Source organism: Rhopalosiphum padi, chromosome 2 (assembly GCF_020882245.1).
Source record: "Rhopalosiphum padi isolate XX-2018 chromosome 2, ASM2088224v1, whole genome shotgun sequence".
NCBI lineage: Eukaryota > Metazoa > Arthropoda > Insecta > Hemiptera > Aphididae > Rhopalosiphum > Rhopalosiphum padi.
This window is the reverse complement of record NC_083598.1, coordinates 80,656,511-80,766,932: the sequence shown is the minus strand read 5'-3', so window position 1 is coordinate 80,766,932 and position 110,422 is coordinate 80,656,511. Positions and strand designations below refer to the sequence as shown.

At 31.3% G+C, this 110,422-nt stretch overlaps 7 protein-coding genes, 1 long non-coding RNA gene and 1 pseudogene across 11 annotated transcripts; 4 read left to right on the top strand and 5 right to left on the bottom strand.

Annotated features, from left to right (window-relative positions):
• The first annotated feature begins 26,691 nt into the window (after nucleotides 1–26,691).
• LOC132919279 (elongation factor-like GTPase 1) lies at nucleotides 26,692–34,049 on the top strand. 3 transcript variants are annotated; one of them, XM_060980710.1, is made up of 17 exons: nucleotides 26,692–27,207; nucleotides 27,272–27,411; nucleotides 27,514–27,645; nucleotides 27,708–27,913; nucleotides 28,232–28,436; nucleotides 28,526–28,661; nucleotides 28,736–28,926; nucleotides 28,996–29,304; nucleotides 29,387–29,528; nucleotides 29,593–29,786; nucleotides 31,628–31,713; nucleotides 32,412–32,517; nucleotides 32,646–32,991; nucleotides 33,064–33,244; nucleotides 33,312–33,448; nucleotides 33,512–33,699; nucleotides 33,769–34,049. In XM_060980710.1, the coding sequence occupies exons 1-17, from the start codon at nucleotides 26,964–26,966 to the stop codon at nucleotides 33,955–33,957; spliced, it is 3,132 nt and encodes a 1,043-aa protein (XP_060836693.1). In that variant the 5' UTR covers nucleotides 26,692–26,963; the 3' UTR covers nucleotides 33,958–34,049. The 3 variants fall into 3 exon arrangements, with proteins under 3 accessions (XP_060836693.1, XP_060836695.1, XP_060836694.1); XM_060980712.1 differs by lacking the exons at nucleotides 26,692–27,207; nucleotides 27,272–27,411 and having other exon boundaries at nucleotides 27,512–27,645; nucleotides 28,255–28,436; XM_060980711.1 differs by lacking the exons at nucleotides 26,692–27,207; nucleotides 27,272–27,411 and having other exon boundaries at nucleotides 27,512–27,645; nucleotides 28,237–28,436.
• LOC132921778 (uncharacterized) lies at nucleotides 30,406–31,266 on the bottom strand (annotated as a pseudogene).
• On the bottom strand, nucleotides 33,939–35,316 carry LOC132919284 (integrator complex subunit 12). The gene is made up of 5 exons (XM_060980720.1): nucleotides 34,924–35,316; nucleotides 34,666–34,862; nucleotides 34,433–34,595; nucleotides 34,269–34,365; nucleotides 33,939–34,201 (listed from the first exon to the last, which is right to left on the bottom strand). The coding sequence occupies exons 1-5, from the start codon at nucleotides 35,137–35,139 to the stop codon at nucleotides 34,047–34,049; spliced, it is 828 nt and encodes a 275-aa protein (XP_060836703.1). The 5' UTR covers nucleotides 35,140–35,316; the 3' UTR covers nucleotides 33,939–34,046.
• Nucleotides 35,317–38,342: 3,026 nt separating this feature from the next.
• Nucleotides 38,343–39,455, bottom strand: LOC132919285 (ADP-ribosylation factor 2). Its single transcript, XM_060980721.1, has 2 exons — nucleotides 39,299–39,455; nucleotides 38,343–39,175 (listed from the first exon to the last, which is right to left on the bottom strand). The coding sequence occupies exon 2, from the start codon at nucleotides 39,148–39,150 to the stop codon at nucleotides 38,611–38,613; it is 540 nt and encodes a 179-aa protein (XP_060836704.1). The 5' UTR covers nucleotides 39,151–39,175; nucleotides 39,299–39,455; the 3' UTR covers nucleotides 38,343–38,610.
• A 127-nt stretch (nucleotides 39,456–39,582) lies between these two features.
• LOC132919280 (dual specificity mitogen-activated protein kinase kinase 7-like) lies at nucleotides 39,583–42,867 on the top strand. Its single transcript, XM_060980713.1, has 10 exons — nucleotides 39,583–39,920; nucleotides 40,039–40,190; nucleotides 40,256–40,369; nucleotides 40,442–40,669; nucleotides 40,730–40,909; nucleotides 40,986–41,200; nucleotides 41,269–41,403; nucleotides 41,507–41,608; nucleotides 41,676–41,861; nucleotides 41,963–42,867. Exons 1-10 carry the CDS (start codon nucleotides 39,785–39,787, stop codon nucleotides 42,405–42,407), a joined length of 1,893 nt encoding a protein of 630 aa, XP_060836696.1. The 5' UTR covers nucleotides 39,583–39,784; the 3' UTR covers nucleotides 42,408–42,867.
• Nucleotides 42,868–43,436: 569 nt separating this feature from the next.
• On the bottom strand, nucleotides 43,437–54,772 carry LOC132919283 (protein obstructor-E). Of its 2 annotated transcripts, none has more exons than XM_060980719.1 (5): nucleotides 54,543–54,772; nucleotides 50,024–50,236; nucleotides 49,375–49,563; nucleotides 49,031–49,244; nucleotides 43,437–43,663 (listed from the first exon to the last, which is right to left on the bottom strand). In XM_060980719.1, exons 1-5 carry the CDS (start codon nucleotides 54,589–54,591, stop codon nucleotides 43,603–43,605), a joined length of 726 nt encoding a protein of 241 aa, XP_060836702.1. In that variant the 5' UTR covers nucleotides 54,592–54,772; the 3' UTR covers nucleotides 43,437–43,602. The 2 variants fall into 2 exon arrangements, with proteins under 2 accessions (XP_060836702.1, XP_060836701.1); XM_060980718.1 differs by lacking the exon at nucleotides 43,437–43,663 and adding an exon at nucleotides 45,053–46,225.
• Nucleotides 52,356–61,214, top strand: LOC132919286 (uncharacterized). Its single transcript, XR_009660608.1, has 3 exons — nucleotides 52,356–53,538; nucleotides 53,612–53,760; nucleotides 60,989–61,214. It is a non-coding gene; the product is annotated as an uncharacterized LOC132919286 (long non-coding RNA).
• Nucleotides 61,215–75,181: 13,967 nt separating this feature from the next.
• On the top strand, nucleotides 75,182–76,912 carry LOC132921003 (lipoamide acyltransferase component of branched-chain alpha-keto acid dehydrogenase complex, mitochondrial). Its single transcript, XM_060983792.1, has one exon. The coding sequence runs from the start codon at nucleotides 75,340–75,342 to the stop codon at nucleotides 76,831–76,833; it is 1,494 nt and encodes a 497-aa protein (XP_060839775.1). The 5' UTR covers nucleotides 75,182–75,339; the 3' UTR covers nucleotides 76,834–76,912.
• A 12,607-nt stretch (nucleotides 76,913–89,519) lies between these two features.
• LOC132919974 (basic proline-rich protein-like) lies at nucleotides 89,520–109,841 on the bottom strand. The gene is made up of 6 exons (XM_060981943.1): nucleotides 109,345–109,841; nucleotides 90,951–92,168; nucleotides 90,722–90,864; nucleotides 90,391–90,655; nucleotides 90,130–90,301; nucleotides 89,520–89,903 (listed from the first exon to the last, which is right to left on the bottom strand). Exons 1-6 carry the CDS (start codon nucleotides 109,613–109,615, stop codon nucleotides 89,888–89,890), a joined length of 2,085 nt encoding a protein of 694 aa, XP_060837926.1. The 5' UTR covers nucleotides 109,616–109,841; the 3' UTR covers nucleotides 89,520–89,887.
• Between the last annotated feature and the right edge of the window lie 581 nt (nucleotides 109,842–110,422).

Below are 110,422 nucleotides of genomic sequence, written 5' to 3'. Positions count from 1 at the left end.
ACCTTTGAGCGACCGTTTGGCGAGAAAAACGTCACTCGGACATCGTCGCGTCGACGATGGTTGGACTGGGGACGACCGGTAACCGGGTAACCGTCGTAGGACGGCCGCCGGTGACGCGGAGAAAACGCTATGGCCCCGTCGCCGGCAACTGGTTCGGGACGCGAAGACTCGGCAGTCTGACGTACCGAAAGAATTCGACGGGCCGCCGGCGGATCAGATTGCCGGTCGGCCCCGCCGCGTTGCCGCGCTCCCGTGAAATCCGGTCGGCAGCGCCACACCACCGCGCGTGCATACGGAACGATAACCGTGTCGTCGACGGGACGACGTGTGGCCGCGCCAACAGATAATAAATAACAATATAACGATATCCGCGGTCGCGGCACCGGTGGTCCCGTTTTTACCGGAAATACGTATAATGTTTCGGCTAGTTTTCACGTCCGTTTATGATATTACATAATATATAATTTGTTTTCGACACATGTTATGATGTGTTATTACTCATGACCGTAGTCCGTTGTATGGCGCAGGCAGTGGCTGATGGGTATTTTTTAAGGCAATCATAAGGGCCAAGGGGCCACCATACAGTATTGGGTTCTGGCATGCCGAGCCGAGTTCGTGGAGTTTTTTCCCCGTAAATCCTGTTTAAAATTTTCCGTTTTGGATCACTGACCAGCGGTGGATCGACGGGCTTAAATACTTCACTCACTACACTACCACAGTTTTGGACTGCAGTCCGATCCGGCGGTTAATACCTCCAAAGACCAAAATAGTGTATATATATATATATATATAGTAAAATATACCAATATAGTTTTATTGTTGTAAAAAAGTTAAGAACAGGAGTACAAGATTAAACATATTATGGTTAGGGGTCCAAAAGATTTTGTATTATCTAAAGTTTAAAAATTGTTCAGTACTCCACTGGTCGAAGGATGAAGATATACATATAGCCGGTGACGTGATTCGTTCGCAACGTTTCCTCGATGGACGGATCCGAGAATGTTGCGGTTATCGTAAATCGTCACTATATCTCTGTATCGCATACACTCTCACTCTGTCCAGCTTGTCCACTGTCTATCTTTCTTTATCAAATGAGCGAACTGTTTGCATCGCCTGTATGAACCGATTTCTATTACGTAGCTACACTTTCGTCGTTGTCCTACCTGTAGGACGACGCAACGTTCGTTTTTTGGACTAGGTGTAATTTTTTATTTCGGTACTTCCCACTTCGACCTTAGACGTCGAAAATTCATAAACACTCGATTATTAAACATAATTTCAAACTCCAATCACATGAGTGAAAATACATTTAATGACAATTGACCACGTTGTACTTGTAATAATTGTATTAATATATTAATAATATTATTTGGACCCAAGACCCGTCAACAACTTCAACAGGTGTATCGTAGTATTGGACGTTGGTGTATAGAGTAATTTAAATAAACACAATTACATCACTACCGCCAATTTCCATAATTCGTAATGAAATATCGCTGTGCTCTGTGCATATTCGTAGTTTAATCCAAACTATAGTTATTATTCACTAATCATTAATAAAAATATATGAAACCTAAGTACAAAGTGCATAATATACTAATAAATAATATTAGGATGTTATTGACGAGTATGGTAACTTTTACATTTTTTTCCTTGATCCTATACAATGCTATCTTAGCTAAAAATTTGTGTCATGCTTCCTTGTTACAGAATAAACTAATTTTATTTTGCATTTTTTTTTTCATATTTTAGGTCATTTTTTGTAGTTTTGTACAATGTAGGGAGTATTATTCTCATTTTAATTGCACTATGTAATGGAAGGTAAAATAACAAAATTCTTGTTTTTATTCAGCAATATTTTATTTTTACTGTAAGTTAAACTTGAAAATTTAAATGTTTACTAGCTATTGTCTATTAAAATTTTACTATTCATATTTTAAATTACTCTTACATACTGATTATCACTCATTCATATAATAAATCAATAATTATTATTTTTAAATTAAATTGTTTTCACTTATTAAAGTAAATTTGTTTGGTCATTTTTGAAGAGTATTTTTTGGAGTTTTTAGAGCATTTTTGCATGTTTTTGGGGCATTTCGCGTGTTTTTTATATCATCAACATCTTATATCTACTAATAAGTAATAACTTTATTACTTGTACGTAATAAGTATTTAAATTATTGATCGATTTGGACGCTATATGATTTTTGTTCAATAGTAAATAATAACCGACCTATACAAAAAGTCTAAGAGTTGTATGCAAAATAATTTGATTACGAATTTTAAAATCATAATTTTAAATTTGTATTTTGAGCAACATGAAAGTAAAACCTGTGTGCAATAATATGTAGTTACATAACCATCATATAGGTACTATATAATTGTATTTGACAATTAATATATATAATATATAACATTATGAATATTTGATTAAACCATACTCCATTTCAGTACATTATTTTTTATTTATTACCAAAATATAACATTAAGATAATATTAAGTTTATTTATTTTCAAATCTACATTTTACTTAAAAGATTCTTTTAAACTATATCAGAATGATTAATGTTGATTATGCAATTTGTAAAATTATAGTCTGCAGCTAAAAAATATAGTATAATATTATACTATAGTACTTAAAGTCTTAAGGCTACTGAAATATTTGGTACCAACCTTCTAATTGTATTTAATATTATTGCATTAAGTAAAATACTACGTAGTATGAGAATGTATAGTACTTGAACATTAGATAATAATAATTCATAATTTTATTTTATTTCAACAGCTACAGGTGGTCACTAGTCAGTAGTCAGAACCTCCTCATGAGGGAATCTTTAGATCCGCAGTGTAGAGCTCGGCCAGATCATTTGTGGGTCCACTTAATTAGATATTAAATTTTGATTGAGAATTTGAGATGTTTTTTTTAAATGTATTAACATATTTTATAAAATATTAACGTGTGATCAACAAATATATGTTATTATACGGAAAAATGTATTCTTTAAATGAAGATTTCTTAAAATTTTATATAATTACATATATCAAATCTAACGCAAAATGTACGAAATTATTTTATTGTTCTATATTATATAGTTTTTAATACGTTACAGCCGGCGCGTCATACAATTAAATAATTGCCTGGAATTTATTTATACTAGGTGGCTGTAAATATTTCAAAATTAGTTTGATGTTTTCTCATCAAATTTTTATTTTATTTCAAGAATTGTACTATTATTGTACTATTATTCTACTATTGATAAATTATGAATGTTCTGGTACGTTGTATTTTTAGCACTGTGGAAAATGTAGGTATATTTATAAACAGACACAGATTAATGAGTGTGAAATGACCCTTTCATTGGTATAATACTCTAAGTGTATGTAAATGTCTTTTTTAATAACGACAGTAAATTTTGTTTTAATCATATTTTATTTAATTTCAGTGTATTAATAGTACTATGTATCTACAAATAATTACAATGTCTCGCCGTTATAATAATATGTATGTATCATATTGTATGTATTATAAGCACAAACATTACAGAAATATATATTTTAAACAAAATGTAAATAATCTTAAATTTCCATATCATATTTTAAATTGGCGTAGTTGACGGATAGCTAGACGAATATTTTCGTGAACAAATACGGGGGTATTCGATATTTAAAATACCAATTGGTTCTATTTATACTCGTCAATATAATAAAATGCATTAATTATAATTTATAAACAAATCAATTTTATTTGGATTTGGCAACGGACGCGGTCTTAACGTAAACGCGGAGTTAGTAAAATTGGCATAAATGAAACGAAAATTAAAATGTTTATACTCGATATGAATGTAGCATAATATCAAAAACCACGACAACGATTTTTCAGGTGTTTTGAGGAAAAAAGAAACGTAAAGCCAACAAACCAACGTTAATAATATTATATTATGTATTATAAAATTTTATTGTCGTCCGTCGCTCGTCGTACCTATAATATAATAATATTAGTCCTAACCCTGGGATACCTCTCGTATTAAATCAGTTTCCTTTGTCCAGTTGTCCCGAAAAACTGTTCCGTTTCCAAATAATAATATTCTATTATATCGAACGTCGTCGTATATTATATATTATTATTATTATTTTCGACGTTGCAATGGTAACACATTATTAATATTGTTACTATTATTGTAACCCGCTGAACAGATAACGCGTGAAAAAGCACGTTCGGACGGACGTCCGAGTGCGATAGGACGAAATATCGAGTGTTCGGGACAAAAGGGGTCGAAAAATGTGGAAAAATACCAAGAATCGTGTACGGTTGAACGGTGGGTTAGCTGCCATTACGGAAAACCACCCGCCGAGCCGTGTTCCTCTGTGCCGTTGATGTTACAACGTTTTCGTCTATATAATATTAGTTATAAGTTATAATAATAATATTATGTTTTAATGATTATCGGAAACATTATAACGATATTATCATCGTGTGAAATGTGTGCAAATTTGCAGGTGTGAAAAGTCCTCCCAAAGAACTCCCCGAAAAGTTGGGCGTTCGCCGACGCGGTTTCTTCGGTCGCTCGGTGGCGGCGTGTTGTTATTATTATTATTATTATTATTATACGTGTTTGGACGCCGGCGGCGGCGTACGTGATGTTTTCACGTCGTCGTGTCCGTTTACGGAGGCACGACGTGGCATCGTGGCGTTCGGTCCGCAGCGGGCCGGCCAGACAGGGTGACGCCGAACGCCCCACTACCGCCGTCGCGGTCGGTCCGGCGGCGACGGCGGCGACGACTACTTCGTGTATTATACGTTATTATATATCGTATCCTCCACGCACCGCACACACGAGTCGAGCCGGACTGGCACCATGTCTCTACCCGCCGCCTTGCCATCGCAGTGCCACCGCACCTCCACTCATCCGTCCCACACGCGACCACGAGGCACGTCGTTCTCGCCCGCCCGCCCACCGACCGTCGCCCGCCCGATCCCCGCCAGTCGTCTTGGCGTGTCCGCCGTTTGACTTTCCTTTGTCCTCTCGGTGTGCGTGTGCGTGCGTGTGCGGGCGGCGGCGACGACGTACACGTACGGACGGTGCGTGCGGCGGGGCGGCGTCCGAACAGCGCCTCGCTGTCTGCCCTTTCGGGACCCCCCCCTCGGACGGCGCTACCCGCCACCCATCGCCGCAGCATCGTCGCCGGGCGTGTCGGTCGGTCGCCGTAAACCAGAAAGGTCGCATATTTTCAGGTACTCCGCCGTATTATATTATTTATATATTATATATATATATATTTATATAATACGTATTTGTAGAGCCGGCCAACCCGTCGTGAAACGGACGAGGAAACTTCTCGTGCCCCCGATAAGAAAAAATAATAATAAATACCACCGAATCGTAACCGTAGTGAAAATATTATGAGCGCGGCCGAACCGGTTGACAATGCGCGTGCGTCGTCACTTCGTATTTATCTTATTCATTAGTCATTACTATAGGTACCGATATTTTATAATAATATTATTATCGTACCGAACGCCGAACGTGTACAGGCTAAAAGATATATTTAAAAAACATACGATAATGATGATTAGGTATCGTTGTTGTATTCGCGGCTATGAAACAGAAACCCCCAATACCCCATCCTTCCCCTGACGAAATCCTTTACGATTTTTCGTTTCGTTTGCGACGTATACCATGACGGACGGTCTGGTGTGATTTGACGGAAAGTATTATTTTCAACGGGTCGAGAACTCTGGTCATAAGCACTTAGCACACCATAAGTCCTTAAATGCATTCGTCATTTTCACACAATATCGCCGGCGACTAACGCGTAATATTCGTGCGCGCGTGCGCGCGGAATCGGCAGCGGAATAACACGAGTTACACGACGCCGCCACCGAGTCTCGGGACAAGGTTGCGACTCGCGTAGCTAACGTTGTCGCCGCCGCTGCGTGCAGTTTACGACAACAACATACTACAGTCTATAAGTGTCTACAACGGTTTCCGACATTGCGTAAAAAGGAAAATATTACGCGTACGAAATATAATAATTATTGCGCGAGCGCACGTGAATAACGTCGTATTTTTACGCACATACATAATAACAAATAATAACAACGTCCGCGAACCGATGTTATAATACCTATATGGCTATGTATATTATAATCTCATATTATTGTTATGCACGCCACAGTCCCGGATTTTAGATTTCGTTTCCTAGAAGAATCCGTTCCCGACTGAGGAGTGGTCAGACTCGTGTGGTTACGAGATGCATCATCATGAATGACGGTTTTGTGGGGGAAGGGTCTCGGTCTATTCAATTATTCGTGCCAAAATTTCAGCCAGCAATATTTTTTTAAACCATTATCAAGACTATGGGAACTATGATTAGAGGTTATAGTTCATTGCAAACTGCAGTATATTATTATACCTTGTTTATTAAAAACATATATGTATAGTTGCAACTTGGCAGGCATAAGATTGAAATTATTAAAGTAACTGTAGAAATATAATATTTTTGAGACATTTTGATAGGAATTTGGGAAATCATCAATTTTTATGTTTTCTTAAGATTAAGACTCAGTTCATGATTCGTGGTTATTATTTGTATAAACAACAACGTTGTACAATGTAAAAATTATCTTTTTATTATTATTAATTTTGTTCTTTACTCCATTATTTTATGAAAAAATGTAATACCGTGTATCGACTCAATATATCCGATTTAAAATACACGACAGCTTTTTGATTTATATTCAGTCTAAAGATGGTGTTTTTAGAAAAAATAGGTGTACACTGCTTGTTTCTCCCAACGACGCGCTTGGTTAAAACAACAATTTATGGCAAATATATTAACGGTACATTTTGTAAAAATTTTAATATACAATAAGAAATTTGCATCAGGCCATCAAGGTGTACGGTAAAAGGACAAATGACAATTTTTTTCACATTTTTTTTACGTATCATCAAAACCGTTATTACTGAACCATATTATTATAATAGATAAGTCGTACAGAAAGAGTGGTAGCCGAAGTCGATGACTACCGAACTAGTCTTACACGGGTCTGTAAACACGAGCGGCTCCGATTACATATCGTTAAAATGCACACGTCATTATAATCTTCCGTGTTAAAAAGAATATTATAATTTATAACACTTGAAAATAATTATTTCCCCAACTCCTATCGATGGCTTACAGGTTCTGTCATCGAAAAATATGGCGCTTTCCGCATTACCGCACAAACATGATGTGTAAATACCACACACTAAATATGGTACAAATTACAGATTCATCAAATTCCGTAACTTGTATAGGTACATTTATATTATAATATTTCATGTATATTTTAAAATTGTACCTATTATGCATATAAAGTTGACATAAAACAAATATATCTATTAAATAAATAGCGTTTATTTAAAAAATATACGTATAGATATTAGACGTTTTACGTATACATAAACAATATATATTGAAAATCAACTATTATAATATATTATTGCGGTTTGTCGATATAAATCGATCACATAGTCGTGTTATACCACCATGGGCCCATGCCGTCAACGAGTGATATACATGAATTGGAATCGATGATAATATTGAAATATTTCGGTAAAATATACGCGTAGTGTCGTTGTCCAATATACTTTGAACAGTGGCTCAGTGCAGTAATAACCGATCTATCAGCAATAAATAATAATATTGTTAAATGTCATACGTTTTTCGATCATTTGTGCCGCATTTACGCCGCGTAATAGGCCGAAATAAATAATATCCCATATTATGTTATAATATGAAAGGTTTTTAAACACCGCCGGCTACTAATATTATACCGCCAAAACTTCTGCGGCGTTGTAGGCAGTCTGTGAGAAAAAAAATCCCCTGAAAAAATAAACCCACAGACAACCCCCGCCGCCCCCATTCCGCATACAATATATAATATAATATTTGTATGTATATACATACGATAATATTTAATCTGGTCCCGGCGCGACGAGATTCCTGGTCGCATATATATTATTTTGTCCGTCCGAGACATTTCGGCGTCGGTGCCGCGAGGGGGATGCTCGCGGCGGTGGCGGCGGCGGCGTCGGGCCGTAATATAACACTATGCGTGTATAATATTATTATACAGCGTGCGCGACGGATTGTTATTATAATGGTCGGGCCGTGTATAAATGCTATACGTATATAGTGTGCGCGTTGGTGAATGAAAGAGAAGAATTCGATTTAGAAGACGTACCATAATAATATATATATATATATTATACAATATATATATATATACCGTGCACACGGAGCCTCGGTCCGTCCATTATTATTATTATTATTATTTTTACACGGCCTATACGTGCGTTTGTCGAGTAACGACAGCGCGGCGCACAAACCTGTTCCAGAGAAAAATTCTTCTGAAAAATCTCGGCGACCTCCCACCGGCGGCCACAGTCGGCCGGGCTCTTTTGTGTGTGTGAACGGAACGCGTCCATTCTATTGAAAACCATCTTCCGCCATTGTCACCTGGTACTTCCATTATCACGGTTCCCATTCTTTGTCGGAATTTTATTATAACCGTTTTTTTTCTTCCCTTCCACACACACACTCACACCAACACATCCGATCAAAGTTTAACGACACCTCCGACAACAATGTTTCAATGGACGGTTTTTCTTTTTTCTTTTTTTTTTTCAATTTTAATCCGTAATCAGTTTTTTTTGCCAAATATGTATCGGCGTATATGATGTTTGGACACTTTCTACATGAACAAAAAATAAAAACGTACATGATATAATAATGATACGAAACCGCCGCTACACTGCTCGGCGTTACGTATATATAATATAGACTATAGTCGTATTATACATAGGTATACCTTACCCATAATAATAATAATCAAAATACCACGTGCGCATACGACAATAATTATTCACGGGGGCCCATTCAAATATATATCACCATTCACCGGCCATCTAAATTCTTTACTATACGCTGCTACTGCACTTCTGCCGCATAATGAGGTGGAGGCACATTCACTATGTCCACCCTTATAAATCCACTCATTCCACTTATTAAATTTTATGTATGATATATGTGTGTAGTTGGTATACCGTATAAATGTACGAGAAACATAAACTGTGGCGAACGCAGTGACTTGAATAAAATAATATATCACCCGGTGGTGAATACTTTGGCAGATCAACTCGGCCACTCGGGTCTCATTGATGTATAATAAATAATAATAAACGTTCAGTGATATTAATATTATTTGCGTTTATTACACAGACACAAATTAATGTCTTTAGACTATCGCGAGAATCTCATTTAGGGCTACTGATATTTAGCTACAAATGCTACAATATTGCAGATATGCGCTTGAGGAATTTTGCATTGCGAGTTGCGACATTAATAGCAAATTATCATTAATGAAATTATATTTTACTATCAATATAATGCTTTTCAAAATACATCAGACAGACAATTAGATATATTACTGTTTATTTAAAATGTTCGCAATAAAATACAAATATATGTAAGCTGCAATAGCATTGACAGGGGTTTATGTGTACAGTGACAACCGAGAAAGAACGGGAAAAATTCAAGTTATTTCAAAATGTATTTAATAATTAATATATACATATAAATGCATGTGCATACTACATTGTAGTGAATGCTATACGCATTCTAAATTATAAAAAAGACTAAAATATATAATAGAGGAAAATTACTTCGTGGTAAAAAGTAAAGGCCATCGTTTTATATATAGTATTTCTATTTTTTATTTATTTATACAACGTATTTTTACAATTTTGCAGTAATATGATTATATAGATAATGTGATGATAAATTTGTTTATGTAGTATATATAGTATCTTTGTCTTACATCGATATATTTTTTAACGACTTTTACTTTGTTTAATTTGAATTCAATATATTTTGTTAGGGTATAAATACATTCTCATTATTGGTTATTACTTATTACTATATTTACTATGGTTATACATTTTAAGGAAAATGTAGTTTTTTGCTTATATAAAACGTAGCTTTTTTAACAGGAAGTTTGAATTTGTAACGACAAAATTCAATTTTTAAATTTTTATTTTGTATTATTTAGATTATTGATTATATAGGAATTTATCTATGATTTTGTTTTACTTTTTATTGCATTCTAAGTGGCATTTTTTAGAGATTTTTAATTCATTGTTTATAAAACATTAAATTCATAGCTCTATAGTATAATTACTTATTACTTATTAATTGATTATTAAAGTAATATAATTGAGTTTGAGTATTAACCTTTGATCTTAATTTTTATATTTTTTATATAACTCGTTTTAACTCCTGAAATAAAGTGGGAAATTATATATTGTCACTCTTCATGCGTTCATTGATGATAGACAATTATTAACCAACAATCAATTAAATATTCAATCAATTTTTTTCACAATAGGTATAGTGCGCCATCAATCAACAGTATTTATCTCACTTTGGAGTTTGAATTCATATTATAAATTATAATTCTATATACGTGTATAATAAATTAATATTATAATATGTTCATTATATAATATGTTATAGATTTTATAGTCAGCACTGAATTTTATTACTATAATGTGTTACGTATAATTAAGTTATATTTTAAACAAACTATTAACTAACACGATAAATAACTAACAAAAGAACAAATGTTTATAAGAAAAAAATCTTTTAATTTAGTCTTTAAAATATTATAGTTAAAAATTATAACTTAACTTCACCGATACAAAAGGCCCCGATCACTGTGGTTAACATTATTCAAAAGTTATAAAAATAATAACATTGATATACTTATATATTATATATTATACTAATATACTGTTTCCACAAAACGTTTGTACTTTACACACGCCCCCACCTGCCGCCATTATCATATCATGTTATTATTATTATTATTATTTATTATAATATTATTCTAGCCGTGCCTCAACTACAATCGAGCGGAGCGCGTTTTTGCACGGTACTCGTGATAAACATATATATAGGTACGCGCAATCACCTCTTGTATACGCATTTCACACGAATTATAAGCGCGTTGACGTGATCACATTTTTATTCGGTTTCTTTTCGCGCGTTCGTATACACCTTTATAATATTATATTAAGTATAATAATAATGTATAGTATGCGATAACAAGCCACGTCTTTTGCACACATTATTATACATACACACACACGCACATACACATACACATAAAACGTATATATTATACGACCGACGGCCGATCGAAATGATTTATAATATACGATAAAAAATATATATGTGTATATATGCGTTATAAGTATAGAAGGTATCAAAGCGGCGCAACATCATTCGTTAGGTGACAAAAATATTATATATCTATACCTATATAATATACTACGGATAAAACAGGTGGCGGTGATATTTTGAAAGAAAATAAGTCCGCCGACGACATCACGCATTATTATTATTATTTTGTGCATTATTTATAATATTATACTTATTATACTTATATACCTAATATAATATATACTTGTCTTAAAGTTAAAAGTTACAATATATATTATATTCATTATTATAATAATATGCGCAGAATGCAGATGGTTTTTTTTGTCAGTTCAAAGGCAGTAGTAGGTATCATATCCACATTCCATGCCATTACAATTAAAATTATCATTATATTGTTAATATCCAGTCATTTTTTTAATTTCAAATATAAGTATAACTTTTTACTAATTGATATGACGAGCACCCAAAGCACCTATATATTATATTGTATATACATTTCAGTTTGTCGTCCCTTGAAATATAAAGTTCACGATGAAGCATAAAAACGATATTGATATGAAATAAATAATAAATAAATTTAAAAAGCAAATAAGACCATTGACCATATAAAAATTTACAATACACGAATTAACCTGTATCACATACAAAAATATGGCTCCCAGTCGTTTTTTCAAGTACGCAATAATGCAATATGATGTAAAAACATCAAATTATGTAATAATTACTAAATAAAAAAAATGTATAAATAAATTTTAACAAAAGAATATGTATTTGTTGCTTTTCTAATTTTTGAAGCAATGTGAAACTAAATACATATAGTCTCTAAGATTTAAAAATGAAAAATGATTTGTTTCAACATCTAAAATGAATTATTTCTTTTAATATTTCAACATTTTCAAAATATAATAAAAAACATATTATTTTAATATCAAAGATCCAACTATACTTATCCTATTCTTGTTAAAATAGGCTTTGAACAAATTGAGATTCAGGTATAATAAATTTTAAAACTCGACATGACGCTTTAAGAAATATTTTCTTAACTGTTGCTATATTGCTTATTAATTCGGGGTACGTTAATGTTATTGTTTCTGCATTCTACCACCCGATAAATCAAAAATTGCTATAATATTTACAAAATATGTAGGTACTATCTTAGTTACAAAGTACCTATATACGTAAAATAAATATGAGCTAATTCCAATTTATTAGAATGATCTATATTATATAAATTGTTAACAGATTAAAAATATATCATTCCAATAAAATATGTTTAACAAAGTTCGTTCCTTAATTATAATTTAGTATAATATATAATATACATTGAGTGGCGTAGCCGAGATTTTATTTTGTTGTGGGGGGGAGACTGATAATTTTTGTATATAGGAGTGGCATGATTATAGGATTCCTCATACGTTTGGTATTTTGATGCCGTGGGTATATCAACATTTTAGACTTGCATCAACCTTCATACAAATTAGAATTTAAATATGTTCACAAAGCACTGAATTATACATCTTCCTGAAATTCTGGGGTGGTAGTTCACCAGCTCGATCACTGTTTTCTCATTAGTCATAACTCATTACATAATTATGCTGCTACAACAAATGTATTCTAAATTACGGTCATATACTCATATGTGTCCTAATACGAGGAACCTGTAGTGAAAAATATACATATATGATAATATATCACTACAGCAATATTATGTATAACTGACGTAGTACCTAGGTATATGTCTTAACTTTTTGTGCTGCTTTCAGGTCTAAATCCACAGGAAACGTTTGATGCGTTTCATCGGATCGTAAGTTATGAGACTCAAAATATAGGTATACTTATATATTACATAGTTACTGGGTATTGTAATATAATATGCAATTCTCGTTTCGCTGGAATGTTTTGCACTACGCAACACTTGCGAACGGTGACGCGAAAATTGTTTTTTGATAAAGGTAAAAAAACGTACCTTGGCTGTTGCAAATAAAACAGTCAATTGCCACAGACCTAAACAATTATGGTATTCGAAAAAAAAAGAAAAAAATTCGTGTGTCCCAAAACTTTCGTATCACCCTGTTATATCCATAGAAAATCATGTGACTTTTTTTACAGTAATTTGTAATAAGTTTATTCTCTAATTGAATATATATGACGTGTAATGTGTATACTTATTATTGAACACACTGCAGCAATAACGAGGTATGTTCCTAAAAAAACTAAAATAATTGACATTTGATTTATCTTGAAAATTATGAAGGTATTATCTATATTTTATTGTCAACTTTGTTTGTAAAATTACCTACCTATATTATATTATACATATCACAATGACACAATAATATAATATTGAATATATTATATTATGTGATTTTCGTTCACGTAATTATATCATGTTCATTTAAAAGTATACTGGGATATATAAGTATGGGATAGAATATTTGTTAAGGGCATTAATTTATGATTTTATGAGCAATTTTAAAGTTTTTTATTTTGGTTATATTCCCAAGAGCATAAAATATGGTAGTTATTACAATTTACAATTTACAAATCAAGTATTTAGGTAAAAGAGCAAAGTATTTCAAAGGCATGGAGTGCTGTAGCACCTCTGCACCCTGCAGGCCGGTCCACTCCCGTGTACAATAATGTTCATACACTATTATACTATATATAGGTACATATTTACACCCTAACCTACTATCCTATCCCACCGCAAGTTTTTACCCATAGGGTTTTTGTTGGTAAGGACTAAGGGGATTTTTTATATACGTAATAAATATATAAAAGAGTTCCTACCCCTAAAAAAGTATAATTTTATATTAAGGATAGATATTATAGAATATTATATACGGACTGCGTTTTGATTTATAAGGACTACTACATTTTTAAATATGTCTAATTAAATATAATAATACTGCATGGTGCTATTAATTAGAATGGTAATCGCAAATGTTTGTCTTCGACATTGTAAATTTATTTTTATTCTAATTTTTGTTCAAAGATCATTTAATAAGAAACACCGCATAAGCTTTGTGATCTAATCAAAATACGATGTATAATTATTAATTATTTAATAATATATAAACGATAATATTGTACATTTGTACCTATTACTGTAATTCTATTCGACGCCACCGCAGAGTATCATATTTTCGTTCTCAGATAAACGACGCAAAAAAAAAAAAGATATATAAAAATGCTAATTAATTATTGTTAATTTCTTACTGTTAAATATAATACTATAAGTATACCGTCTAGTGGCGTATATAATTATAAAAATTGTTATGCGCAGCGTTGTTGATTTTTTTTATTTTCAGTATTTTCAATGTTGAATTAAAATAAACTACCTAATGAAAGATCTTATTACTCATAAAGTTACAAAAATATACTAGCTAGCAAAAATACGTATGAATAACAATAATTTACCTATTGTGTTTATAGTCTCTCAAAATATGTGATATATAAACTATATAATCTGTTTTTGTTTCTTAACACGTGCAATGTGTCCAAATAAAATAAAACCATATTTTTTGTAAATCATTACGTTTTTTTTTTCGGTAGTCTTTAATATGTTTCAAATATTATACGAATTTATGTTTTTACGTATCAACGTTTTATATTTTTTTTTTATCAATTATCTGTAATTCACACCTTTTAAATACATTTCTATTTAAATGTATATACGTCGTTTATATTATGTCCATAAAATTAAAATTAAATTTCATGTTTGCTTTACTATGTGTACATATTTAGATAAAATCCTAATTGGTTGTTTATCGGATATTATTCGGAAAATATTATAAACCTATTGTATGATTACTATATGATCTAAAATTTTGTTACACGATCTAATATTTAAAACTAACATCAAATAACAATAATAATATTATCAATATTCAATATAGTAAAAAATAAAAATGATGTATTATATTATTACCAGGATTATTATTTATCTGTCCCGGAATTCTAAAGTATATAAAGTAGGTCTATTGATAACATTTTTTATTTCTATGTAACGTTCGTCGTATTATATGAAACATACATATTATAATAATGTTATAATTTTTAGTATTGTTTAGTTTTATTAAATAACAAATGTAATAACTGTCTCTTGTTAGTTGTTATAGCGATTAGCAATCGACGTGTTCTCTTTCTCTATAATGTTAAAATATTTTAGTATAAATAACAAATGTTATGAATTTAATATTCCGATGATAAGACTGATGACATTCGAATAAACAATAGTTATGATTGTTGTAATGACTGATGAGCCACGAGCGTGCGTAGACTTTATCGTATTCGTTTAGGTATTGCACTATTCCTCAAGTTTCCTTTACAGCTACATGCTACACATATACACACTTCTACAGCCAAATGCCCAAATCACACCATAGCACCGTCACTCACCATCACAATGACAATGTATTTTGATTTCAGAATTTTAAACCATTTCCTCTTAAACATTTATTTCAACGGTGATTATTTGTGTTATAAAACCTTTATTTTTATTGATAATTATTATTAATTTATAACTATACAAGTGAAATGACCAATGGGCAATGATGCCACATGAAAACTAAATGGTGAAAAAAATTTAATAAGTAATGTAGTAGAGGAAGGCAGTAGCTTTATTGACTATTCAAAAATAAAAATAAAATATGAAAATACATTTTATTGTATAGGAAACGAAAATCGTTTTTTAATAGTTCCATATAAAATAGTTTATTTAAGTACTTGTATGTAGTTATAATATGATGTGTACCAATCACAACCGTTGAATAGGGGGATCTGTTTATAGTGTCAACTATTATTACTGGTTTTAATAAATATGTAAGTGCACCATAATAATCTTAATTCATTCACAAATCGGTATTAGATTATTCTAAGAATTTTATCAAAAGGTTCTTCAGTTATTGTATTATTGTATTTTATATTTTATCAACTCTTTAAAAACAAATATGTATCTTAAAATATTTTAACTTCCCATCATCACGACGGGTTGTGATTGTCATTGATGAAATGACGATTTTGTTAAATTTACGTCATCCAAATAATAGATCGCATTAATAAACACATAGAATAGTTGTGTTATTACTTATTATGTATTAATTATTATATAAATACCATATAGGTCCTTACTGACCTTACCTACGTCTTATATGTTTTACAACAACAAATTTTTGTCTTATGGTATATAAATTATATTACAGACTATTTATTATAAATCTTGTATTTTAAGAGCTATATATATCGTGTGCTTCAAAAACCTGGTATCGCCCTATAAGTATTACTGCGTGAGACTGTGCCATACATCAATGTTTTAAAATGTAGTTTTTTTCAATAGAAATTGAATAAATAAATAATATTAATTTGTCTATGATTTAATGGCATACATTTCATAAATTTTACTGTTGAAAATTCTACATTTCAATGTATTGATTTTCTACATAAATAATTTATTAAGGTGACACGGCCGGGACACGCTGACGCTGTATATTATAAAACTATGAAAACTTAACAGGTATCATCATCTTTTCAGTGGTACACACACTTCACCTATACAAATGTCAAATATAGTATGCTAATTTCATGTTGACTTATTAGAATCAATTTATCGAAAGCCGCGCATCATCGCATAATAATATACTATATCATATCATATTACTGAGCCGTATATATAAACGATTAATAATTATTGATATTTTTATTTTACACACAATAATAAATAATAATATATTCCTTACGCTTATTAGTTATTATATTATTATAATTGTTAAGATAATAATAAGGAAATTTGCGTGATTATGTGCTATGAAATATGTTGTAAATAGATATGAATTTATTCATTATTTTTTGTAAAACTATGATGCATATAAATATATAGCATTTTATTTTGTATATTATATTATTTATAATGATTCCTTACATATATTTATGGTAGGTTTATAAATTTTAATAGGTATACATATTCTATATTACCATAATAATGGTATCGAACTTTTAAAAAATGATAAATAACGGTTTGTGTAAATTGTGTGATGAATTAAAATTTAAAGTGAAACTCAGCTAATTAAGCATTGGTAAGTTTTCTATATTAACATTAAAAAAAACGATTATTAGTTGTAAATACATAATATAGGAGTAATGATTATACTATATCAGCAAATTTCAATAACTTTTGCTTCAAGGATTTTACGTGTTTGAAAACTGATAAAAGTTTCGCCTTTCTCCGCAAGTCATCTATAATATTATATATACTGTGCATATAGCTAACCTTCAATTCGTGTGTACAGCCTACACGATATATTATATATATAATGATAAAATTATATATATATAATGTGTATTTATGATATTACTTATTACATATACGTACTAGTATAAATAGTATGTATATATATTATCGTACAAGAATACATCATTGCTACTTAGCCTATAATTTTTTTTCATATTATATATCAATAGAATTCTATCGGCGTGTGCATATAATGTACCTGTATAAAACTAGTTATTCTATTGTTTTACGCGCTTGTAATCGTGCCTTTGTCATTATCTCGGCGCGCGATGTGTCCTTAGACCAGCTGCAAATCTGCAATCTTCGTCGTAACGCTATAATATGTGCATCATTGAAATCATTTTCAAACGCGCCGCGCAAAGTTTTTTGATGAGGCAGGCGAAGATTGTCTATAATGGAATGAAAACGTTTTTATTTTCAAATTAAAAATGTTATTATGATGTTCAAAATGTATTAACAGCAATAAAGCTTACTTACATAAATGGGTAATACATTAATAATCGAAATTCAATCGAATAGTACTGAGTTATTAAAAGTTATGTATTAAAGTTGCTAAATGTTAAAATAATTTTGGAAATAAAATGTATTATGTAATATTAACTATTCAATCTATAAAAAAAACAAAACAATTTTTACAAACTAAACATTTTCAAATCACCATACTAGCCCTCTCACCAACCAATTATCTTTAAAAGTTTAAACCTATTGTCTGACAATTTAATAATTTAGGAAATACTCGTTAAAATTGTTATTATATATACATGTAACATGTATCATACATCAATATTTAAAATATAATAATCTGTTTAATAATTTACAGTAATAAATGGTACCAATAATAAATTGACTTGATAAAAAAATGTCTGTGCACCTATACACAAGACAATCCTTATACATATAGTATAAAAAATCTAATTAACAGAATTTGTAAAATGTTAGAATACAGTCGTTGTTGAATCACTTTATTATGTAGTTAGGATATATATGTAGCCATCTAGGATTACTACAGTACTGCATATAGAATACACCCAATAGATGCCAAAATGCAAATAATTAAAAGTAAAATAAAAACAACAGTAATAATTGTATGTATTATAATATGTATCTATTATAGTATTATGAATATAGAATATTATAATTTTAATATAATTAATAAAATAATCGAAAGCGCCACGTATGAAATTGGCAACCGTAACTGCTTTTAGTCACCACTTGTGTTGTAATAATATGTAATTTTAATGAAAGAAAAAAACAAACAAGTATACCGTTTACAATTTTCTATCCTAATTATTGCCCCATTCACTTCGGACGTGTGCTTATAAAATATAATTTACAATCGTTGCAATTTTTTAAATGCAGCTGATGTACCTAGAATCTATAGATAATAAGTTAAGTGGTAGTCGGTAACCCGATGTGTCATGTGGTACCCAAATACTGATAACATATTGAGTTTGAAATTATGGAAACACGTAGTATCATCGTCATCGTCATCACTGTTCATCATCGATGAAAAATATAATGATATAATAATATAATATCTAATAAAATATTTTTGTATATTATTACGCGACTGGTGGGATGGGTGCGTTTAGGACTATTATAAGTAATGCGACAAATTTACACGAATCGTTATGCCGGCAAACAGTATAATAGTACGCCATTAGGTGTAATGACTAATGACTACTGAAGACTGAACACATACACACACAATTCGTCGGAAAACATGTGCGTAAAAATGTAAAATATAAAAAGCGAAAAAAATTCCGTCTAATGTAGGTACGTTTTTAAATGCGATTAAATCGTGTGCTAGCAGCTTCTGGTCAAAACGTGCACTTTGCACTGGTCGGTCGGATTGGCGGGCATGCGGTCACCGGTCGTACCCGATTGCGGTAATGACGCAATTCGGTAAAAACCAGAACTTCCACCGTCTTTATAATTATTTACATCGTGTTAATGCGCAGTGACGAGTGACGACGGGCAGGTGTGTTTGTATAATACTATAATGATATTATGTAGATTTAAGATTGTAGATAGCCATCGTCGCTCCGTACCTACACTAATTATTGTCACGGAAAGTTCATCGTCGGTCGGCAATCTCGTGGTGGGAGGTAATTATTTTCGTCTCTCTCCAGCGGCCCCTAACATTGCTTTTTTTCGTGTTTCGATCATCCGACATGCCCTGCCAGTGGCGTAGTACTTGCGTACACAGAAATATTGTTAAAAAGTTGAAGAGAGGGTTATATTGTTATATTAAAATATTATGCACAAATAAAAAAAGATAAAATGATTTTTTTGTTTTATTTTTCAAATAAATGTGAGTAGGTTTTTAATTATTTTATGTTTAAAATAATCAATTTATTTGTACTTATATTTTAAGTGTTAGGCATAAATATGATTGATCTTTATGATGATTGTCTATAAATATTACCTATGTTATTTTATTATAATTTATGACATTTATGGGCATTTTTCTTAGGAAAATTCCTTAGCATCTTTAAGTTAAGATATAAATTGTTTAAAAATATTATACTTTCATAGCCTCTCATATTTATCTTCACTCTATCCAGTGTTTTAGTGTTATAGATTGATTTGGAATACTTATATATTTTACATTGAAAATAATTTACAAATAATTGTAAATTATGTAGATATAATAATGTTAAGAAGAGTATACAATATGTATATGTAATTAAAAATTAAACATTTTTATTCTGGGATTCGAGTATTACACGCATTACACATCTGTGCGTATGCTATATTTAAACGAATCCCTAACCGGCCTAACCTCCATCAAATTTATAATTCTCACGCAAAATTTCAACGACTCACAAGCAGTATATGTATAGTATGCTTTTGGTGGTGAAAACGTGGTGGTAGATGTTTAATCCTAGAAAAAAATGGTCTGAATGTTTAATTACATATACATAATGTATTCTTCTTATTATTCTTAACGAATACCGGAATAAAAATCTTCGGAAAAAAAACCCGACCAAGAATCCCTAACCCTAAGAAAAAAAATTCCTATATACTTTTTGTTTTGAATGATTGAAACTTCAAACTATAAAAATAATAAATTCAATAATTATAATAGTTAATAAATATATTTTTCTAGACTTAAAAGCTAATTACAAAATTATTTATAATTAATTAAAAACATATAGATTTTAATAAAATAAAATATATCATTTATATACATTTTAATTTTTAGAATATGTATTTTGAGTTGTGACATTGGGTTATTTGGTTTTATAAATGATATATTTTTTTTATTAAAATTAATATGTTTTTAATTAATTATAAATAAATTTGTAATTGAATTTTAAAAAATTTAAGTCTTGGGATTCTTTTTTCCTAGGTTCGAGGATTTTTTTCCCGAGGTTCTTCATCAGGGATTTTTCCGGGGTTTTTCCGGGGATTTTTATTCCTATTTGAGTAATTTTAAGATTTTGATGATTCGCAATTTTTTACACATACCTACATTTGGCTACATACTACAGCTCACTGCATTTTGATATTATACTGTATATTTAATAACTATATTATATCGTTTAGTTTTATTATCCGCTGAAACGGTGTTCATATACTCGTATTGTAAGCTCGTGTTATAATAGTACGCTGCGCAAAATTGTTAAACACTAGCAGATAATATTATATATCTGTATTTAGTACCATAAGACTGCTATTCGATGAGTTTAATTGTTTTTAATTTGTACACCGGATGGAAATGACGACATATATAAACAGTAGTAGGCAGTGCCGTATATAGGACTTAATTTCAGGAGGGTAAAAAAAAAATTTCCATTTTAAATTCCAATTAATTACACAATCAAAATCAATACCCGTACCAATCATACATTTTAGGGGGGTAAACCCCTAATCCCACCTATGCACGCCACTGGTAGTAGGAGATGAGGATAATAAAGACATACATATTACACATAGATGTTCGTAATATTTAGGTACATCATAATCTATATTATAATATATAATAATGAAAATATTGGATTTATATTAAATTTACTTATTCTTTTACATTCAATAGATTTTCAAGATATGTACATACGTTGTTATCTATTATTTGTTTTTAATTATCACCCCTTGCTATCTGAATATAGGTAATCGGCATTTTAAAAAGAAAAATAATGGATTTATCAACATTATATTTATGACCTAGTTGTACCTTACATGAGTGAGTCATAAATAATTATCGTTTCGTTGAAACGTATTACGTAGTTTTGTTTAAACAACCGAACGTAGTTGTATAAGTACCTACATTTTTTTTTATTGAACCAAAGAAAAATATTAACAATCCGTATACTTACTTATTTATAAATTATAATATAAGTAAAAATATACGAATAACAGAAGCACAACTAAAAATGAGGGGGTCGTGGTTACCTATACAATCTATATTATATTATATTATATTATATATTATTATATTATATTATCGATATCTATATTTATTTTGTTGAGTACATATTAATTGTTTAATATTTTTTTTTCAATAATTATTATTATTAATGAATGCAATCTATGACTTTATATGAATACTTAAATATAGTTTAATAAGTATTAAGTGAGACATAAGTTGTGCATAAAACTTGGTTTACATATTAGGTAGTTGGTGTTTGTTTATAGAGTCTACTGACAGTGTAAATATTTGACATCACTCCACAGTCCAAACATTTTCATAAATGTTATAAATTTATAACTACTCATAATATCAAAATATTGGTTTTTTGATTCCAGACCAAACTCCCTTATACGATTAATTTTGAATATTGAAAAATACTAAAGCATCGACATTTAAAAATACAATTTATAATATTCTTTAATTTACTTCCTAATTATTATACCTAAAATACTCTAAGTTTTTTCAACCCTTCTTCTTTAAAAATGAGTACATTCAATTTTCCATACTAATATAATAAGTATATTTGAAAGTTAGTATGGAATAGTTGAAAATAATAATATTAAAGTAGATAAGCAATTTATATCCCCGTTATCAGCAATTTTCAACTATTGATTAAAATATAAATTATAGGTTATTTCAATATTAGATTTATACATATCAAAATCATTTATTTAAAATTAAAATTATAGGTTTGCGTTTACCATTCAGGAATATTCAAATTTCAAATATATATGCATATATTAGTTTGAAAGCTAAAACTCTGAACTATCTTATATTAAATTTTTATTGAATTCAGTACCTATTAAATATTGATTTCAGAATACATTAAGAAATGGGACTATAATAATACACTATCACTATTTCGTTTTTAGTTTATTTGATTTCTGAATTACACTAAAACGCTTTTGTTTTGTCCAGTGGTCGAGAATTACTGTAGTTATTAAAGCAGACTAATGAAATGTTTTTAAAATATTTTATTATTTTAATAGTACTTATCTAAGTTTTATTTACCAAAATATATAATTTTAATTATATACTAAACATTCTTATGCATTTAAATGTTATAGAAATTATAACTAAAAATTTGGCCATAATGTTATGTTATTCATTTTTATTAAATTAATAAATATCACTACCTATGTTAGTAGGTCATAATTGTCAGTGCCGGCGTTAGGATTTTCGAGGATACGGTAAAAATACCCACAAATTACTATATGGTTTTACTTGAGAACTTTCTTATACATAAAACATATATTTTCATGTATATAAATATAACATGAATATGTTTCCATGAATTCTTATTCTTAATAGATTATTATTTATTATTAGCAAGTGAGGATCGTACATAACTAAAAAAATTTATAAAAAGTGCAGGTGTCTAACCACGAAACCCTTATAAAGCCATAAAGGTGAGAGGTTTTGGGCAAGCGACCTGTCCCCCTCGTCACCGATCGTTAATTGTCGTGGTTCAAAAAAGTTTTTACATAGTGAATCTAAAAGGAACGTAGTGCTGCTGTAATCACTAGGAAGTTTGATAAGTACTTTTATTTCATTGATATACAATTTGTGTATATTATTCATAATTTGTGATTTTAAGGAGTTTATATAGGCAAAATATGTGAAAACTTTTGTAAAATTATAGAAATATGTTTTTATTTTTTTTTATGTTTCGAAACATTTTTAAACAAATGTACAAGTTATAACTGGCTTAATGCTACGACATTACAAATTTTCATTATTGCGTAAAGTATCACCAAATTTTGTTTAAAAATGTATATATTATTTTTTATATCACATTGATCAGTACATTTTTAGATCGTAGAAATTTGGTTTATGCAATGAATGACTTAAATTATATGTCTGCATTTTCGTTTACGTTTACATAAGTTTATGTTTTTAGTATTTTGTGTTTTCATTGTGTCAACTATTAAGTGTCAACATTGAATTATAATTATATCTAAAATGCAGAGAACTTCGATGTAGGTGAAGTGAAAAAATATTTAAGCGGGGTTTGCGTGATTTCTATCTATTACGACGTCATATTCGGGAAATGGGAAACAATGGTAATCTTTTCTGTCTGTCCTGCATCCCTAAACGGCCATATACATTTAGCTACTTAGGTATATGAATACCTACACGTAAATTGAGCATTAAGAAGTTCGATGATTTTTTGGGTAGACAGTAATAATTGGTGTCAGTGTCGTCAAGAGGAGGGTATGATGTCAAATCCTCTACCGGAAAATTATAAATTGTGTTTGAAATTTTTTTTAAAGCTTGTTAAGTCGACAAAAATACAAAATACGAACTAGAACAAAGGAAAAAAGAAGACAATGTTTTATAGATACTTCAAAACAATTTTTTTGACTGTAGAAGATGTTTATATACAATATGACCTGTGACTAAACCAAGACTTGCCTTACATCAATCCAAGAATCTACCCGTTCTAAAATTATAACAGATTCCGTAGCAGATTATTATAAAATTATTATTTTCATACCATATCTTAATTTATTTATCACTCATCTTTCATCTAATCTCTGCCTCAAACGTTGTAATATTTTATCCGATTTTTCGTTTTTTTTTCTATTGAAATATTTGAAACGAAATCTTTAGTAAAAATTGCTTATACAAAATTATTTGAAATCTACAATTCAATTTTACACGACGATTTTCTAGAAATTTGGCGACGACGACAAATTGATAGAAAATATTCGAAACACCCTCGATGTCCTCGATATTTTTAATGAAAATTCGTTTCCAAACGTTTATAAAATATTAAGTACATAATGTCAGTTTTGCCTGTGACTACTACGACTTATGAAAGGTCATTTTCAATGTTACGTGGCCTGAAACTTACAATCAACAAAGGTAGAAGATTGTTTAAATGGATTGGCATCATTGAATGAACATCATGATAATATAAACGAGGATATCAACCAAGCATTGAATGAATCTTTTTCTACTCCTAATCGGGTAAATTTATTACAACAATTATTTGTATTTTATAGTATGTATTGATAAAAAAAAACACTTTTAACATACTAACAATATTAATAATAAATATAAATATATAATACTATTTACTAATTATTGATACATATATTATTTTATACATCCCCCCCACAATTATGAAAACCTGTCCACGGACCTGATAAGTTCAACTTAATTTGATGATCAACGATGGTTTCTATTAGTTCTTAGATTGTATTAATTGTATTTATGATATTGAGATATATCGTGATAGGTGAAGTTAGGTGTAATTCAGATTTTAGAGAGGGTTTTGGGGTTAAAAGTATATTGTGTACTCGTCCTGCTTATAGACCAGACTCGTTTTTATCGGTATTATATAATGAGCAAAGAAAGCCGTAAAGACAAGTCTTTACTCTTTCCTCATCATCTGCCATTGTTCTTTAAGGGTGTTTTTACACGCGTCGTTTTAAAATTTCATTGTTTTTATGGGTTGAATGCTGTAATTATCTTTTATACCATGTTACCAGCCAATACCAGGTATTACAGTAAATTTGAACAAAATTAAGGTGGAGTTCCACTGTACACTCGCGTGTAAGCGCTCTTGTTGAACGTTCCCAAAAACTTTTCACAATAATTTAATTAGGTAACTATTGTAATAATATTATGTATGTCGTGTACATGAAAAATATTGAGCCAAGATAAACATTTTAGAATACGTTTGGAATGTTTTTTGGATTGAAATTCGTAAGCTACTTTAGTAACGATATATTAGAATTAAATAACCATGGACCGTGGTATAATATATAAAAGTTATACCGTTGAACCCCCGTGATAGAAAACTGGTTATATAGGCGTTGAAGGTATAAATAAACTTATTAACCACGATCTTAGTTTCTGGAATCAAACAGACTAAACGCTGGATTATGGCGTTTACTATGATTGCAAACGGCGTATACTTTACCCTTTACAAGACAGACAACCCGAATTTCTCTGTTATCAAAGTTTCCAATGCTTATCGTTTTTGATATTCAAATTAACAAGAACATCTAGTCATTTAGAATACGAACCATACCGTTACATCACGATTTACGAAATACAGCGACAGTGTCTTTAAGCTTAGTCAAAGCTGTTTCCTGTTTAGATCAAACTATTCACAATCACAAGGTGTATAGTTAGGTATTTCAATTCGGTTGATATGTGGTTATAGCGTTTATCAATACGGCAATACCCATGAATGTAAAACAACTATGATTACTGAACTATCAAACTATCAAGTATAATATAGGTACTTACCATACTCGGATTACCTAAATCACGAAAACATATAGTACACGAACGCATCTTACATGACACTATGACACCCTGATAGTATAATATGAAGACACCTTCAAATATATTGATTAGTATTGAAGTACTCTGTACACAGCGTCACAGCATTTTCGCTAATTTTAAACCACGATCATGTGTAATAATAACAATTTGAATAAATATTTGCCGCGGAGATAAAAATGTAACCAATGAGATTTTTCCATGGAAATACAGAACCACAGTTATTACTTTAAAGTTGAACCAGGGTCACGCACTAGAAACTAGAAAGTTACATTTTTTAAGGTTAACAAAGATAGTGTTATAATAATAACTGATAAGAGATAAGTAGGACGGCCTTTCAAGTTTGATTTTTAAAACGTTGATATTTTTATGATGATATTATGGTACTCATAATCTTAATATTTTCGAATTTCTTGATGTTTTTGTTTCTTTCTGATAAATTTCTATAATAAAGTATTTACTTTTTATTGAATAGTTTGTATTTTTGTGATGTTGTTAATATATAACATTATTTAATGATTTTTTATATTAATTTAAAAACTATTTTTTTTATGATAACTTGTTGCATCTAAAGTTTTTGCCACCTGTCACATGAATTATTTGTATTTATAGCATAAAATCGTTCTTCAAATAATTAAAATATTTAATTTAATTTAATTTTAGTACATTTAATAAGAAAAAATAAAATAAAATGAGGGACACTGCTCAAAATAAACTGATTGAACTTCAACATAATCCTAGTTCAATACGTAATATTTGTATTATGGCTCATGTTGATCATGGTAAAACAACATTAGCAGATTCTCTGGTAGCCAGTAACGGTGTTATATCTCAGAAGATGGTTGGCAAATTGAGATACATGGATAGTAGACGAGATGAACAACAACGTGGAATAACAATGAAAAGTTCATCAATAGCGTTATATCATTGCAAAAGTATAATTCATTAATTGTTCTGTGAATTATATTATAATATTAAAGTTTATGGATATAATTTCAGATGAATCAGAATATCTTATCAATGTAATCGATTGTCCTGGACATGTAGATTTTTTTTCCGAAGTCTCTACTGCATTAAGATTATGTGACGGAGCTATTATTATTGTTGATGTTGTAGAAGGCGTTTGTCCTCAAACTCAGGTAAACTTTTATTGTTTTATGGACCTCTTTTATACCAGTAATTAAATAATAAATAACTAGTTTGATTGATATTTTATATGTACCTGTAATTTTTGGTTATAGGCTTGTTTAAAGCAGATTTGGTCAGAAAATATTAAACCTATTTTGGTATTAAATAAGATTGATAGGTTGATATTAGAGTTAAATTTAACACCACTTGATGCCTATATTCATTTAACTCAAGTGCTTGAACAGGTAGGTACAACCTTAATATAATTTAATGATTTAAATTGTTAATTTTAATATTTACTATTTAGATAAATGCTGTTGTGGGAGAACTTTTTAAAAAAGATGTATTTGAAAAAGAAGCTGAAACTAAAGAGCATGTTGGTGTTCAGTCAGGTGAAGATTTGTACAATCAATGGAGTACTGCTATTGAGGCCGCTGATGATTCCGATTTATATTTTTCACCACAACAGGGAAATGTTGTTTTTGCATCTGCTGCTGATGGCTGGGCATTTAGGTATATTTTTTTCCTACATTAATACTATGTGTACATAACATTTTTAAATCTTTAAGAGGTAAATATAACATGGGCTAAAAATAATTTGATTAATTTCTCATAAATTATTAGGAGTTCGAGTAATAATATATTTTTAAGAAACATAATAGTGTCATATTTATAAAGAATAAAATATGTCAATGTTTAAAACTAATTTCTATACAGGAATATTTGAATTACAAAGAAGTAATTTTTTCTATAGTTTTTTAATTGAACAAGTTAATTTTATTATTTACTCTTCAGTACTGTTCAAAATTATACTTATTTAAGTGGTTTTAGTATAGAAACATTTGCAAATTTAGTGTCAAACAAACTTGGTGTGAACGTAGATGTCTTAAAAAAGACATTATGGGGAGACTTTTATTTGCATTCCAAGACCAAAAGAATCATGAAAGGTGCACAAGAAAAAGCCAAGAAACCAATTTTTGTTCAAATGATACTTGAAAACATTTGGCTTATATATGATGTCATTATTAATCAAAAAGTAAATTAAATAATTTTAAAAACAGTTTATGTGATGTAAACTTTATGCTGTATCTATAAACAAAAAGATAAACATAAATTATTTTCTAGGACAAAGAGCGTTTATTAAAAATTTCTGAAAGTATGAATGTGACACTTTTAGCCAGAGATTTGCGTCAAACAGATACAAGAATTTTATTGCAATCTTTTTTATCTCAATGGATTCCTTTATCTTTATCAGTTTTAGGTAAATATATTTTGATTTGTATAAGATATAGTGTAATGATGAATGTATTTAATTAAATCTTGAAATCTACACAGGAATGGTATGTGATAAATGCCCGGCACCAAATCAACTTACTGATGTTAAAATTGAAACTTTACTCTGTCCTCCAATGAAAGAATTTAACCTTATGCCTAAAGAAACCATAGCATTAAAAACTGATTTTTTAAAATGTAGTCCTGATGATGTTTCTGTCCCAGTTATAGCTTTTGTTTCTAAAATGTTTCCAGTATGTATTAATGTATTTATATATTTTAAAACAATATTTTGTTATTTAATTTATGTTATATAATTTTAGATTAAAAGAAAATATTTACCTCAAAATAAACCAAAAGTATTAACTATTGAAGAAATAGCTAAAAGACGAGAATTGGCAAGAATTAAGCATGCTTTAAAAAGTAGTGTAATAAAAACAGAAGATTCAGAAACAAAAAGTAGTACTACAGTTAATAATGAAGAAAATAATCCAGAAGTTATAGAACCTACTCAAAATGAGAATGATGTAATGTTTATTGCATTTGGAAGAATGTACAGTGGAACAATTCGTCGCGGTCAAGAAATGTATGTTTTAGGACCTAAACATGATCCATCTAAAATAACAGATAAAGTATGTTTTTATGACTTATTTATTATTAGAAATTTATATGTTATGAATACAAATTTTATAAAAATTATAATATTATTTTTAGGATTTTTTTGTTGATGAAAATTGCACTTTGGCTACTTTAAAATCTGACCAACATATCATGAAAACTACCATAACTGATTTGTACATGTTAATGGGTAGAGATTTAGAACCAGTAGATGAAGTTCCTGCTGGAAATATATTTGGTAAAAATATATCTTAAATCATATTTGTAAACTATTAATTTTATTGTTCTTATTTATTATATAGGTGCTGGTAATCTAGAACAATATATCTTGAAGAGTGCTACTTTGTCTACCACTCTAGCTTGTCCACCATTCACAGAAATTAAAGCTATGGCCACACCAATCATGAGGGTGGCTTTAGAACCAAAACATTCAATGGATTTGCCTGACCTTGTTAAGGGTCTTAAACTACTTAATCAAGCAGATGCATGTGTTCAGGTAATGTAAACATTGTATTGGCAAATAATATTTGATAAACATAATCAATAATATTATATAAATTGTATTTTATTATACTTTTATAGAAAGATATATGCACATTTTTATTTAATTGTTTCTGATATGTTTATGTCTCTTTATATTATTACGATCACATTCCTCTGTTTTTTCTATTTAACTTTTCAACAATATAATATGCTATCAATTAATGTTGATGAATACATTTTATGTAGATTGTGAATCTTGGAATGAAAATAAGTCTCCTCTATACTCAATAATATTGTATTTGAAGGGGACTATTCTAGTTCTTTACTTCATCTAACTAATCTCAGTTGTATTATGTTATTACAGTCACTTATAGCTGATTTTCCTTTCCATATGATTGTAACTAGGTAATATCTATATATATCTTCTACATTTAAGAAAAACTCTAACAAGTCTTTGTGCACAGTGGTTCCTCAGTTTTTTTAATACTTCGCAATATATTTTCATGGATTATTTGGTTTATTGTAATTCTGTACAAATGTTTACAAAGACTTGTTTAGCGTTTTTCTTAAATGCAGAAGATATATATATATATATATATATATTACCTAGTACAATCATATGGAAAGAAATATCAGCTATTAGTGACTGTAATGACAATACAACTGAGATAAGTTAGATGAACTAAAGAATTAGAATAGTCCAAAATGTGCTCAAATTTCTTCCTTGTTATCCATAATTGTACAGACTTTTGTATTATACTATTATATTTATCAAGGTCTTTTATTCTGTTTGTATCTGGTAGTGTAACAGATTGATGAGGAGCTATTGTTGTAAATTAAATAAATGTTGATTGTTTTATTTTATGATGATTACTCATTTCTCTTATGACATTTAATGATCAAAGTACATCCATTGATTTGAGTAACAAATTCAGTAATAGATTCAGTAGTTGTATCTTTAGTTTGAATTGCTATTGACATTTTATTCTTGTAGTACTAACTATCAAAGTCTATATTTTCAAATACTGTTTGTATGATTGTGTTTCTGTATAGCTTAACTTATTTTCATGTTCTGTTACATCTTTTGGCATTATGGCATTAGTGCCTAGTATATTTCCATACTTTTGGATGTATTAAAGGCTATGTTTCAGCGTCGGACTCATTGGACATCTTTTTAATGTCTTCATGATACTTACTGATATCTAAATAGGACTGTATAGTCATTTGTTTCAAATAATTTATGTTCCATATGCATAAAACATTTTATTTGTTGTACATTTATTATTTTCTATTTTTGGTTGTAAAACTGGTAAAATGAAACATTTAACTTTCAAAATTGTATCTGACAATACAAAATTAGTCGACAAAATATTATTGTTTGGTAGTGTTATAGTGGAATTAGAGGCATATTGATTTGGAGAAATACTTAAATCTGAGTACATCTTGGAATCTCTGTTAATGTTGATATGCTTTGATATAGTAATTTCTATCATAATTCAAACTCATAAACACTCTTATTAACTTAAAAAATATACTGATTTACAATATAGGTAATTTTATTAAATCAAGAAAAAAAATTGTTTGTTTTATTATATTTGCAGGCCAGCAGATATTTTTATTATTTAAATTTCTTATAAAAAAATGTATTGTAGACAAAAACAGTTTGTATTGAATATTTATAGGATTTGATACTTACAGTATTATGATATTTTTTTAGGAAACAATGTCTTGCTGGCATAAACTATTATCGACTTTAAATATAACTATTAATATGTTATTTAAATAATGACACAAAATCTTAAACTTAAATTGATAAACGAATTAAAATTATAAAATGTATATTGTTTGTTATAGGTAATAATGCAAGAAACAGGTGAACATGTAATTGTCACTGCAGGAGAAGTACATCTTCAAAAATGTTTAGATGACCTTCGCGAAAGGTATCAATAAATAAATCAATAAAAACTTTAATTATAATTTAATATTAGATATTTATATGTAATAATAAAACAAATAAAAAGCTAAAAAATAATTAAATCCAACATTTAAAATATTAGTTTAAATATTTTAAAATTGTATAATTTCAATTAAATTAAAATATTTAATACGTAAACTTAGGTTATTAATAGGTAATTCTCTCTTCTATATCACCTAATTTATAAACTTCAATTTTACTTATTAAAAATATTTTTTACAGATTGTAAAGATTATAAATTTATAAAATTTAGGGAAAAAAATAATTAATTTGTATTAATTTCTCATAAGTCATCAATCACTATTTTCAACAACCCAACGAGAAGAATTAAAAAAAAATGGACAAGAAACACTCTTTTATAAATAATAATAATAATAATATTAAAAGAAACAGTTCCTTTCTGAACCCATCTTAATTAGGAGGTATTGTTGGTGAACAGTTTCCATCCTCAAGTAGTCAAGTCATTCATGCTAACTTTTTTTTATACTTTCATACCATTTTTATTTTATGCCATATTTGGCATAGATTGTAAATTAAACTTTTTTAATAAAATAAAAAAAATACAAATAATAAAAAAAAACTATACAAAGCCAAATATATGTTAATTATTACGATTTGTAATAACAAAATATTTATATTAATCAGTTTTCATCTTTTAATTAGATATGCTAAAATCGAAGTTATTGCTTCAGCTCCAATAGTACCTTTTCGAGAGACTGTTGTTATGCCACCTAAAGTTGATATGGCTCATGAAATTGTTGAAAACCAAGTAATTATTATTATAATGATGATACAGTTAAACCTTTGAATTGAGTAAAATAAACAGATTATTAATTAGATAATAATATAATGTTAATGTAAAAAAAGTAATAACAAATATATTTTACATATGTTTAGAAAAATGAAACTGAAGAAAATTCAAACGGTCTTTTAAATGTTTATACATCAAATCATCTGTGTTGTATTAAGATACGAGCAGAACCTTTACCGATAGCTGCTACAAATCTTCTGGAGAAGTCAACAGACATTTTAAGAGCTTTATCAGAACAAAAAACTGAAAATATTGCTGATGCATTAGACCGTTTGAAAATTGAAGATAGTGCTTCTAAAAATATTAAAATTGCTATTGATACATTTCAGTTACAATTACAAGAAGCGCTCGGAAACAGTGTAGACGTATCCCAAATTTGGGCATTTGGACCTAGAAAATGTGGACCAAATATTTTATTAAATAAAATACCAAGTAAATGCTTATAAAATGCTTATAACAAAGTTGTGTCAATGAGTAAAGTATATTAACAATATTTTATTTCAGATTATTCAAGATCGGTATGGAATCCAAAAGACAATGTACATGATTTGACTAAGTATGAAAATAGTTTTATGAATGGTTTTCAAATAGCAACTTTGGCTGGTCCTCTATGTGAAGAACCAATGACGGGGGTATGTTTTGTAGTTGAAGATTGGACAGTTGATGTTGTACAACAGATTTCAAGGTAAATAATTTATTTCTTAATTTTATTAACATATGAATTACTAAAATTGGATATTGATTAAAAACAGTGATCCTTATGGACCCATGTCTGGGCAAATCATGTCAGCTGTGAAAGAAGGATGTCGGAAAGCTTTTCAAGCTCAACCACAAAGACTCATGGCTGCTATGTACTCATGTTCTATTCAAGCCAACGCTGAAATTCTAGGTACATTTTGCATATTTAGTTTTTATTGATTTTATTGTTTTCTATAAGACATTTATCGTTTAGGTAAAATGTATGCAGTTTTGGGAAGACGTCATGGTCGAGTTATTAGTTCAGATATGGCACAGGGTTCAGCATCCACTTTCAATATAACTGCTTTGTTACCAGTTATTGAAAGCTTTTCATTTTCTGCTGAAATACGCAAACAAACATCTGGTTTAGCTAGTCCACAACTAGTTTTTAGTCATTGGGAGGTAATAAATATTAAAACTATGATTAAAAAACTATTTGTATAAATTATTTAAAACATTTTTTCATAATAGGTAATTGATATTGATCCATTTTGGGTACCAAATACCGAGGAAGAATTGGAACTGTTTGGAGAAAAAGCTGATTCTGGTAATCGAGCTTTAAATTACATGAATGCAGTCCGTAGACGTAAAGGTTTGTCAGTAGAAGAAAAAATTGTTGAATTTGGTGAAAAACAACGTACTTTATCAAAAAATAAATAAACATTGTTATTTATTAAAATTATGTCTTTAAAAGAATAAATGTACAGTATTCTTTTATTTATTTAAATATAATATCAATTGTTATGTCTTTATTTCTTTTTCTCAGTTTTTTTAGCAGCTTTCTTTTTCATCATTTGAACTCTCTTTTCCATAACAGACATCATAGTACTTGAAGTGGGCGGGTAATGTTTAGGACTGCTATTGGCAGAAGATGATTTAGATTTACTAGAACTTGATTTGGCTCCTACGAAAAGATACATCATTTATTATAATGTTATTGTTTATAATTCACAAATATTTATGAAATTTACCTTGTGAGGTTTTGCTGCTGGATAATTTTTCCGCTTTAGAACCAGAAGCATTTTTGGAAGAGCTTTTCTTGCTTTCCTTTCCCGATGAACGCGAATCCTTTACATATAATAAAAAAATTTAAATCCAACAAAATCAAGATATTACACATGAGACTTATACTTACAGTTTTCTGAGAGTCTTTCTGTCTACAATTGATACAGTACCAGACAATTCGAGGGTCATTCAAATTTATGTCTATTATTGGTGGGTTATGGCAGTTCTGATGATACATAGAATGGCATTCTAAACATTCTACCAGACTGTTTCCCATCAAAACGTAACTCTCTCTAAAAAACAAAACAAAAAGAAATCAAGCTATTGGCTGTTTCAAAGTAGAAATGACTATTTTTCACATACTTGCAAGTACAACAGGAATAAGGTTCTGCTTTTTCTGTTTCTGATTCAGAATCTGAGTCAATATTTATGACAGGATCAGATTTGGCCTGTTCCAACGTAATAGTAGGCGGTGGCGATGAGCTCACTTCTATTATGGATTTGGATGTTGTTGCTATCGGACTGGAAGAGGAACTCGAACTACTCGACTCGTCGTCTAACTGGAATGTTTTTAAATGTATATTATAGTGTTAATGTAATATAGAAATTATTTTCACTTACATCAACTTGTTCAATTCCTAGATCTTTAGATAGCAAAGCGGTAGGAACAGGTAATTTTTTGGCAGCGTTTGTAGGCCGCCGACTGCTACCGTACAACTCTTGTATAGAGTCTTCAAAATGTTTTAACAAAAGTTTGACAGAATTTGAATCTTTGGTGCGGCGTAAGAGTTTGAAACCGGTCTTCATGAACGGTTCAAATTCTATAGAGGCTTCCATGACACGTGTTGGGTGATTAAAAATGTATAAGTGAAAACAAACTTGATATTATAGTAATTAAAAATGATTCAGGATTGATGTAGGGAAATAATAAATATACTGTGTCCAAAGTAAACTGCAAGCTTAGATTTTGTTTTTACTTTTTATCAATAGCGAGCGGGTGGCTCGCTTATCAAAATAAAATGTATTAAAAAATCGCGTAAAAGTGTAATATCAGTGATAATAATATTTATAGCACGAACTACTACAATATGTACTATAGGTAGTAGTCCGTGATTTATAGTCAATGGTAACATTATCTACGGGAAAAATGTAATTCTTTCAATTCCGATTCTTTTTTAGGTTTCTCGACCAAGAGAAGAAAAATACGTTATTTTTAAAATCGTGATTCGTCAGTTATTTTTCATTATTCTAATATGATTTACGATTTACGCCTCAGTTCAAAACTGCAACAGCCAAGGCCAACAACTCAAAAGAATTAATAAATGAGTTGTCTACGCGATATTAAATGCAATATATCAATATTTACTTAAAAATTGAGATATTTTTAAATTTTTATTATATACCTATTATAAAGTTACTAACGCATTCCAAATTTGGGTTTTCGATCCAAAAAAAAATATGATTTAGGTACTGTAATTATAAAGTATGTGGTTTTTTAAAATAAATAAATAATTATTCCTGATTAATGATTTTATTTACAAGTTGTTGCAGTTTCATGATTTTCTCTAAGATCAACTTTTGAATAGTTAACACTATTAAGCATTACATTCAATTTCAAACACAATTTATGTATTTTAATAAAACTGTTAAATTAATTATATCTACTTGTGTTGTGTTTTAAATTAAATTACAATGATCCATTGATTCAGCTAAAAATAAAACTACGGGCACTTCGCGGAATGTTATAATTCATAATTCAAGAAACTATTTTTTCAACAATATATTATTTAATTTTGAATTTTGAATTATGGTTGTGTATTTTGACAAGATCGTCAATTTATTATAATTCATAATTTATGAATTTTTGACCACCGTCGTCGGGACAAAATACGAAAGTCCGCTATTTTATTTCACTTTATTTTAAGCACTATGACAGGGGTTCGGGGTTCCAAAGACTTAGATAGGGAGAGGGGGTTAAGTCATACTATTCATAATTATAGCATACCGTCCATACCATAGTATAAATTGTATTATGAGGTATTGACGTATAGTTGTGAGTGTCTATGATATGTTTTTTTTTGTAATTTTGTTTTTTATAATATACAATTATTTTAGAAATACGGGCTTTGCTCCTATCTCCTATGGTTCCTCTGGAGCTGCGTCAGATATATGTATAATATGAACATTCAACACAATATCTTAAATCGTGATGTACTGATGTTAAGTACCAACCATGGAAATATGTTTTGTTCAATTCTGTGCATGTAGGTACTAATTTAGGTGTTTTAAGGACACGTCGATTTTCATGAACCCTTTTGCAAAAAGTCAAGACATTAAAAACGTCGATATAGACATATAGTAGGTACTCTTACATATTTTACGAAGGATCAGCTACACGGTTCATTATATCTCAACTATAGTCTATGATAATATAGGTTTAACCATAAGATAGGACTTATCCTATATCCTATATTACCGTGGTGGTATAGGTATAACTATAAAGTGGCCTAAAGTACCTAAAGTGGCCTATCTACGACCCCGTTTGATTGTTATTTAAAAAAATACATCTTATTGTATAATACTATCATAGTATTATACAATAATATTATTACTATGTCTATGATTTATTGCCATGACCCGCCGTTCGTTTTCTACCTTCATTATCTACAAAAAGATATTAACTGAGAAAATAATTATTTACTAGTGGTATTTTTGTGGCTCGGTATATGGGCTACCCTCCTTTGGGTCTTATAGTTAACTCTTTTTGAAAATTAAAGACGCAACAAAACCCTCATTTGCTGTCACAGTGTCATTGTTTTAGAAACAAACAACTCTGCAAATTTTCAATTTTATGTTTGTTGAATATTTCATTTTTTAAACGATATACGAGCATTAAATAATTGTAATACACGCATAAACGAGCATATCGCATACAAATGATTAGTTTTCCATCTCGTAAAGTCCCGCATCAGCGGTGTTTCATTGCCGTCATAACTTTCGGCACGGAAAGATGTGATCGGAAAATAGATCGTCAAACTCCAAAGACAATACCAGACGGTTGCTGTTGTAACAGCACATGAGTATGTCATAATATTATTATTATTATTATTATTACTAAGCGCTTAATAACCTGCAATAATTGAATAATGCGACGACCGGGACACGCCTCGAGAAGTCGAGACCATAATGGTAAAACACGTCTTTTATATGACGCACTGATAAACTATTCGCCGAGACGAAGAACGTTATTACGTTAGACTCTAGAGTTCGAATAATAGAATGTCGATTTAAGATTGACGGTCAACGGCGCACGATCTTGTGTTGAAAATTGATTTCTGAAACGTGCGAACTTATTCGCTATTTCCAATATCTCAGCGGGTCTGTACGGATCAATGAAGAAGCTCAGGGTGAAATTAAAATATTATATTGATATAGTCAAAGTTAGATTTGTCATAACATCTATTATCTTCATTGTATTTTGTATACCTTTTATTTTGTACATTAAACATTTAATTATATTTACAATATATTTAATTACGCATTTACGAAAGATGTTATCTGTTTGGTTACATAGTGCAATAGTGCATAGACATAAATAAATAATATGCCTAAAATGCCTAATGTGTAAAATTAATGTCTTGTCGTTTCGGTACAATATACAATTTCAAACTCAAATATTGGTCTTCTGTCATGTTGTGGGAAATATAAGAATTGCTAATGAAAAATGAAAAATAAATAAATAATATAAGTTTGTTTCGTACAAATGTTGGCAGTTTATTGCGATAAATCATAAAATAATAAATCAGGGTGTATAAGTATAACGAACTCCTCAAAAATAATTTAACCATTCATTAAATTATGGTTTAAATTATTTTAAATGGATTGAATATTTGAATCCGATAATAATTATACAATTATTGTATTAATGATATTATATCTCATTAGTTATTATAATTATTGTTTGTAACAATAGAATTCACGCATGAGAAATTGAAAGAAAAAAAATATTAAATTAAACATTACATAACAAGTAACATCAATAAAATGATAAAACAATTTCTCATGTAATTTTTTTTTTGTTTTAGTGTTATAATTTTTACATGTTAACATTTTACACCATTCATATGATTTATACTTATTTATTAAATGCTGTACTATATATTATCCCAATATTAAAATAAGATCCTTAGAAACAAGGAAATAAATAAATAATAATAAAATATTTAAAATTCTCAAGATCAAACCTATAAATGAATTAATCTTAAAGAATGATTAAAGGATGTTACAGTTGGCACAACGTGCTATATTTTATTTGGCTAGTTCATTTGACAGCCAATCCAATCCTTCATATAAACCATTGCCTTGAGTTGCACATGTAGATTGAATATACCACTTCCTCTGGTGTAGTTGATTCAGTCCAAGTTTGTTTGTGAGATCCGATACATTCATTGCATTAGGAAGATCTTGTTTGTTCGCAAATACTAACAACACAGCATCTCTGAGATCGTCTTCTTGCAGCATGTTGTGTAGCTCTCGTTCTGCTTCTGCAACTCTTTCTCGATCATTAGAATCTACAACAAATATCAATCCCTGGGTGTTTTGGAAGTAGTGCCGCCACAAAGGACGGATTTTATCTTGGCCACCCACATCCCATACTGTGAATGCAATATTTTTGTATTCAACAGTCTCAACATTGAATCCTATTGTCGGTATGGTAGTGATGATTTCACCTAGTTTTAGCTTGTAAAGTATGGTAGTTTTACCGGCTGCATCTAAGCCAACCATCAGTATGCGCATTTGTTTTTTTCCGAACAAACGGGTGAAAACTGTTGACAATGTTAAGCCCATCGTGTGTGTCTTAGAAACAATATACCTGAAAAATCGTTATTTATTATTGGGTTGTTTGATTAAATTATTAAGGCGTAATTAAGTCAATTTAAATGTAATTTAGAATCGACCTTGGATGAATTTTAAACAAAATAACAATATAATTTACCCATTTATTGAGAAACTTCGGTGAGATACGTTGTTAACGACAGTTGTCGGGCGGAGTTAAACGAACGTCGACAAAATTTGTCCTAAACAAGCACCAAATAGCCACATTTATATAAAATCGTCTTTGTTTTTCATCTAACGTTATCATTCGTGTACGTGTATTATCATTGTATAATGGCGGTGATAAGGTGTCTGGAGTAGGTTGGATATGCTGAAATCATATTGATTTTTTAGTTCTTAAAGCACCGGTCCTACTGTACAGACCTGTCAAGGGTTCGTGATAAGAATAACATTGACGGACAATTTTGCTGCCAATAAAAATAACATCAAATTTAATAATTGATAAATTTTCCCCGAAAACGGTGTTTATTAATAGTTTTTACTCTTCAAGTCTGTGATAGTTGTACCATGAGTTTGGGGACGTGTTGTGTCTCGTTAGTAATTTGAGTTTAATTGATGAAAACACGTTCAACGAAACTCGTCGAAAATGACCACTTCGTTTCTGGAGAACAAAATTTTGAATCTACAGGCCCGTTTGAAGGCGGATAGCGATACCGTTGAGGAGATGCCACCTCCATCACTCTCCAGTCCCAGACAGGGATCTGGGAGACGACCCAAACAACGTGAGTATACGCCCAGTTAGGTTTTTTTCTTCTGTATTAATAATGTAACATATCTACTAAAATGGAGATCATCATGACCTTGATGGCTACATTATAATTTGTTCTCCTTTAATTTTAGTTGGCGACATGGGAACGCCGACTAGGACTCGTAAGCACATTGACCTACCAGTAAGTGTACTGATGCAGCCACGGGTCGAGGATACTTCTGAAGTCGAAGTCAAGATGAAACAGATCATGAAAATGAGTGGTTTACTGACTATCAATGGAATCGTTAGTACAGTATTTTATATTTAAAGGTTTAATTTTTGTTTAATCAATTTTTTTTTAATGTTTAGAAATATAAAACTGAGTTAAAAGATTTAGAGCATCTCGGAGAATTAGGAAGTGGCACGTGCGGTCATGTAGTTAGAATGTTGCACAAACCTAGTAATACTGAAATAGCTGTCAAAGTGAGTTGTACTTTACTAAATTGATTAATTTCATAATTAATAATAATTTTGTTTTGTTCTTATATTATTTAGCAAATGAGACGGTCTGGAAATAGCGAAGAAAATAAACGTATTACCACTGATCTTGAAGTGGTACTCAAGTCTCATGACTGTCCATATATTGTTAAATGTTTGGGTGCATTTATTACTGAATCAGACGTGTGTATATGCATGGAATTGATGGCTACCTGTTTTGATCGTCTTTTGAGAAGACTCAAAGTACCAATTCCAGAAGATGTACTTGGGAAAGTCGCTTTACATGTTAGTATAAAAAAATCCTTAAAATTAAATAATGTAAATAATGCAAAATTTATGTTTTAGACTGTAAAAGCGTTGAGCTATTTAAAAGAGTCTCATGATGTTATACATAGAGATGTTAAGCCATCAAATATTTTACTGGACGAAAGGGGAAATGTAAAACTATGTGACTTTGGTATTTCGGGTAGATTAGTTGATTCTAAAGCTCGTACTAAAAATGCTGGATGTGCTGCTTATATGGCTGTATGTATTTCTTAATTTGAATATAAAATCAAATCAAAATTAACTTAATTGTATTAATTAAATTTTGGGTTTTCAGCCTGAAAGAATTGAACCTAGGCAATTAGATTATGATATACGATCTGATATTTGGAGTTTGGGTATTACGTTGGTTGAATTGGCTACGGGTGTGTTTCCATACCGTGATTGTAAATGTGATTTTGAAGTGTTGAGTCGGGTTTTAAATGATGACCCTCCTTCACTTCCCCAAGATCAAGAGTTCACCTTAGAATTTAGAAATTTTGTATCTAGTTGGTGAGTATTTAGAAAGAAAATATACTGAACAATTAATTTTTTATATTTAAATGTATTATTATTTTTAGTCTGATTAAGGATTACAAAGTACGACCAAAATACAAACAATTATTAGAACACTCATTTTTACAAAAATATATGATAAAAACAGTGAATGTTGCTGAATGGTATGCTGAAGCTACAAGTCAAAATATAATACTCAAGTAATTTAAGCTTTATTTATGTCTTTTGACTTTTAATTTTATATTAAATTGTTTCAATAAATAAATTTAAAAAATGTTCATTAATAAATTTTATAATTTACAGATTAGCAAAACCGGTTGTAGAAAACGTTCCTATTAGTGTCCGTAAGATGTCAGATAATCAATTTCCTTCATTGAGTTTAATTGATAAAAACAAAATCAATGGGTTAGTTAAAATAGTTAAATGTGTAAACAACTTTAATAAATGTGTAATTGGTTGTTTATGTATTTAGAAATGTGGTCATTGGCTCTCCAAAACCTGTGAAACGCTTTCCAAGTATGGAAGTACCTCCTTCAGTGTTGTTGTCACCGTATAAACAATTGACGGGACAATTAACAAACGGTGGTAATGTTTCTGCAAATACTAGTCCATTAGTATTACAACGGTTTTATCATCAACAAAACCAACACCATTCTAGGTGAGAATATTAAAATCGAGTGTTTATGACAAATTAAAACAATTTTGATTTCATGTTTTTCAAAATAAATCTAACTAAAACTTAACTTTTATTTGTTTTAGGTCATCTTCTGTATCTCCAAGTCGGTTTGAACGAAATACTCCTAGAGAAATTAATCCCTCAGATTCACCAAAACCTAGTCCAAGGAAGAGTCTGATTTCTACCTACCTCAAATTTGCTCCATGGAGCAAAACTCCTCCTAGTCCTCCACCACGAAACCAAAACACACCAGTAATTTCGTCGCCTTTAGTAACAAGACGTGAGGTGTGCCCTGCCTCTCCAGCACCTGTACGTAAGACTTTTGAAGGTTCTCCAGCCTTATCTAGACGATATGTATCTCCTGTTCCACCAACTCCACCACCACGTCGCCTATCAGAAAGTGGATCGTCCCCTCTACACACATTTTACCAACAACGACTATTTGGTCAACCAAAATTGGATGAAAAAGATCGAAGATATACACCTCAACCACGTAGACGTGTCGTTTGCCAGTTTAACGATATATGACAACTACTGTGTGGACAGAGACGTAAAGAATCTGTTCCCAAAAACAGTGAGTGAACTACACAGTTTAATTAGAACGTTATAACATAAATTATTAAATCATGTTCGATATAAAATATTTAATTTAGCAATTTAAAAAGACAATTTATACATAATAATATATTATTAAATTATGAAAAACAATGTTGAACACATTATATCTAATTAATTGTATGACAGATCTAGTTACTATTCAATTCGCTGAAAATTACTTTTTAATTTTTTTCTATTAATTTTTTTTACTTGATGCACATTTCATTATTGTTAACATGTGTTGAACAGTTGTGCAATTGCAACTAGCAATTCAGATCCAATTATAGTATAATATTAATATTTTATGGGAATGTTTAACAAACATGAACATGAATCTTAACTGGTAACCAGTTCCTTATTTGTCTATTAACTGGTGAATCTACTCGCTAAATTCTTATCATTAAGAAAGTGAGTATATTATTATGGATATATTATATTATATTACAACATAATTTATATGATTTATTTAAAATAACCTTGTGTAAAATACTTTGATTTGAGCAAAGTTTGTTTAGTGTAGTAAAATCAAAAATGTTGACAGCCATTTATTTATTTATTATTATTATTTTATATTTTGCTACTTACATTTGTGTATTAATATTTTTTGTGTTCTGTTTTAAATTGTTTGCTCAATTTGTTTGTTTTTTTTTTTTTTTTGTGACTAGTCACGGTGTCACAGCCGAAATGTCTCAGGTTATATTACCCACATATAATGTATCTTACTGTGATTTTTTAAACATTTTCTTTTGCTTCATTGTGTACCAAGTTTTATAGTTAAATATTTTAGCTTACATTATTTCTATACAAACTTAAATATTATATTATATAAGCAATATATAACCTATATATATTTATATATATTACATTCTAGTCATGATATATAAATATTATTGTTTCAGAATGATATTTTGTATAAAGTTAAGAAATTATGTTATTTGATCAAAACAATATAATACTATATATATAAAAAAAGCATTTATTTTTTGGCAAGTGCACGTATGTATGTATAATTTGTATTTTGACATCAATAACAACATGTTTGGTATCTTAATCAATGCCCATTTTTATTTGGCTCCAGTTGTATGTAATATCTTTGGTTCAGTTTGATGAATTTTGCATCTCTTAATCAACGTCTGTATCCAATTTTTCGAAGTGCTTTTAGGTCAACATCTCCGTAGTAATCTTCGCTATAAACGTAAAATAAATATTGAAATGTTAAATAATCATAATATTTATTTTGATTTTTAAAAAATTTGTGATCCTTTAATTACGTCGAAAAATATTTTATTAAAATAGTACCTAAATAAATTATTAATGTGTTAATATTGCATACTTATTCTTTTTATTCTATTGTTAGGTTTGTTAACTGCAGTATGTATATACTTTAAAGATTTTGTTTATGGATGTTTACTTTGTGATCAAAAAACTAAAGAAGCTTTTTCCATGCATCGCTCTTTATTGATTATTAAATGTTTATAAAAATATCATTCGAGCATAGTAAGCAACATTTTCGCAATGATTGTTCGTATCCGTGTCCGTTCGTTTATTATCGTTCCAACGTATGATAATTTTTAAAACAAGAAACCATGGTAGATAACCCTGTTAGAAACCGGTCGTTTCGGGTAATATTATAAGGGTATATATACAATATAATAATAATGCATTATTCTGTTTTAATCGACACCACGAAACAGCTGCGATTGTATCACATTTTTTTTTGGGTGCGTGTTTAAATCCAATTTTGTATAGGTGCAATCCGCTGGCTTTCGACCGGATCTAGATTATCATTAAATACTGTCGCTTAAAATGTTCTTTTACTCGTGTCCAATTATCGTCGCCATAAACAACGCTAATGGATTTCCCTGTTTAATCTAAATGACTACGTCTATATTATTATTATTATTATTATTATAAGTGCCTATGTCTTGTAACATTGTTTTGCAATATATTCAACATATTTTTAATGCGACTTTTAGAAAACAGCCAGATTCGGATAATAATTGTTGTATACTTAGAGATAAATTAACTTGCACAATCGCAAAAAAAAATAGTACAGATTGTTAATTTCAGACAAATAGATGTGCACCTACTGTATGAGTATTGAAACGTGGATGTTTGAACAAGATAGTATTATAAGTACTACACACCCAGGTATCCAATTAAAATTTATATTACCTTAAAAACTAAACAATGAATGCTTTAAACCTTTTCTTTAGAACTGAAAAGTCTTAAGTTTTTAAAAATCAGTCGTAAGATGAGAATCAAAAGTTACAAATAGCCGAATACTTGTAACTTGTATTGTATAAATATAAAAGAAGCGCTCGTGTTAGCTGCATGCAAGATACATATATAATAATATATATTTATATACTGTTATATTATGTACATCTTAAGTATGTTTTAGTGTTGCGCTTGTTGTTTATGAATATTTATTTATTACCAAACATTCGAAACGTAACCTTTTATTGGCGACAGGCGTAGGAAACAGCCACTCAGGACGAGTTTAATTATTATTTATTACGATAGAATAATTATTTTGACGAAGGCAGCGGTGAGTGATTAACAATATAGACATATTTGTATTCAAATATATATATTAATATATTTAGTATAATAACTATGTTTTTAATCTAATCATAATAAAATGACGAGTTATTAATAAACTTACAATAATAAAAAACATAATTATTACAAAGACAAGTACACATTGTAAAAATAAAGAGCGTAATTTGTACAAAATATTTTTATATAGTAATATAATATAAATTGAATTATTTTATACACAAATATATTTAAAAACAATGCAATGTATTGCAAACGGGACAAAGTGAATTTACCTACCCAATAAAATATAACGGTTGGGGTTATAATACCTACATTTACGAAGTAATAAATGTACATATTGTATTGATTGTGTTGTGAATAAGCATTCGGGTAGTTAAATATATTATTTTTTTTTGATTTTTGCACTTAAATACGAAAATAATTATATTAACAAAAATGTGTGTGTATTGGTGATAGGAATACCTTGGGGCAGCAGTAAAAGTAGCAATTTGCGGCTGCAGCTGCTGCCGCTGTCGCATTAATGTGTTTACCGTAACTGTTTACAATTAATCATGGGAACAGGGATAAATTACACAGGGGGTCAGGGAACTGGGAAACGGACGGAACATTCGATCGAATTACGGTCGATTAAAAAAAAAAAGCGTATAAAAAAAGGACACAAAATAATATTAGATATAATAATAATTAAAAAAAAAAACGTATTAAATTGTGTGAGCACCTGTATATAAATCCTCTACATATAAATCGTTATTTCTATATACGTCGGGCAGGTAGTATGCAGTTTAGGGGGGTGGGAGGAAGAGAAAATTCGGTGCTCACGCAATTCAAAAACCGTAAGTTTTATAAAAAAAACTCAATAAGTCAGTGTGTTTGCATGTTTGTGTATGTGGTCCGTCACCGCGGGCGAGTTACGCCGCTGCCGCCGTCGTCTTCTCTTTTAAGCGTCTTCGTAGTCTTTGGATGACTGCGGGGAGACGGGGAGTTGTTGGGGTTGTGGCCTGCTGGACTGCTGTTGTTGGGGTTGTGGCCTGTTGGACTGCTGTTGTCTCTGTGGCTGTGCCTTGGGTGCCGCTGGTGCTGGCTTGGACTCGGCCGACGATGATTGTTTCGACTTGTTGTCTAATCCGGACAATAGTTCGCTCTTCCTGATCGCCTTCAGGTCCAAGTCACCATAGTAGTCCTCACTGCGTACACACATAGGTAGGTTTGTTTTGATTTTTTTTTTTTTACTCCGTCCACGGTCGTCGCCGAGTCGTTATTATATATTTATTTTATTAATATTATGCTAATGTATATCACTAAATGTAGTATCACTACCTATACAAATGTCAACGCATGTATATATTTTAACATATACATATAAGTATTTACGTGTGTAGGTAATATTATTATGTATAATGCATTTCATGTGTCTATATAGAGTGGATAGTCTAAAAAAAAACCCGAAGGATGCGTCGGAGATAAAAAAATCTAACTTAGTATTAAAAAAACATTAAAATTACGATGTATTTTATATGCACAGATACACGATGTCATTGAGTGCGCATACGATTCGAAGGTGTAGCGGGTCGATTGTCAGGTTGTCGGTTGTGTGCGTTGAAAAAAAATTAATATCAATTGCAACAATTATTGATTTAACAGGTTTTGATTGAGCACCACGATATATTATGCGATATCGCCTCGGAACCTTCTTTATATTATGTAATTGCACGTGTATTATGTTAATATGTTATTGAATTTCATATCAAACAATAATTGCAGCGGGATAGGTGTTGAGCACACAACTGCAGTTGAACTCGGGCCAAATATGAATCGAATTTCGTGAAAGCATCATAACCACATAAAAAAACCTAACCCGGGGCGGAATACCTGCACCGGAACGATGGCGGAGACGCGCGGAGCGTATAGAATAATATTAAACACGTCGTTCTGAGGAATTCGTGTTACAGGTATTTAAATTTTTACCTTAGCGGTAATACGATATACATGAACGTACAAACCTAGTACGGACGGTTTTCCCACTCCTTGGGTGGCGTTTTCCTTTTCATTGGCATCGCGATCGATTATCACATAGTATTTTAAATTTAAATATCACGCGGTCGTAAGATTGTTGAATTATTATTATTATATAGATATTACGAAATTATATATGTACAACCTAGGTATATATAGTAATATACAGTATATATATATATGTACTAGACCGGGAACTTTTTCTTCTACCGCCGCGGGTTAAAATCTGTAGGTAGTCGGTACGTAGGACAACAAATATTTATGTACTGCTGCAGTAAATATATAAAGTCAGTAGTCTGTATAATACATAGTATCGCTTTCACTTTTTGTGGTTCAAACGCCATGAATCATGATACACATTTACATTTTTTTTTACGATTTCGGACGATATAATCTAATTGTATTTGTATAGACATGTCTGTGCACATAAACATATCGTAGGCGCATACCACGTAGTTAACTCGCATACGTATAACACACACACACATTTATAAAGGTTTGTACAATTAAAACCTATATCTATATCGTTATGCACGCTCGCACTCAGTCATTATATAGTTACGTTGTGTGTGTTGTGTGCGTGTTTATTATATTATATAGGTATATCATTATCGAAACGACGTAATTATATATATGTACGTATATCTAATACATATTGTGGCGCGGAGATTACGGTGATATTTCGTTCTCGCTGCGCCTGGAACGCTACAATCGGCTCGTGAAACTATCTATGTATATCAATTTGTAAATAATATACCGCATCACTAATATGTTAAAAACGTTTTCACACTCGACTATTGCAATAATGATTATAATATGCCTCTCTCTGCTTACAGTGGTTTATAATTTCATATCTGCACACCACACACGTCGGTATTTTATATTATAATTGCGAATTTACGTTTAATGTTTGTTTTCATAAAAGCGCTTTCGTAAAAGTAAAAAAAAACAAAGAAACAATATCCGTAAAACAATGAGAATACCTATACAATATATAATAAACACTTGGTGGCACCTTTGTAGGGTTCTGTATCTGTGGTTTTTTCGCACCGATGTAATGCGCATAATATTATGTATATTATATATTTATATAATGTAATTTGTGTATACCGTGCATATGTAATATATACAGCGAATATTTGAGCGCGCCTGTGTCGGAGACTTAAACGATTCAAAAGAGAAAAAACTGCGTTTATCAGTATATATATATTATATAGAAGTAGAAGAAACAAGAAAACATCTGAGAAGTATTCTCGTCCGTCGCGCGACCCATGCACTTGCGTGTTTTGGTTTTCACCACGCTTAAACCCTCGCGACGATGACGGTTTGAAGACCGCATGCAGCCACATCATGCATGCTGAGATGTTAATCGTATATAATACGGTATTTATAAGTAATTTTTTCACGCATACTCACAAACTCTTTCGGGAAAAGATACGATTTATATCGAAACTTTACGTCCATGGTTTTTAGGTGATGATTAGATGATTAAATTAAATGAAAATCATATTCGTTCATCATATGATGTCTTATAATACAACGATATTTAAGTATGTGCGTGCGGTTTAAGTTGCGATTTCATACACCCCGTAAGTATAAATAGATAGTATTGTTTTACTCGCAAACAGTTTGTTATGGATGTTAAGTACCTACACGTTTAGCAGAATATATATATATATATATATAATATATAATATATATATTACACGAAACGATTGTAAAATTATCATTTGCAGGAACCAGTAATCCTACTACAGAGAAGACATTGTTTGAATGTGTGAATATAAATCGTAGTTCGTATACGAGTACCTATAGTACCTGCGATTTATACTTCATAAGCGTAATCAGTATAACATTTATATATTATTATTCATATTATGTCAGATCTATTATATATTGTTGAGGGTGAGTAGTGAGTAAACGTGTCGAAATACTTAAAAAATAAAAACTGTAATAAATATGTCATGTTTGCATACCATCCGGGAACGTCCTCGGGGTTCTCACAGTTTCCACTGCCGTCGGCATCGCCGATCTTGAAAACTGTGCCGATGGGGCAACCGTATTCTCTTGGTGTGCCTTCCAAGCAGATGTAGTATTTCCTGCAGTCGTCTGGGTGAGCGTGTCTGCTGAAAGATCCCACGGAAGCCAATACTTCGCCAGCGGCCGGGCAGTTGAAACCGTTTGCTACTTCTGCGGTAGACCACAAAATAATAATAAATACGCCGTAATTCAAACTTATGTTCGCGTTATTGTATATTTATAATTCGAAAGTATGCTTGACCAAAATACTATATCATATTATTGTATGAAATATACTAACCTTCAACTTTGCATTCAGGTACTTGGTCAGCCCACATGCACACTCTGGATTCGCGATCGTAAGCAAGACCGGGAGAACATTGGTATCTACTAGCCTCACCTCCCCAACAGTTCCAGAAGGTATCGCATTTGACATCATCCGGGAAGATTCCGTATAATCTAGGGCAGTGAGGTGTGCTGATGGCAGGTTCTATATTGGATAAATTATTCGAGTTATTGTCACGACACAACATAATATAATACAGTTATTATTATAGATACTATATATGTTTAATTGTATGATAGGGTAAAGCTAGCACCTGTTTCATTTAAAAAGCAAAAAAAAAAAATATACGTGTTAGGTTACCTAACGAGGAAAGTAAAATAGTAAGGATTATAAAAGTAGAGTGGAAACCCCAAGGAAAATGTGAATTATAGTGGACACAATAGATAAAAGAAGTTTGACAATCGAAAAATATGTAGTTAATCAAAATAGTTCAAAATGCATAGATACAGACGGCAAAGTGCAATTACTCTTCAGGATAGTATGGCTATGCTTAGAAAACAGTAAAAAAGATATGCATCAAAGGTTTACACTTGACGGATAGTCGTAGGAAATTTTATGGAAGTCGACGATAACAATTATTATAATACTGTTGACCGAATCTTACCCAATTGTGATCTAGCACCGCAGTCAACGTTGTGTAGGTAATCACAGTTCTCTTTCAAGTACTTGGGGTCGGTGTCGTCGAACGCCAAACCATTACCGCAAGTCTTAAGCTCGGCCACGTTGTTATCGCACTTCCAGTACTTGTCGCACGATGAGCTGTGTGGGTAGAACCCGTAGTCGTCCGGGCACTTGAACTCTTCTCTCTGGCCGTGAACTGTGAATATACGAAAAGCAAATTATTATTTATACACATACTACATACACACATACGACGACGATGGTCGATGACGACAATTATAATGTTAATAAACATACCGCGGCGCTCGTTAGGTATACGATTACTATTATTATTATTATTATATAGTTGTTTCCCAGGACCTTGGGGCGTGCCCCATTGTGTCCGGTCGTCTTATGCAACGCGTCACTAAGACGGCGGAGGTATTCAAAACGTGGTAGTCGACGACGACGGCGATGACGTTATATAATTATAATATTTTTGTGCTCACAAACACACATGCATGAGCCTCCTCACTCGAGTTATTAGAATACGCGTATTGTATTTAATAATTACGATAATAATAATAATATCGCATACGTTGTGGCTGGACCACTGCAGCGTATCGCGGAGCACAACACCTATACAGAATGCGTATACAATTGTATTCGCCTCCGGAGCCATGGGATTCTATCGCGCGATGACCTTTAGTCGGGTATGATCGCAAGTATGATTCTGCAGCTTTTTTTTACATCTCGCTTCTCTTCATCATATTATTTATATGTTTTGTTGTTATATATTATATTACTTTACGCGTCCGTCGGCGTGTGCGTACAATGGTATACGAAAACAATTGTCCCTCTACCCTCCCCGGCCCGCCCGCCCACGAGTTTGTACGCGTAACGTGTCCGTATATTATATTGCAACGGATGTATACCTACGTATAAGTACAATAAATATATTATGTATAGATTTTTTTCTATATGGTGTCCGTGTAGCGGTATATACCTATTCTGTAACCATAGGCGATTACGAAACACCGGGAATGGAACTCGCCCCGGGTTTCTGGGTCAAAAATGACGATGATAATAATTATGACACACGTCGTATATATAGGTAATAATAATGTATTAATACGTGCGCGCTATATAATAATATAATATAATATAATAATAATATACGTAGTTGTATCCAGTTTTGACTATATAGGTACGACCGGCGGCGGCGACAGTGGTCACTCTTGTGGGTCACACACGCGACGTCCCGCCGGTGCATCAAATGAAGATTGCAGCCGGTTTTCGCTATATAAGTGAATTTATTTTTATTTCCACACCGCGTCTCGTTATTATATAGTCTCGTTATAGGTCACCCGTGTTACGCACGAAAACGAAGAAGGACAATTTATTTATAATAAAAAGGACGGATGTACGACGACTATAATGCGCATATTACACTGATTTAACTATCACTCTCTCTCTCTCTCTTTCTCTCTCTCTCTATATATATATATATAATATTATATTATAATATATTCAATGTAATGTGTAATGTGTCTCGCTCGCTTGTGTCGCAATCATGTGCGTTTATGGATCTCCGACTGTATCGATTGTTGCGTAAACGTATAAACTATACGTAAGTACAAGACCCTTGCCCTTCCCCCCACACACACACTTATTTATTATATATAGGCTACAAAAGTATTGTGCTTTGTTGATTATTATTAAATCATAGTATATTTATAAATTTACGACGAATGTGTCGAGTGCATTCACACAAATTTCAATTTGTCCAAATTGTGACCACCAGACAATATTATACATAATAAATAATAATGTAATATTTTATAAAATTAATATATTGTTATATCATAGGATACGACCGCGGACGGACGGTTGCAGGAAGACGAAAACCGGACTGTGGCCAGACCAAGCCCAAGTAAATACGGCAGCGTCGTCGTCAATAGAAAGCGAACTCGTTTTTATGGTCCTAGGCAATGGGTGCGAATATATAATAATAATATCAAACGCACGCGCGCGCTGCATAATCTCGTTACATACGACATTCTTTAGCAGAGAAAACGGAATTATATTATTATTATTATTATTATATCACACGGCCACTATGTTATGTCGTATAATATATATTTATTTGTCTGCATAACACAATACACACACACACACACACACACACACAGACACAACACACATATATAATATATAGGTTATCGACGTCCTTGGGCGTGCCTAAAAGTTGACAAAAGTCTTTAGCTCGGTATACGCGTTATTATATACTTATTAGTATTATTTATATATAGGTATCTAATTTATAATATACAATAATATGTATACGGTGTGCGAGCGGTATGATAATTGCGTAATTGATAATATATGCGCGTTTTCCGTGAGCTCACCGATCGTGTCGACTCGTTTTAATATTATTATTATCGGCAATCCATTATTCATTAGACGCTGTCACATTTTGGAGTGGCCGTCGTCACTAGAGGTGAGTGGCCTCCCCTTTACAGCCAGTGGAAGCAGATAGATAGAGAGAAAGATATATGTACATAGAAAGAGAGAGAGAGGAGTGAAAGAAAGAAAGAGAGAGAGAGAAAAAGGGCTAGGCAGTGGCGTTACGTCTCCTGAGTCTTTAGGTTTAAAAACGTCTCGGCCATTATGTAATACACATACACAAACACACCTAGTCTTCCGGTTCATGAAAATCGAGTAAGAAACGCGCGTTTATAAATCTTAAATCTCTTCCTCTCACTGTTACCCCACGACCCTATCGCCTTAAGGTTACTTTACGAGCATTACACACAAATATCGTAATACAGTTTAAACGGGCACACTTAATAATATGTGGATATTTTTAATTATTGTAATATCCGTCGTCATTTTTCCACCTTTCCTGTCACACACGCAAACGCCTATTATAATTTATAACAAATAGGTACTTGCTCACTTTCGTAAGACCGCACCCCGTGAAATATTTATCTGCTTATTCATTTTGATGCGCCCATCTTTAATTATATTATAATATTATACTTTGCGCGCATATAGTAAGCGAAGGGCGTCTGACGATCTGTTGATGTGATGCTCATCTATACAGATGAACGTAAGATCGTAAGTGTGTGATCATCATATAAAGATAAATAAACAGGACAAAGTAGTGACAAATTATTTTTAAAAATTACCGCTTCAGATGGAAAAAAATATGTACAGTACCTGCAGATAAATTTTAAGGTGTCACTATGAGCAATGAAAAGCGAGCATTTCTCTGCACGTCATTTTTTATGTCGGTAATTTGCATTTATAATTATTTTTTCTTTGTCGAATTTGGTTTTCTTATCAAGTTTATGACATATATAAAATTAACTATTACTGTCAACAGCTCTCAGTTAAAAGAAGGATTGTGAGTAAAAAATTTGGTATCAGGATGCGGAATTTTGAAAACATGGATGTATTCATATAGTCCAGCATTAGGAACATTTGGCCATATTATGAAAGAAATAGAAATCTACGGTATGCACGTACTTATCTCTCTAATTTCTATGTATTTACTTAATCAATTTTTCGTATTTTGTATAATATACAGACGAATTGTTTGTGTGCATATGTGTATGTGGAAATATGTTTCGCATGGGTAACAGAATTTTCTATGTAAACTACGATGCATACAGGAGGAAGAAACTTGTCAAAATTTCACTTTTCCCACACCGCTGACAGACTACAAACATAATATAGGTATAGTCAGATTGAAATTTTTTTATTTTTCTTTCACTCTTTGCCGTTCCTATATGCGCCATACACACTTTAATGATACTATATAGGTATGGCACTTTGTATAATATATTATATTATTAATATGTCGGGCGTACTGCAATGTTACCTGTCTGTATAATATTATTATAATACACCATAATTTGCGGTATGCGCGACATATATAAGTCACACCATTACCCACGAGTATAATTTAATATACGAACACATTATATTGTATTATACACATAATCGCTTATATTTTATTACTTCACCGATCTCTTCGTGTCCGGGTTGCATGATGTAACACATCGCATACGTCTCGTATACGACGTGTGTCGTGTTGTATGCTAACGGATTTTCGGAAACACAAACACAACGAATTGTGTTACTGTTACATAAACCGACGAAAATATGTCGAAAAACACACAAACCAACCGTACCAATCGTAGCTTATACAATATTATTATGATACGCATCTATGTAGGAGTGGACTATAGGATGCGTTGTGTTGGTTTTTTTGAGATTTCTAGTTACTGGTCGATGAAAATACTCTACATAAAATGATCGAGTAGGTGTGTCAGAATTCTCGAAGCTTAAAGATTTTTTGTTAAAATTCGCGTCTATAGTGTTATCGATTTCCGAGACCAAATAAAACGCTGATCAGTATATTATTGTAAAATACATAAAGAAACTGCAGCATATTATACGATTATTCGCTGCATTTATTTTAATAGGTATATTGTCTACCGGCGCGCAGTTGTTACCTTGATATGCGGCGATGAGCAAGACGGAAGTGAGCAGATAGATCTTCATCTTGACGAGGACCGCGTCTAATAAAATTTAATTGTAGTAGTGACGTATAAGATACGGCGATGTTTAAATCACTCGAAAAAAAATATAATAATAATAGTGGAGTAATATTATGAAATATCGAATTCACTTTCGCGAGCGGTAACGCGATGATCGGCACTGGTGAGCGGCCAGTGCTCGCCTCTTGTTTTATATGCACGTCCTACCTGGCGCGACCTCAGCCCCACTTGAGTATTCCAGTCGTGTGAGATTCGAAATCCAAAAAGAAAAAAAAAATAATAATAAGAAACAACGTACGCTCGTACGCGCAAGCGCACGTACACACTCGCTCATATATGCATTCACACAAACACACACATACACACACACACAAATACACGCACGCACGTATTGTTATACGTGATTTTTTTTAAATCTGGACTACGCCCAGCGGGACCGCCGCTGCAGAGCTTTACATCGGTGCATTGTACCGCCTATACACGTTTTTACGGATTGTTATGGCGAGAAAAAAGAAAAAGAAACAATAACAAATATAGTAAAGCGCACACACGATACGATTTAATGCATTTCATTATTATATGTGTAATGTCGTCGCTGCTGTAAAGTCGTATATGGGGTGTCAAGCAGGGCGTTTACGCTGTTCGCGTATATACATATGTATTATATTAGTCGTCGACGTCTCGTCCTTGACGGTCAATTGTACTACTTACTCTTTTTTTTTATACATTTCAAAATTTTCGTCGCTTGCGACTGGGATCCTTCGTCGTCGTCGTCGTCGTCCTCGGGAATCGCGCGCGCGCCGGAAGAATTTTTATTTTAAGTACATATACTGCGCGGTTGACCTGAAAACGGTCATATGTATACGTCTATAATAATAATACATTATATTTATATGATATTTTCTTTTTATTATAAAATTGTACATTACACAAATTCTTCGTCGTTGTCCGAAAGTACGTCGAATGGGTTATTATATTAGGTATTACATTCGCATTATGCACAAGGCTGAACGACGGATATCATATATTATATGATGTACATCCCATCGTGGGGCGGCGAATGGGTCCTTGGTTTTCCCACGCGTATAGTGTAGTGTCCAATATAATATTGTATTGTACTGTGTCTGAAAAACTGTTCGAAAAATAGCACAAGTTTCTACATAATATATATACATGTATACGCGATGTCCTCCGGAGGATTTCTACGCAGCTGCTTCAATTTTACAAAGCTCCTCTCTTTTCTTCCGCCGTTGTTTCGTGCACTCAGACAACAATATAATAATATATAATATTATTCAATTCCCTCGGCTTTTACCATCTTTTCCACCGACGTCAAGTTTTCGTCTTGTCCTCGTATCGTGTACACCACAACGTATCAATTGTATTATTGCGTTGAATAAGTCTACACAATTCCCTATTATATATACTATTACTATATATAATAAATTATGCAAACGTGCATATATTTTATATCATATGCATGTATTTATTTAAAACAATAAATTAATCAAGAATTAAATATTATTTATTTACACCAGTTAACAAATTTCAGTATTATTGTACGTGAAATAAATTAAACATAATTTTCTTTTACTTTTGATAAAAATGTAGACATTTTTACCTTGAACCCCCACGAAAACTAAAAAAAAACAGTTGTCTAATATACTTATTAACAAGTATTTAACTTGTTATAAAGGTTTAGAAAATAACATAGAGATAATATAAAATCCTAGAATTTCCTGTTTATGAATCACGAACTAATTAATTCATCTTATTATAATTTATTTTAATCAGGAGAAAAGTGATAATAATGGCTTGTATAAACATTTTAAGGGTCGTTCATACAATGTCCGATTAAGTGTCGGTTAAGGCTAACGCTAACCGGTAGAATTTTATCGATTAACACATAAGATATTCCGGACATTGTAAGAAAGGTCCTAAGAGTTTCTTAAGGGTGTCTGAGATCATGTGTTTTTATTACGAAAACTTTCCTAACAAGAAAAATTATCGTACACCGTGACGGTGAAATAAATTTTGATGATAATTGTAAGTACCTATTATTTGAAAGAGGAAAGCTTGATATAGGTCATTCACTCATTCAGAGGACTTAAAAATGACCAAAAACAGTTTTTATTTATTTAACTATATTTTTAAAAGATTTAATAAAATATGTCTAAATAATAATTGTAGATAGATGTAGTATTTTTTTGGGCGTTATTAAAGTTAATTCAAAAGTCCGAGTCTAATGGGGCCTGAATAAGATTTCGCCATTTAAATAAAATTTATTATATTATTAGTATTTAATTATTTTAATAATATATATTTTTATTATATTATATTATCAATTTATATAACTCAAAATTGAATAACATTTTTCTGTAAATAACGTAAAATATTAAAAAAAAATATCTTAAAAAAAAAATCAAAAATGTCATTGCGTATAGCAAATAATAATAATAATAATAATAATAATAAAATAATAAAATATTATAATATAATATACGTAAAAGTTTTAAATTCCCACTAATAATTTTTTTAACTTACAACAAAATCATTATTTATCGTTTAAAAAAATTATTTCGTCCGAATTTTAACTTAATATAAAAAATAATTATCTGTATAAATTTATTAGATTTTATGGTTTCAGTATGAAACACTTACTAAGAATCTTAATTGCATTTTCTAAACTTAGAAATAAAAGAAATTAAGAAATATAAGATTTTATGAAATTTTAACTAAAAAATAGTAAGTAATTTTTTGCGATTTTGATGAATATCATCGTTAAAATTCTAACTTCGAAAACATATGAAAAAAATATTGTTCCTTTGTATTTACAAAATGTATATAGATAAAAAACAACTTATGTGAGATCTTATATTACATTTTCAAGAATTTGTCCCTATAAATATTTTATTGACATTTATAGAAAAAAAAAAATGAAAATTTGAGTTATAAATAGCTCAAAAAGAGTTAGAAAAATAATTATTTTACTTGTGATTTTTGAGTGTCTTAAAAATTTGAACTTGAAATGCTTATAAAGAATACATTTTCAAGTATTTACGGTTATTTGTTTTCAAATTACATCAAAATAATAAAAAAAATTGATTTGTTAATCATTTGATGTAGGTAGTATATACGAGAGAAGATTTAAAGATAATAATTACAATTTCCAAGTACAGGGTAAGAATCATATTATTATGTATCACCCCACGACTTTTTTTAAGGCTAGCACACTACATTAACGTATATGTACTTATTTAATAACACTACCGTAGTTGTATAGAAATAATACAAAAATATGAATTCCACCCCCACCCTCCATGCTAACTACATATAATATTCAAATAATATTACAAAAATAAACCACCTAGGGATCAAATATTATTTTGTTTCTGGGAAATAACGCATATTAGCGAAGCTGTAAAAATTATGTATAAATATATATAAATAATTTATTATATGTAAATATTTAAATATTATATAATTATTTGTTTCCATTCGTGCATAAATATTTTATACATATACTTATACATCATTCACATTGATTGCATTGTATAAGCACCTCGCTTATGATATACACAAAATTTTTGTTACGGGGCTATAGGTAAAATGTACAAAAATATCATCCCCCCACCCACAAACATGACCAAATTACGCCACCATGGCTTTATGATTATTATGTCGCGTTACGCGTGTGCGTATATAATAATAATATTATTATTATTGTCGTACGGATTTTCGTCGCCCGCAGAGGTGTTGTGTAGCCAGGCGCAAGGTAATAATAACCGTGTGTGTGTTTGCGTTTAACCGCGCGGGTGAAAGCAGGACCAGTGAAAGTGATCGATATATATCGAGAGCGCGCAGCTGCCCGTAATTTTTGCGCGCATTTGAATTTTTCTGATCGCGATATCGCGTAGAAGTTAGATTTCAGGACATATATACAGTGTGATTCTCCAAGCATATTCACCCCTATTTTTTCATAAAGTAACGAATTTATTCAAATTTCGATGTACCTGTTTCAAAAATTTCAAAAAAACATTTTATTCCTATAAAATTAATAATTTTGTTACAGTTATCACTAATTTAAATCTAATTATTTAAAAGTAATAAATTACCTACATTTAGTTGTATATAAAAATTAAATAAAAAATAAGTATATTAGGTACATGTTATTGTATTTATACATATTTATTGAATACAGTATTATATTTACATAGTTTTGATAATAATATATGCCGTAGCTCGATTGATTGGTTGAAATTGAAATTACATTATATAGTTACTAAAAATATATCATATTAAAGCTTTACGTAAGGGTTCCCATACTTTAAAATTCTATAATTTATAACTGGTGGAAACCGGTGACACATTATTAACATAGGTATTACATATAGCCCCCATATATTTCAAACGTATATTATCGTGGACCTATTACCCTTAAAACAAACAGTTAAATAACTTAAAAACTATTCGATTTAATTTTGATTTTGATACGTCAACATTTTTAGAATATTCTCCACTAAATAATTTACTGCATAAACAGGAGTTGTAATTTGAAAAAAGAAGATTGTATCTTCATATAACTCTTCTGAAGTAATGCGATATTTCTCAAGAATATGGTCTTTAAGTTTGTTTAAAAATTCCAAAAATAAGATTTTGTGTAATTGGATTATTGAAAAGGAAAAAAAAGGATGAACAGCGAACATGCTTGGTGAATTAACCTGTATACCAGACACGCGCTTGCAGCGCATGTGTACATAATATTATATTTATCTAAAATATAATTTAGGTATACACTATACGTACATAGGTGTTTGTATAATTCTAATGTTTGTTATTTATATAGCGTGTTATTGTACTGCAAAGTAATATGATTTTCGAGTGCACTTGCGTGAAATGCATCCCATTACTATTCTACTGTCCGACAACCGCAGTGCAGCGGAGTGGACCGGCTGCCTCTACGAGTGCGTGCGCGCCGTGGAAGGTCATTAACTATACCTGGACACACACAGACACGTGTGTGCCGAGCACGTTAACGTTATGGTTTCTTCTCACTACATGATAGGTACATCGTCAACGTGCATACAAATAATAATATATATGATCGCCATACGAGTAAGTGTAGTCTAAATAATAATATGATAGCGTATACGAAGAGGGTTCAAAAAAATCATTTTTTTTCTACCGCATAGAAACTTTCTACGATCGCACGCGATGTCGATCAATCATTCGAGCGGTTTACACTATTATATCGCCAAATATATCGCCACACGTATCCGCGGACGCGTGAGTTATAATCAACCGAAATATATTATGTATACTGCCTAATAAGTAATAATAAAGTTATATCGATCGATCGATCATTTTTCGTTCGAAAGGTATATATAATAGTATTATACTCTAATTTTTAAACCTATATACGATTGTTGTGTAACATCGTACCACGCGTGAATCATATATAATAATACTTATTTACCGCAAGGACAATCCAAATCGTTACCTATGATTATTATTATTTATATTTACATACATTATATGCCCGTTTAAGTCGTCTATTAATTACGTCCGCGTGTTATATATTTTCGCGCTTCCGCTTAAAAGTTTATAACATATTATATATCTAAGAGACGCGGAATAACAACACAGATAATGTAGCGTTTTCGTATATCATACAGGACTTGACAGAGACGTCCTTGATGGACGACTGCAGGTGCAGTATTATATTATAAATATATAGGTGTACAATAAACGATATATGCGGATTTGTTTCAGTCGATACATAACGAGTTGTCGATAGGAAATGTCAAAAACACGTATTCAACTTATACCGAGTAAACAAATAATGGCAAACCCTCCGGCAGATAGGGTAACACTTGATAATGTTGTTAATTATAATACACTTTAAGCGCGTTTTCAGTGTTTCTCAGCTTCACCTTTACACAATCGATACTTATAAATAGTTATGTATAATAAATATAACTAATATAAGAATAGAAACATCAAAGAGGACCCCAATCATATTCGCCCTAATTTTTTCCTTTAGTACAAAGCATTTATTCATATTAAGATTTTAGAAATTGTTTAAATATACCTACCTTAATGACTACATTTTTAAATGGTACTTCGATTTTATTATATCATTTAAGGAGTAGGAGTATACTGTGTCAATGCAAAACAATTTTTTTCAAATAGGAATCAGCAATCTTTCTTATTTTAATCAACGAGTTTTTGAGTATTAAATTGTTTTTATACAGTGTACTTATCATTGCATTGTAGGATAAAAATCAATCCTTAATTATTTTTATAAAAATATAAAATAGGTGATGATATTGGAATATTAATTTAATCTTGTTAATGGTACTTAATATAAACTAATTACTATAATTTTAAAATTTTCACAGATTCTATGAGGACGTCATATATTCAAATTCTATTATCATGGATCCTTATTATAGAATTTTGAAAGTTATGTAACTCCAAAATTGTTGGATTAGATACATCAAAATGTCGAAAAAAATCTATCCGTTTAACAATCTATAATATGAAAAAGGGATTGCTCTTATTTGGAAAAAAGAATAGTTTGTATCACGACAAGATATCCTATAAATGGTATACAACAATCTAAGTATTAAGTATATTTAAAAACTATGATACTTAAATATACTTAAAAATTCAGTTATAATATATAATGCATATTGTTAAAAGTTTGATGAGTAACCTTCTTTATACATTATAGATATATATGTTATATAAATATGTAAATTTTAAATATATGATATCACGTAATGATATAAACGTATAGAATATTTTTCTGTTCGCAATAATAATTATAACTTCCGTAGAAAAAAAGCGATCCGTCTGACCCGCAGTGTTATTCGCATAAACTGCTGCACAATGAAGTTGTCGAACAGACCGACGAAAGTAACGGTAAAAAACATGATATCGTAATTAACCACACATCTTTATATTATTTTTTGATGATAAGCACATTAAGTATTATCGTGTCGAAGGTATTATAACTAATAACTCAATGAAAAAAAATTTGTTATACACTGCACATATCTACCGCTGCAACCGGAGATTGCAACAACACGTCGTAGCAGGGCATTGACGGTTGTCCGCTGTCACGAGTATTATAGTGCACACTATAATAGTATAATATATTATATTATTATGTATGATAGGTACGGATTATGTGATAATGTGATATATTATATGTTAGGTTAATTCTTGACTAGTGCATTTAAATAAAAATTGTTTTTCTATTAAACGAAAAGCGCGAAAACGCATCCTCCAACGCACGCCGCCGTGACGATTCCCTGTCTGCGATATGCCGATATGTCCTATTCCTATACAATGTATTATCGTCATCGGGATATAATATAGTATTTCGTCGGAAGGTATTTAGCAAGACCGGTTTTGTCGGTTTTATTTTTTTGAATCGAACAACTATTTAGAAATGCGGTAGCGTTTCGAGCCAAGTAAAAAAAAAATAATAAATAAATAGTACGAGTATATTAAATAAATAATCAATTTAATATTTACAGGAAGTATATTTCGTTGCCAATTAATACGTATAAATATGCGTGTATATAATATGTACTATACAAAACGATCATTCGTCCGGGAGTTCCTTACTCAGTTTACTACTCTACAGTACATATACAGCGCGATTCTTTTATGTTGTATCGAATAACGCGTTATTTAAAAAATAAAGTTTTTCAAAATATTTTTTACATAATTAGATTTTATTACAACAAATCAATTTTTTGGCTATACAATTGCAATGTAACAATAATTGTTATTATTTTTTTGATAGACAGCATAATATTAACGGAATTTTTTTTTAGAGTATTTCAATATAATTAGTCAGAACTTTTGTATGAACTAAGTGGCATAGAGTTAATCCACAAAACTCCACTTCAGAGCCATAACAGATGTGTTATTATAGTTATATTTATATGAATAAAAATATAAAACCTTACTTGTATAATATAACATTATAATATAATTGTACCTGTATATAATTCATACTTCTATACTAATAATATTATAAAACTAAAGTATTTTCATGTTAGAAAACGTGCTAATTTTAGAAACTACTAGATTGATTTCAGTAACAGTATAGCAATATTGACGAAAGTTTCAGAGATTCTTCTCAAAAATATCAGTAAAGTTAAGAGAGTAGTTTGAACCACATTCAAAAATAAACCAAGTGCTTTACAGTGTATTTAATCCACCACAGGTGAATTGCCAACTTCGGTCAAATTAATTAATTGCAAAGCGAGTTAAGGTAAGAACAAACTATTCATATCCATATATTAACATGTTTTTACATGCTACGGCTTAACACACTTAACTTAATTTGCGTATTATCGTATTTATTTTTATTTTTTATACACCGATCGATCTTTACCAATGCCGATTTGTCCGTAAACTGAGCTACACTGAAACCGTAATATATACTGTCCATTATAAAGCGTCATATTTTATGTTAGTTAATTTTTTTTCGGGTGAAGTTAGGATATACAGCTAGTAATTAGTATATTAGTAATATAATAGTAGTATTAATTTATGTGTTTACTTTCATAGTTGCATACCACTTGCCATAATAACAACAATAAATATACATAATTTTTAAATTTCCACTTATAAAATAACAACACAATACATAAAAAAATATTTACATAGTATTATATTATAATTTGTTAAGGTAGATATAGCAAAACAAAAAAAAAAACAAAAGGAATAAACATAAAAATTATCACTTCAAAGTTTAACTTGGAGGTGTAATTTCTAACACTTACCAACCTCTAAACACGGGCATGACTACTTATCTAAATTTTAAATACTTAAGTATATGATATTAATTAATTACTCGTTAAAAATTCGATTTTTATAAATCGAAATATCCTGAAAAATATTTTGTTTTGGAATATGAAATAAAAAAAGAAGCTATCGCTCAAAAAGTAAAATACTTCAAAATATAAGAATAAAAATTTTTAAAATTATTTTTGATTTTTAAAAAAATGATAATTTGCAATGACATAAAATTACGTAAAATTATATTTTCAAATATAAAAATGTCTAAAAGATGTTAGAGAAATGTTATCAATTATCTTATTTAAAAATGATTAAGTACATGATTTACATTGGTGTACCTTAATATAACTAAGTCAGAATTCAGCTACTTTACAAGGAACATAAGTATAATAATGATAAAGATCTAAAGTTAAATATTTCGTTGAGTTTAATGCAATAACGCATTGAGGCATCATCGTGATAAGATTTTTGATCGGTCAGTAACACTGAGTACCTTTAAATGATACATTTCTAATTGTTAAAAATTTTTAGGTACAATGATTAAAAAAATTATCTTAAGTATACGCTTACTTAACTCGATGTTTTGTTAACTTTGAGATTACACCTATAATTTGGGTATACACTATATATTTCATACTGCTTCTAGTGCTTCTACATTACACATATTCTGTACCTATAATATACTATATACATTATAATATATACATATCCGAGTCGCGAACATCATCACACATACAACATACCCACCAAGTTCTGAGTAGCATACTATAGCACTCTCGTACTTTTCGAACTATTATGTAAATGTGTATAATTATATTATTATATTTGTCGTTAATCATACGGAGGTATAGGTATAATAGTAGTATTATACATAACCTCTCACTTTAAACGAATTTGTTAATACCCGCGGCGTGCACAAATCGTTTTACGACCCCAGGCCGCGGAGTTCCTATATAACCATGTCTATGTGAATATAATATTATCACGTATATTATGTGTATATTATATATATGGCATACAGAGATGACTGCGTTGCGTGTTCGTAGTAACGTTTTTGACCTTAAGAGACACGAATGAGAGGTTACCTACGCATACGTAATCCGCATCAATGGTATGCGGCATATTGAGCAGCGGAAAACGAATCGGATCGATAATAAGGAGCAATTAATGAATTAATGTAGATTTGTTAGGGAAAACGCCAAAATAAGTGACGGACAAGTACTTATTTATACAAATGTTATTTATTTATTTATGTTAATTATGAAAGAAAGTGTTTAGAAAGATGACAGTCAACAGTCAACATATTTTGTAGAGCTTCATGTAATGCTGTTTGTCAAGTATTATTATGGCATGAATTTAAGGAAAACTTGCGAATTGTCTGGATTGTCAGATGGTTTTGCATGGCTTCAGGTTTGTATAATGTATAGTATATAACCAAATTAGCAGGATCCTTACAATAAATAGGAGTAGTTAGGCTCTGAGATGAGATTAAATTTTGACTTTAAAGAAGACAAAAAACAACGAAGTTTGAAGTAGGTTATTTTTATTTTAAATGAAGATGTTTCCAGGTTAATTTTTTGTCCAGCATTATTTAAAGATATTTATTTTTTTTTTGTTCTGGAATATTTTTGAAACTATATATCAATTAATAATAATTTATGAATATTTGGTCATTGCGCATTTTCGCTTACGAGCAAACAACTAGCAAGCTGCACATACATGATATATATTTGTCATAAATTATAAACCTCAGACGATTAGATCTACATAAATTATATTTTAAATTCACTCTGTGACCCTAACATAATTCGCCCTATATCGATATTCTATATATTATTTACTGCTATATGTCAGTACGAAACAATGAAAAGAATAATGAAAGTGTAATTATATATATGCGTGCTTTACATTATTTATTTATACATTTATAACTACTAGGTATTATAATATATATTAAATAGGTCGTACTGACATATTTTCGTGTTAATAGTTTTTGTTATATTTATTAGTATTATTATATATTTTATTATTTTATTGTGTTGTAATAAAAATTATGCTTAAAACGGTATTGTACTTACGTTGTAATGTGCATTGTTATTTATTTTAATTTCGCATGCACACCTTTTCAGGGTGTATTGTACGATACACCATTAATATAATAATACGTTAAAATGTATAAGAAGTGTTAGTTAGATAATATATACTAAAGTATAATTGTGTTTAAATGTTACATTGTAACTATAAAAAGTAAATTAATTTTCAAAACAAATGGGAAATATTGATTTCGATTTGGTTGAACTATTTATGCGGGTAAAAAAAGACTATTACAATTACTAATAATTCATTTTCACTACTTTTTTTTTTATTCAAACGCTTTGTAATTACTAATAAATGATTTTGAGTTTTCAGTATTTTCACTTACGTTTCCCTAGGTTATTGCGGTTTTCTGTATAGTCCTAACCAAACTTACGCATAAGATGCATGATACCGCAGTCTTTACGCCACTAAATTATTAATTTCAGAAACGTCGATTTTAATCGCATTAATTTACGATTGTATTTGAATGTACAATTCAAATTAAAATAGTTCCATTTCATAAAAATAGTTTATTTACTCTAGATGATATAAGAATTTAAGCACTTATCCTTTGTCTATTCACAAAATATATTTTTATGAATCATAATTCATAACTTTGGTTAGTTAATGTGGATAGTGTTTCTTGCGTTATTGATGTTATGTTATGTTATTATAACATTACCAGTGATTTAATATATTTTTTGTAACAGGAATATTATAATATTATTTGTTGGTAAAATCATAATTTATATTTATTTTATGCCCGTATAGTTCAAAAAATAATATTTAAAAGTGAATGGTGTATAATATTATAATTATACATTGTATATTTTTATTTTTTATAGTTTATAACTTTATAAGTATATATTAAGTTCATAATAAAGTACCTACCTTAATTATTGCTATAGCATGTTAAAAATAATAAATTTATAAACATAATTGATTTGAATTGTAGTATTATTATTATTTTTCTTCGGTCGAACGAAAACAATAATAACAATAATCGGTAGTTATAGTCTTATAAAAAATATAATGTTCGATTTATTTTTAATTCATTGAAAATTATAAATTCCTAAAGGAAGTTAGATTTGTATGAATCATTACTAGTTATGAATATTAATAATGATAATAATAGTAACAAGGATATAAAAATAATAAAAACTATCAAAATGTAGAACACCCTCGGGGAAAGGTTTGGTTAGAATCCGCGTGGAAAATGCTGCTCATAATAACCTTTTAAATACACAACACCCACCAAGTATTTATGCTAATATAGTAATATGCACTATATAATATGTAGTATATACTATATTATATAGGTATATGATTGAAATTGATTTGATTTTATAATATTTCAGTATCATTATTGATATACGAAGGCTAACCATACATAATATGATACATCGAAAACATCTATTATAGGTATTATGTTTCAATATGCGATATTTTACAAGTTTAATACAAACTGATCAAGTTTTTTGTACAATACCGATGTACGTATACTAATGGAATTAAATACTATCAACTACACTTTTACATGCGCACCAATACAGATGTACTGCAGTAGGTAATGGCCGTATTATATGATCTTATGTGGAAGTCACCCTTTTGTACGTCATAATAATAATAATAATAATAATAATAATAAAAATTTGTAATATAAATGTATTATGAACTACTAAATAACTATTTCTCAGGTGTGCACGAGTATGAAAACGGGTTTTGTATAATATCGTCATTAGAAATTGTTATTTATTCGAAATGCGTTCCGTTTATATTACGGAAAAAAAATAATAAATATTTGTTACAGGATCAAAAATATAATAGTATTACTTAACGTTATAATATCATTGGCAACAAAATTATAATATATAGGTGTACCCGGCTAGTAACCTACACCTATCTATATTTATTACTAGCGGGGGAATAGACAAACTACAGCTCCTGTCGGATCTGCTGTGCGCCTATGCATGGCCGGTTGCGAGGACGAGGACTGCTGCAAAGGAGAGGATGCTTATTAATTTGTATTCATTGAATATCGATAGGCCATAGGCCATACTATCCATTACACGTGTATTGGGTTGTGTGCGCTACATCATGTGTCGATAAATGAGAAATGTTATTCACGTATAGCCTAACGTTTTCGTTTAGGTATGAAGTTTTAAAAAAAATATGTAAAATGCGTACACTTTTTTTACTTGTTTTCTTTAATTTCACTTTATAGGTACACACGAAATATCCTTAAAATTAAACATTTTATTGTACCCATGGGTGTAATAATTATAAATATTCAAATGGACCAAATGGTATCGGAAATACATCGTTACCGACTTACCGTATAATATTAATATATAAACTCATTTGGAATGTGAAAGTGAATGACATTTAAACATTTTTTACCGACGGGCATTTATGGCGGCGTTTGATGAAGGTCAAAATGTGGATATACACATATCTATTATCAATTGGTTTAATCGTCACGATATTTACATCATATTGATATTATTGCCGTGGCAATGACAGTGACGCCCATAATAATAACGGTTCGTAAGAGTTTTGTCTGTTTCTCATATAGCCAGATACCTTATAGTGTTTATTTTATATCAGCTCATAAGTGCAATTGGAGCTTGTGGGTGGGGGGCTTAGGTTTAAGCACCCTCAATTTTGTAATCTACATCGTGCTCCAAATGTATATGCCTACAGGTTATAATTAGTTTTTATTTTATATTAATAAATTACTATGTGCAGTACAAAGCCACCATGTGATTTATGATTGATGAAGGGTGTAGGGTGTGTACTGTGTGCGTGCGTGGGGGGGAGGGCAAAGTTGTTTATTGTGTAATCCATTGCTTTCCCAAATTAATTTTAGAGTTCTCCCTTGCCTGATGAGAACGATTTTCCATTCTATATTCCCTTTTCTTCCATTACCTATCTATAATAATGCACCTACTCTACTTAATCGTGTCTTATTCAACTGTGCCAAATGAGTACCTACTTATATTTGCCGGCGTTTATTTTTTGTCTTAGCGTACGAATCATTACTAAATTTTTAAGTTCTTAACTAAATGAGTTATACTGTTAATATTGTCATAATATTATGCATCTATTGTTTCGTTGGATTTCGGCCGCCTGCATGTATATTAATGATAAATAAATAAAACAGCGTTCCCAGTTTTTTCATTGAAATCTCGCCTTTATAAGTATAGGTATAGGTATTTAAAATGCGCGTAATATGTATTAATATGCGCGTATAATTCGATTGAACGATAAACGAATCGAATGAGCTGTACGTTAAATTTTTATACATATATATTACATCCGCTGCAGATGACGCAATATTTAAATTAAAAATAACATAATATATTATACCGACGATAGGAGAAAATATTCAAATACGTGTTATGTATGTAGCCATGTAGGTACTGCAGGGTGTCCGCCGGACGGCCGTTTTCGAGCGCTGCATTCGCGAAGGACTATGGATGTTATAAACACCGATATAATATACCTGATTATAATAATTATTATAATATACGCGAATTAGCTGTTCGTAAAACCGCTTGGTGCGAACACGTGTCTCCTCCAATCGACTACTGTAGGGATTTTTTTTGTCATCGTTTTCCTGATATAACGAGTGTACGTAAAATATGGTATAATAATAATATTATGTAATATACTCGAAGACCTTGTTGTTTCTGCAGTACGTATACAACGTGTATTGTAAATAGGAGGTATTATATGGGTACACGATTTCGATTAGTCACCGGATTTCTATAACATTTTCAACACACTATTTTGTGAATGAGCTGGTCTATATTTTTTTTCTATGTAAATGTACTTAATTATACCGCAGTGATTCGCGGTGTAGTCATTATACTGCAGGTATTATATTATACGCGTTGTTGATGGTCAGTAAAAGAATATCCACGGCGACGCGATTTCGTCATAATAATGTTACAACCGTAGTGTGCATGAATATAATTAAAATATAATATTAAGTACAATTATTTTAACATTAGTATAGGTACCTTCTATTCGTGTGTATTTGATTATTTTTTTGTATTTTTTACAGGCTCTTTTATTTATTTTTAGGCAACAACTTATTTTTCATTCCCATAATTAAACGAAACTAATAACTATACTGATTAACATCACTTTTTAAACACCACGCGTTAGGTAGGTATAGATACGAATATATGATGACGTGTAATAAATATAGGATGATACAATTTAACAAATATATTACATATTAGGCCATACAATTTGTACCTATACGGCTATACGTATAACTAGAATAAATATCTATACAATTAATATGGATGTTTAGAAATATGTATTTTCAAACCCATAAAAATTAATTGGTGCTAATCTATAAATCTATAATACGTGTTATAATTTGTACGGTTAACAAATATATGTATACCAGAAAAATGTTTATCTTATTAAAAATAACGTTAACTTTGTTAATGACCTATACAGGCTGTAAAGACTCGAAGACTAAAGATAATTCGATTAAAATGAATAGCGTTCCTTTATATGCAATACAATATTATATATTTTGATTTATGTAATACATTTCCGACAAAAAATAAAAAATAAAAATAATAGTTAATATTATCCAATTCGCATGTTTGTTAGTCTATAATTCTTTTATAACATTATTATAATAAGTTGGTTATTAATTATTTCTCATTTCATCGATGGTTTAAGTTTTTTATTACCTAACTAAAAAATAATGTGTTTAATAATTATTAATATAATTACTTTATATTTTATATTAATTTGAAATGCGCACACACGAGTTAAATTAAAATTGATATCCAACAACAGATTTGGACGTTTACTTCAAATAAATATTGGGTACATTATATCATCCATAGACATATAAATTGTAAATTTCTTTATTACGTCACGAGTAGGTAAACAAGAAATATTTTTTACATTCCAATATGCTCATGTAATGATTAAAAAATATGAATAAAAATAAGATATTCTATTAGGTGCTTGGGTGGGTCACTATAGTTGAGTTGAGTGTCTTCAAATTTAAAAGCATTGACTAATCAAAACATTCCATGGTTGTGTTATAATTATAACGACTTTGTAAACGTGTTTATGAGCTTACTCAACATTTAAAACTATAGGTAAATTTGTTATCAAAAGAAACGTAATATATTATTAGTTGATCATCTATAAATATATTTAAGATATTGGATGTACAAAACCTTAATGTTTAATGAATAATCAAGGTATATGTACGCCAATGGAATAATATAATTATTGTTCATTTTTATACATGACGTTGCAGGTAACTAGGGAAGTATAATGATTGAATATCAAACGTAGGTTTAATATTATATCTTAAGCTTATTGTTCTATAATTGTAATAGATTTCCTAATAAGAAATCATACTAAAAATAAAAAACGTAGATTTGAATTTTAAAAACCAATACCGTTACCAAGTCTGTATTTGGATTTTTCTATAAGCAATTTCACCCGACATTTGAGACAATAGCTAACCTACTAATTCAAACTCTGATAAACTGATTATTAAATTTAAAAAAAAACATAATGCTAAACATATAAAATAGTATTTGGGGTTTTGGTGTATTACCAATGATCAGTGGGTAACTTTTTCTATACTCCTATCAAGTGATATTTATTTTATCGCAATGACTTATTGCGTAAAATAATATGTACCTATATAGGTACCACTTCATTTATGCTGTTTATATATAGATACATCGGTGATAAAATAATAAAATCTAAGAGTAATAATCAATACATAATTGAATATAAATTAAATTAATTCTGAAACTACTGGATGGCTTCCAAAATAATTTATAGATAAGTACCAATATATTCTTTGAGATTGAGGGTATTTGAAGCTTATTTTTTCTACGTTATAAGTTACTGTAGAGTATGAAGTATTTCATACATAAATTTAGTTTTGCCTCACAAAATTAAATTATTTTTAAATTTATTTAAACGGTTGCCAAGATTATATTACAAACATATTTAAAAAAAAAACAAATCTTAAAATCAAATATTTATGAATACAACTATAATGATTACTTTTATGATTTTTTAATACAACCGATTTCTTAATTCTGAAAATATTTTCAATATAAATACATAATACCATTGACTATATTATATGATCAATGATAATACCAATTTACGTGGTATTATAGATTAACGTTGGATTTTAAACATTAGTTGAATTTGTCTCCAGTTGTTTATGTTTACATCAAAAATATATCTAAAATTAAAAAGTGGAAAATCATAAAATTAATTGTGTTTGTATAATAAATTTTAGTCAATTGGAAACAGTAGAACAATAGATTAATTTAAACCCGAACGAAATCAACACAGCTAGTGTTTTATAAAATTGCGATTTATAACTTTTAATCGGGAATTTTAAATTTTACTCAAACTATCTTTGTCAATTTTTTCACTAAAACAGCTAATCTTGATAGTTACTAAAACTTACAGTTTAAAATTGGCGAAATGTATACGGTAATATTAACTGATGCAATTTGTGTTGGAATCGTTGCACCTTTTCTTTTCTTAAATCAAGATGGCTTGGCAGAATCGCTGAAATTCAGCTGTTTATTGATTGAGACAGGCGCATTGCAGGATTGAAAGTCGATGTAGGTACTTTTTTTCCAATGACAAAAGTGAAACTCTTGGAACATTCTATTCACCAGACACATAACGATAACTAAAAATAAAAGACATAGTGCATACTGTAAAACTAACAATTATATGTCATGTGCAATTCGTCACTACATTCAAAACCCTAAAAAAACTCGTGATATTCTTAAATTAATGATATTAGAATAGGTATTTGTAGTAATAATATAATAATAGTACCTAGTGTTTAATTACAATAAAAAAAAAAAATAGTGTTCGTGGATACCTGTATATCTTTTGCGCCAATAACATTATCGTCATAATATGACGTATAGTACCTAACTGTTTTGTTATTATTGTTCTGCACGCTATATAGTCACTAGTCATCCGAATTGGAAAGAAAAAAATAAGCAAGAGAAATTTATGACATTCACAGAATTAATTTCTTCTTGTTCTAAGGTTTGATTTTGCTATCTCGAACGATAATATTATTACTGAGTTTTGAGTGTGCGGCGTTCACAGCGGTGTGTAAAAGTATATACATCTATAGATATACTCACTATAGTAGTATAGTATTATACTATATACGCATATCATTCGGCGCTGTGATATACAATTATTGCTATATTATATATAATACCTCGACACGGTGAACTTTGCCGCAGTCGGGCGCGCGCAAATAACATCTAAATGGGTATACGGACTTAAACGTATAATATATTAATATTATATTATGTCCTATATGCGTAATATAACATTAGCGGCCGATAAACGATAACTGGTTTATTACGATATTATATAAAATGTAGAATAAAACATATAATATGTGTCGTACGATATAATCATATGTATATGATACGCATATATACATAGGAGGCGTGGAAATGCATCTCGTTATAATTTTGATAGTATATACTATATAGGATATAGGCAAATATAGTAATACAGCCCCAATTTGCAAAATCTCAAAAAACAAAAATGCATACAATACATTTTGTTTATAGCGAATTCGGATGATTTAACAAAATATCGGTATTCTAACGGTTTATTTCCAAGGCCCAATACATCTCCAACATCAGTGGTGCAATTTGAATAACAATTTTGTTGTCACAAACTTTTTAATGGATATTCATTCTGCTTCTTTTTCGATTCGATGGTCTCAAACCTTTAATAAAAAGTGTGGGTAAAGAAGTCAATACATTTGTTAAAAAATATCATGAACAAAAAGCTCAAGATAATCTAATTGCAGTTAAAATATTGACACATAATATGCGATAATAATTATTTTATCACAATATTGGAAATTTTGATTCAGTTAATTATATGTTTTTTTAATGTTTATTGCCATATTTAGAAAAAATAAATACAACTACTGTCTACTAGAACCTATAAACGTGAATATTTTTGGTGTTGTATGAGCTACACTTGAAACAGGTTGGGTTTGATTACACCATTGCAATGTACCTATCAGACATTTTTATAATTAAATATATATGAGGAACTACTTGAACTATAATATAATCTAGCAAAATACTTTTATTCTCTGTTTTACACACGTATATAAAATGTAGGTTGAATCACTAATTATAAAAACATAGATTATTTGAAATAATAATTCAATTATTATAATATAAATAAAATTGTCTATGTTATATCGAAATATTTTTTTAATATTTTTATTTTAAAGAAAGTAAATTATAAAAATTTTTATTCAGGTAATGAAAAAAATAAAAATCATGATACTACAAAAGTACTGAAAAGACAAAGATAATATTATAATTTGTAATAATTGTTATTATACTAGCTAGTATATTATATATTTGTATTATAATGTTAATAATGTTATCATAATGAATGAAATACGGAGAGATTTTTTAATTAGAGGTACTTACTTTAATACGTATTCAGCGTATTCTACGTGTGTGAGACAGAGATAATATTCTTAGTGATTAAATTTTATTACCAGCTACCTATATTTTATCGATAATATACTTTTAATCATCGACATTCGTTTTATCAGGTAGGTAACTATTGAAATCGGATCAAAATGCCATAAGGCAGAAGTAAGATGTAATAAGTATTAACGTAAACAATATTATTATTATTAATTTTAATGTAGTTATGTAAATATATATATATATATAATACTATTTTTTGTCTTTAAATGTTGTTTGGTAGGTATTATTGGTTACAACTACAAGTTAAACGAACAAATTTAAAGCTATAATATAATATATTATATTTATTTTATTTTATTTTATAAAATATATAGTCATTAGACCTTATTGCATTTCGTTTTAATTTTATATAAACTAACATATTTATTATACGTATAGGTACCCTACGGGTGGGCAGTTGTCTCTCCTGCGGGCTAATTATTTTTCTCCAAATATACTATAGGTATGCAAATATTAAGAAATCTTATATCTTGAATCATGACTGGTATCGATAAATTATCATTGACGATTGACCACAGATTTTGTTACTCAAAATACTTCCCCCCCTCCCTGGTCAAAAAGGTCTGTCGTCTGCGCACTCCTAAATAACCATATGGATACCTACACACTAAATAGATTCTTATTACGTCGATAAACGTCGATATATCTTATGGTATTGAAATCCCATCGAAATTACCGTTATATACACGCGATAAAAGTTGAAATTTCAAATTTTTTGACGTCTCGAACTTTTTTCCGTTCCACTCCGCGAGGTTGGTGGTTCGACATGACAGCAATTATTGTTTACCGCGTGCATCGTGTTATATAATATATTATGATGTAAGTCACATACGACGATGAGACGTTCGGTTTTTATTGTATATTTTACTGTCTGGTCGCGTATATGACGTTTTTACTGTTATAGGTACCTATACGTGTTCGATGCGCCAACGACCAATACACTTGCAACGCGCGTGTTATCGCATTATTAAGGCACTGCAGGTTATTCGTATTGTACGGCGGTCGTTATACCTGCCGATTACCTACGCGCGCGCGTGTTCGTTTTTTGACCTTGAGTTCAGCTGATTAACATGCGCGCACGCATCGGCCCGGGCTCGCGGAATCCGATGGTTATCAGTCTATACCGCGTTCAGCGATGCGTTTGCGCGTAAACAACGGTAACGTGTAGCAGCACTACACTGGGACGCGATATTATTATCGTATTAATATCGACGTGAATATTTCCGTTTTTCCGTTCGCGTGCGCGTAAACAGCGGATTTCGATCATGTTACCGGCCGGCGTGTTGACCGCGAGACGCGCCGTCGCTGCGGCGACCAGACCGCGTTGGACCGCCGCGGCCGGCGTCCGTCACCGGTCCGGCGACGACCGGAAATGCACCGCGGCCGGGTCGACGTGCCGTCTGCTGGAACCGAAACGCCGGTCAAACGCGCGCCCCGGTTGCGGCCGCAGGGCCTCCGTCTTTCCTGCACACGCCGCCGCCGCCGGTTACTGTACGCGAGCCGGCAAAAAGACCGTGCCGTTCTTGTTGGCCGACATCGGCGAGGGCATCAGCGAGGTGACCGTCAAGGAGTGGTACGTGAACGTGGGCGACGTGGTCTCGGAATTCGACGACGTGTGTGAAGTGGAGAGCGACAAGGCGACCGTGACCATAACCAGCCGGTACGCGGGCGCCGTGACCAAGGTGCACTACGAGACGGGCGGTACGGCTCGGGTGGGCAGCGCCCTGGTGGACATCGAGGTGGACGAGGACGGCCAGACGGCTGCGGAGCAGGTGGCGGCCGGCGCGGAAGTAGTCGCGACGGGTGCGGAGGAAGTGGTGGTCGCCGGGTCGTCCGGCGAACCCGCGGGTTCGGACGCCCCCGATGCCGGCGTAACCGCGAGGGTGCTAACCACGCCTGCGGTGCGCAGGATCGCCGCTGAAAAAGGAATCGATCTGACGACGGTCCACGGTACCGGCAAACACGGTCGAGTGCTCAAGGAGGACATTTTCGGGTTCCCCGACCCCACCCCCGCCGGCGCGGCGGTTAGTAGTCGGCAGCCACTGCCGCCGCCGGAGGAGGGCTACACGACGCTGACGGGTTACGCCAAGACCATGCGGAACACGATGGAGGCGTCCAACAAGATACCGACGTTGGTCATCACGGACGAGGTGAACCTGACCCGGTTGATGGAACTGAAAGCACAGCTGGCGCCGCACGTCAAGCTCACGCTGCTACCGTTCCTGGTGAAGGCCACCTCACTGGCGCTGGCCCTGCACCCGCGCATCAACAGCATCGCCAGCGCGGACTTCAGGGCGTACAAACTCAACAGGTCGCACAACATCGGCGTGGCCATCGACACGCCGCTCGGACTGGCTGTGCCCAACGTCAAAGACGTGCAGACGCTCAGCGTGGTCGACGTGGCCCGCCGGCTGGCCGACCTCCGCGATAAGGCCGCGAAAGGCAAGTTGTCGCCGGCCGACGTGACGGGCGGCACGTTCACGCTGTCCAACATGGGCACGATCGCGGGCTCCGCGTTCCAGCCGATGATCCTGCCGCCCGAGGTGGCCATCGGCGCACTGGGCCGGGTCAACTACCGGCCGCGGTACGACGACCAAGAGCGACTGGTCCGGACGCCCGTCATGGGTGTGTCCTGGGGAGCGGACCACCGGATCCTGGACGGGGCTGCGGTGGCCAAGTTCTACAAGGACTGGAAAACGTACGTGGAGAATCCGGCACTAGTGTTGGCTGACGTCCAGCTGGATGACACGTCACTATAACACGGTAGTGATCATCTCGGCTCCAGTTGTGTACTCTTTTATAAATATATAATATATAATAATTATAATATTACAATAATTTCTTGAGTTTTTTATGATACTATTTTTAAGTAAAGACCGGGTTCTCGTGACTAAAATCTGCATTTAAATTTACATTATATACACTTGAAAGTTCAAAATATTAATATAATGCAGTTTGCTAAAGAAATAAAATCGCTCAAACAAAATGTTTAAGCTCGCCAGTCCATGATATAAGAACGCGGTGTGATTAGACATAAAGTCCTGAGCCTTATGAAAGGAATAATTTTGTATGACTGTATGAGCATAAATATTTTCTATCATCGGTAATAACTAATAGCTAACTCAACACATTTGGAGTTATGCATGTTATGTACACGGTCAAACAACCAACAGTCAACGATTTAACGTAAAATATTATTATTTTTAGACATATATCTACGTATTGAATAAATTTGCAACATGAATTTCTATGACAAATATGTATACAAAAAACCAAAAATATGAAAACAATATTTATTATTTTCTTTATTCGCTTATGTCTGGTAAAAATCAAATTACTGCGTGTAGGTAATGCGATGTGTTTTAAAAATTAAATATTAAAAGCAAAATCTGGTGTCTAAATGGTGTCTTTACGCAACACATGTCGGCTACGTGTGTCGTGTTTACACGTTTGTACCCATGTTTAAGTGTATCGTTATGCCATAATATTATGTTATGATATATGTGCACTTGGAGGGATAGGTACTTGACCGTTTATATTATGTATTATATACTATTTTCAAACACACCTACCCAACAAAAGTCGTGTTAGTAAACTATTGTTGCAAGCACCGTTCGAACGCGCGTATGACAATTAAGTGTATAACGTGCAACAAGTTGAACAATAATTTCTTCCCGAACGATTTCTAATGTGTCCCACGCACGATTCGCGTAAAACGTATAAATTTATAATTATAATAATTATTATCATTAGTGATGCGTGTGACGTATGCTTGATAATCCGATTCGACAACGATCGAGAATACCGAAGAAAAGGCAATTTCAATACGACGTGTCAATGCACTTTTGAGATTTTCTATACTCGGACCGTTCGCAGTGGGAGTACGAATTCGGGAAATAAGCTTTTGAGGGGTTTTATTATTTATATAGAATTCCTAAAATTACACACACATTCTATATTATTATTACATTTTTCAGTTATTTTTATTTTATTTAAATAGGTAAATTTTTACTCAGTTCTTTTAATTTTTCGGATTTAAATTAAGACCGTGTGTTCAAAGGAACTTTATTAACACAAGAGACTTAAGAGACCCAATTCCGGATCGAACCAGAATTTACCTAATTATACGTACAACAGTTGTATTTATATATAAATAAATACATTGATGGCGTTTCCGTTTGTTTCTCGAGTCTTTGGTTGATGCCGAAGTGTTAGTTAGCTGTATACCAGTACGTGCGCGTCATCGCTTCTCGACGGCTTTATCATCCGGAGACCGGAGTTTGTTAAGTTTTAATTCGAAATAAATTCGATCCGTAAAAAAAATGATATAATTATAAATCTTATATACATCATGATCACCGAAACAATACACACTCAATTAAATCATGATTTTTTAGGGTTCTCATCAAGGTCGTCCGCATGTTTGCAGACATTAGACAATAATAGGATTATCTCAGAGATCATCACTTGCTGTTGATCAGATAACACTCAGCTGCTGCGGCGGTCTATCTATATTCTATATTAACGCATATTATATTTCACGTAGGTATTATAAGAATTCTTACACCGTCCGACAATACATTATAATCATTATATACACAGGGTGATTCGCCAAGCATACGTTAACCGTTAATTTTTGTTTAATAATGCATTTATTCAAATTTTGATTTTTGGAATTTTTAAGTAGGTACACCCAAAGACCGTATTTTCAAATTTTTGAAATTTTCTGTACTACTTATCTAAAGAGTGTTTTACTAAGATACAAATTTCCGTTTTTCGAATGAGAACCCTCTTTTCTACAGAAAGTTATTTAGTGAATAATATTATTTTGTTATCGTATCTGAATCAAAATTCAAACGAATACTTTTAGTTATTAAACTTTATGTACTAAGTATATTATTATAATGAGTCCATATTAATGGATTTGGATTCCAAACTTTGGAGTGATAATAAAATATGCTATGGTAACTTGAAAATGATACCTAATTTTACCTAATTAATTTATTAAAAATTATGATTTGTAAAAAATGGTCTATCTAAATATAATTAAAGATAATTGTAATATCATAGGACACTTTTTAACTAATGAAAAAAAAAATCAAGCATTTGAAGCTTTTAAGCATATTTAAAAGTTCCAAAAATTAGAATTTGAATAAATTATTTAAGGAAAAACTGGCGGTCAGTATGCTTGGTGAATTAGTATATAAGTAAATTCATATAATACACAAAAATAGTAGCTTATAGAGAATAGATATGCTTGTATCAAAGGTGGATGAGTTGATGTGAAAATAAAACTTTAGTCCAGTTATAAGTTAAAACATTAAAATTTACGTTGATAGTTATAGCAAATAATATGATATTTAGCTTAAACATTTTTAAGTTAATAGGTTCGATGAAAAAATGTTGACTCGGATATAAATAAAGATGTTTATTAATTATTTCCTACCATCTGGGTACTGGGGCTAATAAATAGATAATAATATACCTGTACTTAACAATAACATAACATTGTTAAAAATGTATCTTACTATTTTTTCTTATATTGCGCACTATAGCTGTAATAGTTTAGATAATTACGTAAGTTTGTATTAGAAATATTTGTGTTATTCAGTTGACAAATAATTCATTAATTATTATTACAAACACCTGTCTACCTACATGTTATGGATTTTATATATAGGTCCAGACAAACCTGATTATAACTTATTGCATTATTTTTTCAAATTAACAACAAAGCTAAATCATTGTAACGGATAAATCTTTAACTTCAGCTATAGTTGAACATTACGTACATTATTGCTTGTTGGACGAAGTATTATAAAATTCTATGTTTTTGGTTTATCAATTGTATATTGTATTATACTATATTTATATTGCCCGTCTGAGGGTCCGCTGATTATGATACCTGCGCGGAGATTCGGATAAGATTTTGTATTCGTAAGTATGTTGCAATATAATATCAACACTCAATATATCAGCCAATTATTTAATAATCATAATATTTTGTTATACTCTAAATTCTGCAGGTGATGCATTATAATAAATAATACCAATGCTAGGTATACATATATATATATAATATAATGGCTATACATAAATATTATATACTAGCTGACCCTAGACGAAGTTGCGTGTTACAAATTAAAATATGTCCGTTGATTTATACTCATTAAGCTCCTTTAGCTCCGTCAAATGTAAACTGCACAGATTTTTAGTTATATATGGGTGGTTATAATATGCAGGTCTAAAATTATACCCCATCAATAATCATAATAATTATCTTATTTTCTGTAATCAGTGGCAAATTTCTACAAACTAATATTCGTTTTTTGCGAACAGATAAATCATAGTTATATTATTCACTATATTTAAAACGCAAAATTTTAAACATTAGCTTTGAAGTACACACCAGCACATCTTCGGGTTTAGAATTACCACGTTAGTACCAAATTTCAGAACCATGAGTACGATAGACTTGGCTGTGGATCGTTTACATATTCTACTCATCTACACAAACATTATATATTTCGTTAATATTCATATAAATAAATAATAAAATTAAAACCGCTATACGATGTCACATCGTTGTTTGGGAACCACACGCAATGCTCGTTCGCTCGTCGTAGTTCGTCATCGTCGTCATCGTGTCGTCGTTCGGACGTGTTATAATGTTCTTTTGTTTGATATTCCCGTCTCGTCGGCAGTGTTTCTCTGATGTGTGTGCACAATATCATAATATGATGATAATAATAATAATATATGTATACGAATGTCCCGTCATGATAGATCATCGACCTTCGAAGTTCTCAGAGCCGGTCGACGTATACGGGAGGCACCTATAAGATATTATATTAGGTATAGGTACTCCATCTATATATTATATACATTATAGCCAATAGCCTTAAAGGCACTATAGGTAGGTACCTACTCTACGTGTGCCAACGGCATCCAATGTGCCGATGGTCGCGTTTTTTTCGCCACCATCGTAAATTCCCACAGACCGACGATCGTCATCGTGCGATTAATAAATATAACATAATCGTAATCATACATAATCGTCATCCATATATTACGAGATTATCACACATAATTTATAGGTGTGATACCTCTACAGTCTACACAATACATATATTGGGTGATCCATTTAACGTAATAGGCACTCATTATTTCAAAAATGGATAACGTTTATCGAAATATTTTTTTCTTACATAATTTTAAGTCGTTAAAAACAAATTTTTTTTACCTTTTTCAATGACAGTATACATTCTTAATTTGTTATTTCAGAGCAGAATATCTTTTTTTTTTTTGGGGGGGGGGGTGGTACTTCAGTGTAAGATTATCAAATTGTGGTATTTTATAAGTTATAAGTTATAACTAATGACATAATATTAATAATACATAATCAATGGTCATAAATTAATAAGTATTTTTATAGTTTTGATGAGCAAGGTGGAGGAGTATCATTCAAAATGGCAGTGGTTAGTTCACCACTTGCACTTTGCTGCAGTGATGTAGTTTGAATATTTTTCTGGATAGCCGGAAAAAAAACAGAATATCTTTATATGCAGGTTCTAATACATTTTGATATTGATAAATGTAATTTTATATTTTTAAACAACAAATTAAAATAATTCATTTTATTTCACAAAACAAATAGATTAGAAAAACTAAAAAATAATATTACTTATAATAAAAAAGTAAACAAAAAAAATATATTTTTAAAGAAAAATTCTAATTTTTTAATTTTATTGAATTGAATTACTGCAGATATGATAATTCCGCATATAATAATAAATATTATATTATAATAATAAGTTATTACTTATTCGATACATTATTGAAGTTACCCACTGCCTACTGAGTACTGGGTACGTCAGTGACATTAATTTGCTCATATAATTTTCAATGTTTATAAGTTATAAGTAATAATCAGGGCTTTGAAGTTATAGCACTAAAATAAAATATATTTTTAGCGCTTTAATATGCATGTAAAAGTATCAATATAAGTGCAAAAAAAATTGGTAAATATGCAAAATAAAATTGTCAACAAAAATTTTAAAATTTTTTTTATAAAAGAATTTTTAACAATACAAAAGTTATATTTTTTTTTATAGAATATATTCTAATATGTGTTCTAGAACTATAGGTCAGCTCTTTAGAACGTAAATACGATGAATCGATAATTACAGTACAAATGCGTCTTACATAAATTTTAAAAATAAGCAAATTATTGAAAATGAACAGAATAAATTTCATCGGTAATAACAAACGATAACGTTTTTGTTCGCTTATTTGTATACTTAATTGGAGTCTGGAGTTATATTGTTTATTTCCTTTATTATATTAAAAATATGCCTATAAATATCACTAGAAACCATAAATATGCATAAATTAGAAAAATACAATTTCTTATACGACATCAGGATACTGTAAAATAAATTTGTATCTTACTTTCGAGTTTCGACGACTTACAAAAAAAAAAAAAAAATATGTATTTAATAGAACTTCCCTAGTCCTGGTTATAAGTTATAACTAATAAACTACTAGTTCCAAATTTAATTTTTAAAGATTAAAATACTCTAAATAATATTCTGTTGCAGATTACGAAATTAAAAATGTTGTCAGTCAAAAATCAAAATAATAAAATACTTATAACGATAATTCATAGTGAAAAGATGATTTTCCAAAAATGTTTTGTAACGACCAGCGATTTAATATTTCATATAGAAGAAATATATTCAAAATCGTTAGTGTTTTCTGAAATTATAAGTCTTACGTTAAATGGATTACTCAATATTTAATATTTATCTAGTATACTATTATAATATTATAACATGATACATATAATGATATAATACTTTTTATTTTAGACGATCATCATCATGCGATAATAATAATAGTAATACGCTCCGCGGGCGTCCCGTGTACCGGACAATGCAGTGACTGCCAATATCATTAGGTATAATAGTATGATATATCGCGGGACTACTATCAGGATTCATATGTTTGAAAAATGATGGCTACATTAATATACGCGTATAGTATGTATATACTGTACATAATACGCATCGCACGTCATTATTAGAATGAAATATAATATCACTTTGACGCTTCGGCTTTGTAGTGTTCGCGAGTGATATTGTTATGGTGTTGACGTATTCATTAGTGTCCGTGCGCGGTCCACCGCTGAAGGTCTATTGTAAAATAACAAAAGTATTATCTCGAAACATTTAAATCATAAAATTAAATCACATTTTACACGTATTAATAATATTATAATACGTCACTGATAATGACTAATAATAATCATAGGCGGAGCTAGAAGTTGTGTTCATGTATCATATAGCATCATCTATGTTAATGTTATACAGAATCTAAATCGACTTACAAACTGGTGTGGAGCTTTTCCCCCATACCCCCTTTTATACTGCCATACACATTTGTGTATCTATTTACAACTCAAGGTTATTATAGAAAAAATAATAATAATAACTCTATTTGAATTTAATTATTGAAGTACCTAGTAAATACAATATTTTTAAACCTAATGAGTGATAACTACATATAAATAAAAAAAGATAGTATTTAAATATAAAATACACTCGGAAATTAGATAAATGTGATGAAAATAATATGCTTTTAATATTTTTAAAGATGGTTTAAAAATTTAAAATATTAAAAAAACAAAACAGTCGTTTTTTTTTTGAAAAATCCATATATATTTTTAAAAACATTAAGTTAGTCTTGGTACCCTTTAAACTCAAAAAATTAAAGCAGCCTTTTTTTTTTTATCGAATATTAGGTTCTGCCAATAATAGTAATACATAGGATATTAATAAACTGTTGATTGATTGCTTATTATTCCATTTTCCGCGACAGCTAGTGAAGGTTTACCAATTTTAACGTTGTATAAACGCGGAAAAATTATGAAAAACATTTTCATGTTATATTATCATCGAAATTTGAATTATCTGTAATTATTTAATGTAGGTACCTAATACAAACTACAATCTATATTAATTCGAAATAACCTATAATCTAACTTTTTTTAAGTTTCAAAACTTAATAAATATCTAAGTATACGAATAATTATTTCCCACAAACAATGTATTATTCTATCCTAAAATGTATAAATAGGGGCGGTGGGAAGGTACACATCGTATTTCGTTTTCCACTTTCACAGTTTCACGACGAAACTTTTGAATAACTCCTCGATGTTTTTTTCACACAGTTGTTGCAATTACCGCCACAGATATAGTATAGTAATACAGCTAAACTTTATTTTCTGATAATTATAGTAATTCTATATTTTAATAATCCTTTATTATGATTAATAAACGAACTTCGATACTTAACACAGGTGAACTTTTACCCGTTATTGAAAATTATGTATAAACAATTATTTAACACACTATCGAAGCCGAGTTATTCATTATTCAGCTATATAATTATTTATATACTTTGGACGGTCATAACTCATAAGGAAACAGGAAATAACGTCCATTCGTCGTGTTTAATTCATGTTGTGACCGACTAGGAATCAGAAATCCAAATTGTAATATACGGCAGCGCTCTCTAACGATAAAATTGAATACTTTAAATATTTCGATTCAAGTTGTAGATGGCGCGTCAATATTAAATACTTTATTTAATAAAATAAAATAAATAAAATACCTAGTTATATATCCACACCATTGGATTAGACTTAACCTGACCTAGCTTAACCCAACGACGTCGTAAACGAAATAACTAAATTATTAATTATTATGATATTATTACTTGTGAGGTGCACTGGTGAAATTAAGGGGGAATGAGGAAAATACATTCCTCCAGACAACAAAGCCTTATTTTATTAATATTTTGCAATATTTTTAATTTAATAGTAATTCAAATAGTGTTCAATAGAAATTTTTCGGTTTTTTTTTTTTATGATATAAAGTTAACTGATATCTATCATAACAAAATTTAATCCCTTTACCTCTTCCCAAGAAAAATTCTTAATTACATTCTTAACTACTACAGTAGAATGTAGATACCTATCAAGTTTATTGTTATCGTAATACAACTTAAATAGTAAACTAAATCATAAATAAAAAAATATCAAAGAAAAAGATAGGTAGATCCCATACATTAAAATCAATTAAATGGCCAATGCAACAAACTGTGGACTTCATGAAATACTTATATATAGTTATATAGGTAATTGTAAATTGTAATTACTAATATTAATGTTAACCCAAAATTTAATTTTTATTGTTTGTCTATTATGTTATTCTGTTTACTCTATATTTTTCATACGGACTACGAAGTTCAATTATAATCATATCATCATAACATGTATGTACAATAAATCATTTAATTGTTAACTTAACATTACTTTTAAATTCATATAAACTATTCACAAATGAATTTATGTTGCACTAATTAGCTAATTTCAACATGCGATTTATTGGCGAGTTTGAAATTAAGTTGGTAGAAGTAAAAAATGTGTAAAACAAATTAGTATTTTTAAATAACAGTTATTTATTTTAAAATTAATCATTGATAACAATAACTAGGTATCTATAAAGCTATTAAGTAGCTTAAACAAAAATATTAAATCTAATTTATTATAACGTATTTCTAGTCCAAAAGTAAATGAATATTAAATGTGTGGAGCTCAATAAAGTATAAATATTAAAGTTAAAAGATATAAAAATCGATTTTGTATGATTTCAATACCTATTATGATTTATTTCGTGTGGAAATCAAACTATTTGTTTATTTATGTGCATAGAATATACAGCTCAAAGGGTAAATTTCAAACGATTTATGATTTATTAAATATGGTTTAAAAACCATATTATACTTATTACTTATGCATATAAAATTGTAAGCTTAACTCATACATGTGTCCGTAAAAATTATGTGTATGCTACATAAATTTATTACATTTTTTACTCGGCATAGATGTTTACCCAAAACTTATAAACGGCTATGTCTATAACAATTGTAATACAAATACTGTCGCAATTCACATCTCGACAAAAAGTGAAACGTGTTCGGATTAGGATTAGAATACTTATAACTGCAAACAATTTTAGAAAATTTGGTATCAGTATAGGTACGTAGGTATACAGGAGGGTTCGAGAGTTCAAACTTTTTCCAAAATGCTTTCAAAAAATATTCATTTTTTGACATGGCTATGTAAAATACAATTTTGAATTTATTTTATTACCTAATTAATTATATTATGTAAGATCTGATTAATGTCATTCATCTTCCACATTATACAAATATTTACAATTCTATTTATACCTGTTTTTTTGTGATGAATCGCGGATTAAGAATAAAATAAATAACAATTCTAAAACGAATAAAAAGGCTCTATCCCTTATAGCTTCGCCTTCGGCGCACATTTTGCTTAACTTCTGATATTTAGTAGCTCCCTTATGCGTTTCTTTTCTTCTCGCTTTGAAAGCACTTAGTAACAGTACTTCTTTAGTCCTTACCAAATCCCAGTTGCTCTCGGACTTGATCATATAACTGATCATTTTATACGGCTCGAAATCGCCTCCAATCTGTCCCTCAAAATCCTATTTATACCTAGTTAGTATAATAGTATCCTTATACCTATCCTTATTCCTTGTTGTTTTTACAATTCACCGTGTTTAATACATACGATATTTTAATTATTTTTTGAAAAATTATAGAATTTGTATTTAGTATTTATAACGCATGTGGCATGCAGGTCAATGCATCGACCATGAATATGTTTACAAGTTTACGTAACGAATCTTCTATTGCAGAGTATACATAAATATCATATATTGACTATATTTTTATTATAGTCATTATTTCGTTAATTAGGTAACGCTATTTTGGTCTTATATCCTTGTCAATATAAAAAAGAAGAAACAACAATTTTTTGTTAACACAGAGAAATTGTATTAATAAAAAAACTCGAGGCTTAGTGACTCATCTAGAAAAATACGTTTTAAATTCTAGAATAATTAAATTAATAAAAATCTAGTGGCTTAATAAGGCTCAACGTTTAGCATTAAAAAAACAATTTGAAGGGGGGTAGGGGGTTCAACCCCCCGAAATTAATTTCTATTTACGCCACTGAGTGTATAATATTATATATACAGTGTAATAACCTATATTAATGGACACCTCTCAATAGTGGAACTAATATGAATTTTCGATATTTTTTAATTGATTAATAAGCAACTAAGAACTTTTTACTACATTTTCAATAATTACACCAACGAGAGTTTAACTTCTTATCAGTTGTTTCCGAGAAAACCCATGGGCCATGAGAGATTAGACATTAGAAATTAAGTCGTTCCTCGTTTGAACTACATAAACAGTAAATTTTGAATTCATCAAAAACCCAAAATTAAGAATCTTAAACAATTTTGAATGCGTTTCATCATTTGAGAGACTATTCTTAAACTATCCGACACCACAATACTATTAGAATTTATTGCATAGGGTTAGAACGCTCATTGATGTTAATTCAGAAATGGAATAATTAAAGTTTGATTTAGTTTTGAATGTTTTAATACTTTCTTATTTTTCGTTTAACTTCATAGAGGTAGACATTTGTAAGTTCTGCATTGTGATTGATTATACTTCTATTTTTATAATACTTTAGTTTTATTAAATCGTCAATCATATTTTGCTTCCAGACAATGCTGTTTTTGTTCAATGTATAATAAAGTCAAACAAAGAAGTATTTATACACTGCAAGCCTACCCGTCATAGTCCATATCTGGTCATATAGAGGTATGCGAGTATGCAACTGAATTCATGATTTAAGAAACCCAACTATGGAGAAGTGTATCTAACTACTACAATAAATATTATTAGTGAGCGGAGACTAATGTCAAAATATATTATTAAACAGCTAATAAATTGTTTAAAAGTATAATTATGTTAGTATAGTTATAAATCATTTGTGGACATTTTTCGGATAGAGGTATGTTTTGCTTTAACACTTTCCAGAACTCCAGAGAATTATAAAAATTTTGTATTCAACTTATGTGACACAACTGACAGTATTCCGTGATTATTTTGTCTGTTCATTCTATTAGGTAAAGTTTAATATTATAATTTATAATTTATAAGTATGAATACTGGATACAGCCAATAAAATGATTGAATCGTTGGTCAGCATGCGACAGCAAATCGTACAGTAATTTTTTAACGGGGAAAATAATGCAACATTAATTACATGTTTGTGCCTAGTTGGTGTCTGTGCGTTTTACGGGAATTTTGTTATCATTACGTTTCATAATTTGTGTTCCGAGTGAATAATATGTATATTAGCTTCGGTTGTTTTGGAGTAAATAATATAGTTTTTTACAGATTTATTTAGGGGGGCTTAGCCCACCAGTTCGGGAAATAGGCCCTACCAAAAATGTTGAGCCATCTAAATTTAAAAAATATTCAAATTAATAATTATTGTCGTTGATAAAAAAAATTATATCGATATAAATTAAATAATTGTTTATGTTTATGCCACTTTATATTTCTTATAATATTATACAATAGTGCGTTATTTTCGTCTGTCAATATTATGTTGTTTAGGTTAAATTTTGGTTATTTTAAATATTTATTTAAATGTTAAGAGCACGTCGCACATGCATGTGTTGTCTCCGTCTTACACAAAAAAAAAAATTGACCACTCTACACCTATCATGTAAATATTGTTACATTTTATATTTTCACCAGCTACCTATGTAACTCGGTGTAATTGAGTACTCTAGGTGGGAGACATGACTTGAAAGAAATTCTAGTAATCACAAATTTAGTATTGTGATTAGGTGTGTGTTAACGATGTTTTCGAAGTTGGTGCCATTGGTATTATGGTGGCTCGATATTTTGGCGGTCTTGTTTTGAATACGCAATAGTTGGATATGAGTGTCTAGATGTCTGTCACCAACCAGTGTAAATCGATTCCTGGCTTTGCAATCCACCTATGGTGGATTATTCTACCCCCTGACGTTGAAAGTCTTATGCTGTTTTGTACGTAAAAAGTTTAAAGTAGAATCCTTATCATTCGTTTCATACGCTGTGGTTACGATAAACAATTAATGTAATTGGGAGGACGGAGGTGCAAATTCTTTGGAATTATCGATATTGTTGAGGTGGTTTGGTACCTATTTAATATCTAGTAACTATTGTCGATTTAGGTTTTTGCACGATGCAGTGGATATTGGAATTATTGGGTACTCAATACCTTTTCCTCTACACTCGGCTATTAATATTTTACATTATTTGAGTGAACAGCATTAACAAATAATTTATAAAGTACATATAGGTATCCCTATTATTTGCTAAACAATTTAATATAACGAAAGATAAATAATAAATATAATAATAATTATGTACAATATGTACATATTATTTTAGCGTAAATATGGGATATTGATTGGGTCAATTAAATAACACATTAAAATATATTTTTAAGTACTCATATTTTAGCGATCAATTTATTTTAGAATAATATCGATTACATTTAAAAAGAAATAAATTATTAAATATAAATTACATGCTTATACTTTTGTGTTCAGTATTTTCTTTCTCCGCTAATCGTACGTATCAAAAGTTGACATGTCGTTTTAGATTGTTGAAAAAAGAATATACCAAAAGGGCACAAAATATTATACTAGAAATGAGAACTACGATACATATTTTATAATAAATAACTTAATAATAATGTTGATTGAACAATACACACAGCTTCATTTCTTGTTTGTTTATGGGTTTATTTTTTCAATTGTGACTTTGTGAGTCTCCATTTACTTATCATCGATTGTTATGTTTCTAGGCTGATCGTCCGCTAAAAATATAAATATACACATAATATCACATTATTAATAATATTTAATTTATCTTTAAACTTTTGATTTGCATTTTATTTCAATTTATAGATTTTGTATTAAAAATCTAAAACATATTCATTTTGAATAGTTATCTTTATTATTTAGGTATAGTTACTACCTATATAATTTATAAAATACAGATCTTGGTGTATTATGTATGACTATAATTTTTCTAAAACTTACCAATTTGCCCTTTGACTTGGCAAACACTTTTGGCTGCCTATATCGTAGCTGGTAGCATATGCACAGTTGAGAATGTGAGTAAATCCGTTGCGGCAGAGGGTCACTGAAGAACAATCAGGAGTAAGTCGGTAAATACTCTTGTGACTACAACGCACGCCAGTGTTTACCATGCCTATAGAATAAAATGTAAATATTAATTTAATTTAATTTGTTTAATGGCGTGTATGCCATATATTGCATGTTCATATTATGAATGCGTACTCGGTGGTATTTTCCTTAAGTTGTAATTGTAAATGGCTACTGGGTCGGCGACTGGGGCAATTGTGGTGGACGTCGACGATGTCGGCACGACTTCGGTGGCTGGCGAAGATTCAGCTGAAGACAATGGAACATTTGGAGTTGTGGACGATATTTCGGGGGCGTATGTGGTATTGATTTCGGTTTCAGTAGCCGTTTCAATTGGTTCAGGATTGTTCGGCAATCCTTTGCAGTCTACGCGGTATGGGTAGTCACAAATTTTCAAATCCTAAAAATTATTTTAGTAAAAAAAATTTTAAAATTTGATAATTTATTTATTTTTTAAATTTCGTACGTCGTTGTAGTTTGTTCCGCCGGGGCAAACGAAATCTACAGGAGATCCAGCTACACAAACATAGAAAGCTCCGCAATTTTCCGTACTACGGTACGTTCCATAACCATCTGGACATTTCGTATTATTGCCGTTTTCAGTTCCCACTGAGAAAATAAAAAGTAAATTTGAAAACTTATATAAGTTATGTTGTATAATATAGTTAATATTAAATTTTTTTTTTAATTTTTACCTGTAATAGGTCTAGAACCACAGTCTACATTTGCCGGATAGTCACAGTATCGTTTTTCTGGGTTAAATACCAATCCTGCGGGACACGTCTGTTCAACTGCCGTTTCATCCCAACAGTTTATGAACTTGTTGCAAGAACTTTCACTCGGGAATTGTCCTCTTGGTTCCTTACATTGAGCTTTTAACGCGTCTGTCGATGGTGGCCCAGTTGGTGACGGAACATCTGGATCAGGAGAATATGTAGTTCCTGCACTAGTAGTGACTTCTGGTTCTTCGCCGGGCGTTTCAGAACTAGGTTTTCCCGGATAGGCTGGTTGATCAGTAGAAGCTTCGGATGAAGTTTCTGGTTGTACAGTAGTCGGTACTTCTTCTGGTTGACCAGGATATACAGGTACTCCTGGCTGCTCAGGTTGTTGTGTTTCCGGATATGTCGGAATCACTTCCGGAAGATCTGTAGAGCTTTCTGGTTTGGAAGTGATATACTCCGGAGCTTGAGTTATTTCTGGGAGTTCGGGTTCAGAAACTCCTGGTGGTGGAGTTCCAGACTCTGGTGCTGGTGTAGATGGTGGGTATTCTGGCACTGAGGTAGATGGTGGGTATTCTGGCGCTGATGTAGTTGGTGGGTATTCTGGTGCTGGCGGAGATGGATATTCTGGTGCTGGTGGTGATGGATATCCTGGTGCTGGTGGAGATGGGTATTCTGGTTGAGTAGTTACTACTTCCGGTGTTTCTGGCTGTGATGAGCTTCCTTCTGATGGTGCAGGGGTAGATAATTCAGATTCCTCAGAAACTGGACTTGGTGCTGGTTGTGGTGGATACAGTGGTTGTTGTGGGTATGGTGAAGGTGGAGGATATGGAGACGGTTGAGGATATGGAGACGGTTGAGGGTATGCAGGTGGTGGATATGATGGTGGTGGGTAAGATGGTTGTGGATAAGACGGAGGTGGATATGAAGGTGGTGGGTAAGATGGTGGTGGGTAAGACGGAGGTGGGTAAGATGGTTGTGGGTATTGCGGGTATGGGTATGATGGTGGTGGGTAATATCCGTTAGCTGGGACCTGGATCCACACACTAGATGGTGGTTGTCCGGAAGGTTGTGATCCTGCAGGTGGTGATATTGGCTGACCATTTACAACTGCAATTTGCCATTGTTGAATTTGTTGACGCATATATTCTTCAAACTCGCTTCTATATTTGTCATCAACTGGTTTCGGAGATTCTGAAAAATTAAAAGCGTTTAAGAAATAAGTATAAATGTATAGTATATAAACATATAAATTATTCGAAAATAAAAATAAATCTGTACCATAAAGTATAAACACATAAACACGTTAACTCATTTGGATTCAGAAACTAAATGGATATAACTGTATCTGTGTATAATATATAAATATATAAAAAATATATTAAGGCATTAAGCCTAATTTTGTTTACGCCAATTTGCCGTTCTATACAACCGGTCTGCAACAAACGCCAGACCATACGTTAGGAACAGGTTTACATTCGGCAAAATAACGTCACTATAATTTATATTTTATTTTATTTCCAATGTACTTAATACAACAAATCTTAGAAAAATGACATCGGGCTAACATAATATAGTATTTATATACATGTTTTTGCAGTCCCGTGCACGGGTTGTTTTTCGGTTAACGAACTCGTTTGAAAAACATCGAATGCGGATTGACCGTAATAAATCAGTTACCGTATCTGAGTAGTGAGTATCACGCTGTCACATTTGAAGACGTTTCTATTCGTTCAAATTTTTAATCAAGATTTAATCAAAAATAATGTTTTTTTTTATCTAAATCCTCATATTTATTTAGCAATAATAATATCTCAATGAACAATTTGCTTAAATTAGAACTAAATAATATACGGGTTAGGTACACATTTTAAATTTTAATAGTTATTAAATTTTCTGGACTAAACAGAGATGCCGAGAACCGAAAAGTATAATAGTTTATACCGTTGTGTTGAAAAAATTGTAAATACTGATGTACATTGTTTGCTAACGGTTTATTATATATGTATAAACACGGTTTTCGTTCTCATACACGTTTTATTATTATTATTTTATCACGATTATTCGATTATTATTATAAGATATCTTGTATTTTCTTTGGTGTTGTTTCCGAATAGGTGTATACTGGACAATATATTATTATTATATATATATATATATGTGTATTTATGAAAGTCCTGTTGACATTTTGCCACATTATTATAACGGCCTAGGGACATTGAACCTTGACCACTTGAAATCTCACACGTAAGTGGTTTTCGATAATTCTTTATGTTTATTTATTTATCCATCGTCTTGGATATAAATTCAAATGTGGTTGTAATGCAAGCTAAAAATTCATATAAATAAATAAAAATAATAGCTGAAAAAACCAAATCACCGTATAGATATAGCAGTAGGAACTGGTTTTCATATAAAAAGTTATTATATGTATATACCAGGTATATACCGTATATTCCGCGAAGACGATCGGTTGTTTTGACTCAAACACTCCGATATTAAATCTCGCCTGTTACGTGCGTTCTCGCGGAGTTAACACGAAATTGCTATATATTATATTATTATGTATGCGTAAGTACACGTAAGTACACTTATACCAGAAGCTTGAAACAAATTTGTCAGATCACACAATAAGTGGTGCCTTTATACGTGTGTTTTCGGGCCATATACTTGAGTATACCACGGATGGACCTAATATGGCAGAGTAGGTATTTATTGAAGTGTGTTAATTGAGTGTGACGACTCGTTTACAATAGTATGTATTTGGTGTATGAACGCTAACTGATAAGTTCGTTGTACTGACGAGGTCTTGCAAAAAATACACACAAAAGTATATTATATTTACTATCAATTATTAATAGACGTACAATTTATTTTATTATATTACATTGTTATTATAATGCTGTATAATATAATTTTATTTGATTTTACTGTTACCTATGATAGTTTTGTGTAAAAAAAAGTACGGAATGACGTTAGTTATTTCAGATAAAATCGAATTAACCATTACATTAATATATCATATCAATTATTGTTTATTCACGTGAATGAGTATAATAAAAAAAGATTAAACGCAAATTTATTGTTAAAAATTAAAATTTATATGGGTATATTGTAAATAAATCAACTGAGTTATCGCGAATTTATAATAATTTTTAATTAGTAATTACCATAACTCTTAAAGCGTGCGTGCTCATGTTGGGATTTATTTATCAAAATATATGAAGTATCTATAAAAATGATTATTTATACATCTTTTATACCAGTTTTGCTGCACGACAACATAAATATGTTATTTAAGTTGCCTATTTAGTTGTCCTTAATGGCTTAAATGTAAATATAGTATATACTGTTTATCTTCTGTACAAGTGAGTATAAAATATAATATTGGCAAGCAATACAAGAAAAACAGACAGCTTGTTAAAATTATTAAGTTTCGATATTATGGATGAAAATTATATTTCCAGAATTTACTCTTTGTAATTGTTTATGCTGAATGCGATAAAAATAATAAATATTTAATGGAAATTTTATATGAAATTATTCATACTGCGTAATAAAGATTAAAAGGGTTTAAAAAGTGATTCAAATCGAATAAATAATGAAACCTAGTACAGGGTCATTGGAGTTATAACAATAATAATCATTATTCCACGACGAGTTGCAAACATCCAGTGACTTGGGAAATCACAAACGATCGTAGAATGGTCGTTCTAGTGTTTTAATAATGAAGTAAAAAATCCCTTTGAAATGTTCAAACCGGTATCTATGGTCTATGCAGTATTAAAATAACGGCAACCTGAGCCGGAGGTCGACGTTCATTTTTATATAATATGTATTGACATAATACATTTAGACAAACCGCATATTATACGAAAGCGTCTTTTGTAACACGAATATATATTTTCATTATTAATTATTATTGAAAAGCCGAGTGATTAGGTGTACTGTCGAGTATAGCGGTAACAAACAATATATTAACAATAATAATGTGGTAGTTGTAACTTGTAATAAATAAAGGCTACTGGGCAAACAATATTATGTAGTAGTAAATAGTAATTACAACGGTAAAAAATAAAACCGTAGAGGTAATCTATGCATTATATCACACGGGTCGTATAGTGTGTATATAGTTATATTGTTTTTGAAATCTCCGTCGGATCTTGTTGTTTATATTATTTATTATCAAACCGACCAAAATCGATTGTATGTATATTACGTGAATCTCGTTTCGGCGTGTAATTTATTTCAAATCCATTAGCATATCGTAATGTATTAACGGCAGTCGCAATAATGCGTTTAACGGCCTACGAGACTGATTTATCATAAATACGAGACAGTATCATACTATATATATATTACTATATACTTCGTATATGGACAGACAACGCATGTGTTTCGAGTATTATTTCCGTACAAACCTATATGATACTGTCATGTATATAAAGGCGTGGAATGCAAAATATTATCAAGTTATGCGCGTGTGACGAAAACGATAGAGTGCACCTGCGCTGCAGTGGTGGGACTCTTAATCCTTTCGTTCGATTCTAATCGCATACAATGTGATGTGTACGCCGAGATTGACGCGAAGTCGCGACAAAACCGGAGACATGTTATTAGGTAATAACAATGATATAGACGAATGTCATTTTAATATATAATATGTATTATTATTTATTATAATACGATAAACCGGCCTGCACATGCATTTATATAGCCGCACGCGGCGACGGTGGGTGTATCTATGTAGATCGAGACGAATAATGCACAACCGATGGCGAGTTTCCCGCAACGGGGACGCGTCGGATTTACATTTTAAAAACAAAACGAAATTCCGTGAGCCCGGCTTTATCGTGATTTTATCGGCCGACGGCACGCCCGTATGCATATATTTTTTATATTAATATTATTATAGAGGCACTATCATCGAAATACACGCAGACACGCGGTTGTTTAGCATAAAATATATTATGTTATACGCCACCGCCCGTGTCGCTGGCTGCGGCAGTCCGCGGACGCGCGGGAGACGCACAAACGGCGGCCGCGGCAACGTTCCCGGACCATATAAAAATAATATAACATTATTATACAGGTAGGTGCCTTCTACCAGTACCTATATATATATATATATATATATATATATTATGGCGTACGATGGGCATTTTGTCTACTCGTATATAATATAAATTACGGTTTTATGTCTTACACACGAAGCGAAATACGTATATTCACTAATCGAACTGGAAGGCACCATGTGCAGTACAACGCGCGCGCGGGCGCGAGAGAGAGAAAGAGATAACGAGTGAGAGACCGCCTCGGAGAATCGTTAACAGATTTTTCATAAAACCTACACTCGTGTGTGTACAATGTAATATAATATATACCGCCAAAACTCGAATTCATATTATGCCGTACCGGAGGTCCGCCGCAGTGCAGTCAAGTCGTTTCGGATATGACTATTATATAGGTATATAGGCACGGGTACCTACGTCTATAATTTTCATTCTCGGCCTGTAGTCTACCGCGTTCGTTCGGAATAGAGCTCAGATACACGCACGTATATATTATAATACTATATATATATATATAATATGATTCGATAACTATTCGTGTATATACTAGTAGTATATATACTATACTACATGTCTACATAGCTGCAGCCGTGTAGGTCGTATATGATATGCCTACGTGCCCTGCATTTTTAATGTTATATATATATATATATATATACAACGTCATAATAATGGGTACGAATTTAGACCGCGTAATTTTTCTTTCTAAACGATGGAAAAAAAATCGGATTAGTTATACCGTTACGAACGCCGTCGCGTCGACTATCCTTATTTTAGATAATATATATATTATATTAATAAATACTAAATAGGCGCAGTGGCGCGCCAATACGCGTCTTGTCTTATTTATCTGTCGGAGCACACACACACACGCGCGAGTACGACAGTAGAAAGTGTGTTATATGACAATGTGCGAATAAACCCACGCGACACGTGACGGTGATTTTCTACACGTAGGATTGGTAAAACATGATTCACTTGCGCGTTTGTCGTTTTAAACGGACGGTAGGTATAGGTAGAGATATGTAGTGCGTGTGTAATACAATGCAATAACACTGATTTATAAGTCCGATGTGTGCAATATCATATTAGTATGTGTCATATCGTGTCTGTATATGCCTGTGCACATATAGAAAATATTGTCTGTCTCGAACACGTCGAACCTACTATAATAGGTATAGATAGATACGGATTGATTTCCGCGCGTTTTTATTTTATTATTACTTTAATACAAGACGCGCGTGCGGTAGATCTACCGTAGATATCCCACGGATGTCGATTTGTCGGCCGAGTACGAGTCGATGATTGACCCAGGTTTCTAAATGAATTGAGATCGCGGTGAGTCAATTGACTCTAGGGCAATCAAGAGGTATGTATATGAGTTCAGGCGTGGGTTCAGGATGTTTGTTTGGTGAGATATTGGGGGAAGGGTGTTAGAAATTTTTCTACTTTCCTTAAACACAATAGTTGACACTAATTTTTAATAATAATTTTTTTTCGCTGAAAAAAAAACATATATTATTGACTATTGTTATATTATATTGTATATTTGTGATAAAACAAGCTTTTTTCAGCTTTTATCCCCAGCCACATCGAATGAGTTAATTCCCTTTTTATTGTATATCAGAGAAAAATGTTCTTCGATAATAATTTGAATGGTAATGTAATCCGCTAAATTATTTACTGTGCCGCTCGTTCGTAATGTCTTATATAATCGTTGTATTATATTAAGTCTTAATAGTCTTATAATTGTTTATAATATAAAATATTTAATTTACGCCAAAAGTAAATACCTAGCAATACCTATAACTTTTATAAATATGTAAATATAGATTTGACGAAATTAAATTGTTTCGTACTATATTATGTCTTATCAATTTTAACTCCTATATAAGGCTATAACTCGTTATACTCTTCTGGCCATTTAAATCATCACAATAAAACTCTCACGGAGGACGCATACACCAAATCATTCGAATGAGTAGATAATAATAATAATATATACTCATGTGCGTATTTGGGGGTTTCTGTACTCACGAACACTTCAGATTTCTGCACAGATATACCTAGGAAGTAAGAGGTACACTCGAGCGGACGCAAAGCATATTAAAATAATAATATGATTATGATAAACTCGATCGTATATTATTATGCACGGTACTCAGGACTTGGGTCTTGATGAGTACCGGTCTATACAGAACGTACACGACACGCTCGGGCGCAGATTGGAACAAGACGGTATCGAGTTTTAGTCACTACACTCGGTGAAATTACTTTTAAAATAAAATTCATAATGTTCTTAGTAACAATTATTTTTACATCCCACAAAAAACAGAGTATGTTTTGTTCACCTATAAATATATTTTTTATTTATTAGTAATTCTCAATAGATATAAATATGAAATATATTTTTTATCATATTTATTAATATATGTATTACTGCAGTACCAGTAACTTGTCATTATACATTTTTGTTTGTTCTATTAACTTCAGTAACTATTTCAAATGTAATCTTCTAATTAATATGTCATATTGTAATCTTATAAAAAATATCGTTGGTTCAAACCTATATTTTTTACTTTGGACTACTGTTCATTTTTAATAAAAACAAATAAATAAATAAATTATATGGCAGAATGAAAATTAAAGAAATGAATAATCACGTACGTTAAATGTAATCAAATATTTTGCATGTCTAAGATCGATATTATGTTTTTGTATTCTTGTTAGTTTAATTAGGATAAAGAAATGTTATATAAATACCGATAGTTAAACCATCGTTTTCCTCTTGCTGCGTGCCTATCAAAAAAAGGGGAATCATTTTTTTAAGAACATTAGTATTGAGTTTAAAATGAATTATTTTATAGTTTTTAGGGCATTTAAATTCAAATCCTAATTATCGTAAAGCAAGTACATATTGATAAATTTTACTTGTGACTATTTTTTTCTAGTAAGGGTTTTTTTTTCGTAATTCAATAATGATATTATACATACTTATATACCATACACGCGTATTGTAAGTTGTAACCTCGTTAAACGGCATCACTTAAAATATAATATTATTATCGCGGTCGATTAGATTTACAGCACACGCGGTTAACCCGGTGGCCCCTTTGGAACCGATACAATCGCGTCGCGCGGGGACGAGACAAGATTTCTATCTTGCTCATTATTGCCGCCGCCGCCCGTGCGAACACGACCCGACTCAATGTTCTACAAGCGCAGAAACGGTGTACGGAATCCGGAATGAACGAGTCGCGTCGCACACTATAATGATAATATAATATTATACCTATATAGTATACATAGGTATGCCGTCGTCCAGATCGTTAAGAGATTGTCTTCGGCTATTATTGTTATTATTAGTTATTACGTTGTTGATACAACGTTCGATTGTGTTCGGCGGTCGTACGGGCTCGTTTTTTATAATTATTATTATTCGATCAGACCCGGCCGCATGTTGTGTATAGCGGGCAGTGGAATGCCTGCTCAAACGCATTTGCCATCCGTTTCGCGTTCCCGGGAAAACATTTGCACACACATCGCTAATGGACAATATTTAACGGGGAATATGCAATTGTCTATTATAGTACCGATAAGTATTATCAATATTACAGATTGACTAGAAAAATACAAACGTGTTAACACTTATTGTTAGTTAGGGATCGGAATGTTTTTTTGTGTGCTATTAGATTTATAGCCAAATAAGCTAGAAATTAGTTTCAGAACGCTGATGTGAAAATAATATTTTAATATTGTTTATAATGCATATTTTGTGATTCTTTAGTTTTAAAGGCAAATATTTTATTTATTTCACATTTTTTTTTTTAGAGCATATGTGATGAATTATTATAATATCTATATATTGTATAATAAATTATTATAAGAAGAAGAATTTTATTCAGGAAATTGTAGGAAATTGTTTATTTATTTTTAAGTTATTTTAGAAATTATGTTTTAAAAATTTAAAATTGTAGGTTGATATTTATATTTTATATTATTATTTATGAAATGTTAAGAGTACAGTATAACTCTAAAGACGCATTAAATTAATTGACTTTTCAAAGAATATTAAATCTGGGCAAAACTTGTTTATAGGTTTATAAAATATTTGTGTAAAATAAAATAGATACATACTTGTATATTTTAAGCGCATAAATTAATGTATATTCAGTACTTTTAAAAAGTGCATTTTAATAACCAATTTTGTCGGTGACATTGAATTAGTCCAGCGCTCTTAATATAATCGAAAATATAAAAGCTACCACGTGATGAAATCTGATGGACTTCATAAACGCGTACTTATAGTATACACAGTACTTATAGTGTTGATTATGATGTGCAGAGGTCGTAAAATCGTCGCGGTAGAGGCGAACGGAAACGCGAATTCGACAATTCCGTGTAATAACCGCGTAAAATATCGCAATGCGCGCCTTAGGCGATAGAACATAACGATGATATTAATTTTCGGGTGACGAGACAAACGTCAACTCGACGATGACCAAGCGCCTCCAATAGCAATAATAATACATTAATATTATAAAATACAGTCATCAGGCGTCATTTACGCCAATAACACATTTTCACAACAATTTAACAACCCGGCCAAGGTGGATAATGTGTATATATATATATATATATATATATATATAACTTAGTGTCAGCTAACGACCACAACATGTACGCTGCAACGAGGAATAATATGTTCGAATCGTTGAACCGTCTCCGCAACGAGTAGGCACTTACCAAAGGAATCAGAAAAATTTGCGACCTTCGACCGTCATTTAGAACGAAACAAAAAGTCTTTGTGCCGCAGAAACCCATCTGTTTATATACATGCACACATCGAGAATAATAATGGCCGGCTGCTGCACATCGTTGTTTTATATTATACATTTAAACAGTATATACCTACATATCTTACTACTTACTGTAGACGCAAATAATAAAGGTAATATTGTAATGTGGCCGACGCGCGGTAACGCATAAACATTCAATACGTTGGAATACCGAAGACGAACAACGATTTACGAGTGGCGCGTGAAAAATAGAATGATAAACCAATGCGATTTGAACGCGCGGCTTAATAGTAATACTAATAATAATAATAATATATAATAATGCGAATAAATCGTCGCCAGCAAAACAAGCCGACGGCGTTAGATGTAATATTATGTACGTGGCAAGACGGGCGGTGGTTGCTGATACGCGTTTACACACCAGGTCCTATCTGTGTGTTAAAAATGTCTTCGCGTGCGCGATCAATTCGACCGATTTCAAAAGCGGTAAGAATACAATAATCGAGTTCTGTAGACTGTATAATAATGTAAAAATTTCACTCGGTAACGTGGCGAAGGGGGCAATCGAGATGAGTTTTTTAAGGTGTGGTGGGTGGGTGGATGGTTCATGAATAATGGCCAATGGGTAGGTAATAATTTATTAATACTAACTAGTGTCTATAATATTTTAATGTCTAATACGACAGCTAGTTAAAAATATAATACTAAATGTCTTTATCTGGTCTATGGTAGGTGCAGAGTGGAATATTGAACTATAATAGTAATAGTCTTTGGACAATTTCAAGTTCGCTATATTATGTTACTGGTTATTTCAATTATATATATAACAATAACTGGTCGTGGCATGAGCCGTGCAGGGATTAAATTAAGTTATTTGGACTTACCTAATATGCATTTATTTTTAGGTACATATATTCAATAAACGCTTTTCTCTAAATGATTATAATAGTGTCATATAATAGGTACAACTCTAATCGTGCAATCGTGTAGATCGTGTAGTTTACGTTATGTGATCGACGGGGTCATTTGATAAAATTTCGAGAAAAATGCACAGTCGTGGAAAAATAAAAAATAAAAGGCGAAAAAAAATAATTGACCATGCGAAAATTTTGCAGCGTGGCGTGAGGTAGGTGTGCTTTTCGCTGTGTTTCTGCAACGTTTATAAGCAGCTGATATGTGCGTCTTCGTCCGACAGCATCAGAAACAGCAACAATAACGAAACAATGATAATGTGATTGACGACGCGAAGACGCGTAATACGGGTACGATTATATTATTATTATATATGTACGAAGTTTCTGCCTCTTATCGTCTAATAATAATAAATATAAAGCGACCGGCGGCGATTCGTACGAGACCATACGTAATCGCGTATAGTCTAGTCGGTGGTCGGTCTGAGAATTTATTCCGAAACACTGGTCTGGCGCTGGTCGCGAATTTTCTCGCAAACGAGTAGCTGCAGCTGCAACAGCGGTCCGTTGTAATATTATTGTTTGTTTGTTTTTTTTTTAATTTTACGCAGCATCACCGCCTCCCGGACGGACAGTCCGTTATCGTATTATTATTATTATTATTATTATACCATCCGCGTGTGTCCATATAATTGTTTAGCGTGTGAAATTATTATTATTGTTGTATAATATGTATACACGCATTGACTGATATTGTGTATATAAATAGGTAGACGAGGTATAGGTACAACTAGTTACGATGACCGAACGAAAACCAGTGAAATTAATCGAGACGTCTCGGAAAACCGTTTTTGCTGCACCGATAGTCGGTATATTTAAGTTTATATACACTAAATATATTAAATGCATATATAAGCGTGCGCAGTAGACCTTGTATTGGTGCGTCCTATTTTATTTCAGAAAAAAGTTAAAACCAATTTATGTAATATTTTTTTATATATAAATGTAGTGTAGTAAAAATTACTTATTTCATACACATTTATGAAAAAATTAATTTAATATTAAAATATATTAATATAAAAAGAGTATTTAAACTGTATACAATATATTATATAGGTAGGCCTAATGATTGTATTTATAATAATTAATATATAATATTAGATTTTACTCAATTTTTCTAAAAACACCTTACACGTAAGATAAAAAAAATAAAAAGTAAATTAATATAGAACATTATGCATATAAAGATATAAAATAGACCTTATTATATTCTATTAACTATGTTGATATTTTAAATATATGAATAAGGTCCGTCAGTATTTACATTTATAAGCTGATTGTTGTTCAATAAAGGTTTTCAGCAGACCACAATCATCTCGATCGTGGTGTAGCTATAAATTACTAAGTTTTGAAAAAGACCTCGCGTCCTCGCGCATTTGAACTGGATGAACTGTGATGAATTTTTTGTAAAATGAATAATCACAACTTTTTATGATTTGGCTTAGAAAACAAATTCCAGGTTTTATGAGTTTCCAGAAGAAGCCACACTCATTCGCGTACACACTCCTATGATTGTTAGGTATATTCATATTATCGTTTAATACGCGAGTGTACACCGGTCTATATGGGGGATGTATTTATATAGGCGGCTAATTTGTATGGCGCATACGTGTGTCCATAGAAAACGGCCTACATAGGTAAAATTGTATAGTTGATACAGAACCAGTTGTATAAATAAATTATTATATGTGTACCCACGAAGACGAATACGAAGACGACTGCAATATGACTTACTGCCTATGCCAGCGTAGAACGCGGTCGACTACGCGCGTATATTATATTATATTATATTATATTATAGTATTATTGTGCCCGAGAAGACCGCTTATAATATTAATGGTTTTGGAAAGTTCGATGCGATTAAATATGCGCCCGGCATATATTGTACCACGGCACGGCGTTGCGAGAATAGGATCAACATTCCGGGCCGGAAGCCATAAATAAAAAACGGACCATCGCGGTCGATTTGTGCAGGCCACAACGCACTGATGCCAATAATAATAATAATAATACAAGAGACGTATAAAAAATATACATGTAAAAGAGATTTACGCCTCCGCGACCGAATGAACAGTGTACTCGTATCGTCGACCGGCGTCGAGGTGTCAATTGCAGTTTCGCGACATCGATTTCGAGCGCGACCCGACTGCAACACGCCGGCATAATATAGTGTTATATTATTATTATATTATTGTGTGGGAAAAGCGGTTTGTGGCGGAAAGTCCATTTTTAGATTTTACATATCTACATGCGCTGTACACGCTACTCTGTATACATCGACGGATTGTTTGCAGTATAGATGAAGAGCCCGCAGCGCCGATGTCGCGGAAAGTGTATAGGTTTTGGAATTTGTAAAAAACGTATAATGAGAACGCGACGCGACTGCCGTCTATCGTGCGTACATTATTATGTGCGTTTACACGTTGCGGATTCTCATTATAATATTAACGATGTATAAGTAGATCGATAAATCCTTTCATTGGCGTTCATTCCTTTTAGTACGAGACACGCGTTGGAGAGGCGTTTAAATGTGTGAAAACCGCATATCGTGTTTTAAGTATAGAACGACATGAGAACAGATTTCGAGTATATTCTATTATAAAACGCAAAGTATAGTAATATAAACAGCCAATATAGGAACAGACACGGATGTCACTGCAGTCGGAAAAAATAATAAGCCTATATAATAAAAGTTTTTTTATGTTTTTATTCAAAATTACGCGTGTCATAAAAACCCGTGATTTGCTGTTTACAATAACTTTGAAATCAAACTGCAGCGACTAGCGAGAATAAAAACGCGCGTGGGATATAATTATAATAATACGGTTGATTATGTTTTTCTTTCCAAAACCAACTTTCATACTGAACAGTTAAACCTACTATTTTAACGATTTAGGCTGTTTATTCTAAGGTTTATATTTGTTAATTATATCTTGCACACGCGCATTTAATGATTCGCAAACATGATAATATCTGATTAAAAAAAAAAAATCGAATTTTTAGTTGTCATATTATTATATACCTTCTAGCTGTTGTTACTTGTTAGAATAGGTACCTGTATTTGACGTTTCAAATATGCAACTGTCAGTGCTGCGTTTTATTAATAGAACTCCATTTGGTTTTATATAAAATTCCACTTTACATAATATAGGCATAGGTCAAACGGATTATGTAAATTGGTATAATATGCAAACAACTTTACACGGACTTCAAATTAAAATTAATTGCAATCAATTCAGATAATATGCTGTACCGTGTCAAACATACGATTTTTGTGTATCGTGTATTATTAACATCAGAAAAAATAATATATGTTTTCAAATTTTATAGGCATTCAAAATTGAATATTCAGAATTAATAATGTAACCATTTCCAGTTCACAAGATTTGACCAAATAAATTAGTGTCTATAATATGTGTAGTACCTATTTAAATATGCCTTATAAATACAATATTTTGATCACGGGTTGAATATAATAAAAAAGTAGGAAAATGCTCGTTGTTTTTTAAGGGTCAGAATATGAAAAACTATACTATACATAAATATTTATATTACGTTATGTATATATATCATAGACCAATATAATAAGTACAACAAATATGATGTTATCTTATATACTATTCCTTATTAGTGATCGGATATCGAGGGTTATTGTTTTACGTATCATTCGAATTATAGTCTTGTAACGGACTGAGTTAGGTAATAGTACATGTATAGGTTAGTACCTATATTTTTATATTTATATTATGATAACGTGTATATAATTAACGACGGTCGTGTGTAAAATATTTTTTAAAAAAATCACCGTATACATAACGGAAACCATTTAACGCGTATGTATTAAAAAAACAATTTCCAACTACAGTGCAGCGTCTTTTAACGCGAGCGATATCCACGGAACCGGACATTTTGGGTTCGTGGGTATTGGTGCCTGACAAATCAATAACCGCCGAAAAAAACCGTTCGTTCGGAAGTTGGCGGAAATCCGCCGTTAGTGACGACCGCATTGCCGGCGTAGGCTTATATACATATATATATATACAAACACGTGTTTGGCCCTCAAACAAAAAATTATAATAATTATAGAAATACCAAGAATATTGCGATAATGACGAAAAGTAAAGAAAAAAAACAGGTGCATGTGATCTCGGCGATGATGATGTTGTATGTCGTCTGCGACGGTCGGAGCGGTCCTTCCCCCCGAGTTATGCAATCGACCGGCCGTCGCGGTCGAAACCGTATTATGAGCGCGCGCACCATCATCCCGAAAACCAGTAAGACCCTCGGGTTTGCGCATATTAATTATAATATGTATATATAGTCAGAAACGCGTTTAAAACCGACAGACACGTAGGCACCGTTCACGGGTGCACTGCGTATCTTATATATTATATATTCATGCGTACAGGTATAGTCACACACACACACACACACACACACATCACAAATATATGTATATTATATATTATACTGGTGTAATTCACTGTTGCAGAAGACCGTCAGGCCCATCTGCACGTTTCCCGTGGGAATATGACAAATGGTATTTCATCATAATATAATATATAATATAGTATCAATATTATTATTTCGAATAAATATATTATATTCAAACGATTTTCGTTATTTTGTTTTTTTTTGTTTTTGTATAACACAAGTATATTTATACATAATAACTATTGAAAAACAGATAAAAGAAAAAAACAATTTGATAATTCAAACGTGATCCGAATGGTTTTGAGATAAACATCGAAAATGTGTGTTTACGCTTGTATAGATCGGTGAGTATATCTACATGTTGTATACGGTTTGGCAGAGACTTTAACGCCGCGGTTTTGGCACTCGTACGTATCGGCACGGCTTCTCACCATCAATCACGCACACGCATACACTGACGATACACACGGTATAACAATAATATAACACATTCTCGTCTCGTTTGTGTGAGTGTCGTGTAATGTGTGAAACATCATCGCGGGGCCGCCAGACAACTGCATGACCAATGATCTGGATATGTGTGCAGCGTGTAATATACGTATACGATGGGAACCGAAGTAAATAATAATAATAATAATATTAAAAGTATTTTTACATTTCATTTTATTATTTTTTTTTCCGCGTCGTAAACGTCTTATTATTCTTTTATATTCGTCTCGTCGTTATAATATATGTCTGCCGTACGAATCAAGTGCAAAAATTAATAACTTGTCTCTGACCGAATAGCGTGTACACGTATTACGCGTATATTTACGGCGCGTGATATATAGCTGTATAAGGCAATGTATATAGTGACGAGATAACGCGCGCTGGAAAAACTGTGCTGGGAAACCTGTTGCGCCGTTTTGAATTATTATTGCCGACTGCCACCGGCCGGATGCTGACCGTTTGTTTACGTCGAATCGCATTACCTATTATTATTATTATCTTTTTATAATTTTTTTTCTTTTATTATTTATCTCCAATACGAGTTTTTTTTTTTTTTTAATAAAAGCGGTTTTTTGCCGTCGAACGGATTTTTTCTTCGCCGAAGATGTAAGTAACGAGACATCTCGATGAATTACTAAACGCTTATGGATTAGTCATCCGAGACGATGGCCGACCGGAGGTAAATACGACCAATTAAAAATTGTATCTATATAATATAAGTACCTATATTTTTTTTATGTACATACGATTTTTAGCACTTCAAAGTCGCGCATCCTTTTGAAATAGTACCTATATAATACAATTAATGAAGGATATTATTAGATTATGGATGTATGTCGATGACAGCATAAAGTGATTTCATAACGACCCGTTATTTAGGATTTTTTACGACTGTTATAAAACTAGTTGTCCGGTCAGCGAATGGCCTTGTTTGATCGTAATTATGTTCAAACTTTTTTGCATTAATAAAATATATGCATGTGCAAACGAGGAGCTATATGTCATATTTCGAAAACAGTATAATAAACAAAAAAAAATAATTTCACGGGTGTTAAAATAGAACGATAAAACTGCTAAAAAGTAAAAACTATATATACAACAATTATGTAGTTTTTGAAATATTATCGTATAGTTATTATATCTTATTTATTAAATTGTATGTAATAACATAATTTGTACGTAGATCGACAACAAATTGTGTTATAAAGGAAGTTGATATGTAAATTTAAAATCCTGTTTTAAAACATAATAAAGTATGGATTAATAAATGCAGCGATGCATTATATCTGTAAACTAATGATGAATTTCGATTATGCGGAACGAAAACAATTATGTAATAATTATTGACAATTTATTTCCTACATACGGTTTTTGAATCGAATTTCACGACTATTATTACTATTAAGTATTTACTGTTTACAAAAACGTTTGAATTATCAAATTGTTTTACACAATAAATTAACAAAAGTAATTCTTAACAAAGACTAAATGAAGATGTGATGTGTTACATTTCTTTTCTAATATTAAATTTAAATTTATCATAATATAATGAAATGAATCATTATAGTTGAAAAACGATTCTGAACGAAGCCTGTACAACAGCTCTTATTATTTTTAGTTTTTCCTTGCGCTTAAGAAAATCACTGAAAAATCCATGAGATTACTGTTCCTATTTCTTACTAACTATTTTATGTTTAAATACTATTTATAAGATATAATAAGATATATAAGATATAATTTAAGATGATGTCAACAGTACTTCAAGTCGATTCTATTTTTGATTGATAGATTATTTTTTATCTTATTATTATCAATAAATAGATCCTATTTAAATGGTATACCATATGAATATGTTTCTGTGTAAATTAATTGGAAATTAAATAATAGAATCAGTGATCATTAAAATCATTGATGATTAACTAATTTCGTTTATATAGTATAAGTAAAGCATAATATATAATGTACAATTCATTGAAATATATAAGTTTTATTAGACTTATTAGTAAGTTTATTGGTGCTTTTCATTCCGTACTTATTAGTTATATTATTTTATAAATAGAATAGAATGGATAGATGCAAACAAATTTTTCTGCCAAAAAAGAATTTAAAATATATAAATTTCCTTTTGAAGGTATTTTTAACGAATATTTCTCTGTTCAGACGCAGTTTTTAAAATACGAAGTAAATAACCACACGTCGATTACGGCGGGCCTTAGAATTGACGTAACTTTAGAGTTTATCGGCTAGCTTTTGGTAATATTATTTAAAAAAATGGTTTAAACGTATATAATCAACTGTTAATTTTGTATTATACAAGTCTTGGACAGCTACTCGACCGATTGTCCCTGCGGGGCTGCACAACTCTAACAAGTGTTTCGAAAGGGAAAAAACATTTTCTTTCGACCGCATAATATTATAACGGTCGGTCGAATCGTTAAAAGTAAAGTATACATAAGTAAGTACGTCGTTGGCGTATAGTATTTCATTAATGCATTGCAGTTGCGGAAATAATAATAATATCAATAATTCATCATATCAATTCACAATTATACCTATGGACTATGGCCTATGAGTATTATAACGATATTGTTGTGTGTATACTCACTCTTGGCGGTCGCTGCGGCGACGGATGGCTTGACGGGCGTCTTTTTCTTGGCGTCCGCCTGCGCGGGTGCCGTTGGCTTTTTCGTCTTGCCCGGCGACGAAGACTTGGGCTTGGACGGCTCGGCGACGGCTTTCGGCCGGACCGGGATGTGCTGGTCGTCGGCGAACCGGACCGACCCCCTGTCGGGCTTCGGGGCGGCGGCCTGCAGGGTCTGCACGGCCACCAGGAGGACGGCGACCGTCAACAGGCACAGTCTGTTGCCAGCGATCATTTCGGCGCGGTACCGGTGTGGTGTGTATATTCGCCGTGCGGCTTGGTGTGAGTGCTGTCGTCTGTCGGTCGGTCCGTCTGCAGGTGCGCGTGCCCGTCGAGTGTTTGGCGAAACGTTTTGCGTCCCGGACGACTTGTGTATATATGTGTGTGTGTGTGTGTGTGTGTGATGTGCACACCGACCGATTCGATTCGACGTGGTCCAGTGTCACGGTCGCGGATGCGTTTTTATATTTATATCGCGCGGCGGCGGCGGCCAATCCAACCGCCCCTCCTGCGCGCGGGCCGTGACCTAAACCTTGTCCGCCGTTCGGCACCGTCTCTCCCGCCGCCGCATGGTCCCCGCGCGCGTACTAATTACGTGACCGCACTGACCGGGACAGCGGCATTTTAGCGCGTATTTTATGTATCATGTAGACGAGTATATATCCGTCGTATTATACAAAACCGACGCGGAGATCGCGGTGTTCCGATATCAAGCGTCTCTTGTGGCCGCTTTTGCAGTTATAGTTTTTTTTTTTTAATAATAATTTAAATAATATATTATTATAAATATGGTCTGGAATTATTCATTTTTAACTTAAAAATATGATTTTATGCTTTAAAATACAAAATAATACATCTACAAATGGGCCCCCACACGAGTATTCTCAGTGGGGCCCAGTAACTATTTCATTATATGAAATTAAAATAAAATAAATAAATAAATAGATAAAATAAAATGCTCTTATTTTTAATAATTGTTATACCAAAGAAATTGTTATAATTTAATTTTATAAAATATTTGCAGGACTACGGGATTTTAAGT

What these genes read in the sequence shown, in the direction of transcription:
- LOC132919279 (XM_060980710.1), top strand. Translation starts at nt 26,964, where the DNA reads ATGAGGGACACTGCTCAAAATAAACTGATTGAACTTCAACATAATCCT. An exon ending in TTGTTTCTAAAATGTTTCCA is followed by an intron (nt 28,927 to 28,995) that starts GTATGTATTAAT and finishes ATATAATTTTAG; the next exon opens with ATTAAAAGAAAATATTTACC. An exon ending in TAGTTTTTAGTCATTGGGAG is followed by an intron (nt 33,700 to 33,768) that starts GTAATAAATATT and finishes TTTTCATAATAG; the next exon opens with GTAATTGATATTGATCCATT.
- LOC132919284 (XM_060980720.1), bottom strand. Translation starts at nt 35,139, where the DNA reads ATGGAAGCCTCTATAGAATTTGAACCGTTCATGAAGACCGGTTTCAAA. An exon ending in TATTCCTGTTGTACTTGCAA is followed by an intron (nt 34,596 to 34,665) that starts GTATGTGAAAAA and finishes TTTGTTTTTTAG; the next exon opens with AGAGAGTTACGTTTTGATGG. An exon ending in CAGCAGCAAAACCTCACAAG is followed by an intron (nt 34,202 to 34,268) that starts GTAAATTTCATA and finishes ATCTTTTCGTAG; the next exon opens with GAGCCAAATCAAGTTCTAGT.
- LOC132921003 (XM_060983792.1), top strand. Translation starts at nt 75,340, where the DNA reads ATGTTACCGGCCGGCGTGTTGACCGCGAGACGCGCCGTCGCTGCGGCG.
- LOC132919283 (XM_060980718.1), bottom strand. Translation starts at nt 54,591, where the DNA reads ATGAAGATCTATCTGCTCACTTCCGTCTTGCTCATCGCCGCATATCAA. An exon ending in GCTCATCGCCGCATATCAAG is followed by an intron (nt 50,237 to 54,542) that starts GTAACAACTGCG and finishes GTATATTCACAG; the next exon opens with TTCACGGCCAGAGAGAAGAG. An exon ending in CGGTGCTAGATCACAATTGG is followed by an intron (nt 49,564 to 50,023) that starts GTAAGATTCGGT and finishes TATCCAATATAG; the next exon opens with AACCTGCCATCAGCACACCT.
- LOC132919280 (XM_060980713.1), top strand. Translation starts at nt 39,785, where the DNA reads ATGACCACTTCGTTTCTGGAGAACAAAATTTTGAATCTACAGGCCCGT. An exon ending in TGGGAGACGACCCAAACAAC is followed by an intron (nt 39,921 to 40,038) that starts GTGAGTATACGC and finishes CTTTAATTTTAG; the next exon opens with TTGGCGACATGGGAACGCCG. An exon ending in CAAAACCAACACCATTCTAG is followed by an intron (nt 41,862 to 41,962) that starts GTGAGAATATTA and finishes TATTTGTTTTAG; the next exon opens with GTCATCTTCTGTATCTCCAA.
- LOC132919974 (XM_060981943.1), bottom strand. Translation starts at nt 109,615, where the DNA reads ATGATCGCTGGCAACAGACTGTGCCTGTTGACGGTCGCCGTCCTCCTG. An exon ending in GCGGAACAAACTACAACGAC is followed by an intron (nt 90,656 to 90,721) that starts GTACGAAATTTA and finishes AATAATTTTTAG; the next exon opens with GATTTGAAAATTTGTGACTA. An exon ending in CTTAAGGAAAATACCACCGA is followed by an intron (nt 90,302 to 90,390) that starts GTACGCATTCAT and finishes TTTATTCTATAG; the next exon opens with GCATGGTAAACACTGGCGTG.
- LOC132919285 (XM_060980721.1), bottom strand. Translation starts at nt 39,150, where the DNA reads ATGGGCTTAACATTGTCAACAGTTTTCACCCGTTTGTTCGGAAAAAAA.